A 143,308-nucleotide genomic window follows, 5' to 3' on the forward strand; every position below is an offset into this window, starting at 1 on the left:
GTTGTGCTAAAAATCAATAAAAGGTTCGTTATATTTATCCTTCATTTTAATATCTTGTGGTTTTAGGATGCGCCCAAGGGGAGGTAGAGCAGAGGCTTGCAAAGATATTCATGTTGGCACCAATGTGTCAGTTGATCGAGGTCCTTTGATGGCATATGTGGTGCCTCATTATATTTTGGGGTTGCTCATTTCGTGATAAGTGTTGAGATCAATGTCAAGAAGAGGTGGATGCAATGGTCGTCTTGGTGGAACATTGCCTTCTAGTCGTGTTGCTGGCTATCGGTGTCGCGATGTAACCTCGGCGGTTGGATAAGCCTATGACATTATGCTCCTATTTGTGCAAGGTGTACATAAAGAGATCAACGGGTAAGCGAGTGATGTTTCATTTCACTCTCTTGGCAATGAGTTGCACTTTCGACCAAACCAACAACACTCATTCCTGATCATTTTGGTATACTCCAGCGGTGCTAGGTGCTTCTTGTTTTCTCTTAGTGAATTTTTTTCTAATTCCTAGCTCATTCCCCCTTTTTTTTTCTTCCTCGGTTTTCCTGGTTCATTCTTGTGTGCTTGCTTTATTCTAATGTACACATGTATCTGTTGTGTATGTCTCATGGTTCTATTCACTTAAGTTTAAATGGTCCAGTCTCCATATTATTTCTTGTGTAAGCGATGTGTGCTACCTATGGTTTGTATACATTGTATACCATGCATGATTCCATTCATTTAATTGAAATGTGTTAATTTGTATCCATTGTGTATGTATTATGGTTCCATTCATTTATTTAAAATGGTTCAGGCTGACTAAAGATAAATATATGTGTGTCGTGATGTGTCTACCATGATTATTTGGTTCCGTTTGATGGCAAGTTGTGCTGATTATATATGTCCATATGTGTGTGGAGTGGGGTGCCTGGGTGTGCTTGTGATCTTGCTTGTGTAAGAAGGAATACTAATAAAATGGCAAATCGTAATCAAGAGTACGCTTATAACATTGATTATGTTACATATATATATGAGGACAAAAATCTGTGAAGAACATCTTCAATTGCTTTATTGGCTTCTACATTTAATCGTACGATTTTAACTAATATCTCAATAATATGCATATACTTCTTACCTTGGAGAGGTCAAGGTAACACCTTTCTTGATTTGTTTCTCATCCGTTGGATCTAAATTAATAAGGAGGATCCTAGTAATGCATCGCAAATACTGAACGACCCGGTAAGAAATTTTCAGGTGACAACATGTCAACTACCATCGGCCGTCGCCGAAGAAATCAGAGGCGTGTCAACTCATCGTTTTTGCAGACCAAAATCTTCATGTTCAGTCTTTGCAATTTATTATCTAGTTGCGGCACACAAACTTTATCATATTATAAACTAAAATTATGGGAGAATCTTCTTCTTTGATATGTATAGACTTGTGGTTTGATATCTATGTTAGGACTGCTTTCAAAAAAAATCCAAGATTGTGTCATGGAAGGAAAACTATTTTGAAGACTTCGAAGATGTGCTCTTTTCTTAGACTTTACTTTTGGAGACAACTCATTTATCTCTACCATTATTTTGGTACTATAAAAATATATATATATATATATATATATATAGAGACGCGCTATTTGACTCCCAGGGAGCAGAATATTATTCTGCACCCGGGTCGAAAGTCACCGGCCAAGGCATCCGCGTCCCGAACCTGATCCCGCGTGTTGCAAAGAAAACTACACCGCTGTAAGAAAATTACGTCCAAAGCCCGTGTGGCCGAACTGCCCCACGCGGCCACGACGTGCAGCCAAATCCTGTGGCGTGAGAAAACTGCATGCGGCGTAAGAAAATTACGTCTTCATGCCAAAAGCTGCAACGCTACCCTTTGTAATGTGCACATCAGCTAAAGGAAAGTACGTCCGACTTAATGCAATAATTAAGGCCAGCTCCATGAGCCATCACCATATTAAAATACTGTCAATCTGTGCAAAACGACATTAGGAAGTTGTAATTCCGTGAACGTAAGAGAACTTAACTTATTTGTAGAAATAATCTATGGCTTTTTTCAATCAACCTTTAGCTCTACAAAAAAAAACTTTTGATCTGCTAGCAAGATCGAGGTCTTCTAAAATTGGCCGACATAAGAATTATGAGAACCAAGACTTGTACATCGGTTCCTTCTTCCAAAGATATTATGATGTCACACAAACGTCCAGCCACATCAAACATGGTAGACAGTTGGACAAAATAAAGGCAGTACAACAATTTAGGATACGTTTTGACGGACGACGCAAATACAAGGATCAGATCATGACCAAGTGTACATTGCAGGGGCGGGGACACATGAATATTCAGCTATATACAGAAGTGGCACTTAAGGCCAGAGAGATCTACTACGAAAAGAATACACAGGATATGGGTGTATATCCAGTAATTACATGTGAAGCTACTAGTGTATACGCAATTCAAGTCAGAGATAACTATAGCTCACGCATAAGTCATGTTAACCTGACAAAAGAACTGCAGCTTCATATCACTTTGCTTACCACCGTCTTCCTTCACATCAGTAGATGCACAAAATGGAAATTCATTTGACACTCGATGGAGGGGGACATACGCAGCAGTAGGTGGGTCAAATCCAATTGTAAATATACCCTGTTTCTTCCATTGCCCAACAACGCTCAAAGATAACCGAAGTGGGGTCATCCAGATCAGTAACATGCTTTCCCAAAACATGCCAATGACTAGCTGCACAAGGAAACGAAAAACACATAATGTACCTAAGGTATTTTATTAGAGAAATTTCATAAAATTTTGCTGCGCCACATGTACCTTGTTCATTACATAAAAGGTCAAAACTTACAATGATACAAATAATTGCTATATATTTTTATTAACAGAGGTTGCTTTCATACACCAAGACAAGGCAATTAACAATACATAACTCCAATTAAAAGACGCAGAGTTTAAACATCTACATTAGTTTAAACCAGCACACCTCAAAAGGTGTAAAATATGCTAGTGTTGCCAAAATATTTAAATACACCGGTACATGGGACCTAGCTACTGCTGAACTACAAAATTCAGAATATAATCTTCCAATACAGATAAATAGATTGAGTTCTACAGGAACTGTCATACGATTCCGTACTTTATTACCCAAGCAATCTATAGACTGATGCACGTGAAGACATGACATCCAGATTCAGAATTTAGTTAATTGATAAGCTTCTAGTCTAAAATAAATGCATTGATAAGCTAAACATAAATTAGAAAATGAAAAATAATAACATAACCTTAGCTCAAAAAAGGCACGATGGATCAAAATGTTACATCTCACACAACAAGAAAAACAGCTAATGGGAAAAAACAGATGCAATGGATGAACAGCCCAAAAACCCTTTCCCCACGAATACTTATCCCAGCATGCATATGAATCCTGCACAGTATCAAACACAAATTCCGACTCTGTCTCATAGTGTTGTAATTACTAGGCATACACAAATATTGGTACTTTAACATAGAACCTAGCTGAGCATGCCCACTAGCACTAGATTGGAGATAACGTTGCAGACAAGAATTTAAAAAGATGCAGAATAACTTATCCCAGAATTCATCTCTTGTAGCAACAATTATTACGTCGAGTAAAACTTAACAATTATGAAGCAATATGATGCAAAACTGGGGAAAGAACCATCACTTACTCATCCAAATTGCTAGAGATGGGGTGGTACTGAAGAGTACCAGGGGCGAAGAAAGAAGCAAGCGCTGTACCCTGGTTGCAGTCCGATTATATCGGTAAAGAAGAACATGATAGAAAAAGATTACACCCTCCAAGCAGCCTCCCACCAGTGTTGAGATGATTTAAATCACTAACAATACAGGGCAGTGCTTGTGCCGCGGAATAACGAAATATACAATAAACTCTGTATATTTGAGAGTGGATACACCAGGCAATTGCAAAATATACTTATTTAAGATGGCTTAGTCGAAAGCTAGCTCAACTCAGATAAAGATGGTGTGACAATGCAGTACATAAACAATGATTTTTTTCAAGCATAGATCAAGAGTAAAAGATAATTAAGCTTACTAGGGTTGCAAAATATTCTTTCAGACATATTATATAGTTTTGATTATAAACATAGACCAAACAAGATAAACGCTTCAAGTGAAACAAGGTATCAGAAAACTGAAACTTCAAGCAGAAAAAACTATGTATGAGCTTCGTTTAATTAATAATTCGTAACCACAATGCATTTCAGAATGCCATTAAACAACCAGTAAAAATTGCTTTCAATTTCGTACTTTCACATAGAACCTAGCTAATCGTGCACACTAGCACTAGACTGGAGCCAAAAAAAATAAAAATTACGCAGAAATACTTATCTCAAATTCACTTTTTACAGCAACAAAATTACGTCAAGTAAAACTGATCAATTACGAAGCGAAAAAAGGATGCACAATGGAAGAGAAAACCCGTTATAAGTAAACTTACTGCTGAACACAAACCGTCCAACCAAAATGCGCAAACGGGTCTCTATGGAAAGCTTGAAACATATTTGCAATTTGTTTTTTTAAGAGCATATTTGCAATTTGCACTTAGGGACTAACAATTAACTCACCATCAGGCTGTCATGAGTAGAGTTCTGACATGTTTAGTATATCCTCATTGAAGAATAGTCCTCTAAAACTACCAGACCATAAGCAGCCTGCTGAATCAAAACAAAGTCCAAATCTCACCCTAAACCATAAGCTACCATATGGATAGACGATGTGTTTCATCATCACAAATCACAAAGGAGGAATTAAGCTTTGTTTTATCATGATAAGCTGGGTTAAAACAAGGTTCCGCAGAGCTTGTAGTATAAGTTATGTCAATGCAAGAATTCTCAGTGCCGACATAAAATAACTTGTGTCCATGTAGTTCTTGCTGGCAAAGAGACATAAGAACCACCCATGCAAAAATAAGAACTAGCGTCATGGTTTGATGCATGACTGAATGGCCCCATATACAGCTACATAATTCATGGCCTCATGCCCATAAAATAAAAACATTAAAACAAAATAAAATGCCATCTATGGTCAATGGCCAGAAATTGGAATATTATCTGTAGTAATTTGCCCAGATTTAAAATACATTTGGCATACTGAATGTCTGAACCTATATTTGTCCGTAAGGCCAAATCTACTAAGGCTGGGAGCATGATCAAAGTTCGAAGCAAAGAAACTAACAGGTCAAACCAACTTCCATGCATTTTTCACTGACACTACCATCAATTTTCATGCAAACGAAAAGGTATAACTGAGAATCTGAGGTCAGGGACCATGGCTGCAGCCGGAGAGCAAGGTCGGGGGTGGCGGCGATGAAGCCACAGATGAGGTCACCCACAGCACAGCACATCACCCACCATGCGACAAAGGTAAGCAAAACAAACGCATCCATATAAGAGCAGATATATCACAAGCACATGGTAGAAATATCATAGAATCTAGTTACCTTGATGCACTCGCACCAGCAAGTAGATCGCTCTGGTGCATCTTCTGAATTGTTTGAACATGCCTCTAGTCCATCTCTGTGGCAACACAGAACCAATGTGAATCTGCCAATAACACATGATACCTGCAGTGTAAAATAACAAAGCTTCAGCCTAAAACAGGTTCATACACGAACGGATAATCCTTGCTAGTTCTGAATAAAGAAACGACCAGAAACGGACAAGCGCTCATTGTACCTTCCGTCGTGCCCCGCCGCCGTGAAACGACCAAGACCAAGGTTGAGGCCGCTCGCCGTTCGTCCCGATGCAGATGCCACCGGCAGCGCCGCCCGCCCCTCGACATGAAGCCGGTGCCGCTCGCAGCCGCGAACCCCTGTGCTGTCGGACCACGACGCCGATGCCACCGCATCCAGGACCCGTCTTGCTGCCTGACCAGTATGCTGATGCCGCCAGCATCATCGCTGCAGCCACACGCCGCCCGCCGTGTCGAGATTGACGCTGATTCGGCCAGCCAACGACGACACTGCCGAGCAGACAGTCGACGGATGCTCGCTGGTGCTCACCCCCTGGACGAAGGACGCGCAACCGCTCGCCGCCGCGTCTAGATTCGATTTCCGAACCGCTCGCCGCCGGATACACCCAGCCACGGGGAAGAAGCAGATGCGTCTGGCTAGTGGGCTAGCTCCCAAATGAGGCCACGACCGTGATATTGGAAAAACCGTCGGGTAAAAAAAAGAAACAAAACTACAAAGCGGTAGGGTGTAACGCGTCGCGTCCAGTAGGTTCGATCCAAACCGGATGGGGCGAACGGCTCCTAGATCGACCCGGGAGCAGAATACTTATTCTATACCCAGGGTATCTAATAGAGTTTCTATATATATATATATATATATATATAGGTAAATTAACTGGTGCTCCTAGGTGCCCGGGCACCATACGTAGATACGCGTATTTTTGCTTTGTAGTACACATACCTGAGGGTATACATACCTAAGTTACACATACCTAAGGTATACATACCTAAGATATGCATACTCAAGTGATACATACCTAATATATTGCATACCTAAGGTGTACGTACACCGATACGTGTATATATATGTTAGGTATGTGTAACTTGCATGTGTGTATGTTAGGTATGTAAATGTTAGGTATGTGTAACTTGTATGTGTATATATTAGGTATGTAAACCTTAGGTATGTGTAATTTAGACACGTACACTCCAGGTATGTACGCAATACACGTTTGGTGCCCATGCTCCTAGGTGCCCCAATTGAGCTTATATATATATAGGTAAATTAACTGGTGCTCCTAGGTGCCCGGGCACCATACGTAGATACCTAACATACACACATGCAAGTTACACATACCTAACATATATATACACGTATCAGTGTACGTACACCTTAGGTATGCAATATATATATATATGTGGTATTGGTTGTTAAAAAGGAAACTTTATTTAAAAAATAATATTGACACTTTACTTCTTAATTCCTGCACGATTTCCACTGGGCATAATATCCAAATGTGGTGCTAAAAATAAGTAAAAAAGTTGGTTATTCTTTTTTCCTTCATTTCAATATCTTGTGTTTTAGGATGGGCCCAATGGGAGGTAGAGCCCTAGAGCGGGGAAGAGCCTTGATATAAACCAGGTCAGCTCTCGCCTTGTTAAATCGCGAACGCTACGGACGGGGAGCGCCTACTTGCTAGCAATAGCTTCATTTCATTAATGGCGCTCTCCAGCCTCCTGCTGCCTTCCTCCTCGACCGCCACCGCCACCGACACTCCGGACCGCCGGCGACAGCAGCAGCACCATGGCAAGCGCAAGAAGAAGCCGCCGCCATCGCCGCTGCCCCCCTCGCTCTCGCCGGCGCCGAGGACGCCAAGCCGTCGCGCCGCGTCCAGGAAGAGCCCCGTCGCGGCCAAGAACGACCGTCCCCGTCGCCAGCACTCCAAGAAGTCCGCGCCCGCCAAGCCGGCGCCGGCGCCGTCCTCATGGGAGCAGCTGAAGAGCCTGCTGAGCTGCCGGAGCGCGACGGCGGCGTCGCGCGTGCACGACCCCGCCGCGCTGACGAGGACGGGCGGCGGGGGCGGCGCGTGGGCGACCTCGCTCTGTTCCATGCGCGACGTGGCCGTCGACGGCGCGTCCTCCGCCGCGTCGGTCGACCACCGCGACACCGCCCCGCTCAACCGCTCGTCCCGCCGCACTAACCGCGCTGCCGCCGCGTCGTCGTCGTCCACGGGCGGCGGCCATCCTTCTTCTCTGAGGGGCCTCTCCGGCTGCTACGAGTGCCGCGCCATCAACGTCGAGCCCGTGTCAAGGTCAGCTTAATCCCTCTCATTAGTTAGCTCGCTTGTCAGTTACTAATACACGCCATTAGTGAGTGATAATCGCTGATAATTAATCGGTGATGATGATGATCAGGAGGTACCCGAGGCCGAGGGAGCTGTGCCCTTGCTCGCAGTGCGGCGAGGTGTTCACCAAGGCCGAGAGCTTGGAGCAGCACCAGGCCATTCGCCATGCCGGTACGTGCTCAATCATGTTTTCTGCGTAATTTTTAATCCATGGGAGAATCGAACTGCTTCCTTTGTTTATATTTTTGCGTGATTATAAGTTGTGAAAAAGGTCGTATGCAGTATATATTTGATTTCCATCAACCGTGAAGATCAAAACTACGCATGCGTTGAAGATTTTCTTGTGATAGAGTAGTAGCTAGCTTTACAATGAGGTCTAGAGATCTGTATCTTTGCAGTAATTATTAATTATTGATTGGTCAATATGATGGGCTAATCATGATTAAATGATGGCACCCATTGGATCCACGTAGTATCAAAATGGACACTGATTTTGTATTACATTACACAAATCAAGTGCTTTAGTGGGTGGATTAGTTTAGCAATTTTTCCACACACCCTTGTTTGCCATGTGTGTGTGTGCGTGAGAGTGATAGGAGACAGGAAGAAGGGGTAGGGGAGGAAGATGCTGCCTGCTCACCAAAGCTAAACCCCATCCCTTTTTCTTCTCTTTTTTCCTTGTCTTTTGTGGGTTACAAGGAAGCTACTGTCTTGCGCACAAACCTATACCACTGACTAATACAATATTGGGTTGATAATACTAACAAATTAAAGGGTATCTACACGTACATGTTGCTTGCACTTGGTAAAGGGCAGTAGTAGTAGGTTAAAATTGCTTACTGATTAATCAATGATGGTATCTTTTGGGTGGCCAGTGTTGGCATGCACGCAGGAGTAGGATACTGCACATGACTAATAAACAATCACACTTGACACCACACACAGACACATTAAGCAGCTAATCACACTGTTGTTGCAGAAGAAAATCTGCACAATTAATGGGGTCCCAAGAACTAAGCCATGCTGTGGCACAGTAGTAGCTGAAATTTATAGTGGTTGGTGGCACATTGGACCTTCATCCATCTGCTACCAATTATCCTCGAGAGAAAAAAAATTGGAAAAAGGAGGAAAAATACTTGGGTTCCATGTACCAGTTGAAAGGGAAACATGAACATACACGTACAATACATTGGGACCATCCTCAATCCATGCTCCTCTCGTGAACAAGATCAATGTGTCGATCAACTGGCGCTGTTGCAGCTGACTCATGTGTTGAATGTTGGGTGCACTGGTACTGTACCTTTTTGTTAATGATCTGTGTACTAGTACTGGTATAGTGTACATACTTTTCGTCTGTTTATAGGTCAATCAAAGTGTCCTGGGTCACAGGACAGAGGCACATCGCCTTAACACGGTGGCTTAAGTAGGTGTCGACGACGCTTTGTTCCAAGATCGATCTCGGTGCTTTGATTGCACTGTCGGTGTTAGATCGATCATGCCTGCCACATGCATGCACATGATTTCTCCACTAGTGGTTGGGGCGCCCCTTGGGGCGCCTCCTCACCGGAGGAGTGTGTCCCAATTCCAATACAATGGCAGCTATAGTGGTGTACTAAACTTGTTTTTCTTTTCTTTTCTTTACAATCGGTGGTTTCTATTGCTATTCTTCCACCGTGTCATCTTGATTTTGCAACACCACTATGTCACTGTGATCTAATCGGTATGCCACCTCCGTGAGCAAGGCGATATGCTCGGACCGGTGCAAGGGGCCATCTCCTCATTCTCCTCAAGTCCTTGATGGGCCTCTTCCCCGCAGCTAGAATGTTGAGCTGTTAAGGCCACCAAAATACTGCAAATCCAGATTTCATTATATCAAGTTAGTTTATAATTGATCCAAACCCATGCAGTGTTGCGAGCTTAGCATTTTGAACCATTAATACATGCATAGATGGTTAAGAAATGAGGGGAGATGAAGACTACTTCGCACGGATTCTATTCTTAAGCTTCTTTTCTATTTGCCCAATTCCTTAAAAACGTTTCTAATGCCATTTATGGCCTTTTTTTAAACCTGAATTGTTAGAAACCATATATGAGCTGTCAAAAAAAGAACTGAAGATGCCAGCTTTAACGGGAAAAAGATCCATACCTCTAATGTCTCTGCAGTATTGTTTAAATCTACAATGCGTCCTTAGCATGCTTGAGTAAACTAACGAGTTTGGTCAACAGTCCTGAACAAACATTAGATAAAGAGATGCCAGGCCTTTTTCGGGAACTTTGGAAGGTCTTTACTTTTCTTTTTTGTGAGGATAGCTATTGAAATGAATTAGTATCAGACAAGATGATGTAGCCAGATCTAAGAAAAATACCATGGCGGATTACAACAGTCAGGGTAAGCAGATTGCAGAAAGTTTGAAATGAGATGAACCTAACGAATTTTCATAGTAGCAAGAAACAACAGGAGTGAGTGGATTGCCAAGTGAGCCTGGAAAAGACAAAGATGCATGCATTAAACCATTTGTATGGGAGAACATATCTGATGTTTAAAAGAAGGGTCAGAAACAAATTATTAGATTCATCTAGCAAGAATTTTCTATGTGCCACCATTTGATGTAGGGGACAGAGGTCCACCTTTGCTGCCTTTAGCCTTATACTTGTAAGTCCTAGCAGCTTTTCCAGAGACTGAGGTCATAAGTGAACTGCCAACTTCTTCAGTAAACCCAGGGCTAGTTATCATGATCCATTCAGTTGACTCAGCAGCATCGCTTCCTCCACATGGAGCTTTTCATTTTAGCTGCAAAAGTTGGACTGGTATCATTCAGTGATCAATTACATGTCAACAACGAAACATCACAACGAAATTTGGGACAGGCTATATAGCCAGAAAATTCTAGCTAATCTTAACGCTAAGAAAATGCGTCAAGAAGACATGTACAAGAACAAAAAAGAGCTGCACTACCTACCTGCATTATAAAAATTTCTGTGAACCATTCCAATGCTGCTGATGTAGGATTTGCAAATAATAACTAAACATGCCAAGATCTTCCGAGGTACGGACTGATTGAATCAGCAAAAATGAATATACCTTCTCCAGGAAACTCAAAAGAGCAGAAGAATTAGAAATACACACAAGAAAAATCAGTCAAATACACCCAAAAAAATGTAACAGTACTGAGCAGAGGAGCTAAAGGAGAGCAAGGATATTCAGACAATACATATCCAACCTGGGGTCACATTCAGTATGATTGCACAAGCTGCACAAATCCTAATAGCTACGGCATTGGCTCTCATATTAACTGAAAACAGGGTTCCAAGTGTTAATTAATATCATATTTTAGTTTTTTATTAACAGGTGCGCTCAGTAATATGACACTACCCGCATACCTAACATGAAACTGCAATACTTTCATCGTGTGCATAGTATGATCTGCTTCCCCTGTTCCCTAATACCAGACGTTTGGGAAAACTGATTTAGCTTGCCAAAATGTCTTCTATTAGGGAACAGAGGGAGTATCCAAGATCTGTATGGACCACTTACACACAAAGAAAGGTAAGAACAGAAATGTCAATCTAAAGTTGCAGCAAAAGAAAGAAAGGAAAAGCCTCCACGTCAATCTATTCTAGAAGACAAACGAGTTTCATATAAATCCATGCCAATAGTACAATCCGAACATGCTAGAAACAGAAAAAACCAGTCAAGTTGTAGGAATACTACATACCTGCAGGGGCATAAACCATGGCACTTCATTTCTATAGCAGAATCAATAATTCTAGTATGTGTATTGAGCATCATATGCCATATGCAGTCGCTGATCTATGGTAAGTTTCACAGGACAAAAACCACCACCACTGTGAAGGCCAAAGCTAATCATGGTGATGGTAAAACAAACATACTATAGCACAAGTTTCCAAATGAACAAAAAATCAGGGATTGATAATTACAGTATGGCAACCATATGGCAACAACCCTCCCCCCTCGGTGATAATGTGATATATACAATAATTTCAGAATAAAGGTGCAGTCAGTTTATGGAAAATCTGTAGTGGCATGTTAATAGTACAAGAAATTTCCTGGATGAACTGAAGGCGAAGACGATGATCTCACCATGGCTAAAGTATTTTGATCTGCTTGTAGTGCATCTGAATTTGGTTTGCATAGACAAAGGCATCAATCAACCTTCGAAAATATCGATGGGAGATCTCAAAGCATGCATCGTACATATAACGAATCTGGCATTTTTGCTTCTGACCTTATTATTTTGCTTAAGTAAGACATTTTCGCGAGCAGCTGCCACGCCTATCCAAAATAGGAATCTGCAGTAAACGTATTGAGAAAATTTCAAGTAGCGGTGAAACATTGATGCATAATCAACAACAAAAGCAATAGAAAAGCTAACCTCAATGAATAGAATGTGTGTCAGTGCAAATATAAAAAAGCAATGCCAGTTCATTATGTGAACATCCATACTCGGTTTCACATGGAACAAGAGTTCAACTAATGTAACCTATAATTATTGAAATCGAAGCATCAACAAATCAAGCGAAGAACAAAATAATATAGAGGAAAAAACTGCAGAAACCTTTGGGCATGTGGTTCCTTGTCGTGGCTTCGGGAGCATGACGAACCAGAAGATGGTGCCTCCATGAAAGCTTGAAGCCAACGAACCTATGTATTATGCGTGCGCAGTAAATGAATAGAAACACAGCTTAAGCGCTTACAATAGGATTGTCACCTCACAGACATTACAACAAACATATGAACTGCAACGTGTACCATTGAATCAGACCACGCAGACAACCAGGCCAAGGACCCGTAAAGGAATCTAGAGGAATAACTGGCATAACTCAGAGAGAGAGAGAGAGAGAGAGAGAGAGAGATGTGCAGGGATGATGAAGCTGCACGCGGCGGACGGAGCAAACCCCACCGACCTGGAAGGGAAAAAATTGAGAAGGCTAGGCCATCGGAAGAATTTACAAGAGACGCCGAACAAATAAAGGTAAGGAAGAACTATACCTCATGAATCACGGCCGAATGAAGCAGGAAGCAGTGATGCAGTGTAGTGACGAGCTTTTTTTTTACCTTGTGACGAACAGCTGCCTGGGAAGGTGACAAAGAATCAGGCACAAAGAAGGAACCAGGCCAAAAAGAACATGGAAACAAATCTCTAAAAGATACCAACACACCTCAACCAATCTTTCCATGCCACACGGAACAGCAGTTGGTAGGAGATCAGGCGGCGGCGCAGTTCTAGCTCGAGGAAGAGGACACGAGAACAAATGCTTGCCTCTGGGTCTGGTTCTCGGACAGAACGAGGCAGAGAGAAAGGCCAAAAAAAAGCCTATGTATACGCGCAGAACAACATAGCTCCACTGCACATGCCTTGGAAGCTAAAAGGAGACAGACAATCGGGCCCAGCGATCAAGAGGGTCCACTGGCAAAGAGCGACGGGTAAAATCCAACACAAAACCAGCAAAACGCTAGCGCCATACGGCCTGCCACCGGACCCACTGACAACAACCACCTCACACATGCGCTGACCCATCAAGATAATGACAATCTGGGCCCGGGGAAATGGGGGCCTACATGCAGGGACAGCCAAACGAGAATCAACGCGTAGGCACGTCTAGCGGAGCCACAACACGATGGCACGAGCTGCTTTTGCGGTGGCAGCTCGTGGAGGTGCAGAGAAAAACACATGTACCAAAATACAGACATACCATGATAATGACAGGTGGGCCTCTGTGTAAATAAGGCCCTCACGGTCAGTGTACAGGCGGGTATAGCACCTGCGGTCCTGCTCAGCTCCAGCCAATCACGGTGCGGCAAACAATCAATCGACCAAGCAATCCTCCGCGAACGAAAAGGGGCATCGTGGAGGGCTCTGGAATGGGGCAAAGGGGTATGCACTTACTTATTCTCAATTACTACTAGGATTTGGTCTGTGAGCTTCTGGGTTGGAGGAACCATGTGATTACAGTTTATGGAGTGATTAATTTATTACTTGTTACTTGATAATCGAAAGTTACTTCATGAACGAGCAGAGGGGTCAACATGGTTGCCACATTCAACTTAAAAACGTTGACCAACGGGAGAATGATTCCTCCCTTGGCTATATGTTATTAGGTAGGATGAGACTCTCTTCGTGGATGGACGCTAGGATGATAACCCGGTTTAAAGTTCCCTCCTTCGTGCGAAATTACCGTGAGATGGAGATTCGAACTCGGGTGGGCTTGCCACTGAGTTAGGGTGAAAACTTATTGTAATTGACTAGTAGTGAAACCATGTCCAAGACCATGATTTTTCATACTCAAAGCAAACAGTGTGCAGATATGAAGACGAAATTGGAGCATGTCAGTTATAAATAAGTATCGACTACAGTTTGGTTGCGGATAGATATTGTGTTAGATGTGGCTTTGGAAATTGAAATGAGATATAGCGGAAATCTTACTCGAAATTAACTTACTTGAAAATATGACTAGCATATTAGGGGAATAGACAGATGTCACAAATTTGTTAGCTATCCTAAGGCGGCTGGGAGGTATTAGTTGACGAATGTTTTGCTGGATACTTTCTGGATATAACCCTGAAATACAGGTACGGATGGATATTAGTAAAACCACTTCCTTTTCTGTATCCATGAATTACTATACATATCCGTGACCGTATTCACCAACTCTTCGAAATAATCCGTACTATTTGCACCCCTACTTTCAAGTGTAAGTTCCGGAAATTTCATTCATTTAAATTGAAAATATGCCAGCCATTACATTGGTGTAGACAATTTCGATCATTTTTTGTGGCAAAATTTTAAAATATTCTGCTAGATTTCCATCAAATTCAAATCAACATTTAGGTGGTTTCTGGGATCCAAAATCATGCTGTGCTGACCACCTTGCATGCATGGTATTGGTACATGATGATGCAGTGTCGGAGCTAGGGCCGGAGGACTCGGGGCGCAACATCGTGGAGATCATCTTCAAGTCGAGCTGGCAGAAGCGCGACCGCCCCATCTGCCTCATCGACCGCATCCTCAAGGTGCACAACCGCCCGCGCACCGTCGCGCGCTTCGAGGCCTACCGGGACGCCGTCCGCGCGCGCTGCCGCGCCGCCGCCGCTGCTACCACCTCCTCCTCCGCCTCCGCCGGCACCACCAGCCGCGCCGCCGCCGACGGCAATGAGCTGCTCCGCTTCCACCCCGCCGGCCTCGCATGCGCGCTCGGCGCCGAAGGCTCATCCTCCCTCTGCTCCGCCGCCGCGGCCGACGACGGCACTGACAACGGCGCGATGGCATGCGGCGTGTGCGCGGCGATCAGGCACGGGTTCGCGCCCTGGGCGGGCGCGCACCCGCTGGGCGTGCGCTCCACGGCGAGCAGCGGCCGCGCGCACGACTGCGGCGCGCCGCACGCGGCGAGCACGGGGTGGCGGGCAATGCTGGTGTGCCGGGTGATCGCGGGGCAGGTCCGGCGGGAGGAGGACGGCGAGCAGGAGGAGGCGCCGTTCGACTCGGTGGCCGGCGAGGTGGACGCGGCCAGCAGCGCGTACGGGACGCTGGAGGAGCTCTTCGTCGCCAACCCGAGGGCCATCCTGCCGTGCTTCGTCGTCATCTACCGTGTCGACAGCGCCGCGCAATGACATGAACCATGCATGTATTTCTCTGTGTATGTACACCTACTATACTATGTTGGTTTGTACTCCGTGTTGGCTGTCGGCTTGAAGATATAGTGCTACATGTGTACCCACAAAAAAATAGAGTACAAGTTTCAAAGAAAATGTTAATATGAGCCTACATTAATTTGATTGATTGTAGTATAACGTGGTTTTGTTTGTTCCATTTTCAGAAAAAAACTGCTTTTTTACCAATCCGAATGAATCTTTGTTTGTGTGGTTGCAATATATGTGAATTCATGATTTACACCTATGCTAGAGAAACTTAAACGAGAAATCCTTACTTGAGCTAACGAGGATGATTACTTCTTCATTTCTTCTAAGAGCATGTCTAACAGGTCCCGTATTTTTATGCCCCATATAACGCTCGCATTTCGCCCCGTATCGAAAAATTGCTAACGGAAGAGCCATTCCGTCTAGCAGACCCCGTATTTCACCCCGTATTTTCAAAAATTAAAACCCCTGGAAGTTCATCTTCATTGATCATACTACGGATCATACATACATTGCGATCATACCTACATCTATCCTACATCTATTCGTCAAGGATGACGAATAGGATGAACGCGATGGCCGCCGCCTCCTCCTGCCCTCCCGCGCCTCGAATTCCCGGACGGCGGCGATGGCCACCGCCTCCTCCTCTGCCTCCGCCCGAGCCTTGTCGGCGGCATCCTTCTCGGATGCGGCTGTTGCGGTCAGAAACCCACCGGCGGGCAGCGACTGGCAACACCGTAGAGCCGGGAACAACTAGGGCTGCGGCTGGCCCCAGTCCCTCAGAGCGACGGCCCGCAAAGCCTTCTGGTCACACGTCCGATGCTTGTCGCAAGGGCGTGCCACCTGACCTATACCGGCCGGGAAGGTGTTGGATGATGCCTCGCTTAGTTTCCCCGCATGGCATACACGTAAACATTAAATACGAGCCTCGATCGGCTCTCAGGTTATCCTATGAATCGGCTCAAAGAGCCGATCCACCCATGATTCGTACAAGGTGTCCGAATATATGGTGGTCCTGCTTGATCAAGATAAAGCTAATGCGATCTACGACGATTTAGGGTTTTCACCGCATAATCGGATCATCCTACTCACGATTGGGCCTCGCGCTCGCGTACGGTGATCGTAAGCCGATCCTAGACAGGGCCTAAAAACCAACACGAGGTTGATCCCCGGAACATCCTGTCTAGGGCTAGCAAACTACACCCTACACGCCGCTGGATCCTCCAACCCTTTGTAAGGCCTAACTATTGCGGATATTAAACTAATCCTTGAAGAACAAGGAGCAACCGTAACGGATCGGATCTACTAAATAATGATCAAGCGGGGTGCCGCCCCTACACCTAAGATAGGTGTAAGGGCGGCTAGATGTATAAGGGTTGCACTACGACAGCATATGATACGAAGAACAATGCTAACCCTAACACATCTAAGATAACTACGTTGCTCGCCATCAAAAAGGCTTCAAGCACGAGCAACGCATGAACAACGTAGGTAGGCTTGTGCTGCCTAGATCGCAAGATGCGATCTAGGCAGCATGGTGCTTACCGGAGAAACCCTCGAGACGAAGGAGTTGGCGATGCGCCGAGATTTGTTTGTGTTGAACATTGGTTGTTGTTTATTCCATAAACCCTAGATACATATTTATAGTCCAAGGGACTTTCTAATTCAGGCGTGCACCTAACCGTGCACGGGTAAAACTCTAACTCCTAACAGACACGTATCCTACTATGGTACAGATACACGGGCAATTAGCCCAAACTTGGTACACAAGGCCAATTCACGTATTTCTTCCATGTATATTCTTCAAACCCATCTTGATCGCGGCCCACCTCTGATCCGGTCAAATTCTGGTGATAACACATGCCCCCCTGGTTTTGGAAATGACATTTCCAAAATCATTACGCTTTCTTTCGTCAGGTCATGTCGTGGCAGAGCAGGACTGCCGCAGAATCTTCCATCATTTCGCCTCGTCTCCTGGGCTTCTCTGCACGAATTGATAATTTCGGCATCACATCCTCGAGAACCGTCACGGCATTAAATCTCCACTACACCCCCTTTATTTATCTGTGCCGAACGGTTCGCCACTTCATCCTTCTGCTCCAAACTAGCCTTCAGCCAAAAAACCCTCTCCTTTCATAGCCATGTCGTCCTCTTCCTCCTCTTCCGTTTCCCTCCAATCCTCCTCCTCAAGCGAGTCGATTCCAGAGCTCAACCAGATGGAGGCGTACAACCAGCGCGCTCCCAAGCATTGGGACAAGCGGGAGTGGGACTTCGATTTCGTGCCAGAGGGCAAGGACCTCGTCTGGTCAGATGGGGCCATGCCCCTAACTGACGGGGAGGATGACCTCCGATTCCTGATCGACGGAGCACTGGAGGCGGAGAGCGACGACGACGACCCTCCCTTCCGGGGTAAATTCACCTCCGTCACCAAAGAAGAAGAGGATGACGAAGATGAAGACTTCTCCTCCGACATGAAGAAGGAACAGGAGGACAACACCTCTTCCGACGAACCGCCGCCAAAGCGCATCCGTGGCTGGGCTTGGTCAGATGAGGAGGATGACGATGACGAGGAAGAAGCCTCCGCTGAAGGTTACAGTAGCAGCAACGAGGAACTCGCCGTCAGCAGCAATGACGATGGCTACCTCAGCGACGGCGAAGATAGCAATAGCCCTTAGAGTAGGGATCTACTAGCATAGGATTAGCTGTAGTAATCTGCTCCTCTTGTCGAACAATCGGCTCCTCTTTGTAAGAAATCTTATTATCAATGAAAAAACTTCCCATGATTTTGCCGATGTCCCTCATGTTGATTTAGCCGTTTGTTAGCCTAACCAATGCTCAAAGTCCGGTGGCAACGCATTAGCTTCTCACGATAATCTGCGAGACAGGCCAATTCAGTCATCCCTCCAAGTTAGCCAGCTCCGCCGATGACGATAGCACTTGACAAAGCTATTGGTTGCGGAGCCCCATTCAAGATGAGAACAGTAATGAATCAGCCAAACGTGTCACCATCGGCTTCCAAGTTACAATGCAGTACCAGCCAATTTCAACAAAATCGGCTCTCTATAGCAAAGGGCCTTTTAGGACAAGCTGCCCCCCGAGCCTCAGTCAAGGCGAGCAAGGTAGTGAATCAGCCAAATGTGCCGCCATTGGCCTCACGTCATAATGCAGAGCCCCCCCGAGCTCCTCAGAACAGAGAATCTTCAGGGCGAGGTGCCCCCCGAGTTTCCTCAGTCCACTTCTTGCGCCTTGCTGGCCAGATCAGCTTCTTTCCTTTGGTGGATCTGATGCAACCCACCCTTAACCTGATCTGCACATCTATGCTGCTCTTGGCATTGTTCTTGAAGAGAGGATCTGAGCCATTGAACCACTCCATTGAGGAGTTCTTCCATTAGAGTCTCTCTTCGTGGCCCACTTCCTGTTCCATTGACCCTCTGATTATAACAGTTATACCTCTTGAGTCGATGGCCATGCATCGGCTTTATATCCTTAAGGCGATGTCTGCTGCATCGGCTGTGCTTAAAAAATTTTGAATTTTTTACGGCCGATTTATGTATCGGCCCCCATACTTCAATACCCATCATTAAAGGATATCTTGGGTTGCTGGGCATTGTAAGACGCTTCTACTGCATATCCTCGTGTTTATCCACCTAGGTGCCCCCCGAGCCGATTCTTTCAAGGGACTTGATGGTATCGGCTCTTCAGGGATTCCCTGTTGGATCGAATGTTGAACCCAGGCAGAATGGATGGTGAGGATAATTTTGGCCGATTGCTGGAATCGGCCTCCACGTTGCTTGTTGGATGAAGGTTTTGTAATGTCCCTCCATAAATTTTTGGGGCCGATCACAAGGATCAGCCTCGCCACGTTTGCTCATTGATTTGCTCCAGCTACATGGTTAGGCCAGTGGATACGACCAGCCTAACTTCATCCCCTGTCATGTCGATGCACTCACCGTCGTCCACCTTGAGTGCATCGCTTAATCTTCGAGCAGTATACTCCGTTGGGAGGATGAGCACCATGTTTGTGCCAGCCGATGTTTCATCATCGGCTTTCCTTTGCTTGGGGCGCCACTCCATTTTTTGTGGCCGACCTTCTTCGTCCAGGGTTCGCTGAATTTTGGCGGCCAGATCAGGCCGTGCCTTCCTCAACGTGTGCAGGTATAATCTTTCAGCTTCCTCCAACCCACGCAGACGCTGAACCCTTCGCTTCGGGAACGGCCGAGCCCATCAGGGCACCACCTTGGCCGATGATACTTGTCTTCTTCATCATCGTCCTCTAGTTCCTCGAGATCTTCCACCCGAGCGGACTCAACATGCTTGTTCCGAGGCGGGAGAGGCCCTAGACGTTTGAACACGGACACGTTAGCTGCATCCTTCTTCTTATGTTTGCATTCTGGGCAGTTGCCGATTGTAGGGAATCGGCTCATTCCTGAATCCCAGCAGTGTCTGAAGAAGGGGCAGTCCCAGTGCCTATCCTCGTCGTCTTGCTCCCTCGACTTTTCCTTGGCGTGGCGCTCGTATAGCTCCTCATCGTGATCGTGCCGACGACGTCTCCCGTCGTCCCTAGCCAGAAGATCCTTTTCATCATCATCGTTGTATCGCCGGCGTTGGTCATACTGACTCACATACTTGTTGAGGAGGTGATCAGAGAGAGGTCGTTGATATCTTATGTTCTTCACTTCTCCCTCCGTGACGTAGCGCTTGCCGTCGTGGCGGAGCCGATCGCGTGGAGCGGCTTCCTCCGTGTCTTTGCTATGAGAGTAACTGCCCTCATCTCTGTCCTTACCGAGTGGTGCCCAGGTCCCACCATGTTGATATTGCACGAGAGATCCGGTCGGCACCCTCCATGGTAAGTATACTCCACCATGTTAACGGCGGGGAAGGGGTGTGTGTCGACCTTCATGGCGTACTGGTTGAAAATTAGCCGTCCATTTTCTATCGCCATTTGGATCTGCGCCGCCACACCCTGCGAGTCGTTAGTGGTGTGGGTGAACGTGTTATGCCACTTGCAGTATGGCTTTCCGTTCAGCTCCCGCACCGTAGGAATCTTGTGGCCTTCGGGTACCTTTATATGCTTCTCCGTGAGTAAGAGATCGAAAATCCGTTCAGTTTTGGTCACGTCGAAGTCGAACCCTTTTGGAGGGCCTTGTGGCTTCACCCATTTGCAGGACACGGGCCCGCCGCTCGAGTCCATTCAGCCACTCGCTACCTCTCGATCTCCCGCGAGCACCTTCATCCTCGTCCGCGTCAACCGGGGCCACCACACGCTTGAATTTGTCCCGGTAAACATCCGGGTGGCGCTGTTCATATGCCGACGCCTTCGCACCATGTGCGCCAATGAAGGGTAGTCTCGCTTGGGAGGCCACGTCCTTGATCGATGATGAGAGACCCACCACCGCCAACTCGATCGCTTCTTTTCGCTTACGTGAACCGAATAGCATCGGTTCCTAATGGTCCCGAAGCGCCGGATGTATTCCGACACCGTTTCCCCGCGCTCGTCGTACTTGTGCTAGATCGGCAATGCCAGCCTCGGTAGCCTCCGAGTGATACTCGCTCATGGAACCGCTCTTCCAACCGCTTCCAAGTCCGGATTGAGTTCGGTGGCAGCGATGTGTACCACCCGAAAGCCGATCCTGTGAGGGACCGTGCGAAGAACCTCACACGCAGCTCGTCCGATGCTTGAGATCGTGCCCAGCTGTGCCAAATATCGGCTCACATGCTCGATGGAGCTGGAACCATCCGATCCACTAAACTTTGTGAAGTCCGGGAGCCGATATTTGGGTGGTAGCGGGATCAATTCGTACTCGTTGGGGTACGGCTTGGTGTAGCCGAACGTCTTCCTTTTCGGCATCATGCCGAACTGATCTTTCAGAATTGTACAAATCTGATCCGCGGTGATGGTTGAAGGTGTCGAACCTTGAAGATTCGCCGGGGCGGCATACTTAGCCAGCCATGCTTGCTTTTCCGGCTCTGAGCCAACTGCAGGAGCTGGGCTCTGGAGGTTTGTCGGGGTGGCGTATTTAGCTAACCACGTTTGCTTCTCAAGATCTGCTCCCGACGTTCCTCCCGCTGTTCCGGAGGCCGCCGCTGCATGCGACTGGTTCGAGAGTGCCCAGTGCTGCAGGCTCGGCACGTATGCGCACGTGTATCCGTGCGGGATCTCCTTGGGCGCCTCGGTAGGAATTGGTAGTCACTAGGATCACCACCAATCTTGTAGACGACGTATGCCGATGAGTTCGGCACTTCCGGTGCCGCCCATGCGAACGGCAGCGGTGGATGGGACTGGAGTGACATCTCTCCTTTGTAAGTCCCCAGAGCTGGTCCCGACGGAGAATACCGATGGCTCATGATTTCCTGGATCACGCGCAGAGCGACACGCTCCAAAGTGTTCACCGAGGATCTCGTAGTGGCGGTGCAGCGAATGAGCCACCATGTAGTTGATCTCCTCGACGCAGCGACCTGGTGCGTTCTTCGACGGGTCGGACGGGTCCACCCCATCGAGTGCGCCTTCGGGTGAGAACCCCTTCCACCCGACGCCATGGGAGCGGGTTCCGTGGAAAGAGCCGATGAGTTCGGCTTCGAGGACCTGCCTTGATCTCGTCATGCTTCTTCTTGAGCTCGTCGGTCGGATCCTCGTACTTGACCGGAGTGCTTTCCGCCATCTCGGATGTAGATGGCGATGCGGTGGATGTCGAAGATTGTCCCACCGGGCGTGCCGAGAATGTGTTGCGGTCAGAAACCCACCGGCGGGCAGCGACCGGCAACACCGTAGAGCCGGGAACAACTAGGGCTGCGGCTGGCCCCGGTCCCTCGGAGCGACGGCCCGCAAAGCCTTCCGGTCACACGTCCGATGCTGTCGCAAGGGCGTGCCACCTGACCTATACCTGGTCGGGAAGGTGTTGGATGATGCCTCGCTTAGTTTCCTGCATGGCATACACGTAAACATTAAATACGAGCCTCGATCGGCTCTCGAGTTATCTCGTGAATCGGCTCAAAGAGCCGATCCACCCATGATTCGTACAAGGTGTCCGAATATATGGTGGTCCTGCTTGATCAAGATAAAGCTAATGCGATCTACGACGATTTAGGGTTTTCACCGCATAATCGGATCATCCTACTCACGATTGGGCCTCGCGCTCGCGTACGGTGATCGTAAGCCGATCCTAGACAGGGCCTAAAAACCAACACGAGGTTGATCCCGGAACATCCTGTCTAGGGCTAGCAAACTACACCCTACACGCCGCTGGATCCTCCAACCCTTTGTAAGGCCTAACTATTGCAGATATTAAACTAATCCTTGAAGAACAAGGAGCAACCGTAACGGATCGGATCTACTAAATAATGATCAAGCGGGGTGCCGCCCCTACACCTAAGATAGGTGTAAGGGCGGCTAGATGTATAAGGGTTGCACTACGACAGCATATGATACGAAGAACAATGCTAACCCTAACACATCTAAGATAACTACGTTGCTCGCTATCAAAAAGGCTTCAGGCACGAGCAACGCATGAACAACGTAGGTAGGCTTGTGCTGCCTAGATCGCAAGATGCGATCTAGGCAGCATGGTGCTTACCGGAGAAACCCTCGAGACGAAGGAGTTGGCGATGCGCCGAGATTTGTTTGTGTTGAACGTTGGTTGTTGTTTATTCCATAAACCCTAGATACATATTTATAGTCCAAGGGACTTTCTAATTCGAGCGTGCACCTAACCGTGCACGGGTAAAACTCTAACTCCTAACAGACACGTATCCTACTATGGTACAGATACACAGGCAATTAGCCCAAACTTGGTACACAAGGCCGATTCACGTATTTCTTCCATGTATATTCTTCAAACCCATCTTGATCGCGGCCCACCTCTGATCCGGTTAAATTCTGGTGATAACAGCGGCCACGACCTGCAGGAAGGCCGCCTCCTCCTCTGCCTCCTCCGCTTCTTCCTCGCCGGCTCGCGGATCTTCTCCGCTTCCTCCGCCGCTGGTGCTGCCGATGCGCGCCGCCGATGCCTTCGACGCGCGGTCACGCTCCCAGTCGGCGCGCCACTTCTCGAAGGCGACGCCGCTCATCGGCTTGAGCGGCGGGTCTTGTCGGTACCACCGCCCACCCGCGGCGAACTCCCGGAGCGAATCCGGCACGTAAAGCGCGCCGGCGTACCGGCACGCCGCACGGCGACTCCCCGCGGCGGAGCGCTTGCATTGGCGCCGCCACGCCTTCTCCACGGTGTCCGGCGAGCGGGATCGCTTCGATCCGCTCGCCGGCGAGGCGGTATTGCGGCCGCGAGCGTACATGCCGAACAGCGGTCGAAATGCGGAGCTGGGGTGGGCGGGATTTCTCGCCGGAGCTAACTACGGAGGCGGCGGCGGACGGCGGAGCTAGGGTTGCGAGTGAGGGGTTAACCCCTCACTCGCACCGTCGCCCGGTATAAGTAGGGGGCGGCGGGGCGGATTTCCTGGGCCCCGTATTCCGCCGAAACTGGCCGCCCCAATACGGGGCCTGCTAGACGGCCCAAACCGCGCCTGCCCCGTATCCCGACGGAATTTTACGGGGTGGACTGATTATAAGAGGCCTGTTAGACATGCTCTAACTAACAATGCTCAGCGCACTTCAGCACACAACCTCAAACTGAGCCAAATAGAAATGTGATTTTCCCCTTCCTGAGGTTAAAATGTTTCGTAGGATAATTTCCGCACTAAATTCGGCTTCAAATCTATTTTATGGAATTCATATTTGGGTTTAGAGAACATTATCCCTGTCACAAAAGGATATGTATAGAATCCATATTTTCCTTACTCATTCACTTCGTTGAAAAAAAATGTAAATATGAATTTTAATTAGGTCATGCAAAAAAAAGAGCTTTGCAAATTGTATCCTAGCAGAGGAGGAGTTGTGCTATATTTTGAAGCCCAAGGTTAACCTTTTCTTAATGAACGAAGAGGAAATTCTTTGTCTCTTTTCAAGAATTAGGATTGCCATAATTCGATCTCAAAATTGGTTCCAATGTTCCTCTTTTGCCAAGATCCTGTGGAACTACACCACATTGCATAATGCATGGTTTCCATGTACGATGATGGACATGTAGTACGTGAAACACTGGCATCATGATTAGTTGGGCAACTTGGATTCGATTACTATTTGCTTGGAAGTAGGGCCAGATCTGCCTTTGTGTTCAACAGTTGCTGAACCTTCTCCTCTATCCTCATGCATGGTTAGATGCATATGCCATCAGATCCATGCATACGGAGACAGGTGGAATCTCACCTTTGCAGGATGTGCTAACATCGCTGGCACACTTTTTGACCAAATTTCTGTCACCAAGCCTATTCAGATGGTCAACTACACATGTGTGTCAGCAAATAATTTTCCACCTTTTCCTATTACAGAAAGCATAGAGATGTGCTATTGTAGACAACATATATATGTAATGGTTTTTGCCGCTGGGAACATTGTGTGCCAATCTTAAATTATATGCAATTTTGGCATTGAAATATTTATGGAAGTTTGTAAATGTTGTAGGATAACACATTCTTTGAAAATAATATTTATTATCATGAAAACTGTATTATTTGTTCACATTAATCTGAATGGATAATACCTTTGATACACAGACCAGTCATAAAACATAGTAACATTTTTTTCATGTTCATTTCTAGGTAAAACACAGTGGTGTTCAAACACAATTTAAGATGATATTCAAAGTTTGGGTCCACTATGTCAATAGCAAAGGAGTTGGTATCTAGGGAAACATGTCACTAGTCTGTAGATCTAGTTGACTTGTCTGAACTAGTATGTACCAGCTGACCCTTGAACTTGGCAAATGTGTCACATTAATTAGACCAGACCCCATACTTTGACCCCCTAGTTTTTTTTTAAAAAAAAATCACAAATCTATTAGTAATCCTCAACAGTAGTAGAAAGAGCTCTAAAAGTAGAAAAAATACAGATAAAATTTTGGACAACCAGGCAAAGACTACAACGAGCCGAAAACGGGTCGCGATCCTGACCCCTCCCTCACTATGGTCAGACAAAATTTATCCTAGTAGAACTTGTTGTAGTAGACATATGAGAAATCGTCGTGCTAAAACACAAAGGATCGGTGCACCAGAGCAGTAACCATTGTCAAGGATGAGAATCATAGATCTGCATATCAAGACATACTTGCAACCACACTAACTAAAACGAACACCGACCAGATTCCAGGAGATCTGCCGAGAAGGCAACTCCGCACGTCAACCAACACTAGGCACACCGCCGGGACGGGGATTTTTCGATAAAGGGCACTTTATTACTTTTGAAGCAAAAGAACCCGGCCTCTGCATAGTTAGGATGCACACAACCGTATCAGTTATTACAACCACAAACTAATAAGAGTGTACAAAAAGTAAAACTGTGTGGGAAAAGTAAAACTGTGCCGAGACGGGAATAGAGCGGGAGAACCATGTTCTGATTTCAGACTTCGGACGCCTGAGCAAGACCTAGTTAACTAGATCGACAAAAAATGGTTTCTTCTTAGCGAGGAAAGAAACAAGAGTTTAACATGGGACGCATGCATGGTGCATTGGACATGAGCTCGAACCAACAATTGCACATGATCCGCCATCGTACGCCCACGATTTCCGGTTTCCGGGGCTCAACGATGGTCTCGGCTCTATCTCACTCGGCACTAGACAACATGGTCGACGCATCAGACAAATAAGCTCAGCTAGCTCCGTTTAGAAGTAAATGACACTAGCAATGATCGGCGCGGCGGCACGCCGCGCCATATGGTGATTGACTGGTTGTTAATAGAAGAAATAAGCTAGTTGTACTAATATTGCTCAGTGTATATCGTGTGGTCTACCTGCCTTTTGCAACCGAAAGGAAATTGGGAGCACGCTTGGCTACACAGAAGGAGTGACAAACCTGCCATCTATGTCATGTTCACACCAGAAGAGGGTACCAAACAACCACCGCTTAGAGAGGTGGCTAATCGAAAATATAAATAGGAATGCAGAAACTACTCTTGCAATAGCGAAAAAGCTTGTTTTCCCATTTTGTATATGAGGTATGTAGGACTGGTAAGATGCAGGCCCGCACACTGTTATCACAAAAAAACTTCACTATAATGCACTGCTACAAAGGGAGATGAACTGGTGGGCACAAAAATATATCCTCAAAGTCAAGGGGCAAGAAACAACATCAATTAACCAAATGAAAAATTATAGAAGGCCCCACTTCAGGGTACAAATTATATGTGCCTTCTAGTACCAGCTTCACATAAACCACATAGAAGCTCATATGACAACCGTTGGCATCGGAAAAACCTTCAGTGTATGTAAACACGGATAGGAGAACTAAATAGTGGCCAGCTGATCACATCGGTGTGAAATACAACCTAAAATCGAAAAATATAAAGCATTTAGTAATCAACTGGATATCCAACATAGATATACTGGAAGTGGACATAGCACTGTGCGTACATAAAACAGATTGCAGTGTATAATTTCTACAGATGGTCAAGTACTTCTTAGTATACAATGTTTCTTCCATACGTACCTGGTACACCATTTTCATCTATTGCAAGTATCTTTTAGCTCTTTCTCGACACATCTCAATATAGAAAGTCATCTCGATACTAAAGGTTAATCTCGATCCATTTCCCTTTCTTTTTAGCAGAACGTCATTCAAGTACGTAGCTCAAATGACCAAATAAATTGTAGATTCAAAGACTATTAATATGGCAAAGCAGAGCTAACTACACAGAGGGAGTAAAATGTAAAGAAAACCAAAGAATACTTCGATGGACGAATCTGAAAGCTTATTAATTCTATTAGCAAGAAATTCGAGAGTACAATTCGAACTGACATAGTGTAGTAAGAGAAATCTGAAGAGTGGTATGACAACCAAATGAGAATGCAGAATTTTGCATATAGAAGATATCTACAAACACCTAGAAACACACAAATCAAGAAATCAGGTATGTACAAATATGATGGCATGAAAATGACAAACTGATCAACCAAACAACAGTTAGGTCAATTTCCTTGAACACTCAAACAATTTTCAGAAAGTAACACACTATATGTCCATAACATTCCTTCATTTTACCACCAATACTTGAGAACTTCACTTTCTTAAGTCTACGCTTGTCAAAGTAAGGATTTTTTGTGCTGGATTTGACGAATATTTAAAATCGCTAAGAGAACATCTTCAAGTTGCTAAAAAATTCGAAATGTTTTGTTTGGTAGGAAGTGAGAGCACAATTTTAAGTTCAGAACTACCACTTGCCTATAAAATCTAAAAGCACTCAGTTCTTGCTCTATCTTGGTGGTTTCTGTAGAAGATCTTTTTGGAGACCACAAGGCTGGTCGCAAAATACACAGATAATCTACTCGTCGAGCTCTGGAATTACATAAAAGATGGAAAGCTTCCCCAGAGAGCCATTTTGCTGCTGGCTGCTCAAGAACAGATCCGCATGGGAACTTCCTGCAAGAAAAAAGGAAATACTAAATCGGATGGGTTTCCTACTATTTGTGAATGTATTCTTAAGAACAATATTACCTTACAGTTGGAGAAGTACCAAACCAGAATAGAACAGGAACAAATGGATGCAAAGATAAAACTTAATCATACAGCAATGATGCGTGTTCGTGTCATCTTAAAAGCTGGTGAAGACTTTGATTCATCACATTGTTTGTAGCTGCAGTTACAGTGCCTCTATTTACTAAATTTGCATGCACTGATATACACTGAGCACTGTTTTTTTTTTTTTTGGGTAATTCATGGATTAGCCTGATGGATATAAAAAATGCTAGAAATACTGTCACTTATTGAGATAAATAACAACAAGTGTAGTCTATCCAGAACAGGTTAGCATCTGAAACTAAATGCTGTATGTGTTCAGTTCACACAAATCTGGGAGTAGCGATGTCCCGCCGTTCGGAACCTTTCTCTGTGTAGGCTGTTATGTTCAGTTAAACAGCGTGAAAAGATCAAAACGTAAATAGGAGATTTGATTGTAGTTTCAAGACAGTATAATCTTTTTATCTTTGTTAGATTTGTTTCAGGCTTTGAGCTAGAACTCAGTGTATTATTCACGTAAATAGGAGACGGGAAATAAAAGTTCACTGGTTGAATATCTATGTTAATCCTATACAATGTTTAAAAACTATAACCATTGTACACCTATGAAGAGAATATCAGAATATAAAGTAAAAAAAAGTAAAAATTAGAATCAGTGGTTCTTTGTACTGTATTTCAGCTGTTCGGGAATTATGGATGTCTAGTAATCTAACAGGTTCAGTGAATCAGGGGAATTATGTTATCATCGCTTTAAACTTATACTTTTTCAATAGTCTGTCATGCAATGTCATGACAACAAATATATAAGATAACAATATGCTAATTATATAACATGTGAAAAGCAAGAGACCAATGTACATGTCTATCAGTAAGTCCGAACCTAACAGTACTACATGAATCTATCTGAATTAAAATTAATGCATCATGAAATTAATCTTGAATTCTTGAAAGAAAATCTTGTGTGCTTGTTCCACACACAAAACTCCAGTGCACCAAAGCACCATTTCGTACAAAGTTTCATCAATTAGCCACGGAAATAAAAAATAGTGGGTTGTTGATTTATCCAAAAAAATAAAATATTACCACAATTAGCAATAACACGGTATCTCTAAAAGAACCATCGTTCATTTATCTATCTATGATAGAATTCATAATTCTTAATAACAGGGGCATATAAGTATAACTATAAGTACGGACAAGTAAAAGTACTGAAAATTAGTACATATTTTTCTCCCAAAGTTCTGAAGAACATAGAGTTAAACATATAAGATTATTGCATCAAACAAGGAAGAATATAGAAATATATTGTATCACAGTTAAATTGCCAGTTACCTAGGCAAATTCCCACTTTTGAGAGCCCATATCAATGGTTAGTAATGCGCCATAGCCATGAAGGTCTATCATGCAGGCCAAAAGAGGACACAATGTGCAGACCATCCAGAAGAACATTTGCCAATAGCACGAAATAAGAGGACCACCATTCACCAACATCACTGGAATTCTTCCAAATAGAGATGAGGAAGTTTAATTTGAGGGGGAAGCAGCCCATGTATTCAACAAGATGAGCATCCATCGGACATGGCATCAATCAGTTGCATATGTACCATACAAAAACCAATCAGTCAACAATGCATAGCCAAATTAAATCTTAACACAGTAATCACAGATCGGCCGAAAACAATAACTCACACAGAACCAATGTTCAATTCAATCGAAAGCACCCTGTACCCGTAGAGTGAAGAAGAACGCGACCACAAACTGGCAACAACAGAGAAGCAGGTTGCAGCGATTAGCGGAAGCGGCGGCGGATGCGCGGGGGAAGCGCTCGCGGTCGTCGTCCCGCCCCTGGCCCTCGGACTCTGCCTGCTCGACCTCGAGGGGGGATTCCGGGACGGTGGGGCCCATGGCACCTCGGCGACTGGGGCAGGCCTTCCTCACCCGCGCGCCTGCACCACCGCCTCACTTCCCGCGTGCCGCGCCGCCCTGATGGATGTCCCGGTTCACACATGCGGCATCAGTGAAGAGGGTGTAACGGGTGGACGAAAATAATGGCAATTTGGGGATTGGAGAGGAGTCACCTGCGATGCTCGACGCAGACGTCCGCGACCACACCAGCTGCACATCGCCAACAACTTTGTCCCGGCCGACCTCGATGCCGGCCGCCGTTCTCCGCCTCCTAGCTGGCGCCGCCCCTCCCCTGCTGCTCTCTTCCGGCACCACTACTCCCCTCAGCCCCCGCGGCGGTCGAAGCTCGACGCGGACGGCCGCGACCACACCACTGCACCTCGCCAGCAGCTTGTCCCGGCCGATCTCGATGCCGGCCGCCGTTCTCCGCCGCATCTATCTCGTCGTCCAAGCAGAACCGCCTGCTGCCGCCTACGTCCGGCGCCACTGCCAGCTCCACCGCCCCGCCTCATAATCACCGGCTGCCTGCAGAGCCTCTCGATGCCAAGCCGTGGCGCGCATCTCCCCATCCCTCGCCCCCGCCGCAAGACTCGTCTCCGGCCGCACCACCTACCCCCGATTGTCTGACACCCATGCGCAGAAATTGTAGAAAGAGGAGATGATATAGAAATAAATCGTGCAAACATCTAGAACTTGCCCCGATTGCCCACCACCGCTTTACACATCCTGCTGCTACGGCCACACCAGCACTCGCACCACAGCAACCAACATAAAGAAAATCACATTACATGAAATGCTAGGCAGCACCGAAACATACACAAGAAAAAGGCAGCGGTTCACTTCCAATGAGGCCTCAAAAATCTGAGAAAAACGAAGTTGGTTACGGTTTAATATAGTACTTATGAGCCAACAGCAGGGACTCGCATGTCCCAATTGTTATATTTGAGATGCACAATAAACGAAGAACGAAAAGTAAAACACTGCAGGGGACACGAGATTTTAACGTGGAAAACCCTTGCAACACACAAGGGAAAAACCACGGGCGCCAGCCAGCAAAACTTCACTATTTCGGTGGTGTTTACAAACGCCGTGGGTGTACAATGATGCGATGATAACCCTCGCTCCGCTCGTCAGAAGTTAGCCTCCCTTTAGTATATGAATTTGGATCACAAAATAACAAACTCCACCTTGAGACAAATTCCTTGTAGCATGAACTTCAACAATCACCTGAATCAACCAAGAAAACACTTGTCTGGCGCCAATAGCCACTTGGGCTAAACAGTTATACCAACCAAGCTTGAGCAAAGCTCAAACTTGGACACAGGGACAGGCTTAGTCATCATATCAGCAGGATTATCATGAGTACTAATCTTGCATACCTTCACTTTACCTTTTGTTGACTGCCAAAACCCACCGGCGGGCAGCGGCCTTGTCAACACCGTAGAGCCGGGAAGAGCCTAGAGCTGCGGCTGGCTGAGACCCCTCCGAGCGACGGCCCGCAATGCTCTTCTGGTCACACGCGGCGTTGCGAAGTGCAAGAGCGTGCCACCTGACCTATACCCGGTCGTGAAGGTGATGAGGATGCCTCGCTTAGTTTCCGCGTGGGCATACATGTAAACGTTAAATACGAGCCTCGACCGGCTCTCGGGTAATCCCGTGAATCGGCTCAAAGAGCCGATCCACCCATGATCCGTACGGGGTGCACGAATACTTGGTGGTCCTGCTTGATCAAGATGAAGCTAATGAGATCTACGACGATTTAGGGTTTTCACCGCATAATCGGATCATCCTACTCCGAGGTTGGGCCTTGCGGCCACGCACGGTGCTCGTAAGCCGATCCTAAACAAGGCCAAAAACCAACATGAAGTTGATCCTAGGAACATCCCGTTTAGGACTTGCGAACGCCACCCTACGTGCCACCGGATCCTCCCCCTTTGTAAGGCCTAACTATTGCGGATATTAAACTAATCCTTGTAGAACAAGGAGCAATCATAACGGATCAGATCTACTAAATAATGATCAAGCGGGGTGCCGCCCCCACACCGAGACAGGCGTGAGGGCGGCTAGATATGCAAGGGTTGCACTACGTAAGCATGCTTAAACGAAGAACAATGCTAACCCTAACACATCTAATGATAACTACGTTGCTCGCCATCAAAAGCGCTTCAAGTACGAGCAACGCATGAACAACGTGGGGCTTGTGCTGCCTAGATCGCAAGATGCGATCTAGGCAGCATGTCGCTTACCTGATAGAAACCCTCGAGACGAAGGAGTTGGCGATGCGCCGAGATTGGTTTGTTTTGGGGTTGAACGTGAGTTGTTGTTTATTCCATAAACCCTAGATACATATTTATAGTCCGGCGGACTCTCTAATGCGGGCGTGCACCAAACCGTGCATGAATAAGATTCTATCTCTAAACTAAGATACGATCTAATACGTTACAGATACACGGGCAACTAAGCCCAACTTGGTAAAAAGGCCGATCCACATACTTCTTCTATATATACTTCTTCACACCCATCTTCGATCGCGGCCCACCTCTGACTTAGTCAAATTCTGGTGATAACACATGCCCCCCTGGTTTTGGAAATGATATTTCCAAAATCATTACGTTTTCTTTCGTCGGGTCATGTCATGGCAGAGCAGAACCATTGCAGCATTTTCGTCGGGTCATGTCATGGCAGAGCAGAACCATTGCTCCGCACAATTTGACCGTTGTCTTTGAGTACTGCCTCCTCGAAAACTGCTGTGGCATTGAATTTTTTCACCATGGCCCCCTTTATTTACCCGCTCTAAGCAGTTCGCCATTTCACCATCCTGCTCTGTCCTGGCCATTGGCACCCAAAAACCCCCAAACTCCTACAGCCATGTCTTCCTCTTCTTCTTCCTCCTCGTCGGTCTTCCACGACTCCTCCTCCGAGCTTTCCTACGGGTCTTCCTCCTCCCGCGAGACGCCACCGGACATCCGCGCCCCAGAAGCATGGGACCTGGAAGACCATGCCTCCTCCGTCCGGTCCGAAGACGACCGGTCCCCGACCGGCGGGGATGAAGATCTTCGGTTCCTCGCCGTCGGGGAACCGGAGTCGGAGAGCGAGGACGACCAGTTCCCCGGGACGGCTGCCCCACCTCTCGAAGAAGAGGAAGAGGAAGACGATGACGACGACGACGACTCCCTCGAGGGTTACCCGCCAGCGAAGCGCCTCCGCATGTGGTGGGACGACGACAGCAGCGACGATGAAGACGAAGACGAAGCTCCCGTAGAGGGTTACGGAAGCAGCGACGAGGAACCCATCGGCAGTAGTGCCGATGAGAGTTCCGAGGACGACGACGAAGGAAGCGACGGCCCGTAGATTAAGATCTACTAGTATAGGCCTAGCAATAGTAGATTGGTCAATAGACCCTTCTTTTGTTCTCCCTTCCCGAGCAATCGGCTCTTTCTTTGTAAGAAATCCCCTTATCAATGAAGAAAATCCCTCAACTAATTTCGCTCCCTTGTCGATTGCCGAATGGAGTTGTCGTACGGGGAGCCGATGGAAAAATATCGGCTCATCTTGCCGTCCGAGGCCAAGCCGTTGTATAAACTTATTTCGCTAAAGTCGATATCAGCGTATCGGCTCTGTTTTCTGAAGTCGATGCCCGTGCATCGGCTGTACTTGCATGCTGTTAATCTCCATACGTTTTCTCAAGTCGATGCCTGTGCATCGGCTCTGATGTATATATGTTTTTTTTTTACTGGCCGATCCTGAAATCGGCCCCCACATCTTACTGTCCATCATCCCACATGCTTGGGAAATATTTCTTGAGGTGTTGACCATTAACGGCCACGGGGAACTTTTCGCCGCTCAATTCCTCCAGCATGTACGCATTACCCTTCAAGGCCTGGACCACTTTGTACGGGCCGTGCCAATTAGGAGACCATTTGCCATATGCCTTATCCCTGGTTCCCAATGGCAACACAGCTTCCAACACAAGATCACCAACTTGGAACTCCTTTGGCCTAACCTTTTTGTTGTAGGCACGAGCCACCCTGGTTTTGTTCTCCTTAATCTTCTCCAACGACCAAAGCCTGAGTTCTGTTGCGTCCTCAATAGTGTCGCTCATCAAAGCTGCATACTCTTCGATCGTCGGATCATTCCGAAACGTGACGCGTCTTGATCCAGCCGTAATTTCCCAAGGCAATACGGCCTCCCTGTCCATAGACAAGCTGGTACGGCGAGGTCTTTATAGCTCCGTGGCACGACATGCGGTAGGCCCATAACGCTTCGATAGCTTCTCGTGCCAATCCCGAGGGTTCTCGTCAATTTTCCTCTTGATCGGCTTGATCGAGGCTTTGATTGGACGCCTCGGCCTGTCCGTTAGCTTGAGCATAGTATGGGGATGATCGGATCGGTTTAATCCCTACGTCATCACGAGAACTTCCTGAATTCTTTAGAAGTGAAGACCGAACCTCCATCGGTCGTGATAGTCCGGGGATTCCAAACCTATGAATGACGTGTTCTTTCACAAACTTGATCACGTCCTCCGATGTTACTTTTTTCATAGGGACGGCCTCCACCCACTTGGTGAAGTAATCTGTGATAACCAAAATCCATTCATGTTTTTTACCCGATGCCGGATGGATTTTGCCGATCATATCCATGCCCCACCCCCGAAACGGCCAAGGCTTGATGATGGGGTTCATCGCTCGATGCTCGGCACCATCTGAATTTTTTCCAAACATCCGACATGCTTGGCACCCCCGTAATAATTGAAGCAATCTTCAAGCATAGTGGGCCAATAAAACCCCGATCGCCCGATCAACCACTTCATCTTATGAGCCGACCGATGCGTTCCACAGTGCGCCTTCATGCACCTCATGTAAGAGCCGATTGGACTCGATCGGTCCTAGGCACTTGAGTAGCAACCCTTCTAATGTCCCGTAGAACATATCGTCTCCTATAAGGACATACTTCATGGCTCTGTACCTCACCCGTTTAGGTGCCCCCGAGCCGAATCTTTCAAATAATCGAAGATCTCGGCTCTCCAATCATTCTGTTCCGAGAATTGTATCCGAACTTCCGCTCCGTCGGCTATATCTATGTAGCCCGACGCCATTTGTGCGAGATTGTTGGCATCGGTATTCCGGGACCTTGGGATCCAATTGAAGTTGATGTACCGGAACCGTGTCATCAACTCACGGCATTCCACCCAATATGGGAACAGCGATTCACTTTCGCAATTATATTCCTCCGTGAGCTGGTTAATCACCAACTTTGAGTCTCCGAAGAGCTCTACAGCCTTCAGCTCCAGACTTCCAATAACAATTCCATTCCTTTACGTATTGCCTCATATTCCGCTACGTTGTTGGTGCAAGGGGTAGATAATCCGATGGAGAAGGAGTATTCGCCCCCCGAGGCGATACGAGCAGAATGCCGATGCCGCAACCATCGTCACAAACCGATCCATCGAAGAACATAGCCCATGCACGAATGGATAGTGCTGCTATATTGGTGCTGATCCGTTCAGCGATGAGATCGGCTAACGCTTGGCCCTTAACTGCCTTCGCAGCCGGTACCGGAGATCAAATTCGACGGCGCAAGCATCCATTTACCGAGTCGGCCTTTCAAAACGAGGGCCGACAACATGTGTTTGACGACGTCCGATTTACGGATGACGATGATCTCCGCCGTCAGAAGGATGTGATGAAGCTTGGTGCAGGTGAAGAATAAGCAGAGGCAAAGTTTCTCGACCTCAGGGTATCTTGTCTCCGCGTCCAGCATCCTTCTGCTGAGGTAGAAAACGACTCTTTCAACGCCGTCGCAAAGTTGCACCACCACTGAAGCGATGGACGTATCAGCTACTGACAGGTAGATGTAGAATGGCCTGTCTTGCTGGGGCGGAACTAGCACAGGCGGCGTTGTTAGATATCGCTTAATTTCATCAAACGCCTGCTGTCGTTCTCGCCCCCGGTGAAACTCGTCGTCGGACTTGGTCTTCACCAGCGCCATGAACGGCTCGATTCGTCCCGACAGGTTAGAGATGAACCGCCGGACGAAATTGATCTTGCCGATGAGGCGTTGAAGCTCCTTTTTCGTGGTAGGCGGCTGCATGGTACGCACCGCCTCCTGACTTTTCAGGCCGATCTCAATTCCCCGCTCATGAACCAGAAAACCTAAGAATTGACCAGCCGTCACGCCAAAGGCACACTTCTTCGGATTCATTCTCAGCCCGAATTTCCGAGTCCGTTCTAGGACGCGCCGTAGATCGTCCAAGTGCCCCTCCATGGATACCGATTTGACCACCACGTCGTCGATATAGATCTCCACCAACTTGCCGATCAGATCATGAAAAATATAATTCATGGCTCGCTGGTATGTTGCACCAGCATTCTTCAAACCAAAGGTCATGACTACGTACTCGAACAAGCCTACTGCCCCTGGTACTCTGAATGCGGTCTTGTGTATGTCTTCCGGGGCCATGAAAATCTGATTATAACCGGCGTTGCCATCCATGAAGCTCAACACCTTGTGGCCAGCAGCGGCGTTTATCAATGTTTCCGCCACGGGCATCGGATATTCGTCCTTTGGGGTAGCTCTGTTAAGATCTCGGAAATCGATGGCCACGCGCCATCGGCCGTCCTTCTTCTCCACCGGCACTATACTGGAGATCCACTCAGCATACCTGCATGGCCTCGATGAATCCGGCGGCCAACATTTTCTCAATCTCCTTCTTGACTTCTTCCGGAATCTCGGCCCTCATCCGACGTGCTCGTTGTTGGAACGGCCGAAATCCTTTCTTCGGGGGAGGCGATGCTCAATGATGCTCCTGTCCAAACCAGGCATCTCTGTGTAATCCCATGCAAAGCAATCCGGATATTCCTTCAACAGGGCTATCATCTGTCCCCTGAGCTGCGGATCTAACTTCTTGCTGATAAAAGTAGGTCGAGGCTTATCCCCAGGACCGATGTCAACTTCCTCTAGCTCATCAGCTGATGTGAACCCGTACCCCAGCTTCCCGTCACCTGTGAGGTCGACTCCGCATATCGGGAGAGCGGGCGATACGGATACGGCGGGCCGATTGCGGCGTCGGCTTCTACCTTGATCATCACCGAGGATGTTTTGGCGGTGTCGGGGCCGATCACATGGAGCAGCCTCTTCCTTGTCTTTGCCACCGGAGCAGTTGCCCTCGCCTTTATCTTCATCAAGGGGGTGCCCCAGTTCTATCATGTTGATGTTGAACGGATGTCCTGGTTGGCACCTCCGTGGGTGAGTACCGTTAATCCTGTCAACGGCACGCGCCGGTGAATTATGCGCTCCTGGTGTCGCCGATGTGCGCGACAACGGCAAGCGGGGCTGGAGTAGCACTTTTCCTTGGTAGGTTCTGAGAGCTGACTCTAACAAAGAGTGCTGACTCTTCATGACCTCCCTGATCATCCGAACGGCGACATGCTCCAAAGTATTCACCAAGCTCTCGGAATGGAGGCGCAACGAGTGAGCCACCATGCCACCAATCTCGTGGCGTACGGCCCTGGTACGTTCTTCTGACGGGACAGATAGGTCCACTTCATCGAGTGCGCCTTCCGGTGAGAACTCCTTCCGCGTGACGCCATGCGGACGGGTTCTGCGATACGAGCCGATGAGGTCGGCTTCGAGGGTAGCCTTGATCTCGTTGTACTGCTTCTTGAGCTCGTCAGGCAGATCCTCGTAGGTGACTGGCGTGCCGTCCGCCATCTCAGATGTAGATGGCGATGTGGTTGATGTAGACGATAGTCCCACCGGGCGTGCCAGAATGTGTTGACTGCCAAAACCCACCGGCGGGCAGCGGCCTTGTCAACACCGTAGAGCCGGGAAGAGCCTAGAGCTGCGGCTGGCTGAGACCCCTCCGAGCGACGGCCCGCAATGCTCTTCCGGTCACACGCGGCGTTGCGAAGTGCAGGGCGTGCCACCCGACCTATACCTGGTCGGGAAGGTGATGAGGATGCCTCGCTTAGTTTCCTGCAGGGCATACATGTAAACGTTAAATACGAGCCTCGATCGGCTCTCGGGTAATCTCGTGAATCGGCTCAAAGAGCCGATCCACCCATGATCCGTACGGGGTGCACGAATACTTGGTGGTCCTGCTTGATCAAGATGAAGCTAATGAGATCTACGACGATTTAGGGTTTTCACCGCATAATCGGATCATCCTACTCCAGGTTGGGCCTTGCGGCCACGCACGGTGCTCGTAAGCCGATCCTAAACAAGGCCAAAAAACCAACATGAAGTTGATCCTAGGAACATCCCGTTTAGGACTTGCGAACGCCACCCTACGTGCCACTGGATCCTCCCCCTTTGTAAGGCCTAACTATTGCGAGATATTAAACTAATCCTTGTAGAACAAGGAGCAATCGTAACGGATCAGATCTACTAAATAATGATCAAGCGGGTGCCGCCCCACACCTGAGACAGGCGTGAGGGCGGCTAGATATGCAAGGGTTGCACTACGTAAGCATGCTTAAACGAAGAACAATGCTAACCCTAACACATCTAATGATAACTACGTTGCTCGCCATCAAAAGCGCTTCGATACGAGCAACGCATGAACAACGTGGGGCTTGTGCTTGCCTAGATCGCAAGATGCGATCTAGGCGAGCATGTCGCTTACCCGATAGAAACCCTCGAGACGAAGGAGTTGGCGATGCGCCGAGATTGGTTTGTTTTGGGGTTGAACGTGAGTTGTTGTTTATTCCATAAACCCTAGATACATATTTATAGTCCGGCGGACTCTCTAATGCGGGCGTGCACCAAACCGTGCATGAATAAGATTCTATCTCTAAACTAAGATACGATCTAATACGTTACAGATACACGGGCAACTAAGCCCAACTTGGTAAAAAGGCCGATCCACATACTTCTTCTATATATACTTCTTCACACCCATCTTCGATCGCGGCCCACCTCTGACTTAGTCAAATTCTGGTGATAACACTTTTGCAACCACATCTCTGATTGCGTGGTACTTAATATCAATGTGCTTTGTCCTATCATGGAACATCTGATCTTTAGTAAGATAAATAGCACTTTGACTGTCACTGAACAACTTAATGCAAGAATTATCTCCACAAAGCTCAGCATATAACCCTTTCGACCAAACAGCCTCTTTACTCGCCTCAGCACATGACCATGTACTCAGCCTCGGTAGTAGATTGTGCAACGGCATCCCGCAAAGTAGCCTTCCACTAACGACACATCCACCAACAATGAACACATAACCTGTGAGGGACCTTCTCTTATCCAAATCGCCGAGCATAATCTGAATCCACATATCCGGCGAGCCCCTCACCAATCCTGCCAAACCTCAAGCAAGCTTTTGATGTGCCGCGAAGGTACCTGAAAATCCACCGAACAGCTTTCCAATGTTCTTTACCAGGATTAGCCATGTATCGAGTGACCAAACTCATAGCATATGATAGATCGGGACGTGAACAAACCATGGCATACATCAAGGAACCAACGAGCACTAGAATAGGGAACTCGAGACATGTACTCAATATCATCTTTAGAGCTAGGACATTGCAAAGCTGACAACTTGAAATGAGAAGCAATAGGAGTAGTAGCCGACTTTGCATCATGCATATTAAAACGATGAAGAACTTTCTCAATGTACTTTTCTCGACTAAGAAACAACAAACTAGACTTTCTGTCCCTTTTGATTTCCATGCCTAGTATTTTCTTAGCAGGACCAAGATCCTTCATCTCAAACTCACTACTTAATTGATTCTTTAAAGTAGTGATCTCTTTCATGCTCTTGGCAGCAATCAACATATCATCAACATATAGCAGCAAATAAATAGGTGATCCATTAACAAACTTGATATACACACAACTATCATACCGAGATCTCTCAAAACCATGTGTAAGCATAAATGAATCAAACCTTTTATACCACCTGTCGTGGCGACTGTTTCAGACCATAAAGGGACCTCTTTAATTTGCAAACAAGATCCTCCTTACCGGGCACAACATAACCTTCAGAGTTGGTCCATATATATATCCTCCTCCAACTCACCATGCAGAAGCGAGTCTTTACATCTAGCTGCTCAAGCTCAAGATCATGCATAGCAACAATACCAAAGAAAACACGAATAGAACTATGCTTCACAACCGGGGAGAATACATCATTATAATCAACACCGGAATTTGACTGAAACCTTTTGCTACTAACCTTGCCTTAAACCGTGGAGGCTCATTAGGAGACAAACCTTCCTTTCTTTTGAATATCCACTTGCAGCGGACAGCCTTCTTTTGTTTAGGCAAGTGCACAACATCCCATGTGCCATTCTTCTCAAGCGATTGCATCTCTTCTTGCATTGCACCTACCCACTTCTCTTTATCAACCGAAGCAATGGCTTCAGTATATGTAGCTGGTTCAATATCATGCTCCACCTGTTCAAGCACAACTCAAAGCATAAACAACAATATCACATTCTTGAATTAATCGGGTAGGAGGTGTAATATTTCTCTTAGGGCGGTCGGCAGCAATAGACCGTCCTTGTCGCTGAACAAAAGGTGGTGAAGGTGGAACATCATTATCATCATTGTTGGTTTCAGGAAACACATTTTCATTCTCCTTTGCGTGCTCCACCTGTACGCCAATTCGTGCTGCTCATCATCGAAACATCGGGAGAATCAATAGCATCGAAATATCGGTAGACGGACTATCATTAAACATAACCGCCTCATTAAAAACGACATTCCTGCTCAACACAATTTTCTTAGTTTCGGGATTCCATAATCTATAACCAAGGAAGATGCACTTAACAGACCCTTGGCTCCAACTTTCCATTATCAACATGAGCGTAAGCGAGTCAACCGAAAACTCTCAAATCTGAATAATCGAGCAGGCGAACCGGACCATACCTCAATTGGAGTTTTCTTATCAAGTGGAACAGAAGGTGACCTGTTGATGAGATAACATGCGGTGGAGGCTGCTTCAGCCCAAAAACCTCTATGCATCTTTGCATTAGACAACATGCAGCGAGCCCTCGAAATAATGTTCCTGTTCATGCGTTCAGCCACGCCATTCTGTTGAGGGGTGTACGGAATGGTATGATGTCTTACCATCCCATCATTGCTTGCAAAACTCATCAAATTCATTTGAAAAAATTCCATACCATTGTCGGTACGGAGTATCTTAACCTTCTTTTCAGTTTGGGTTTCTACCATAACTTTCCACTTCTTAAAAGCATTAAAAACATCAGATTTATGTTTCAGGAAATATGGCCACACTTTTCTTGAGTAATCATCAATAATTGTAAGCATGTAATTAGCACCACCATTAGAAGTTCTACGGGACGGACCCCAAACATCAGCGTGTACATAATCTAAAATGCCTTTGGTGGTATGAACGGAAGCATTAAATTTTACTCTTTTATGCTTACCAAAGATGCAGTGCTCACAGAACTCAAGATTACCTAAATCGCAGCCATCAATTAGCTCTCTCTTTGCCAATTCTGCCATGCCAAGCTCACTCATATGTCCAAGACGCTTGTGCCAAAGGTTAGTCTTACTAGTTTCATCAGAACTAACAGCAGCAGCAATACGAGGCAAAGTGCTACCTCTAAGGACATATAATTTCGCAGAATTCATATCACCAATCATAATAATGAGAGAACCTGATGATACCTTCAAAAGTTTGTTCCCACCTTTGTACTTGTACCCGTCACAATCAAGGGTACTCAAAGAGATCAAATTCCTCGCCATGGAGGGTATGTGTTTCACTCCTGTCAACGTGCGTGTCATCCCATCATGGGTCTTGATCCGAACAGAACCAATGCCAACAATGCTGCACTTGGTTGTCATTCCCCACACGCACAAAATCTCCACTCGCACTGGACTCATAAGAACTGAACCAATCTTTGTTACGAGCAAATATGAAACGAACATGCGATATCAAGAATCCATTCATCATCACGTGAAACACATGCAGCCAAAACAGCTAAGCAATCTCCATCGAACTATCACTACCAAGCAACAACGAGCAGCCTCACCCTTACCGGTGACAACGGCAGCCTTACCATTACCATCATTATTTTTCGGTTGGTAAGTTCCGTTCCTTTTCTCCTTGTTCTGCAGCCTTCCAACAATCATCAATATTGTGGCTAGATTTCTTACAATACCTGCGGAACTTGTCACGTCCTTTGGACTTTGAGCGACCTCTATCGCCCTTGCTCTTATCTCTGTTGTTGTGGTAGTAGTTATCTCGCTGCTCGGTCCCGCCACGGACCTCTAACGCCTCCGCCTTGGAGGACGAACTTTCAGCCTGCACCATAGATTTCATTTTCTCCTTTTGTTGGAGAGCATCATAAACTTCCGCGAGAGTTAGTTTGTCGCGGCTCAATAATATGGTGTCACGAAAATTACTGAAAGAATTAGGCAGCGAGCATAAAAGAAGAAGACCTAAATCCTCATCCTCATACTTAACTTCTATAGACCGCAAATCAGAAACAATCTCTTTCCAGGAAGATAGGTGATTCATTACCGAACCTCCCTCTTGCAACTTATGCGAGAACAGCTTCATCTTCACGTGCAATCTGCCCGTGAGATCCTTGGACAAACAGATCTCCTCTAGTTTGACCCATAACTCGGCGGTGGTTTTCTCCTGCAGCACTTCCTGCAGAATATTATTGGACGAGATGGAGTTGAATCAACGATAAAGCCTTACGGTCTTTCCGCTTCTCCGCATCGGTCCAGGTATCCTTCGCTTTCTCGCCGAAAGCATCGATCGCTTCATCCAGATCTGAAGATTGGGCGAGAATCGCCCTCATCTTCACTTGCCACAAAGCAAATCTCGTGGTGTAGTCCAGCTGCGGTAGATCGAACTTCGGTGACGACATCTCGTAAACCCTAGATCCAAAGAACACGGGCTCGATACCACTTGTTATATTTGAGATGCACAATAAACGAAGAACGAAAAGTAAAACACCTGCAGGGGACACGAGATTTTAACGTGGAAAACCCTTGCAACACACAAGGGAAAAACCACGGGCGCCAGCCAGACAAAACTTCACTATTTCGGTGGTGTTTACAAACGCCGTGGGTGTACAATGATGCGATGATAACCCTAGCGGCGGCTTACAGGGAATATAAATACGCTTCGGCCCAAGCCTCCGGCGACGGGCCTCGCTCCGCTCGTCAGAAGTTAGCCTCCCTTTAGTATATGAATTTGGATCACAAAATAACACCAATCATTTGGAACGCATCTTATCTTAACGGTTTACATAATCCGGTATTGTTTTTTATTGCAGATTTCCTACTTTCGAGTTTGCCACATTGGTATCTTCTAGCTTCTTACCGCTAGCTTCTTCTTGTTTATCCCAATCTCGCTACTCTAAGTCTCTAAAATTATCCCGCGTTGTATCTTTAACCGTAGTTAAAGTTCAATCAAGTATATATGAAAAATATAAACTTCTGCACTACTAAATATATACAGTGTGAAAATATAGTTCTAATTGGGTTTAATAATATTGATTTAATACTGCAGATATTGATTTTGAATGTCTACTTGGTCGGATTTACAAACTAGTTTGACCAAAAGTAATGTATTTGATAATTTTAAAAATATATATAGCGAGAGTAGTTGTTCATCTTTTCTTTCTTGACTTTCTTGTGATACTGTATTCATCTAGGGAAACTATTAGTTTGTGCCATCCCTTCATGTAGTGACAAGGTTTAAAATTTGAATTTGGCCGAGGTTTGTCGTCTCCCGCATTTATGGGTGCCATAGGGTCTCTATATGGACAGAGATGAGGAGGGGAGAGATATCAACAAATGCAAGTGATTGGGGCCCGCACACCTGGGAAGGTTGATCCAATTGGTAGAAATGCACCGCTTGTGAGAGGGAGGATAACCGGAGAGAAGTCCTTGACTACAAAGAAATGAGATGGGCACGCGAGTAGAGTTTCGCCCTGAAAGGCGCCTTTCTAATTGGGCGTATGCATACACTCGAAGAACTTGGTGCTACATAGGATGCATGCACCTGGAGAACTTGAGGCTACACAGGGTGATTGTGCCTTGGCAACTGAGGGCGACATACCATGCATGGTGTATGAAGATTGGTGGTCCTCCTAGAGTACCGGGTTTTGAGCGCTGATGTGATAACCCTTTTTTTACCTTTGTTAGTTGCACCTGCAATGGCGATGTATAGACAATTTTACCTTGTTGAAGGAATCACATGGAGTTTTCTCAGACCTTCTCTGAGGGTGAAAACCCATAACCTTGTCTTTTACGACATGATCTAGCAATGTTACCCTTCTAGATGGTGTGGATTTAGAGAACCTTTCTCGCAACCCATGTATTGTAGTTGATGTAACTGATGTTGCGTCAACTTTTTATTTTTTTATATTTTTCTTTATTTTTTAATAATTTGGTTATGTGCATCCTCGATGTCTCGACTTTTTTCTGATATCAAATTGCTGCAAAATTAGAGTGTATTTTGAGATTGTCTTAATGTTGATATATTGACCTTTATGGAAATATTCAAGGTGCCTGATAGTGAGAGAAGGTAGCGGTTAATATAGTGACACAATGATCAACTCTATTTTACCGATCCATCGCACTTTCAGCGAAATTAGATGTATGGTTTTGGTAATCGACGACAATCTCTATGAACTAATATTTTTCTCTTAGATTACTTGTAGGTTTTGAACCTAGACAATGCTTGAACCATATGTTGCCTTCATGTTTGAAACAAGAAGTAAGCCGAAGAAGATGAATTCTCGACCAGGGCATTGATCTAGGAGTGATTCAAAGATTGGTCGTGAGAGAGTTGAGCCAATGACATGTCTTGAACAAGATGGAGTGAGTTGTCATGTGTATCTTCAAGACATCAACATAATGAAGAAAGAAGAAATGGACTACATGTTCAACATGAACTATCTCGATCATGTGCTTGAACCTTGTCATCCATATGATGATCATGGATATGTGAAGATGCACCAAAAAAAGGTCTCCCGTAGTGGATATGGAGAAGCAATTCACAAGACTTCACTAATAAAGCACAATCAAAAAGGGTGTTCCAACTTTGAAGCGGTGAAGAGTTTCATCATCTAGTTCAAGTAAATGCACAAGGTTAAAGTTTATTCTCAATATGATTTCTTTCTTACCGATCTTGTTCAGGGGCATAGCTAGAAAAAAATTACCCTGATGTACAACACACCCGAACAAGGCTGCAAGTAAATTTCTTTTGAGACCTGGTGCACCGATCTTGTAGAACCTGATGCACACATGGTGTAGTTAATCGCTAGTAAATATTTTTTGACCCTGATGCCTCTACATCATGGTAGCATTTAGTAGCTCCGCCGCTGCTCGTGGTGTAGTTGGAAGGCCGATTTATAGGATAAATGACCATACTAAAAAGAGGGTGCTCGAGTGAATAGCTTGATCGTATCATTCGGAGAAAACTTAAACCATTGCATCCTTAGAATAATTATTCTTGGTTTTTATCCATGTGCAAATTTAGGTACTCTATAATAGGGAACATGATAAAATGCAGTGAACTAAGTGAAGCATACACCCGGTAACCTAAACTGAAAACTGTCTCAGCTGATTGTTTCATCCTTTCCATTTTTGCCGAGAATGCATTAGCGCGACCCCCTCTCTTTCTCGCACAGTCTGCCCTACGAGACCGGATTGTTTTTAGGCCCGCACACTAATGGCTAATCCTGCAGCTCACCTGCTGCTTGGTCGAGTCATGACTCCGGCCAGCTCCTTATCGGCCCGGCACATGATTATGAACTCGACCATCACTAGTGTCTGAATGCATGCAGATCCCAAGTTCATGGTCCTGTCCTGGCTCGTACACAGTACGTAACACAGCAGCCAGCAACAGTACGTGCATTCAAAGCCGTGCAATGCCAATTTTGGCATCTCACAATTTAGAGGCCAACCAACCACGCATTCACACATTTGTCATGCGCCCCTCCGAGATGGTTATTTGTCGAACTTTGTAGGTGTAGTAAACTAGCATTAACCACACAACCCAAATACTTCTTCCGTTCGAAAATAAGTAACTCAGATTTAGCTTGATATAGATATATCCGGGCGTATTTCAGCGTGTAGATATAGATATATCTAGATAAAATGTAGTCGCTTATTTCCGAACAGAGATTGTATTAACTACTCCCTCCGGTCCTAAGTATAAGCCATATAGTGTTTTGAGAAAAATTCCATAATATAAGGTTTACGACGTTGCTCCACTTATATGGACAATACTTTTAGTGATTCGATTATGTTTTCTTAGCTTATACAAAGTCCTCTAGTAGGTCACATTAATTGCCTAGGGTTAATCACAACTAAACATGGTGTAATTTTTTCTAAATGTGTGTTTCTTAATTTCCGTGCCAAAAACTATATGGCTTATATTTAGGATCGGAGGGAGTATTAATTAAGCTGACAACTTATTCCAGCAGTAACCTTCTTGCCTACATGCCACATCAACATAGGTTATTTTGTTGGTCTCTTGATTATTTTGTCTTCTGGTGCTACTCTTTTGGTGAGCAGATCACAAATGTGCATCAAACAACTTGCTAGTCTTTTTTTTAGCATTCCCAATACCTTTTATTATAGTGCTAGGAAATTGCTCGGAGAATTGGGAAAAAAGGCCCACTGGGAACAAATGAAGTGGTGGCCCAAGTAGGAGGAGGCCTAAATTTCCTAGGCAATTCTTTCTGACTGCGGGCTACGGTGTGGGCCTTAGTTAGAATTGGACTTAACTTCGGATCAAAGGCAATCTGATCTAAGCCGGCTTATGTTGAGTCCATGGGTTTGAAATGCTCCACATGCAAACTACAACATACTATAACATGTACGACGCTTTAACCCAAGGATAAAAATGATTAACGTGAAGACAAAAATGAAATAAAAAGGAATGAACAAACTAGGAAACAAAACAACAAAGTACGAAAACAAAAAGTTCTAATGGGCAGGCTCATTTGGGCGCGCACATGGGTGATCGATGTTGCGCGGTTGCTCACAATAAGTGACAAAATACTGTATGAGGAAAAATATTAAGGATAAGATGGATTTCCTTAAATACAAGGTCCGAAAGGCATACATTGGCATAGCACACTAGATGGATAATTTCACGAACTTAGTTTTAGTGGGCTTAAAGCCTTGTATTTTCCTTGATGGTTGCTAGCCTCTAGCACCTGTAACCTGTACGATGCTTTATATATTAAGAGTTTATAAAATATACAGTGGCTACAGTTCAACTTCAAAAAAACTTGTGTATGCATACTTACTAGCAAACATGTGATGTACATCTTTACGTCATGATGGATTCCTCATAAATTTACAGACACATGAATGCAAGTATGATTACTTGCACTGAATTGTAGCTACAAAATCATGCCCACTCTACTTCACATTTAATAACTATTTCTCGTGAGTTTAACCATAGGAAGATGTACATGAGCATATAACACCCACCGTCACGTTTGGCACCTTGACCTCCGAAAAATATTTTCTACCCCAAGGATTATGTAGGTACTAGCCTCCTTTGCAATCTCATGTCTATCGACTCAATTGTCGAGCATCATCTATAGGAAACTGAACTCATGACCTTTGCCTATTTGATCCTAATAAGCCGCCAACATCCCATCGGTTGCAGGGCCTTATTCGTCCTGATCATAACCGGAACAAAGCTGGCTAGAGAGTTTGGAATCATCATCGCGATAGCGCATACCTCAATGCAAAATATATGGTTATACATATTTGATACTTGGAAGACTTGTACCAAGAATTGTTGAGGGTTTATACACACCCTATGATTACCACAAGCTTGCATGCATGGCTCCAACGAATAGAACGAATGCTAGCTCATGCAACGAAAGCATATTCCACATAACCACCCACGTACAAGATGTAACTCCACTTGACAACTTGAGGTGAATCTGCTTATATACATACAACACGTACGACATATCAAACGCATCACACATGGATGCGCGCAACCACCACCCAGCAAACCTAGCTAGCAACTCATATACAAACATCCACATGTACGAACAGTCAAACACACACCAAACTGGATAAGAAATAATAAGATTCCACGGCACATGCATGCAGATCATGCACGCGGCAGCTACGACGGTGCCGAGCTCACTGGCTCCGGGACAGCCGCGGCCGGCACAGGGGCAGCGGCGCCGGCTCCGGCTCCGGCGGCCGACCTCTTGAGGAACTCGATGCAGTCGTCGACGGCGTCGCTCGGGTATGAGTCGGAGTACGAAGGGCTCATGCGCACCGAGGCCGCTCTCGTCGGTGCCCCAGGCGCCGTCGTGGTGTGCTGCTGCTGGAGGCGGCCGGCGCCTGCCTTGGGAGACGTCGTCGCCGACAGCATCGCGAGCCGCAGCAGGACGTCGCGGACGCGATCAATCACTGATACGGACGACGCCGGGGCTGGAGGAGCGCCCGCGTGCTGCCGTGGCCTCCGACGGACGCCGCCACCGCCGCGGAGCCTTGGGATGCATGTGACCGTGTTCGCCCTGAGGGGCTCGGCGGGGTGGAGGTACATCTCCGCCTCCATTTTCGGCGGCGCAGAGGTTCTTCGCTGTTAGGGTACTGTTAGGTGTAGCTCGAGCTCAGTTGGGGCGTATGGTTGCTTTGTCTCACTGCACATTCGGTGGGGGTTTATATACACAAAGTCGAGCACCGTTTGCTTCTCACGGTTCACTGGGAATTATTGTCTGACCCTGCAACTTGCTGAATCACATGTTGCATGCATGGAGTCATGCATGACCCTTATTCTCGGGAAGAGACACGCATATTTTATATGTATATTGTACAGACATATTGGATAATCTAAATTTTGTACACTCTCGGACTCTATTGGTATGAATTTTCATAAACTATGGCAATAGATAATTAGGGACATGCATGCTGAATTATGTCCGAAGTGTTTACTAACAAATAAGGAATAAATTAGCTTGTTTTTTAAAAGAGAAGTGTCTCCAATATAGAAACCCAAAAAGTACGTTCACTGAAAACTATTACAAAATGAAAAAAAAAGAATGAAGCTTCTTTCATGTGTTTCAAAACTATGCAAATAATCAAGAATGATGCATATTTAAACCCTGATTTTTTAAGATCCCTGAAATTCCTCAACTAAGTAAATAAAATGCTATATATGTCCAGATATAAAGAAGTATGTCGATTACATACATTATGGTTAGTTGGTGGCTTTTTAGAAGATTTGATTCAGAAAATCAGGGGAGAGATATGTAGATCCTACGAGATATGTGTGTGAAATTTGTCCTGTGCACAGCTCATGCATAATCCACGCATGCATGTGGGTGTGAGTGATGCTAGGGAGAGGCCAAATCCGTGAACAACTGCTCCCTATTTGGAGGATTTGATTCTTGATCCTGGTTTGACCCCCATATAATCCCACGCCGACCGAAAATTAATTGGTTAACAACTAATTAGCGATTGAATATGCCTTTTAACCAATTAATTAAAGATCTGACTATAAATTCGGTATGGTCTTCTCTATATGAAGAAGCTAGCTAGTAGGCCGCACAAAAGATAGCCTACACAAAAAAACGACATCGAAGATTTAAGGACTAGAGCAAATGCAAATCCAATTTAGGTGGCCAGTTCTTTCGGGTTTTCGCCCTGGTGACCACTCAAAAAACAAACATGTTTGCAATCCTGGGTATCCTTTTGGCCTTGTGTGTGTCTTTTTCTTGAGGCTAAATGCAGCCATGTACTCTCTTTCTCTTTCTCTCACTCTCTCTCTCCCCCCCCCCCTTTCATTGTAAACCCGGTCTTCTGTTTGTTGGGCGCGGTATGCCGCCATAGACCCAGGATGTTGTTGCTGCCCTAGTGCCTCACCATGTACCTTCTCATGATTTTTTTAGGTGGGTGACTTTCCCCTGGTAGTTCCTCAAAAAAACAGTCCATGGTATCATTATGATCCTCTAGTTTCATCTTGCAGATCTGTTATGTTTAATCATGTGCGTATCAAGAAAGAACTTGATACGCACATTTATAAAGCGGGGCGAAAACCTATTTCAAGAAGGAATCGTGTTCGTATAGTATAGCACAATGCTAAGAACATTATATGTTTCTAGATGTACTGAAAAAGAAGTCCCCTCATGAAGGAGCCATATGTGTTTTGGGTGGAAGCCTCATGTGTCAGACATTTTTTTTTGTTAACTCTATGTATATAGAGATGGAGAATGCTAATAGCTTCCACATACGAAATTGTATGGATAGTGAAGGTCTCAATTAAGATTAAGGTTTTCATTTGATATTATGTTGAGCCATAAGTTATAAAATTTAATTCTTTCTTTAGAATTAAGAAAACACAACTCAAAACTTATTTTGTTCTTTGACCCTCAGCTGGTATATATACTATGGCAGATTGTGTTCCTAGTATCTCGAATATCTTTTGAATTCGGCTATCAAGGGAGATGATAGTAGGCAACTAAAGGTTCAAATCCATGCGGGAGAGTGTGCGTTATGCTAGTCTACGAGGAACCGCCACAATGAAATTAGTTTAAATAAATAAGTATCCTACAAGTTATTTATGTGGCAAAACAATGAATTCATTTATTACGGATGTGGAGACACAATATTCTATGGTCTCTAAGTTAACAGTCTAATTATATGATTTATGCTGCACAATATTCTTCTTGCCGATGCATTGTCTGCATACTATATAGAGCCTCGCTGTCAGATGGCTCTAGCCCAAAATTTAGACGGTTGAACTAGAGCCAAGCTCTCGTTTTCTCCTAAAAGATCAGTCTGAAAGACCAAAGAAGCCTAAAATACGATAAACTTACTATTTATTGAGAAAATGAGATTAATAATGTGCTTTAGCATCCACAAACAGTTAAATTAACATAAAAACTCACTATTTAGATTTTCAGGCCGGATCAGATTAGACTCATGCTTGAGGATTCCAGGTAAGGTTTATTAAAACCTGGACCAAAATAACTCCTTATCTAATAAATGCCCAGTTCTAGACTGTAACTACAGCAGGCCATCCATTGAGGGAAAGACTTCAGTAGGTTATTACTACCTCTCTTTCAATTCATAGAGATTAGGCGTATTTCTAGGTTGTCAATTTGGTCAGCCTGATATCAATTATACAACATACAGATTATATCATTGAAAAATAGAACATCTAAGCTTACTAATGATATATATTTTGTAATATATATCATGAATTATCATGTTTAAATTTACGATCTAGAAAAAGATACTTGCAAGCCATATGAACAGTGGTAGAGGAAGTATCCTTTTTACGCCGTGGAACGACACTGAATCACTGGTGACCAATTAATTATGATACAGGCCTTGGCAGCCCGAACGAAGGTCTTAAACTGGGCCCGTGGAAGGCCGTTTCAAGTAATTTTGCCAATAGTTGGCCTAGAAACATGTTCTTAGTTATTTTATTTCACCGCTTATGTGCTTGCAAAAAAAATTACTATTCATTGTGAATAAAATACTTCAACTTTGGTCATTGATATTTTTATATTATTCTTATAATTTCGAGTCAAATCTTTTTTCTTAAACAATGCTAGCAACTTTCCGTGTGTGCATGATAGAGAGAATCTAACGATGTACAGTACAGATCGACGTGTCAGTGTCCAACAGCCCATAGTACATTTGTTTATTCTTATTTGCCGTACTATTTTCCCATAACTAAATATCTTGTTGTTACACATGATGGTCCCTATGAGTATTCTCCAAATGCTTTCGCGAAAAGGAGCGCTAATTAAGCTCGTGTGTCTTCGCTAGCTGTTAAGACAGTGGATCAGTAGAACTCAGAATATAATTAACGATCAGATATGTAATCAACACGCCAATGGAGAGCCTAAAATGTCATCATCATGCGTTGCGTGCTACTAATCAATGAGTTGGCTGTAATTATCTTCAAGAACGCACGGCCGAAGCTACTCAACCATGCATACCAGTTTGTAATTTCCTGAGTTTACAATAAAGATGATTAGTACTATTTTCTACATAAGCTTACTGCTTAGTATAATAACTAAGATTACTATACATTATCCGGTGTTAAAGAAATGTCGCTACATCCAACCGGAAGTTGCGCAACTTTAACTGATTTGTTTACGATAATGACCTTTTACTTGATTAACACATCCTGCACTATGTTTCTTCTTTTCTAGTAAATGTTAATTTGTTCAGATCATGTAAATGTCAGACGTTTCTTAAGTGGCCAACAGAAGCAACATAGATTTCCCATTGATGATCATGGGTATTGGGTAGTACTTATTTGGCAAAAATGGCCACGAATTACACTAATTATTCTTTCGCTTGATGATTGAACTTTTCTATCGACTTACTTCCATAAACCATATTTAAAATGTATTTTTTGTAGTAAACTGTGCCATCCACTTACAAGCCTAAGTATAGCACAATTAGATTCTACGGTATGCACATGTGATTAGCAAATAAGTACATGGTTACAACTTAATACTATTCTCTCTTCAGAAGCTCCGATGCTCGTTGTCGCATATGAGCGGCTACCACCGTGATTGTGTTGGCAATTGACCCATGAGTAATAATTGTTCGCTTTGTGATGATTTTAAATCAACAGGAAGAAGTTTGATTAATTATATGATTTATAATTACGAACTTCAGCACCAACTTTTTTTTAGTTTTGATAGGAAAACACAATGCATATGTTAAATACAAAAGCCTCAAGTTAAGCCCCCTAGTGATGATCACTGCACATGGATCCTTGTACCTTCAAGCCTTAAAATTCCCAAAAGGCTCACCCATACATCATCTCATCAAATATTCTTCTGGCCCGTCACTCAGTTACTTAATTAACTAATCACCATTAGGCAGGCACACTTATACATAGGACCATGTCCATCAATGAACACCTGTATGCAGCTCCCGCATAGCAACCATACTTAGCTTGCAACACGGATAATAATAACGATAGCTTAGCAAGTAGCACCAAGGAGCTGATAATGTCTAGGCCACAGGCGAAGAGCCACGGGAGAAAAGCCGCGGCGGCTCACCACCACGGCGGCCGGGAGCATCACGGTCACGGCAGGTCGGCCAGGTGGCCGGCCAAGCTCATGGACGGCTTCAGGAAGAAGCTGGTGGGGCTCTTCTCCTTCCCACGGAGGCCACCAACGGTGACCTTCTCCGTCGACGACAGGAGCGGCCGGGGTGGCGGAGGGGAAGCGACGGTGGCAAAGAGGCCGTCGTGCAGCTCCAACCTGCAGCCGGTGAGCAACGCGCACTACGATGAGGCCATCGCCGACTGCGTCGAGTTCTTCAACAGGTCGGCCAGGGTGGACGTCAGGTCGAGGTCGTCCCAGTCCTGAATTGTCACCGAACGGGTCAAGCGCACGCTACTAGCTGTATTCCATATCTCTGTATGTGTTGTGTATATGTGCCCGTGTCCATGTAATCTACTCTAGATTAGATCATGCATAAATAGCTTTTTGCTATGTTTTTCTGTCTCGTTAGTATGTTTTTTGAAATAATCTGTCCTGTTAATATGTTGTCAATTTCTTGGCTCTATGAAGCAGACGTGAGGTTTTTGCAAGATTCTAATAGCTAGCAATAGCTGTGTTATAACTTTATTGGTTCCTTCTTCTCTGGTGGACTTCGCTGATATCAGTAGTAAGAAACATGACCTATGTGTGATGTTTTTAATAAAAGTAGTACTTTCAGTAGGCTAGGTTACCATTTTGATAGTTGTTTTCTTTTTGGTCTTCGTCTCAATGAAGATGACATCGTCTATAATAAGTGATCTTCAATCTTTCGTTCAACAACGAGATCTCCTTCCTAGCGTAATGGTGGTGTTGGAAGATTGCAATTTTCTAGGTATGGAACTTCTCATCTTTGCCCGGTCGATTTTGGATACTTTCACATGGTTGTTGTCACGAGGATTATCCACACAATTTTTGTTGCGGCTACCGCGCCCTCGACTACGGTGATTCGTATTATCGGATCTCTGACTAACACCTTGCGGGCGGGACGGACGATCGTGGCGGCAACGTCCTACTGCCGGCGGGGAGGCTAGGCACTGAGATCAGGCGTCACCGGTTTCGATGGACAGTGGTTTCTGGACAGACGGGGTGAACGCGACGCGGCGATCGCGATCCAGAACGGTAGGAGGCGGACAGGGCATGGGTAGGAGGTGGGGGAAACACGCGCGCTGGGCTGGCAGAATGGCCCCGCGGGTGTTTTCGTACGTGGACGAGGGTGTTGGCGCTCCCGATTCGCACCCCACCCGAAGGGACTATTACGGGGTTGCCGGTGATTCTATTGGGCTCAAAACGGTGCGGGCGCTTTATTTGACGCGTCGGTGTGAGCCAATTTTGCCGCCGACTCCCAACTAGCTATCGGGGGCACTATTGGGCTCGCCAACATAGATGCTCTAAGGGTTGCTCTTCTAGTCATAGTAAGTGAGAAGAGAATGAGCCCTCATGAGCTCCTCCTCTTCCTCCGCCCGCCTCGCCATGCTACGCATCGCACACAGGTCGCGCTTCGTGACTCGAGTTCAAGTTCGAAACTAGTTTCGAGATGAAAGATCTTGGATAAGCTGATGTTATCTTGAGCAGTAAGTTGTTGAGAGATGAGAATGATGGGATTACACTTTTGCAATCTCATTATGTTGAGAAGGTGTTGAGCAGATTTTGCTATGCTGATTGCAAATCTTCTTCCACACCTTATGATCCTAGTGTTTTACTTTGAAAGAATGAGAATACAACTAGAGATCAATCGAGATAATTTCAAATGATTGGTTCGCTCATGTATTTAACTTGGGCTACGAGACCTGACATGTCGTTTGTTGTGAGCAACCTTAGCTGGTTTGTGGTCAACCCGAGAGATGATCATTAGCATGCTCTTAAGAGAGTGATAGACTATCTAAAGGGAACCATGAGCTATGCAATCCATTATACCAGGTATCCACGGGTACTTGAAGGGTATAATAATGCCAATTGGATTTCAGATGCTGATGAGATGAAGGCCACAAGTGGATATGTTTTCACACTTGGTGGTGCCACTGTTTCCTGAAATTCTTACAAGCAAATCATCTTAACAAGGTCAACAATGAAAGAAGAACTCATAACATTAGATAGATCAATTGTCGAAGAGGAATGGCTTCGTGAGCTCTTGACGAACTTGCCCATGGTTGAAAAACCAAAATCGGCTATCCTCATGAACTGTAATAATCAAACTGTGATTGTCGAAGTGAAGAGTTATAAGAATAATATGAAGAGTTCAAAGCATGTTAAAAGGATATTAAAGTCTGTTAGAGAACCAAAAAACTCCGGAGTGATAGCATTGAATTATGTCCAAACGGCTAAGAACCTCATAGTAGACCTTGCATCGAGGGAGATGGGTTTAAGACCCACGTGAGTTGCCGAGGGGGTAATCCAACCTATGTGATATGTGAACTGTGTCTTAATGTGTTATGTACGGCTCTTAATGAGCGAAGGCGCTGTCCTATAGTGCAATCTTTAAAGAACACAAATATATGAGTGACACTGCTGATCACAATGCGTGAGATTTGGGTGAATCTCTAGTAAGCTCACGAAAGGATGAGAAGTGCGATTTATAAGCTCCACCAGAGGGGAAGGCTATGACAACCTAGTGTCGTTCGGCATTGAGTGAAACTTACTGCACAAGGCTAACAATTCAAGGCATAGTCCATTATTTGGTTGTATTCAAGCGTAACTCCTTATCTAGGTGGAAGTTAAAATTAATAGTCTTCACTGAAATTTACAGGTATAAAAAAACCTGATTGAAACTAATATGTCATCTAATGTGCCTCTGAGATCTGGTGAGAGATTGTTGGATGGAGGAGCATGTGAGGAGCCTGACTTTTCTTGGGCGATTCTCAACAGCAAGAGGTGGAGGGGAAGTGAAAGGAGGAGCGGTAGGTGGCTATTAAAGTAATGCACCTCAAATAGCTTGTTTCGTGGACCTGAGACATCTATGTACTTCACTTAATCTTGGTTTTTAATTAAGAAATTATATGTTCATGCGACAATTTTCAGATTTTCAACATTATGAATGTTTTGTTTTATTATAATATATTTATTTGTTAATATTTCTTCAGTGTAAAAGGCACATTTTACACGCACAATTCAAGGTGATTCCATGTCCTTTTTTCTTGAACTGATGCAGAAAAATATACATGCATGCATTGCCTGTTATACACGTTTATTAATGACTATCAACCTACACAAAGCCACACAGGTGCATCGTTTATATATTCTCGAAGATCCAACGGCCAAGGAGCTCATGTATGCATCTCAACGGATGGACTCAAAACGACGGGCGCGGCTTGACCGCCGACGAGCCGTCGTCGTGGTGACCGCCCGAGGAGGTCTTCTTCTTCCTCATGAAGAGAGCGCCCACCAGAGGGATCAGCGGCTTCTTCTTCTTTTTCCTCCCATCCTCCTCCGCCGCGGCTGCCATCACCTTCCTCACCGTCTCGTGCCCGGCCGACACCTGCCTCTGGAACCGCACCTCGCGGTACTGCGGCCGGCCCGACGGCACGTACTGCGGCTGATGATGCAGCTCCAGCACCACGTCCGGCAGAGCTCGGGGCGGCGAGGGCGCCCGGTCGTATGCGGCCGTCGGCGGGTCGGCAAAGGTGACGTACCGCTTCTTCTGGAACTCGGCGGCGTGTTTCGAGGCCATGTTGACGTCGACGCTGCTCGTCGGCAGGCTCTGGTTCCGGTGCTGCTGCTTCTGTTGATTGTTGATCTCCATGAACTTGAGGTCCTCCACCTGCAGGTCAATGACCCTGGCCTGAGCCTCCTCGTCACGAGCCTTGAGCTTCTTCAGCTCTCTCATGGCGTTGCTCAGCTCTTCCTGGAGGGACAGGATGCAGCCTGCCATCATGTGCTTCTCCTCCCGCTCCTTCTCCAGCTCGTCCTTCGCGTCGTTCAGCTCCCTCGTCGTCGGCAACTGTACGTGACGCGGGGGTGGTGGTGCCGCCGCCGCGACATTGACAATCACAGCTGCGGCGGGTTGGTGGTTAACACGAGGTCTTGGCGCTGGTGTCACTCGATGCTGCGCCATTGATGGAGGAAAGAAACATGGATAGAATCAGGGAAGACAAGAAAAAGGTTATTAGATGCCCTGTTGAGGACTTAGGTAGAATATATATTCTGTTTTTTCACAAAAAAAATTCTGTTTTCTAACAAATGCACGGATTCTGTAAGTTATCACAAACTATATGTGTGCTCCCTTTGATCCATAATAAGTGTCGTGATTTTAGTTAAAAAATTGACACTTTTAAACTAAAACCACGACACTTGACACTTGTTATGGCTTGGAAGAAGTAACAATTTTCGTTTATACGGGTTATAAAAATCTTAGGACATGTGTAAATGTGTAATGCAAAGTGCTTGTACATATGGGATTTGTTTAATTAGGTTCCTGAAAAGTTACGAGTAAGCAACTAAGCATCATGACACCTACACCCACATTTTTGTGTGTGTTTTTCTTTTGTTGTTTCTCTTAAACTATTCAACACATGAATTTGAAACTTTACAGGTCACCAAAGAATTACAACTAGACACGGCAGAAAAGATAGTTCGGAGTATTTTGTGTAATTTAAGATTTTAAATATTTACAATTCTAAGCAAATTCATTAATATATATACATATTAATGTCATGAAGTTCTGATTTTTTTTTCACATATTCTATCTCAACGAAATGCAAAGTTTCAAGTTCAAAGGATGTATGGTGTGAGAGGTAAAAAAAAAGCTGTTTTATAGGGGAAAAAGGCTAGCACGGATCTTGATGCACTTATAAAAACCCATATAGGGGTGTGCACCTGAGTGCCGGATCAGAAAATCCTCGCTCGTCGGGTTGTAATGGATGATTAAAGACAGATAAATATATTACATCATTAGCATGTATATATATTAGCACTGAGCACCATGCATGTGCTTTTAAATAGTAGGTGTTTTGTTTACGTTTATCATGTTAGTTTTTCATGCTTAAATGGTTGCATAAAGACAAGCACTACGAAGTTAGTAAATTAACCCGTAAATTATGCGAAAAAATGTAGTCAGAGTTTCTGGAAGTAGTTTGACTAAGTGTCTACATCAGTGACTTTATCTTCATAAAGATATAAAATAGAGGTAGTATATGATATACTTTAGTTATTGTTCTTATTTTCACATTTAAAAGGCTACTGCATGTCTTTCTCTGGCAGTGGTCATTAGGGGGACTTCACTACATTAGCACTACTTTAAAATGGAGGTAGTACTATATGATAATGTATACCATTATCATAGGGAGGTTCTGGGTATCTTCAGAGTACACCTTTTCTTGCTGCCTTAATTCAGGTGGAAGGAACCTACCTTAAAGTCTTGATTAACAAACTTTCCAATCTGATCCCATCAATGTAGCTAGCTACGCTACTTTACCTAGCTATTGTAATGGAAGGAGATTGAAGTAGTGTATAAGTACAGGACTCTAGCTTTTGTAGTGTCTGGGTTAGTAGGTAGGAGGGTGACAACATGCATGTTTATAAGAAGAAGCATTTCATTCATAACATGCACTTTGCTGGCAAAGAAAGAAGGCTGCTTACTTGACACCTGTTTTTCTTGAGTTGGAAGAAAGGAATAGCTAGCAAGCTAGGTAGAACACTTTTGATTTTAAACCAACATTTTACCACTTCTACTACGCTCCTGAATTTCAACTGAAGCAGTAGAGTAAATTAACTGCCATGGAGTTTAAACTCCCGTAGTAAGTGCTTTTGCGATAACTTAAAAAAATCTATTTGAAAAGTTATATATTTCTGTCGTTTACGTGTATGCAAACTTTAATGGTAAAAGGATATAAGTTTATGCTGTGTCGCATAAAATTAAGAAAAGACGATGTAAAAAAAAAAGATTTTCTAAGCACCCGATTTTTTTATTTTTTTAGTTTATGGTTTTGCTAATTCGATCATTTGATTGCGCCGTGATTCATGCTAGATATGAGTTGCAACATGCATGCGTTTCAACTCTAATTCACAGCATATGAGGCTGCAGATAAGATTTTCGTACTTGCACACATGTTCCAACTGAGATAAATGTCCCGGCCCTGCTGGATTTACTTCGTGATTCATGCATATCCGGACTTGCAACATGAGGTTCATCTATGATTCAATAACATCACCAGACTAAGAATTAAGGTAATTCCGAAGTCTACACATGAATCATGGACATGCACAAGCTAGTGTTAAAATTGTTCGATATATCTGACATACGTGTGTGCACACTCTTTCCCTCTAATCACAGCAATACGTTCGATTTTGATCCGCTGTTGGCATGCATGCATAATCTGAGAAAGTCATCGTCCAACTAAATTAAGATGCACACACTTAATCGTCAAGCATGCATGCACATAAGATCGAAGGACGATGTGTATAATCGGCTAATCAAACTAGGTGGCCCGGTAGAGGCACACGTACCTCGGTGTTGATTCGCCGGCCGCCGTGGAGGAGCTCCCCGGCCAGCACCTTCTCGCCGAAGAGCGCGACGGCCTCCTTCACCGACTTGAACGGCGCCCTCGTGTCGATCTCCGCCCGACCCGCTGCCACCACACCGCCGTCGACATCCATTGATCGACGATCTCAGCCTCTGGCCTCAGCTCGTCCGATCAATCTTCAGTGATCGTCGATTAGCTCAGGAAAGCATGCACAGGTGTGGATGTATAAATATGTATCTGGATGCAGCTACTAATCAAGACAAGACAAAACGGCAACAGGATCGGAGGATGGGAGTGGGGATATGGTTAGGGAAGAAGAAGAGGTTACGACGTTGTTGTCCTTGTATGCTTGTGCTAGCTAGTATACCATACGCGGCCGGAGATGATGGTAATGGAGGATTTGCATGTGGTGGTGGAGTGGAGTGGAGTGGAGGTGGGTTCCTTGCTTCGCGTCCACTTCACTGTAATATTCCCGCCCGCCATCCCCTTGAATCGTTGCGCTTTGGTGAACGGTCAGGATCCGTCCCCCCGACCAGCCACTACTGCTAGCTAGCTAGTCTCTTTGTGCTATTCTTATATATAGCTATAAAAGGGGAACACATTCATATTCTGCACAGAAAAATATACTATTCCCTTACAGTAATGAACTACTAAGGAAACAAATGTACATTCTACACGGTAAAATATACTACATATATATACTTGTGATGTGAATAAGCACACCTCAAGCTTAGTCGACTAAGTTATTTCTCGGTCGATGAAGATCTTCTCAACCTTACAGAAATGAACAACATTGATATGGTCACGTCAGAGGGTTCTCAATGTTGACATAGAAATAGTTATTTTCTAGGTCAAATAACCAAAACATAATATTTGGGAGGTACAGATAGATATCGATTTCAACAAAATCTCAAACAACGGTTGAGAAAACTAATGTGGAATCCTAAAGAAACTATATTGTGGATGATCCAAAGCTATATAGTATTAATCTAACACGAAAACATCATAAGAAAGCTTGACAAACAAAAACGAAAATACAATCCAATCGTTGAGGAATTCTCATCTTCTCCACAAGCGGGCAGAGCCTGATAGTCGTTGGAGCCAGAGCAAAGCCTACATGTTTATTTGATCAATGCAAATTTCCAAGGAGAACGTTATTAGCTAGCTATAATACGCGGTACTATTCTTCAATGGAGATGCACCGGTCAAGCATGTCACTCGGGGTCACCGGGAGGTGGATCTACTACTGGTCTCCGCCCCGCACATATCGATGGAACACCGATGTTGTGGAATCCCAAAGTTAATGACGCAGCAAAGTTCAAACCAACATTAGGCCGAGGGTTCGCACTTCCATGAACTTTCATATATAGATTATGTAATTACGTTAAAAAAAGAGTAAATTCCGGTTTTTACCCTCTAATTTCATATTTTTGACAGTAATTACCCTATTTAACAATTATTCATCTATATTACCCCATCTAGCAGAAGTTTTGTTAGATTTTACCCTTTTAAAAATCTGAGAGTTATCTGCTAAGTCTATCCATTTTGTCAGGTACACGTGGCAGGCGATGTCGGTCTTTTTCTCGTTGCAGACGTTTCCACGCCCAAATCGATCTGATAACCGAGTCGCGGTCTACTTTTTACAGTCATTGTGTGTACGTACACACTATTTTGATGGACCAATCAATGATGGTAGGGGACTAATCGATGTGTTCATAGCGATCTCAGAGGCAACAAACATCAACCTGAGACCAAGTAAATTTAAATGTTGAGGCGCTGCGTTATGCCAATGGCAACAACACATACTAAGTTGCTGGCTCATCAGTCACATACACGTATGTGTGTGTGCCGTATTTCGGTATCAAGATTACATGACGAGTACACATAATTATATACCTACACCAGAAGGCCATGACACATTACTACTCGATCAGTCGTTTAAAATAACTCAACTCGGACGCATCATACGATGTAGGGTGGTGTGATTATTTTCCACAAGGTTGGAGTTATAGGCAAAACTTTAGGTTAAAAGTTTTCTTCGGATGCAGGAAGAAATTGGAGAAAAACTGTGATGCACTCAAATGAAAAACCGCGTGTAAAATTTTAGGGAGGGTAAAAATTGGCAATACTTTCGCTAAATGGGGTAATACGAATAAAAATTTGTTAAATGGGGTAATTAGTGTCAAAAATATCAAACCAGGGGATAAAAACTGGAATTTACTCTTAAAAAATGATCAGACATAGTCATGATTCTTGTATCCTTGTTTTGTTGTTTACACACATGGAGATGCGACGTACAGTATGCTGGACGTGATAAGGGGAGAGCAACGGGACACCAACTTCACCATTGGTCGGTCGTTGTACAGAGGCTAAGTTTAGAGGCTCGAAGTGGCGACGCATGGATGCATGTGGCGACCTGTTTGAAAACTACAGCCTCCAGATATATACCGTGGAGTAGCTCACAAGATCCACTACTGCAACTAACTAAATAATTTTGAAATACCGGTCAAATGTTGTCACGATGACTTGGAGTCCCAGAGAGAAGGAACGAAAAGGAAACTGTCCGGTCTTGATATTTCCCAACTTCCAAGCAAGCAAGATTACTTTAGAAACTGGTTCCATCAAGAGTAGACTCCTGCCCAAGTGACCATCACTCAAATTTTGCCTAGGCAGCATAGGCCATAACCGTTGCTGAAAACTACTTGTCAGGCCCATTCAAGCAAGCCTGGCATTTGGACACTACTGTGGCCTTCGCTTTGTTACCTGCCAGCTTTACTTTTAGACCCAATAATGTCTCAGGTCTCGGGCTTAAATTAACCCGAGGGTTCGCAGTTTCCTTGAACTTTTAGACGCTAACTAATGCCCCAAGATGTGCTTAAAGATTGACGATTCACTTGGGCCTAATATCTGAAAACTCCATATTTTTTACATTTTCTCCCCCCAAAAAATATTAGTGTTCATAAAAAATAAATAATTATGTTTTTCAAATCCAATGGGTTTCCACAATATTTGATTGTTTTTTATTTTCTGAAACATCTAGAATCAGCGATTGAATAGCAACTTTTGATTTTTATAATGTTTCTTCCATCCATTTTTTTAGTTTTTCATGGTTAATTTTTAAAGTTTGTGCTCAGCGAGGGGGCACACGCGTGAAAACTTTATCATCTATATCACAAATATTTTGAATAGGCCCAACGTTTATTGAGCAAAGATTTCACCCGTAAATTTTAAAATTTTAAACAATTTCGTTGATTTTAGAGGTAATTGCGGATGAAAGAAGGTGGTCCTAATATACAACTAGGTGAACAATCCTAGAATATGTGATTCTTTCAACAAAGGGAATATATTTATATCGTGAAGATACCAATTATACCAAGCCTCTGCAACAACGCAGTGCCCTAATGGCAATATCGATGCACACCACTAAAAAGAAGAATTATATAATTTTTTGTCCTTGCTGTGTTAGTCGACGAAAATACTACTTTCTTCTTTCCGGTTCTTTCTGGTGTCTTTACTAAAAACTTGCTCTGTCATACGTCACATCTTTCAATATATGTGACATCACATCTTTTAATATGTGCACGTTTTTCTACCTCCGGGCACTACAGCTATTGTTTAGGGCTACTTGTGTATTAACCTTTTTTCGTCGCCCTACGATTATCCGGTGTTTTTTTATCCATACTACCATTTTTCATTAAAATGCTATACATGTGACGAACAATGCCAGTAAATAGTACCTGAATAGTGTTTCCAATAGTTATGTTATTTTTCGTACAAACGTCATTGGTCAGTCTTACTTTTATCGGTAATTTGGACAAAAAATGGTAGATCGAATGTTACCCTTTTATCCGGCAAAAAATATTACTGGCTACTCCAACAAAAATACCTCTTGCTAAAAATTCTCAATGATTTGTTGATTCTTTCAATGGGGAAACATATCACATTATTGGATCGTTCGTCGCCTCTTTTATCCGATAAAAGTACTACTTCATACATTAAAAGAATCTTCAGAAAAAATGTTGGATTGTTCGGTATCTCTTTGTCAAACAAAAATATTACTAGCTACTTTAAAAAATCACTGCACAATATGTCGCCTCTTTATTCTGAAAACATACTATCGTCTTCCTCTGAAGACAATTTCTAGATCGTTTGTCTTCTCTTTTATCCATAAAAAATGCTATTACCTACTTAAAATACTCTTTTATCACACACAAAAATACCGTCTACAGAAAAATTATCGCGCTTTTTTTTGCCTCCTTAATTCAGGAAACATACTATTGCCTTCTTCTACAACAACTTGAGATTAAAAAAAATACTCCATCATTTGTCCCCTCTTTTATTTATCAAAAAATATTACTACATTTATTCATTGATCGCCTAAAATTTATCCTATGTGCCGCCGCACTACAACTTCCTAGTGCTAATAATAAATACAGGATAATCGCTTCACGAGGCTACAACAAAGAGGATTTCTTAGGTGGTTGTTCTTTGATGAAGTTGGAGTCGTTGGGTCATGGATGAGTGATGACGATGACATCGGTGGTCAACCTCGACGGCCTGCGCTTCGGTGGTGTGTGCGGTTGTGTTGGTACCTAGGTTGGCCGGACGTGCCCTCGCATCGGTCGTATTCCATGATGGCCGAAATGGGTATTTCTAACGATTTTAGCACGGTTTCCACTAATAAACTAGGAAATTATCTTCTTAATTAATAAGATGAGGTCAAGCTTTTGACTCCTTTTAAAAAAAGGAATAAAATAGCAAGAGTAGAAGAAGATGATGACAAAGTGATGTATCCCCAAGTTTAAGTCCTTGGAGGTCTCCACTTTCCATTGGAAAGGTTGTGGCAAACCTAGCACACACGATCTCGCCGCTCAAACTAAATTGACTGAAGGTTGTAAGCACTTATGACATTTAAGATAAGATCCCCTATAACCCCTTTGACTAGGATTATCATGTCCCCTTTCTCCTAACGTCTATCCTTGAGGCTCTTATCTAACAAGATGCCAACCCTATTCCTACTACTAACTGAAGAAGAAAATCAAACCTTGAAATTGGTGTTCTCTACCTCTTTAGCCTTTTGACCCGCCCATTTAGTCTTTTGGGAGGAAATAGCACATAACACCACTTGTTGGTGAATCTTTTGCATAGAACCACAGGTTGCAGTTTATTTTGCACAGAACACCATATTTTCCTGTAATCTTTGCAAGAAACACGTAAAACATAATTAGCCTATTTGACACAGCAATTAGAGGAGTGGTCTGGTTCGATCAATCTGGGTTCGACCAATATATTCTTCCACTAACCAAGTGTTGTAGTGTAACGTGCAAAAAAATACCTCTGTATTAACACAATCAACATATCTATTCGGTTAACATATCCATCCAAAAGCTTGAGAAGATCATATTTATCCAGATTTAGTATCTCACTTCAAACACAAAAGTAAGAGTCGACATAATTTGTTCTTCATCACATGGCTCTTTTCATTACACACAAATTTCAGATATGATTTTCTTCCTCCTGCTGCTGACCTTGGCCATTAGTTGCCGTGAAGTAACCATATAGTCGAGACTCAGTGTAATGCATATGTCGTCGTCCATGCATAGAAGGGAGCTTCTGCCTTGGTGCATCTTGAGCATGTCGAGGTTGTGCAGCAGCTTGAGCATGTCGAGATTGTGCATCAGCTTGAGCATGTCGAGGTTATGCTGCAGCTGGAGCATGTCGAGGTGCTGCAGCTGGAGCATGCTGACGTGTTTTAGTTGGAGCTGGAGCTGGCCAGGCCGGTGGTGGAGGTTGAGTAGCCCAGGCCCGCGGTGGAGGTTGTGAAGCCCACTCCGGTGGTGGTGGTGGCGCAGCCCACGCTGGTGGTGGAGGTTGAGGCCCACGGGTTGTACGGTGGTGGTGGAGGCGGCGGTTGCACCGGTTGCGTGGCCGAGTCCTGGAGCGCCAGTCGTATGGCCTCTTCCTCCGTGAGACCCGGTGGCATGATGCCGGTGGCGTACCGGGGGAGCGGCGGCTGCACCGGTCAGTCCACCTCCGAGACGAGGACGCCGAGCCTCGCGATCTCGTCGTCCGTCATGTCCTCCGGGTACTCGAACTTTCGGCCCTCCGCCATGGCCAACCGCCATTCCTGGAAAATGCAGGCGACGTAGTCGTCCCTGTCGTCCTTGGCCTCCTCGTTGTGGTACGCCAGCGCGTCGCTACCATCCTCGTCGTCGTCTCCGCCATCGTTGTCGTCGTCTGGTGCAGGCGTCGGCGCCTCCCGTGTTCGACGGCGAGGCACCGATGGACGGTCAAAAGGGAAGTCCCTGTTGCCCAGGAAGCCCACCCTCCTCCTCAGATCCTTCTCGGACTCGAGATAGGTGCGCCAGCTGTCGGAGACGATGCCATTGAAGGCGGCGCAGAAGGCCAGCCGCCGCCCGCCAGTACGCACGCAGAAGAGGCAGCCGCAACATTGATGGCGAAGGCTGCGGCACAGATGTGGAAGCGCTGACCGCGGAAGCAATGACCTCGATACAGGCTCGCTACCAGGCGGGCCCGATGGAGAAGCGAGCGGTCACTTGGGGCGTCCGCCGCGATGTATTCCAGGCGCAAATATGCGCCAGGTTTGTGTCGCTGCGGACGCTCCGATCACTTTGCGTCGCACCGCTAGAAAGGTACCAGACGCATTTTCGACATGCGCAGATGCAAAGCGACCCCGTTGGAGATGCCCTTAATACTACTGGGCCCGGTCATCTAATTGCTGTGTCAACGGAGGCTAATCAAGTATTATGTGTTTTTTGCAAAGATTACCAAGAAATCTGGTGTTCTGTGCAAAAGAGACTGCAACCTGTGGTTTTGTGCAAAAGATTCACCAACAGCTGGTGTTATGTGCTATTTCCTCGTCTTTTAGACACAATGGATATTTACAGACATGCTAATCATTGTATCCACAAACTCTCTTAGCTCTCCCGTTAGGATCCTACATTTTAACTATCCACCCAAAACTTGTTTTCCTCTGCTAGCTTCTTTGCCCTTTAAATCCGTCGAGTGAAATCCGAAAACCTTGTCACTTATCACTACATCCGGGCGAAGATGTAGCGCGCGACTAAAGGAGTGATGAACCGGTCCTTGCTCATTTAACACCACGTCCACGGTCCGATGTGGCGCGCCACTAAAAAAACGATAACCCGACTCTTGCTTATTTAACATCATATCCAATGTGGTGCGTCGCTAGGAGGGTTATACCCAACGAGTTTCTAAGAAGGTTACCGATCAGAAAAGTGAGATTATCTTATCTTCAAATACAGTTTCTCCGTCCCAAACTCCCAAAGTGAGATTGTCTGGACTTTATCCGCATATCATGATCTATACCGGATCGTGCTGATGCGGCGAAACCATGAAAAATAGCTGACGTGTCTACTAAAAAATGCTTGCTTGTTCGATGACAAATAGGAAGCGGAGCGCGCAAAGAACCAATTTTGTTCTCCTTAAAAAAGAAGAGAGCATTTCCTGCCACCTTCCCTGATTCCATCATTCGGCGCATAGTAGATCACTCCTAGCAAGCAGCCAGCTGCTGTCCCCCGTTTTGCCTCGACATGTCCGCCGCCGTAGGCTCGCCGTTCCCGGCCGTGGCCGTGGCGCAGAACAGCCGGCGGGGTCGCGCCGCCGCTGTGCAGGTCCGTAGCTCGGCGATGGCCGCGGCGGCGCCCATCCTGGACGACCTGAGGCTGCGGTGCGCGACGCCGCTCCCTCTGCTGCGGCACGTGGCGGACGCCATGGCCGCGGACATGCGCGCCGGGCTTGCCGCGGACGGCGCCGGCGAGCTCAAGATGATCCCCAGCTACGTCTACTCGCTCCCCACTGGGTAACTGACCAGCTAACTCGGCATCGATCCTCGCTTAGTGATTCAGAGATTGTGATTAGTACAGTAAACGAGCTCTGCTTTTAGCTTGTGATTCAGAGAGTGTGATTAGTACAGTAAACGAGCTCTGCTTTTAGCTTGTGATTCAGAGATTGCGATTAGTAGTCTCATTCCTAGAATTAATAAAAAAAAATTCGAAATGGGGGATGTGCCCCAGCCTCTGCATCAAAAAGATGCATACGGCTGCTTTATTACCTTATTCAAGTCCGGTTTTAACCTTATTACAACTCAAGTCTCATGTCAAGTTGATCTGAAAATCAACCAACGCAAGAAAAATAAAGCAAAAGACAAAGCGGCATCACAAAGTGATCCTATGATCAAGCCGCCACCCACACCGGCTGAAGAAATCCCGTGCTACCTTCTCCAGTCGGTTGCACCCATACTCCATGACATCCCGCTGCTCCTCGGACTGGAGATAAGACCACGTACGGATCCAGTGAATAACCATAGGGAGAACCTGCAAGAAAGGTTGTTTTGTCGGTTTGTTAAAAACAGTATCATTGCGCATATTCCAAATAGCCCAAAGAACAGCGCAGACTCCCACCCTAATTTGAACCAAATCCTTCTTGGCAATACCGCTTAACCTATTACCAAAGAGATTTGTAATGTTTTTTGGCATAGTAGTCTCATTCCTAGAATTAATAAATGTAGCCGTTTGTTAAGATTGTGACTTCATTCAGTTCATTCGTTAGATTGGTCATCATGATTGTTATGCCGTAGGAATGAGACAGGGCTGTTCTATGCCCTGGATCTTGGAGGTACCAACTTCAGAGTCCTCAGGGTGCAGCTGGGAGGAAAAGATAGGCGTGTCATCGACAGCGAGTCCGAGCAAGTGTCGATCCCAAAAGAAATCATGCATGGAACAACTGAGGTAACTGCTTCGTTTTTTTTTTTTTCCTTAAGCTGGTTCTCTTTGTGGAAATACAACTGGATTCTATGCTGGTTAGCAATTTGATACTTGGCGCCGCAACTGCTGCTGAACAGGAACTCTTCGATTTCATTGCGGCCCGCCTGTCGAATTTTGTGGCCAAGGAGGGCGGCAACTTTCGTCTTCAGAAAGGTAGAAAGAGAGAGATAGGTTTTACCTTCTCCTTTCCGGTAAAGCAAACTTCTATTGATTCCGGCATTCTGATCAAGTGGACAAAGGGTTTTGCCGTCTCTGGAACTGTAAGGTTTTCTTTCTTTCCAAATGCATTTCCTCATATTTGTATATTCCTTGTTCATTTCCATGTATGATCGAAAGTTCCCTGCGTGAACAAATAATGTCTCTTCCTAGTCACACAATATAGTTTATGGACTTTTCCAGTCGGGTTAATGCTAACAATAAAGCAATATAATTGTCTTCACAGGCTGGAAAGGATGTAGTTGCCTGTCTAAATGCTGCAATGGAGAGACAAGGGCTTGACATGCGTGTATCTGCTTTGGTAAGCAAATAAGCAATCGTCAAAACTTATAGTTGTTCAGATAACGGAAGAGCTATATTGCCTTCCGGCCTCTGCATCAGAAGTGCTCTTAGTGGGCAAAGCAAATGGGATTTTCTCTGCTTTGTCATGGGCTGAAATGCTTTCAAAATGACATTGTTTCCACTCAAAAATTCAGATACAATTTAAGCAAATGAATCCCTTAACAGGTAAACGATACCGTTGGAACCTTAGCTGGAGCGCATTATTGGGATGAGGACGTGATGGTTGCAGTAATATTGGGCACTGGCACAAATGCTTGCTACATTGAGAAAAACGATTTTATCCCAAAGCTCCTACACCTTGGGCCTGTAGCAGGAAACACGGTATGCTGCCATTTCGTTGCTGCTTTGCCAAAAAAAAAATCATTTTTCCAAATTGGGGAATAAATATCATCAAACTGAATTGATTTAAAGTTGTAACTGCAGATTATCAACACTGAGTGGGGAGCGTTTTCAGATGGTCTTCCACTAACTGAATTTGACAGGGACATGGATGCTGAGAGCATAAATCCCGGTGAGCAGGTAAAATATCTTTTTTTTTGCTTGCATATTTGTTAATTTTCTTGTTTGGATGTCTTAATGTGCTCTTTGTGCTGGTAGATATTTGAGAAGACGATTTCTGGTATGTACCTTGGAGAAATTGTGCGGAGAGTGCTGGCCAAAATGGCTCAAGAGCATGATCTGTTTGGCCATTCTTTCGCTGACAAACTTGCTCAGCCGTTTGTCCTAAGGCAAGCTCTTCATGTTCCAGCTTCCAAATCCAAATTATCCTCCCCTTTCAAAATTCCGTGCTAGTCTAAGCTGAACCCAAAAACAAAAATTGCAGAACCCCACATTTGTGTGCTATGCAACAAGATAGCTCAAATGACCTGGGAGAAGTTCAATTAATCTTACGCGATGTCATCGGTGTAAGTTTCTACACTTCTTTCAGTCATATATAGCCATCTCACCAACAAGTACCTGAACCTGCGATTTTCTCCCATAACCACGGTTCCAGGTCAACGAATCTTCTCTAGCGGAACGGAGGGCTATCGTAGATGTTTCTGATTGCATCGTCAAGAGAGGCAGTCGGTTGGCTGGTGCCGGCATTGCTGGCATTCTTCAGAAGATGGAGAGCGACTCCAATGGGCAGGTCTTAGGGAGACGAACAGCGGTCGCGATGGATGGTGGACTTTACGAGAATTACCCTCAGTACAGGTCGTATATGACCGAGGCTATGGTGGAGCTTCTCGGGCCCCATGACTCGAAGCACGTAGTCGTTGAGCACACAAAAGATGGGTCTGGCATCGGCGCAGCACTGTTGGCTGCCGCAAACTCAAAATATGCAGCGCAGTCCTCGACATGACAGTCATCAGGAACCTGATGGAGAGTTTGCTGCTACGTACATTGGGTGGGTTCTGGAACTTTACAACAGGAGGTTATCAACCGAACAAATCACATCAACCGAACCAAGACTGGCCTAGATTACAGGAGATTACAACAGGTCTGCCTTATTATTGTATTATCCAAGATCCAGACACGCAAATGTTACAGAAATACCTAACAACATGTGTAACTATCAGCATATGAATAATCAGTGAGTGTCTTTCAAGGGCATCCTGCAATCTCAGACCGTACTTATCCAGAAGATTGAGATTTCTTGTTAGACTCTTAATGGTGGTGTGCGGAGCTGGTATTTCGAGAATGTTGAATAATTTTCAGTTGCATTTTTGTGTCATACAAATAATTGAGCATTAGCAAGAGATTCACGACCTATGAATTCTTATGGAAACTCGGGTTTTATAAGTTATAAGAAAATTCTGAACAGAAATCTGGATGCAGTGAAACGATTGTCCTAACGATGTTTTTGGGTGTTTTAAAATGAAAAATTCTAACAAATTTAGATGTCGTTAAATGTAAGGTTTTTTTCCTATTATTTTTCTTTTCAAGGGTTACCTTTTTTTTGGGTTGCTTTTTTTTTTACTTCTTATTTTTATCCATAAGTGCACATTGATAATTTCTATTTTTCATTTTGTCAAGAGTGGTAGATTTTTAAAATCCACGATTCTTTATTTTATTCTCTTTAAATTCATAATTTTTGTAGTATCATCATTTTCTTCAGTTTCATTTTTAGTTTCTTTTTCGTAGATACATGAACTTGTTTTTTATACATAGGAGTATAAGAATATTTCTTTAATGCATATGAACATTAGTCTAGAGATAAATAAAAAATAGTTTCTACATATATGAACATAAATTTGGAAACACCGGAACAATAATTCATATAAACTATGCGTACAAAGTACAAATATACTACTGTACGTAGCACCAGTGTATTAAACTGAAAATACAATGTACAAAAAAACACACTACTCGAATTATGCTAAAAGTACAACCCTAAATATACAAAAATAAAACCAAAGTTAAACCTCAAATACAACAAAAGTACAACCATAGAGAAACGCAAAGTACACCAAATACAGCAAAACGACCACAGTGACACACCAGGTACACAGAATTACAGTCGTGTTGAAACCCCAAATAGATTGTACCCTAGGAACCTGAAGTATAACTAGTTTGAAACTTAAGTACACCAAAAGTACACCTATGATGGTTTGAAAGTGCAGCACAAAAAAAAAATTCACCAAACTTATCAACATATGATCTAATTTTGAAGACACCGGTGCAAGGATCTTAAAAGTGAAAACGGGTTAATTTGAACAAACAGTTCTTGAGATATTTCATTTCGAAAAAAATTGAAATAAAATGGAAAAACCAAGACAACTCGCCCTCTTGCATCCCTCATCCCTATTTTGTTTTCTCATGCGGACAAATAGCGAGCGGAAAGGCCACTTTTCGGGATTTTTTTCTGGCACCACAACCAGCCACGTGTTAGAGATGGAGCGATGAATGAACCTTCATTTTTTGATTGTAGAGGCCACATGGCCCCTAATTTCAATTAAGAAATTGGAGTCAGTAGTACACCAGGAAAAAGAAAAGGTGCTAAAGTCACAGCAGCTAGACCCTCCAGGCTCAGCCACACAAACTAAAACAAAACCATCTAAAAGTGAATGAACCTTCATGAATTTAGGCTTATCTAATTGATTTCGTACGGGGTGTAATAAAGGGGCGAGTGTTTTTTTTTTTTTTTGCTTTTCACGGCAGGAAATTAAATTGAAAAGGACAAACAACTTCTCCATGGCATGAATGCGGACCCCAAATGTGCCACCACGTCAAGAAAAAACAAAATGCGCCACCTATATAGAGCCACACGCCCACACTTAACCACACTCGCATCTCCGTTGTTCTGCCACTTCGAACAAGCTTGTGAGTTCCAGGATCGAGCGATCACGCGACAACGTACCGCGCTTCTCCTTCCAGTCGGCCATGGATGAACTGTTCGCCCCGCCCGCTTCCTTCTTCCCGCCGTCTCCTCCGCCGCAACTCTCCAACGTCGACGGCAACCACCAGTTTCCCGAGTTGGCCTCCTGCGAGGTCCCTCAGCAATGGCTGCTCGGCGACGTTGTCGTGCCGCCCAAGAGCGAGGGTAGCGGCTACCTCTGGTCTGGGCGATCCTTTCTCTCCCCGGAATCTGAGCTATCCGAACTGCCGTCCGTCGGACCCCTATCCCCGACGATGACGCCACCGACGGTGGTGAAGCGGCGCGGGCGGAAGCCACGGCCCCAGACCGAGAGGCCAACCGTGGGCCACGTGGAGGCCGAGCGGCAGCGCCGGGACAAGCTGAACCGTCGCTTCTGCGATCTCCGCGCCGCCGTTCCCACAGTCTCCCGCATGGACAAGGCCTCCCTCCTCGCCGACGCTACGAACTACATCGCCGAGTTGACCGCCCGCATCGCGCGCCTGGAGGACGAGTCCCGGCAGGCCACCGCAGCTTCACGCGGCGGTGCCGCCGCCCCATCCTCCCAGTACCACGACATAGCAGGCGGTGAGGAGGCGGTGGAGGTGCAGACGGTGATGGGGCGAGAGGCTGCGGCAGCCTTGCTCCGAGTGACGAGCGTGGGGGGAGGAGCGGCGCAGCACGCGCCGGCGCGGCTGATGGGTGCGCTCCGGTCGCTGGAGCTGAGGGTGCAGCACGCGTGCGTGAGCCGGGTGCAGGGCGTGACGGTGCAAGACGTGGTCGTGGACGTGCCCCCCGCGCTACAGCAAGACGACGGCGGCGCAGCACTCCGCACCACGCTCATCCAGAGGCTGCACGACACTAGCTAGCTTATGGTCTATTCCGGCGTGCTGATGTCCACCATGGAATAAAATCAAACGATCTTTGTAAGAAAATTATTGAGGATATATGCATGATGGGGACTGTCGACGCCACGGACTGAGTGTTGTACGGCCGCAGATAGGGTGTCAAATGGGATCTAAACTTAGTCCGACTAATACTACAGTATAATAATTTGTAATTCCAGTGTACATCTATTTTTAGAGATTACACTAAATAATGCATAATGATAATTGAAGTTATTTGAGAAGATCTGGTTAGTGCATAAACCTAATCTGAGTCGTAGAGTGGTGCATATCGATCAGGCTTAAAAACTTCATGGTTTGGCCTAACAGGAATGAGGCTGCTCATAGTGGGGAGTAACATAAGGTGGTGTCATGCATAAGTTACTAGTCCATGTTACTATCTTCATAGTGGAAAGCAACTTAGAGATGATATCCCCTCATTTATTAGTTTGTAGACTCATTTTATCTTGGGTGTGTGATGTTATGGTAACATAGCTAGTTACCACCTCCCTCTCTTTCTTCATTTATTGCTATGCCATGTCACCAAAACTTCTTGAAATGTGTGATGTTACTATCTAAGTTACTCCCACTATGAGCAGTCGGATAGCACGGGTGTGAAGTGCAGCATCAACTCATAAAGAAAAGACATATGTAATAATGCTTTCAGAGAAAAATAGAAATGTACATTTTTTGCGAATACGACGTTGTCATTAAAAGAAACATCGAACAGTATAAAACATCCCAAGAAAAACGAATATTACAACGAGATCTTTGAGAAGCCCTTCATCTTCAACCTCTAGACCGTGTCAACATCGCGCCGCCGCTGCCGCTCCTCCCAGTGTCGGCATAACGTTGTTGGTTGCGGACAACAAGTCGCCGAACGGGTCGAAAAGACCACATCCATCCCGGAGACGAAGAAGTAGGATGAACCGCCAATGAAGCTTCTTGACGATCCGAAGATCCCCACAGCCGGACGAAATCCTCGAAGATCACACCACACCAACAAGCTTCTCGATCTTGCCGTCGAGATGGTTGAAGCCGGGGAGATATTACTGCACATGGCGCAGCCACCACCACCTGAACGCCGCCCCTACAAACAAAAATCCTAAAAATGTACATTGTCAAAAGAAAATTTTGGAGCACCAAATTTGTTACTATTACCTGTTACAGAGAATTTAGAATTTTGTTCTTCCCTATTTTTTTGCATGTGCACATACAACACGGAGAACGGATTTGGCAATCACAAAAACCTAGAAGCCCGTAGAGAACGTGAAGAACCTTAAGAGCAACTCCAATAATACAGGTTGTTGGCTATAAGCAAGCTGTCATGTCATCTATAGCTAACATGTAGTCAACAAGTACAATAATTGGCTATAAGAATGTACTACTTTCTCAATGGAGGACCCACCTTTCATTCACACAACTTACCTAGGAGCATGTGCTAGAGCTAGCGCTTGTCTAAGACTGCTCATAGTGGGAGTAACATAGCTAGTAACATCACACATCTCAAGTCATTTTGGTGACATGGCATGCCAATAAATGAAGAAAGAGAGTAAGGTGGTAACTAGCTATGTTACCATAACATCACACACCTCAAGGCAAAATGAGTCTACAACATAATAAATGACACAATGCATGACACCACATATAAGTTACCACCCACTATGAAGATAGTAACCTAGACTAATAACATGACATATGTTACTAATCTAAGTTACTCCCCACTATTACCAGCCTTATATTCTCTCTCCTCTTCTCTCTCCTCCAACTAGACATAAATATATTATTTTAATGCTTGTAGTCAGCTGATTAGGACTTATTGTACCTGCTCTAAGTCGGCTGCCAGGGCACTCCAGGAGGCATTGCTCTTTGAGTGAACAACATGCTCCTATTTGGTTGGTGGGATACCACCGCTTCCTTAGTTTATGGAAAAGAATGGGATCCTCAGTTTAAGGATCTCTCACTTTCTCCAAGGGCATCGTATGACCAACACATTGAAATTGTCTCGGTAAATAGAAGTAAAATCAGAAGCGGATTTCCATAGACATGGCTCTAATATTTTGAGCATCAAGCAAAAACAGTATAAATTACACACTGAAGTTCTTGAAGTGTCAGTGAAAATAAGAACAAACATCAGTCTGAAAATTGGAACACTTGTCGTACAGAAGGCTCTCTATTGATCTGATGGCTTTTATATATTTTCCCTCCCAGTCATTGTACTTCTCAGGAGGCCAGCTTATCCTTTAATTATACCAAAAAATGGATTCCTGACCGCAGTGGTAGCTCATCATAGACCAACTTAAAGGATGACCACAGGGATTTACATCAGATGAAAGATTGAGCCCTTCAACTTTACTCGCCGTGTAAGATAATTTTCCATTGTAGAAGAAACAAATAGAATAAGCGAACGAGTTTGTAGCCCTAAAACTATTTCCCAATTCAACTCCATCTACTGAAATTGCCATGATAACTAAAATCCTTGGAATCATTGTGTTTTCTCATATGTACAGAGGGATCCCAATCCATATGATTCATTTTTTGGCGGAAATCTAAATGCTTCACTGACAAAATACAACATAATAACTTCCATTCTCATAGGGTAACACTAAATACAACCGCCTTGCAAAAATACCTAGCATAACTCAATATAAATCATAGGGATACAGGTACAGACTAGTTATTTCTTTTATTGCAATAAAAAAATATTTCTAAATTCGAATTTTTAAAAGTTCCAACAAAAAATCCCATGTACATCTCGAACATTTATGTGTGTTCACACAGTTTCACGAAAAAAAAAGATGTTTTTTTGTGGTGGGTGTAGAAAAGACAAAACATGTCTCACAAAAACTTTATATGCACGTAGCATATGAAGATATACACGTAAATTTTCCATTTTTTAACTTTTGAAATGTATCAAAGATTACCTTTAAAATAATAATAAAATACATATGCACACAAGGCCAAAACACCACTTAATTTGTGTTTGAACCAAACCAAACCAAACTGAACCCGAAGTTTCCAGGCGCCCTTCCTATTGGCCGGAGCGCGTGGCTTTGGCTCCTCCCGCGTGTCCCCTTCCCCCCTTTCCCTTTTTCCTTTTTCCCACCCCGACTTCCTCCTCATTCTCCGTCCACACCGCCCGCGCCCAGCGCCAGGAACGCTTCCCCCCAGGGAACTCCCCTCTCCCGGCCACCCCCGCCGCACTGTCCTTCCGAACCAATGGTGAGCCTCGTCGACCTCCTCCTGCTTTTCTCAATCGCTTGTTGTGAACGACCGGATACTATTACGTAGTACTAGATCTCGACCCCGTTCGGCCATCCACTCGGCGGTTTCGTGCGACCCCTGCGTTCTCCATGTTTTTACGAGTGCTACGGCGGGCGGCGCCGAATGGGTGTGCTGCGGCGGGGATGGCTGTGTCGATTTGGACGGTTGTTGGTTTCAACGAGCAGTTGTTCGATTAGTTTAGTGAGGGCAGCACGTGGGTGTTATCTGCCCGTCAAACAGGCATAGGATGTCGCCTATGCTCAGTGGGTTAATCAACCATGATATTAATGTTTATGTATAATACTGCTTTAGATAAGCAAAAGTAACCCTAATGAAACCAAAAGTTGTGTTGAACGATATCTGCCCTCTTTGACTTTGAGCACTATTCCTGGGCACTGCTCAACCTGGCATAGCGAGCTTTCTGGTTGATTCTTTTATTTCTTGCTTAAAAATGGGGCATGTTTTTTTTTGTTTCCACCCATATGCATTGTGCCACATTGTGAGTCTGTGAGAAATTCCCATGTAAGTTGTCAATAGATGTAGCATTACTCATGCATGCATTGTGTTCGTCGCATGTACAATTGGTCAATTAGTATTGAAAGCATTTCTAGAAATAGGTAATCTCCATGTTGATACTCGGATCATAAAATTCATGTACAAGTTTGACGTTGTCACACGTTCAAATACAAATTCATGTAATTCAATAACATCTTAGCAGAAATCATTACACCAGTCTTATTTATTTATATCTGATCATGTATTGTACATCACAATTAATATAGGATATGCTTTTTAGGGATAATATCTGTGGGGAAATTTCTACTATAGCTCAAGCATAGACTTCCAAGCTACCAATCGTGGCAAGTGGTGGTTCAACTCACATGCACATATCTAAACCGGTTTGAGGAAGAGGCCCTCAACAGTCTTCCGAAGATGCGTGCTAAGTGTGTACACATCATTTTTATTATCGTAGAAAAAGGTCGCGCTAAGGGCTAGCCCAATAATCCGTTGCACTGCAGGGAGTAGTGCATGGTTTTCAAAGCGAGCTTGGTTTAGCGTCCTCCATTGATGTTCTAATAGTGTATCAATCCTTGCTATGGCCACCTCTCCAGTGACATTATGATCGTTGATGTAACACTCCACAGAGCTTGCCGCGTCCCCCTTGCACTTTCTACGCTGCATATATGGTAGTATAAGGTTATTGTACATATATGTATATGTAAATATATCCACCAAATTAATTGTTAAGGAATGGACGCACAATGGTAGTAGAACACTAAGATAGTATCTCCATCTGCATGCATAAGATATATGTTGATTCTTAAGATTAAAATTGTGTATACCACTAAACTAGTTAAAATGAAGCAAGCGGCATGGAACTACGGAAGTAACATCACGGGATAAAATATGGAAACTAAGATGGTGATATTATAGTTTTATCCCACAAAACTGTTTTTATTTCATAACTATTATTGAAACTTAATAATTAAGGTGTGCATGGCTCTTATTGTGAAACAGAAAGACACATGGATAACATGCTTGCTTGAATTACTCTTGAAGGACGATGTATACCTCAAATGCTGCAATATCATTCATTAAACGAACAACCTTCCCAGCTGCTACGACAACATCGGGGACACTGGCTGTCCACTCGAGGGCTTGTTTCATTATTGGGTCACCCATGCCAACCATCATACTCGTGCACACACTTGGTGCACCTATGGTCAAACATGTCAAATTCACCTGATCTTTGAAGCTTGGCTTGTAACTTTTGTGAGACCATTCAGCTTCTTGCAGGTAGCCAGTCACATGTTTTTGGATCTACACATGCAGAAGATAGTGACATTGGGAAAGATCAGCTCTTAAATATAGCCTTATAAAAGATATTTCTTATATACCTGAGCTTTGAGCTCTTTTTGTGCCATTCTAATGTAAATATATTCTCACCTAGAGGCTACTGATAACATGATATGTTTCTGTAATTGTACGTGTAGTTCTCTTGATTAATTATGTGCACACATTTGAAATCCATAAATGTTAGAAGACATCCCCTATGCAAGACCACGGTGCTAGGTGTATCCTTCTTGTAGGATGGGCCTACAATAACCTGGTTGTGTGCATCAATTTACTGCAGTGGCTAGGGCATGACCCATTTTTTTCTATCAAATCCTGCTTATTGAAATACATGCAACATATTTGTATGCATTGTTGAATGGAAGTCCGTGTGGGTGGTTACACTGGTTGCAAACAAGACCTTTCAGCTATATGTAGGGTTTTGCACATGAAAGTAGTTACCGATTTCTTGAGGTGGGTGATATCATAGTTCATGTTGACTGGAATTTGATCCTCAATATTTTTGAATGTCCTCAGCAGCTCCTTGTACAAATTCCGTAAGTATTCTGGCAGAAGAGAAATGGCACTCTCATCCCAACTGCAAGGTGAGTTGACATAAGTAGTGAGACAAGATGATTCAGTTTTGGAAATCTCTATACCATGTTATTTCACTCAAAATACTAGCTATTGCACACTTGAAGACATGTGTGAACGTCTAAATTTTTTTTGCGAGTAACGTCTATTATTTTTAAATGTCAGCATCATTTTTTTTTGCAGAACTTGAGCATCATTATGTTGTCTACTGGTAATTGCAAGGTAAATTTGTATCACGATACCAAAATGAATGTGCCTCAAGGATATTAGCTCTTACAGCTTGACTCCGCCATATAGTTTGTGAGGGACCTTTTCTCTTTTATGGGGCCAACATGTGGTGTATAATTAGTACGTAGTATATATGCATGTATGGATTTGTATTTATTGATTAACACATACAAATGTATTCTCAGAAAAACACATACAATTGTAAGGTCAAACCTTTGTATTGCTTCATGTAGCTTCCGACATTCCTCAGTTGAGGCACGAATATCATATATGTCATCTAACGTTGTGATTAATACAATTATCTTCGTGAGGATACTTCGGGGAAGTGCTGAGTCTTTCTCATAGTACAACACATAGGCCCAAGTGTAGCTCTCTACTAAACGATCTCGAATGAAGTCCAGCTTGATGTATCCCGAAAAATGATTCCACCACCTGTGAATTGCATTAGTTGTCATTTAAACTAATACTTAGATAATCCATGGAGTTATAAAGATTATAAAATCTCAGTGAGATTTGTGGCAAATTATGGACAACAAATATCAAATGCAAGCACATGCAACACTACGTCCTATGTTTTACAATGAGTGTACTCATCCTTCCATGTGTGGCTGTGTGCATAAGGCCAACAATCCTCTTTTGAGTATTTTAATTAGGGGATATAGTAAAGACATAAGTACCCACATATTTCTTTCGTTCTAATTTAGTCTATATCCTATAAAAAAATTAGATAAACTAGTACTACATTTATTAGTACTACTTCAACAAATCTACTATGCTACGTTGAGAGTAATGAAGTGAGTAGAAAAAGCAGGACTGCTTTGTTTTCTGTGTCGTTGTTAATTACAAAGCTAGAAGGTCGGAAATTCAATTCGGCTCCCGGTTGCGTATGCACCCTCTACCAAAAAAAATCATATTTCGAAATGTCGAAAAATTTTAACAAAATTTTTTACATGTACATCTTCATAATATATGTTCGTTCGTCAAGTTTCACGAAAACCTAATATTTTTTGTGGTCTATATAAAAAAGAGAAAACTTATCTTGTGAAAAACATTATTTTTAGCACCGAGTTTTGTCTTTTTTACACACGTCACATGATAAGTCGATTTTTTATGAAACAACTTTGTAAGCGTGTAGCACGAGAAGATTTACATGCGAATTTTTGGTTTTAATTTTTTTGAAATTCAAAATATATGTAAGATGCATTTCAAAATAGAGGGAGCATATGCTCCCATGTTCCAAAACACCATTCCCGCTAGAAGGTAGACTAATCTATCTATATATCTTATAAAGCAAAACCGCACTAAAGGTTATTTAAGTTGTCTATCTCAACATGCAAGCTATACACATCATCTATTCTATTAGCCATCCAATTGTCCATGTCATCCCTCACTATCATTCATTAATACTCTACATGCAAGGGATATCATCTATTTTTTCAGCCATCTAATTAGCCATATCATCAATTTTTTGCCCCAACTACATAACTATTTCCAGTCAGTTTTCTAAGTTAGCTTGTGGACTATTTACCCCAATTGAATCATGTATGTTTCTACAGATAACATAACATCCTATTCCAATCAACTCATATCTTTTTTGTTTTATACAAGATGGAGTTATCGGAGAAATTTCCGCTGCAACGCGCGGGGTATCCTTCTAGTTTAGAATAAATCTTAGTCCTACAATGTGCTACAGTACTACGTACTAGAGTATTTCAGATTGAAGTGAGTATCTGATTTCGACAATGGATACATATTTTGAGATTGATACTCCTAAAGTCAGAGAAGTGCACAGTTTCATCTTAGTTTCCATATATAAAGGGAGGGTTGGGGGAGAAGATAACATACTCGGTAGCAGATTTAAGCTCCTTCAAGTATACATGTTGTAGGAGGTTAAAATCCAACTTTGCTAGTTCCAGTAAAGTTGGACTATGGCCTTCTTCTTCCTCGTACTCGGGGATATATTTCAATGTTTCTACCCTCTTGCAGGACCTTGGCAGTGGTCTGTGAAGGGCACGCTTGACTTGATTAGCTAGGGGCGATTTTAGACTCCCACTAATTGATTCAAGATGCTGCGCCTTGAAAAACGTATTGCTTCTTCGAGTGTCGGCTCTCCATTTATAAGAAGATGAGCTGCGTTGTATAAACTCAACAATCCCCTAGGTTCATTAGTTGCGTCACTTGTAAAGTTCCCGTCTTCACCCTTATACTTGTCAAAAACATCTGCGAGATCCATAAATTAATATATTTTTGAAGTACTACTCACTACGGGAGAGCACAGATGTGCCGACGGCCGCCGTGTGTGCCGACGGCCAAATATCGGGGCCGTCGGCACAGAAGCATCCGGACCGCGGCGACAAAGATGGCCGTCGGCGTTAAAATGGCCGTCGGCACAAGCCGGTTGTGCCGACGGTCACCGTCGGCACAGTTCTGGCCGTCGGCACAGGACCAGTCTGGCTGTCGGCACAACATTTTTTTTCTTTTTTTTTTACTACAGACCTGGGCCGACGGTTATACCGTCGGCATAGCTTTTTCCTATTTCTGCACGACAGTCTTCAAAAAAGCATAACTAAATCATTCTAATTGAGAAAAATAAGTATAATATATCAAATTTTGCAGAAAAACAAGATCTATCATAGAAAAATATAAAAAATGGAATATTTCAAATACCTAAACAAATCTTTTTAGAAATGAGCTATAATGTTCGAGGTTCCATGGCTTTCACACACGCCAAAAATAAAAAAATTGTCGCTCGTGGGTCGGATTAGAAATCCGCGTCCGGGGACTTGCTTCCCATCCTAGGGTCCACACACGTGCCAAATATGATCTCGTTTCATTAAACTATGCCATGCTGAGGCCGTTTCCCACCTCATTTCCCCTAAAATTCATAGAACTCCGGACGTGATAGCCCTCTCCGTGAAGGGTTTTTCAAAATAATTGTCATATCCCAGTTTTAACAAACGGAATAGTTACTATGACATATAAAATGATGTCACGCGGCTCCGTGGGATTTTTGGACTTCGTTCAAATTGTCATCTGGCCAAAACAGGACCCCCGGGACATGCGGTATCGCCGTACCGGGCGTGCGGGTGCACCCATTCACGAACAAACTAAACGGACAAAAATTAGCACATATAATGATGCATCGTAGAACTTAAAACATATTTTCCGGAATTTCTGGAGCGACGGATAGTTCACCCCTAGTTCAAATCTGGTCAGTTTCCAGCGGATTCGACGGGACACCGCCGAAGGCCGCATGGGTTCCCAAAATGCTAACGAGTCCACATGTCTTGTGATAGGTGGTGCGTAGGTGGTCTACTATCATCGCACGGAGGTTCCATGTCATACTATCACCACATTTCTTGCAGAGCGGCATCGATCTCCTCTTGGAACCGGTGATGTATTCCGAGATGCTGAATTGTATCCACCAGGAGCATTCTCACCGTCGTGTTGTTGCAGGTCCTGAACAACTCCCGGACGTCCCTCGCGAGCTTTTCAGCCCTTGTGAGCATCCATTCCTCCGACCTCTGCCATGCATATACATCCATTGCTTAACTACTTTTTTGTGGGGTGTTGTTTATAACTTCTAATATAATACCTCTAACTAATATGAAAGTTTTGTTCAGAAACTTGTTACATGGGGTTAACAGACATGATAAAGCAGAAATCAAGGTCGTATGTTGTGCTTTATTATTGACTTGATGAAACAGACAGAATGATATTATTTTTGACATATCCAGAAATCTTCTTTCTTGCAGGTTATTTCGCTGGCTTCACATTGGATTTGTACGTGGTCATGTCTCTAGGTGAAGAAGCTGTGTCAGGCTATGGTTATTGTGTTCGACCATTTTGAAACTGTTCAACCTGTGCAACTGGCTACATATTCCTAGGATCGCGAGTGGGTGACTAGATGAACTATGTATCGCTTTGCTGTTTTTAAGTGATTCGTTCATGTTTCAACCTTTGTGACTCATAAAGTGTAAGTGCTTGAATTTCCATAATGCAATAATTAAGAGATCGTATGCACAGAGAGACCAGGATCGATGTGCCTCCATCTGGATAAAGAAACTTAACTGAAGAGCCTGTGTTTGCACATCAGAGCATGCCACTATAGGAAACGTACAAGGTGTCGACGGTCATTCTCCGTGCCGACAGCTAAATTTCGGGACCGTTAGCACATGCCTCTTTCCGACTAGACCAGCAGGCAAGCCATCGGCACAGAGAGCTCAGCCTGTGCCGATGGCAACCGTTGGCACAATTTCGGCCGTTGGCACAGTGCCTTCGCCATGACGGCAAGGTAATAGCGTCAGGAATGTGCCGACGGCAAGCCATCGGCATAGCTATTTTCCATTTACCACATTAATCTTAGAAAAATCATAAATTAAAATATTATAATTCAGAAAAATATAAATAATATATCAAAATTTTCAGAAAAAAGATATCTATCTTGGAAAAATAATAAACTTGAATATTGCAAATATCTCAAAAAACCTTCTAAAAAATGAGGTATCATGTACAATGTTTCATGGCTTTCACGCCGAACAACCAATGTTATGGCTAGAATCGTCTCATCATTTGTGACAATGTACCCATATTGTGCACACATGTGCATCTTGGGATGACGAGCTTTCATTTTCATCACACCAAAAAGCTATTTTCCATTTTCCGGGTCCCAAAAACGGGGTAGTCTGTGAAGCAACCACCAAATGAAAATTTCACAATGGTACCACCCCATTTTAAAAAAAATGCTAGACCACCTTAAATACAAAATTTCTCAACCGGGGTATCTGCAACATTTCCGTCCACCCCTCATGAAAATAGCAAATTCTTGCCAAGTCAGCAGGAAGTCGGTCAGATTTGAACATGCTCATGGTTTTTTGTAAAAATCATTTTTAGGTTCACAATATGATATTTTCTCAGAGATCCACTGCAAGTTTAGAGAGGCTCATCAACGAAATAAGAATCTTCATGCTCGCCGTTTTGATCATACTGTGAAACGGGCATAAGAAATTTAAAAATGATCAAAACAATGAAAAACCCGTCATATTATGTGACATAGTTGAAAGGAAAAATATCAAACTTAGAATATTGCAAATATCTCAAAAAACCTTCTCATAAATGAGCTATCATGTTCGATATTCCGTGGCTTTCAGCCGAATAACCAATGTTATGGCTAGATTCGTGGCATAGTTTATGATAATGTGCCCATATTGTGCACACATGTGCATATTTAGATGGCGAACAATATTGCTAGAGGAAGCTTTCATTTTCGTCGCACCAAAAAGCTATTTTCCATTCTCCGAGCACCAAAAAGGGATGTTTTGAGAAGCAACCACCAAATCAAAGTTTCACAATGGTACCACCCCATTTTTCAAAAATATTAGTCCACCTTACATACACAATTTCCAACCGGGGTATCTGAAACATTTTTATCCACCCCTCGTGAAAAAGACAAATTCCAGCCAAGTTAGTAGGAAGTTGGTCAGATTTGAACTACATGTACATGATATAAGGCTCATTTTTTTTTGGAAAAAATCAATTTTAGGTTGAAAATATGATATAGATGCCATATTTGGATTCCTCTCATTTTTCTGATCTATTTAGACATATTATTTGTCTAATTCCGATTTACAGATTTTAAAGATATTAATTATTCCATATTAAACAGAAAAGGACAAAAATCATTTTATTATCATTTCAATTTAAGATTAATATTACTTATTCATTTTACATAAGTAATTGTTTGGAATTCAAAAAAAATAAAGAGATGTGACATCAAGGAATAGTGGTTAATAGGGTGACACGGTAGTATTATCAACAAGGTGTCATTTCTCTCATGGAAACTCGTCCGGAAGGAAGAGAGAAATTAAGTGTGAGGATGGGTGACTGACGGGGAAGATTGACCACGAGTAAAATGTAACATGATATTAAGTGTAGTTAGAGTTAAAATGATCCATGCGAGAGATTTAAAAATAATAAAAATTAGTTCTTCTTTTTGAAAAAAATCGAGTTAGAATTGCCAAACGGCTACCGATGGCTGACTTGTGCGGACGGCAAATAAACCTGTGCCGAGACCATATTGTGCCAACTGCGAGGTGCTAAAGGCGGCCGTCGGCAGGATGTGCCGACGGTAATTCTAGCTGTAGTGGCCGTCGGCACCTTGACAGGGTTTCTTGACTGGTTCCGTAGTGCGTATGTAAATTAGACGTGGACCTAATTAAGCCACCGCCTGCCTAGCAAACAACCTAGGTTTCCACCCACATATACATACCTGCAGCGCCGGTGGCTCGAAGGCGATGAAAAAATCACCCCACGGGGAGGGATCAAAGCCGAGTTGCTCTCTCTCAAGAGTGTCAGCCACGCTGGAAGTCGCCATGACAGTTGATCAGCTTGAGAGGGCTTTGCCTTTTTTTTTGGAATGGTGAGAAGGCTTTGCTTTGCGGAGGAGAATGCATGCATGGCATTGAAATATATACAATGATATATACACGTCGGTGGTGTAGGACTGTAGATGCTTAATTTGTTAGGTAGCCAGCGTGGAGAAAATGAAAGCGCCAGACCAGCCCTCGCGAAACGCGTGAGAGACAGTTGACAGTCCATATCAACTTCTCTTAATTTCTCCCTAGCTGGGGTCCAAAATTTCTATTTCTAGCGCTCTAAAATTTCTTCAAATAAAAATTTGCAAGTAGAGGATACACGTATATATGTGTGTGACATTTTTCATACTCAAATTCGAAAGTTTGTAGCTTAGGCAAAACGACAAGTTTCAAATAAAAAGTTTCAAAATTTCTGTAATTTAAAGGTCATGCAACTATATGTAACTTAATACCATAGTAGGTAATATCAGATTCTGGAATATCCATGTTCAAAAAATACATTTTGCTACTTAATTAATGCATCCACCGAAAAATCAAGTTAGCGAACTACTCCTCGGGCCCAAATTAATTGACAGACTGGAACAGCTGAGCTAATAGAAGGGGTGACAATCCATGCTGCATTGAAAGTAGAGTGCTTCATTTTTTTGTCGTTGTTGATTACAACACTAAAATATAATATAATTTAGAAACAATTTAATATCTAGAATGTAGAGTATTTGAGAAAGAATTGAATAGACCTTAGAGAAAGTTCAATTGTATAGCGAACAATTGGCAATAAGCAGCTGCCATTTCATCTATAGTCAACATATAGTATATGTATACAATAGTGAACCTGAATTTGGTGCACATGAGCACTGAGTGCTCCCCGTTTTTAAAATATTTGAAAATTGCACTTCTGGGTTCAAAAAAATCATCAAATTTATTCCATGAATACATACACAAGTCATAAATACTCGTGCGGAGTTTTGATAGAAACTACGTTGTATTTTGAGCTACATGAAAAAAAACTAATTTGTGGTTGTATAGGAGCATATATTTGATAGAAATTTGTCTTTTTTGCATATCTCATAATACAACATATTTATCTCCAAAATTTCTGTAATACCTACGAAATGTTCATAGGTATGTGCGTACTTAATTTAATTTTTTTGGAGTCCAAGAAATGTGATTTTCAAAACTCAAGAGCACTGGTGCTCATAGTTGGCAATAATACTACTTTATCAATATATAGTCCATCACTCTCACAAAGTGCCTATGAGCATATTCTAGAGTTGGCTCTTGGATCATAACCCACCTTCTCTCTTCTCTTATGTTCTCCTTCAACTAGATAAAAAATATGTTATTTTAATCATTATAGTCAGCTGACTAAGATATATTGTACTTGCTCTTATTTATCCAAATTCATCCGTTTATGCTCAGATTTTTTTCAAAAAAATGTCAGAAAATTTGTTCTATGTGTATCTCTATTTACCGAGGTGCTTATGAAATTCGGTTACATCTTCCACTTTTGCACTAGCTTGAAATTAACTAGTAGTCAAGCGCAGCACAATCACACTGGAGTACCTTCTTAGTTCTTAGGGCATGTACAATGGTAAGGAAGGTGTGCCTTCTCTTAGGGGTCCACATCATCTAAAAAGACACTAAATGTAAGTGTTACAATAAATTATCTTTATTATCATCCCTAGCAATAATAAGAATCAATTAAATTTTAGAAGGAAATTGGGTCGCAAAGAGAAATTCTTATTTTATAAGAGATCGTCCCTTAGCTAAGAGAAGATAACCTTCTCTTTTTTCAATCTTTCTCCTTCAGCTAAGAAAAATTTGACGTGGCAACCATAAGAGAAGTCTGACGTCACCCCATTGTGCATGCCCTTACTTTACATATATGTCCCCCGGTGTTCCAATTGTAGCCGTCTAAATGTATCCTCTCCACAGTTACTTTACATATGTTTACTAAGTGTGGTGGTTTTAGTTTGGAGATCAACATGTAGTTCCTCATAGATCGGTAGTTGATGTTTTGCAGTTAACCCCCTGAGTTATTTGAAAATCAGGCCATAGTACAATCTCCTCTAGCTCACACCGCCATTCCAAATCGAGGCATCCATTCGTGAGCAACAAGGCAAGGTCGGCGTCGAGGATGTTAGCCATGGTGGAGCATGGGGTCACATGTTAGCTAGGATAGCTGGCACGGGGGGGGGGGGGAAGCGCATGTGTGAGAAGGCGATCTGGTCATCCGAGGCTTCTGCTGGTCGTACGTGGAACAAGGACAGAAGGAGGCTCGCACGTGCAAGATTGTGGGAAACTACGAAATCACGGCTGCAAAAGGCGGAGACGTCATGTACGTGGAAGATTGTGGGAAACTGTATCAGCGGTTTCTCTAGGGCTAGGCCCCAGCATTGCGAATAGCTAGCGGTGCAGTACGAGATGCCATAAACCGCGACATCTTGGCTGCATTTTGGAGCAAAGTTCGGTGTCACCTCCTCTTGTCGGTCACCTCCCGCGTCCGCACCAACCCAAAATCTCAATTTTCTCAGTTTCCCTTTCGACACCAACGGCGGCGGCAGGGACGCACATCTATCCCACTGGTTGATTTCTTCTACTCCGGTACTAGTCTGTTGCCATTGTCCGGTGGACGAGTCCGTCTTATTTGTCTCTCACACCATATATATATGCGGCCTCGTGTCCATCGTGTGCATGGAATCTTCTCATTCTTCTCTGACCCCGGCTCATCTCCCTCGTTCACCATTGTGGAGTTGAACCATACTCTCATTCTCTACTATATGCCCCCACTGTACATCGACTTAGTCAATACTATGTAGGATCGATTCAGCTAACACTCAGAGCAAGTTGCTATTTTTTCATTGTATGGGTCATAATCAGAGGTTTAGAGGGATCCATATCACTTTTAGGAGATCCATAGAGATGGTTTCTCTCTATTTTAAACAAGTCTTGTTTTCAATTGGAGTTGTTAGAGGAGCGATGATCAAGCCACCTATTGGTCACACACCTCCCATGGTAAAAAAAAAGGTACATATGATGGTCATATTTCAGAGTGAGCACTAATACTCATCAAACGGATACTATGATCAGAAACAAGACTCTATGTTCATCTCTTGACATGATTGTATTGGGGCTATCGACGGTACTCATGTGACTACTAAAGTGTCAAAATAATAATCTTAAACATACAGGGAAGGAAGCAGTACACTAGCTAAAATAGTAGTGTTCAACATACAGGCGAAGTAAGAACTACACTAGAAGTTCTAGATTAACTATAGATAACATGAAAATATGCTATAGCCAGCAGTTGGTTGGACTATTATTCTTGCTCTTAGCAAATTGCTCTTCTTGGAGTTCACTGCAGCAGCTAGCTTTGTTTTCAGCTTACATTGACCAAATAGCAGATTGCAAAATACTACCTCCATTTTCGTTTATAGAAATATTTATTGAGAACTATGATATATTATATGAACTTAATTTTTTTTTGAAAACCTCTGATAGTAGGAAAGGATCGTACTGTCTTTCCCTTTTCATTAAAAATAGTTACATAATCAATTTTTGACAAGTGGAGTTGAACGCTAAAAACACACTATAAAGAATCTAGGAAGCAGTCAATAAAAGGGTGCATAGAGTATTTGGTCCTATGAACCAAAAGCACTAAGTCTGACTTTAATCTGCCCACTAGGCTAGAGAATCAGGGACAATACCGTGGAAAAACCAATTGTTCTTTTCCTTGCACAGGTTCTAAGCAGCTATCATAAAGATTTCCATAAACATGAGCTTAGTCCATTTTCTCCTGCCTCTTGAACAATCTATAAACCTGTCTCCATGTCGTTTCCACGGTAAACCAATCTGAGTTCAACATTCTTGACTGAAATCACACTGAAAAAAATATGCTCTAGAGTTTCCACGTGTGGGATTTCACAGAGTAGGCATGAGTAATCTTTCCCAATATTCTATGGTGTGTTTGGTAGTATGGTGGATACAGATTTTCCAACCTGATCCTAGATTTCTCTTTTTTTGTTGTTTGCTGCTCGGCCAACAGAGCATTGCCCACCTCATATGAATAAGGAATCTCAGTCATGCCCGGTTGAGAAGCTCAAATCGAGCTTCTCAACTCGACTGAGCTGAGTCCATGCCCGCACAGAGGGAAAAAGGCTCACGTGACCTATTAGGGGTCATGGCCCCGCATGGAGGGAGCTCCTCGTTTCTCCACCGCACCCTTCTTTTTCTCGACCTCTCCATCGGACCACCCCGAGCTCCAGCCCGACGGCCCCATGGAACACTCCCCGGGCTCCGCTCGAGCTCTTCTGCCCTTCTCGTCGCCCTGGCGCCGTCCCTAGTTATCCTCGCTCGTCCGGCGGTGCCTCCGCTGCTGGAGCCAGCCCCTATGCTCCGCGTCGTGCTCCAACCCGAGCTCCGTCTTGAGCTCCGGCAGTGCCTGGTGCTCCTCCACTGTCGAGCTCATCCCTGAGTTCCACCCCTAGCTCACCACCTCTGGTCGAAATCGGCCCGAGATTCATCTCAATCGGGATATGAGAACTCAATTTCTTTTTTTTTCTTTAAGGACCTTCGTGTAAAACTTGGACCTTAGCATCTCTGAACACATACCAACTCAACAAACAACATCTCAATTCAGCATGTATCAACAAACCCGAGCTACCAAACACATGCAAAAATCTCAACTCAACTTGGCTAGGGTCAACATTTATAAGAAGAGATAGAGAATCTATGTCCACCCAGGCTACCAAACACACACATAGTGTCTACGCTCGAGCTACACCTGGGCATTCTTCGGGCCGGGCCAGGTTTCGGGCCAAGCCCGAAAAAGCCCGAATTTTCCAGCCCCGAGCCCAGCCCAGCCCGATGTTCGGGCTTGCAAATCGGGCCCAAACCCGGCCCGAACTGACAAAAAACCCGGCCCAGCCCGACAAGCCCGGCCCGAACTAGGCTAAAATTCTGTTTTCTTCAAGCCCGAGCCCGGCCCGACCTTCGGGCTCCAAAATCAGGCCCGAACCCGGCCCGACATGCAAGCAAGGCCCGGCCCGGGCTGGTCGGGTCGGGCTGTCCGGGCCGGGCTGCCCATGCCCAGCTGTAGCTCGAGCATGTTCCTGGTATTAAGACGGTCAAAGAAAAGCAATCCACACAAAAAAAACTTCACTCTAGGAGTTCATTTATACTTCCAAACCCATTTGAAAGCTGGGTGTGGTATATGATCCTTGAAACAAAATGTATAGAAATTACTCGAGGTATATGATTCAGTACCCATGTATATGTCCAATTGTCCGGTCTTTGTGAGAGGTTTGAATCTGCAAGACCTCATTTGATTTCTGCCATTGCTTCTAGGGATAAAGGTAGATAGAAAATTTCAGAGAGATGTGTGCCAGAGAGAAAGGCTCCAACACAGATATCTTAGAGCATAAGAAAAGTCTCGTGGGAATCTTTCATCGGCTAGCTCCTCGAGCCACAAACCTTTCCAGGACAAGACTAAAGAGCCATCGCCTATCCGGCGGCACGATGTTACAGCTATGAAAATGGGCAGAAATTTCTAGATTTCCTTCCACCAAGGTGATCCACATGGATCCGAGGAGGCACGACGTACTTTATTCTGATAATAGGTATTCCACATGTCAGGTCCTATTCGAAGAAAAAAAGAAAAAGAGATGCTATAATAGCACAATTCGACTTGGGTTCATCGCACCCGAAGTATCCCGGCCGCGGCCGGCGCCCTTCCTACTGGCCGGAGCGCGTGGCTTTGCTTCCTCGGCTATAGCACGGTGGATTCTACCAGCGATATCGCTAGCTGCTCTCTTCCTCGTAAGTCTCCTCCTCCTCCTCCCTCGAGGGCAGGCAACGAACTTCCTCAGCCGTGCTCTGCGGATCCGTTGTTGGGGCTGCATCTCGCAGCCCCTTCTCTCTTCTTCTTTCTTGAGTTTTCCTGATCTTTCTCGTGTGTGTGTTCATGAGAGCAAGAGAGAGTCGAGAGGTAGAAGAAGAAGAGAGAAGGGGCTGCGAGATGCAGCCCCAACATTTGGCATCAGAGCCATGAAGATCTACTGTGGCGGCGCGGCGCATTCCATGGGAGATGGAGGCCAGCTGCGCGACGTGGCTGGTGTTGGCGCTATGCTGCTGGATGGGCATGGCGTGGTGCTCGGCGTCGAGAAGGCGTCGTCCACGTCAAGAGAAGGCCGCGGTGTGAAGCTGCGGCGACAAGGCGATGGCGGTATGATGCCGCTGAAGCCGGCAACGGTGGCGTCGGCGAACTCCATGCGAGGTGGAGGTCGACGTCACGAAGCGGAGGCTGTTGGTGGTGCGATGCCGCTAGATGCCGGTTGTGGTGCGATGCCACACTAGGAGGAGATGGCGGTGTGATGCTGCAAGGAGATGGCGGCGGTGAGATGCTGCCACGTGAAGGCGACGGTGTGATGTCATTCTGAGGAGATTGTGGTGTGATACCACTGAGAAGATGCACGGTGGTGCGAGGCCGTCAGGAGGATCGGCGTCATGCCGGTCAGAGGTGGCGTGATGCCATCCACGACGAAGACGACAAGGCGATGCCAGTGCGACGAGACGACGACCATGAAGGCCGTCCCTAGTTTGAAGCTCCATGAGAATTGGAGAATCAAGATTAAGGGGGGAAATGTTAGGTCTAATCTTGATTAGCCTTTTTGATTTGCATTGTTAGCTGCATGTAGTATGGCTAGGTTCCAGTCGGTGCTGTGGTGAGATGCCGGAGATGGCCGTGTGAAGGGGCGTGCATGGCGAGATGGCGCCGGTGGTGGCGTGAAGCTGCTGCACATGTGCTGGGGACGTTGCATGCCAAGTTCGGGTGTGTTTGCCGAGTGAGGCCTGGAGTGAATCCAGGAAGTGTTAGTGCCATTAGTTAGTGGAGTAGTGGGTCAGAGAGTGGCGTGAGTTGCGTGGCAGAAGTGCCTAAACTTGGTGTATATATACTGCATTGAGATGAATGGAAAAAGTGGTTCGTGACGGCTGAAGAGAAAAGATGTAGCCTCTCTCGTACACCATGGATAGAATTCCTCTTGGCAAAGACACCCGAACTTGGCATGAAACGTCCCCAGCACATGTGCAGCAGCTTCACGCCACCACCGGCGCCATCTCGCCATGCACGCCCCTTCACACGGCCATCTCCGGCATCTCACCACAGCACCGACTGGAACCTAGCCATACTACATGCAGCTAACAATGCAAATCAAAAAGGCTAATCAAGATTAGACCTAACATCCGTGTGCCATTGCCAGAGCGAGAACCCCACCTGCATGCAGTGCCACCACACCACCTGCAGGGCTGCAGGGCGCTAGCGGGCGAGGTAGAGCTGCTTCTCGTGGCTCCTTGCGCCGCGCTAGCTTCTCGTGCATATATCCGCCCTGTGCTGCCACTTGGACAGATCGCTCCGGCGGCGCTCCGGCGAGGGTTTAGGTGGTCGCGCGCTGCTCCCGGAAGGAAAGGTTTAGTGGTGTACTACTAGACCTAGACTGCACGAAACGAGGCCCTGCTTTACGCCTCCGCGTTCAGGTAGCGGCCGGAGCCGGAGTCAAATGGTAACTGAGAAGCGGGACCCACCCACGGCGAGCTTTGCTTCGCTCGCTCGCTTCGCGGAGACGGAGATTATAATGGTACGCGCGCAAATCATAATATGCTCTTTGTAAACACACTCCACTTTTTGTTTGATAACTTTAATATTTTCTCTCCATCTTAATCACCTCTCTTATTTGTTCATTTATCAGTTGCACTGACACTAAATCACATTGTGCAGATGGCAAAAAAAAAATTCAGGTCCTTCTGAATATTGGTGGAACACAGAGGGTTTCAAGACTGCAGATGGCTGAGTCTGTTGCTGATGTTCATGGATATAGCCACTCTACAATCAAATATGTTCATGCATCGTCGGTATCAACCCTTCCTCTCCTCTATCCTACTGTTCATGTGGACTGTTCTCAGAGTTCATAATGCAATGAGTTCATTTCAAGAATTTTATATTGATATGGCCCTTTACCATTGACTGATGGCCCTCTCACCTTGGGATGGTTGTTCTAACGCCTAAACTATGTCAGCTTCTTTTTAGTCGACAAAGTGAAGGCTGCATCAACTTTATGATTTTCGTGTCAACTATTTAGAAGAAAGTACAGCAGGGGAAACACTAAGTTGAACAGTGCAAAGGGACATAAAAAGATCCATGCATAGAAAACTAAATTTTACTAGCCAAACAGTTCTACTCCCTTGATCCAAAGTGTTAGAGCTTTAGTTCAGTTTGGTCCAAAATTGAACTAAAGCTCCGATACTCATTATGGATCGAAGGGAGTGGTATATATTGATGATCTAGAAAATATGTATATATGAGGTGAACACAATTCCATGACAAACAACACAAAACATAACAACGCACTTCCCAACTTCCATTAATAAGAACGTAACAATGTTCCCACCATTCCCAATTCAACAAAGTGCAACCCATATAGCCGAGGTGCACTAAACAACTAACAGAAACAGATTTTAGCAGAGACCAAAGATGGGAACAAGAAACTGAATTCACTGTAACCTAACAACCACCAACACTTGTCCACAATGACAGACTTTTCAGACAAATGCTAGTCTTCAGACACGAACATCAGGGCCAATCTCACATCTTAGTCACTATCACTGGAAGCTGCACAAAAAGGAGAAGGCACAGTAAGTTTGATTCGAATATGTTATCAGTTGACATAAGGTAGGAATTTCAAATATCTTGGATTGCAGTTTTTGTAGAGGAACTATCCGGCAGCCTGACAAAAAATGGTTTGTTGCTAACGGAAGAGTTCATCTTTTTTAGGGCAACACCACCACAAATATGACCATTCAGAGAGGCCGCAAGACTGAAGAAGGCTTCATGCTTGAAACAAGTGTGGAACGCATGTAATTTGGGTAACAATCTCTGTTATAACACAACTGACTGACAGAAAGGCCCGAACAACAGTAAATACAGCAAGGAAAAGGCAGCCCTTTCAGGATAGATGCGTGGTACTCCACTGTACTACCTCTGTCCCAAAAATATAAGATGTTTTGGTAGGTTGTTTTAACCTAACCAGACATCTTATATCTTATATTTTTGAACAAAGGTAGTAAGTACCTTCTACCCTCTATCTACTCTTAGTACCAACTGAATGAGAACAGAGCTAAAATGGATTTCAAGATGAGAACGGTTAAACAGTTAATACATAAGAAACAATTTTTATACTGAAAACAATAAAGAGAAGAGAATCAAAAATAAATGATTTTTATGTATGGTACAGATTAATAGGCATATCAGAAATGTGTACTAACCATAATTGACAGAAGAAAATTACAGCCATTCTAAACTCCATCATTAGGTGTTTCAAGAAGAGTGGTGCCTCAAGGGCCCAACCCTCTGCACAACTGACGAGGACTGATCGATGCAGGTTCATGATCGTCGTCAGCGTTTGGTTGTCCTGCCATATCTTGTGGTTGTTGAATATTCCTTAATCACATGAGCGGTGTTAATCACTGCTCAAGACATCTCTCTCTTTTGGTCTTGTCTTTTTTCTAGGTAATTTAGCTGGTTGTACATGTGAAATGCTTTCTTGCATGGTTAGGTGGCTATCCCTTGTGTATGGACAGTCGTCGATGTGGCAAAGCTGGAATTGTAGCTTAAGCATTCACTACATATCTTTTTTTTCAATATAAAAGCATTCACTACATATCTTTGTATAATGGTCAAATAAATGATCTGGACTGCATTTTACTTATTTTTCTACTCAACTAAGGCGTGTCGGTTTTGGTTGGTTGGCCTGTGAGATCTTGTGTTCGTTGGAGGGCTCCCATCTGCCGATCGAAAGGAAGAGGCAACATGTGAATGAATCTTCTTTAATCACATGAGCAGGTGTTAATCAACTACTTAATATACATTTCTTTTTGCACAACTTGTTGGCCATGTTTTCAGAAATGGGGTGAAACAAATATATTGTCCTTGGATATCGTGGTTGGACAGAGTAAAGAAAGGGTGATATTCCCAAACAAGGAATACTCAACTTCCAGAAATAATATATTAAACGTATGTCCATTGTTCACCAACTCATGGTTATAATGTCAAAGTACATAAAACAGATCTTTCAGACAACAAACAACTAAGTGAGCTATATGCAAGCACATTAACTCATGCTCCACACTACGTCCAACCTTAATAAATTGTTGGCATCAAATATACCGATTCAACCCAAATTTAAGCAACAGCAAACTACACTAGTGTGTGTAGTTCAGAGATGCCAGCAAATGCATACAGTAAACGACTAGTGCTAGTTACAAGGATAATAAACCAAACATGGTTATTTTAGCGGCACATCAAAAGGTAAACTTTCAGGCATATTTTCAGAGAACAAGTGCAGGACAATCTGATCCCCTTTCTCCATTGAACTTCTAATTATGCGAAAGGGGACGGCCTTATCGCTACATGTGGACTTCCGACATTCCGCATGGTACTTGAAAATAACATCCAAAGAACTCGTCACGCAAGACGACGAGGAGGGTGCCTCGTGAGCTGGAGACGCAGTGGAAAGAGCAGCAAGACGGACGGTCATCAGATCCCTGGAAGTGTAGGCATTAGAAGGTTCAACATGAGCTATTTTTCCGAACAGCTATAAATAAACAACACTACTATCGACGGACTCCCCTGGCTGAAAACTATACTTTCCTCATGTACAAATTGGACAATTTTACCATGTGATTCACCATCGAAGAAAGGAACCACAGATAGCAAAGCGTTGTTGATATAGGAGTAGAGATAAAATTTTCATTTTTCGCCCTTACGGTTGATGAAAATGTTTTCAGTATAGAAAGTCTTAACACAATGTAATATTTTTTTCCTTAAACATTTGGTAGAAACGTTAAAAGCAACCAATTCATGAGCAAACTGCACTATATTAGTTAAGAGAAGTTGGGCTTTAGCATTAAGGTACCCTCTTAACGTCAAAACAATAAAATACCTTGTGTTGCAACTCGATTAACTCATTTTCTAACTTTCCAGCCTTTTTTTGCGTCAACCTGCCTCTTTGTTGGGCCAGTTCAATGCCCATAGCACGTTCAGCGAATTTTAGCGAATCAACGGTTTCTGCAAGATCATTGTCGGATGGACTTATCTGCACAACCAATAGCGCTTTCGAATCGCCTCCTGTTACAAATGTTCCACAAGAACACAAAAGAACAAATTAAGAAAGAAATCCATTGTTGAAACGGCTTTCTTTAGGAATTCAGATGGTTGTCTAAAAAGTCCTGTAGCAAGTAAGTCAGCTTGGAATCCCTGTTTCCGAAATGATATGAGAATAGTTCACCAAAAGAGCATAGATGCAAACTTGTTGGTTGAAACTACAAACCTGTAAGGGATGTGGCTGTGGCTGGAAGCGAGTGCTGCGATGACATTGCCCAAAGCAAAAGGCGACCTGTTTATGATCTTTGCTTCTTCAAGCCGGTCACCTTGCGCACCAGTCTTCGCATTGCGCTCACTTCTAGCCAAATCTACTAGCCAGAGCTTGCTCTTAGTGCAGACATTATTTATCAGCTTCTTCGCGCTCATTGTGATGCAAAGCATGCTAAAAAGAGATATAAAAGGGTCTGAATACATTGACAAGAAGCAAGCAATCTAAATAAAAAATGAAATTGATTAGTGTGTTAGCGACTGCTATGCTCATTCACATCAGTTGACCCTACAGCCCTGGAATTGCTTCGACTTTGTAAGATATCCCAAGTGTCATCTATGTTATCTACCTCTCTCTCGGCTATTCCAGGGACGTAATGTGATCCATCACTTGCTGTTTTTATTTCCAACCTGCATACACACATTATCAAGAGGATATACAATTGGGAAAAAAATAAAGGGTGGAAAGGAAAATGATTTTACTTTTTTGGTGACGTCATGGATGGTGAAAGCAGGTCTCTTATGTTCTTGTTGTAGACCTCCAACATACTGACAGATATGTTGTACATAAAGAACTGTTTCTTATTGTCGGTAAAGCTAAATAACTCTCTGAGGGTTCTATAGTTTACACCACTATTTTGCTCGGTTCCTTCCATTGTAAAGGGTTTTCCTTTTCCGGTTTGTCCATATGCTAAGATGCATACATTGTATCCATCTAACACAGAGGTGACCAGTGAAGATGCATCCGAGTATATCTTAGCTGTTAATGAATAGAACCCATATATTAGATGTCAACAACAACATTAAAGCATTTTTCCCAACAAGTTGGGTAGGCTAGATATGAAACCCAACACAAACATAAGGAAACCAAAAAGACGAGAAAAAGTAAAACAGAGAACAAGTAAACTACGATTGCTGATTTCCATGCGGTCCTATCAAGAGCCAAACAGAGAAAAAGTTTTGTAGCAAGTAAGTCAGCTTGGAATCCCTCTTTCCGAAATGATATGAGAATAGTTCACCAAAAGAGCATAGATGCAAACTTGTTGGTTGAAACTACAAACCTCTCAGGGATGTGGCTGTGATTGGAAGCAAGTGCTACGATGACATTGCCAAAAGCAAAAAAGCGACATGTTTATGTTATTTGCTTCTTCAAGCCGGTCACCTTGCGGCATTGTGCTCACTTCTAGTGGATTAGGGTTGATCTGATCCTGTAGGCTTCGAGTGGATTTAAGAGGGACCAAAATTTATACTAGACTTTTGTACTTTTACATAACTTAGAGTTATTATTGTACATTCTTAACGAGTATAATTCTATGTTACTTATTTGGATACTTAACGAAAGAACTTGAAATGTTGCTAAATATTAGCTATAGTTTTACTTTGTATACAATTTGCAGTGAGGCATTGTAAAATACTCTTGCCTTGTGCTAAATTTAAACCAAAGTTTCCTTCTTCAATCTTTTTTTGCCAATTGCACATTCTCTATAGTGTATATGTATTTATGAAAATACCTCTGAGGCATACTATTTAATAAATACCTTAATACTTCCTTCGTCCCAAATTAATCGATTCAGATTTATCTACATGCGTTTTAGTGTGTAGATACATCCGAGTCTAGATGCATCTAAGTAAATTGATTTGGAACGGATGGAGTAGCATTTTCTCGTGTAGTGTGTATTATTAGGTAAGTATATTTATGTAACTTTATAATGATTATATAAAATCTTTTGTGGTCAAATATGTCTTCTTACATTGGATTCAATTATAGTGCAAAATACCCATTGATGAAAAAAATGCCTAAATATAGTTACATCGATATACATAAAATTTGATTAATGGTTATATTTGCATGCAATATGCTTGGTATCAACTGGTGTATGCAAGTGCTCCCAACAAATTTTGAAAAAAAGAAGTCTCACACACAATTAAACAAGAAAATTTTAGTTTACTTGATTTCAACACGATTTCCATCCGAGAGAGACTCGTTAGCTTGGCTTGTTCTTACATTAGTCAACATTAAGCGATTTTCCAAAACCTGGGTCCTGTTGAACCTGATTAGAACAATCCCGAATTCGACTATACTTAGAAATTTCATTAAGTTACATGGTGTCCAACCCAAGTTATAGAAATTTTGGGAGGGGTCAAATTCCTTCATACTATTCATCGGAAACTTGTCAATTTTTCCCTAAGGTACATATTTTTGAATTTGGGTACGAAATTTGGCACGCACATACATACGTGCATCCTCTACATGCAAAAAAATTATTTAGAATTTTTGGAGGTACGGAAATACGAAATAAGCAACGCTACAGTGATCAGGGATCACTAGCGCCTAGGTGCTGCTACGCATTTCCGTAGTCAACATGAGTGTCTTTCAGTATGATGATGCTCTTTGAATAACGGGTCTCAAGCTTCAGGGTGAAAAAACCTATATGTCTTGTCATGATTTTGTGAAAACCCCTATGTCATTCCCTTCTAAAATAAATTTCTTGGAGATTTCTCGAGCTTACTTCTCAAGGGTGAAAAATCTTGATCTGAGCTTTAGTGGTTAGAACTGGTGATTGCAGTGCTTGAACGCCATTCCCTTTCATGGAGGCACTGCTTTTGGGAAACCTTTGTCACAATTTGTGTGTTCTTAAGGTAGTTGTTGATGATGTTTCCTTCTTGAAAACAACATTCGTACTCTTTTTCCTTCTTCTTGTTTTTTAAATAAATTGGCCAGGTACATATTAATGTCATAACTACTCTTAACATTGCGCCATTGCAGATGCCAGGTTATCTTCATATCAACTTGATTTAAAACATTCCATTTATCCAGAAAAAACATAGAAGTTCAATCCTTTGTTAGAGATGTTTATTTTAGAAGTAAACACGGCCTTTATTCAATAATCATCACTTGTACATTGGAGTCGATCCATGGCTCAACGAGTCAAACATGTTGGCAACCGACAACTTATCTCTCTTAATCCGGTCATGCGAGAAATACAGAGCATTACGAACCAGGTTATGAGCGTCTTGGTTGTTCTCTCTACGTTCAAAAACAAAAGTAACTAAAGGAAAAGAAAAGGAATAGTGTTTACCAAAAGAAAAACTCTCTTTCTACTATCTATTTCTCTAAGGATAGAAGTATAATGACACAAACTTCCTTCATTAATGTTGTGAATCACATCCTTAGCATGAGAGGCAACCCTACCAACAGAAAAAAATACTCCATAGGAAAAATATACTGAGCGAATGTGAGCCCAGTCCCATGGAGCGGATGAATTGGCAAACTGCTGATCTTCCAAGCAACGGCGGCGGCGGTTGGAAACTGCTAGATGTAAAGTTGCCACATCGCAACTTCGAGGTGGTCTGGTATGCAAGTATAATGCCGCGTTGTATTGGCCTTCGGAAAAAAAAAAGCAAGGTATTATTCAGATTTTGCCTTTTTAAATTTTGGAATTAAAAAAAGGCACATATAGATCTCAATCAACTTAGATTTAACTAAATCTCAGAGTCAATGTAACTTTATTAAGTTTCAGTTAGAAACAAGTTTTACCTCATGTGCAACTCATATGCCAGCACAAATATTAAAGCAAATTCAATTATATAAGTGTAAGCCTCTTTCTTCGAATACTAGGTTCTTAGAGCGAGGGGCTTGCTGCAAATTGTATTCTTGCCACTTTGATGGATGGTTCTCTGGGCCCCTCCTTACAAAAAAAAGTAGTTTGAATTTGCATCCCTCGTTTCTACCATCGCCTATAGAGATGCGTGGCAGGGAGAAAGGCTTCAACGAAGATATCTTATATCGCCTCCGGACAGAGAATTTTTTTTTTCTTACATTGGTTTTTTTTTTTGCTTCAATGTCAAGTCCTGTTCGGAAGAAGAAGAAAAAAGAGACGCTGTGCACAATTCGATTTAGGTTCGAACGAGAACCAACTGTGGTTGGGTGGTTAGGAGGGTAGTGGCACCTTCAGCCCACCAGAGTTCAAACCTCGGTTCTGTTTCGTTAAAGCGGAACATTCTTCAGTGGAAAGTGGCGTTCCCGTCGACTACGAGGACCCGTTGGATGAAGTTTTTCTTAAACGCAATCTCTCGAAGGTGGTTCATAGGGGTGTCTGTGCGTATATGCAAACGTCTGAACTGTGTTTCGTAAAAAAAAAAAAAAAAATTGGGTTCGAATCAGGGGGTGTTTGGTGTGGCTTTTTTTGGCTTTTGGCTTTGGCAAAAGCCACCAAAAGCACCTAAATAGGTGCTTTTTTTGGCTTTTGGATTTTGGAAGCCAAAAATAAAGATCATATTCTTTTGGCTTCCAAAATCCAAAGCCAAAAAAAGACTCTATTTAGAGTAGCATGGCTAGTGCCTAAAGCCAAAAAAAGCCGCACCAAACACCCCCTCAAACATCTCACCAGAAGCAGACGTAGCCCGGCGCCCTTCCTATTGGCCGGAGCGCGTGGCTCCTTTTGTCCCTTTTTTCCCACCCCGACTTCCGTCCACAACGCCATCCTCGCCTCGCCGGCACCCTCCTCACCGCCCGCCAGGAACGCCTCCGCCCTCCGCCCAGCGAACTCGCCTCCCCCGGCCACCCCCGCCCGCCGCCCGCGCGCGCCGTCCTCCCGAACCACCGGTGAGCCTTCTCCGACCTCCTCCTCCTCCTTTTCTCGATCGCTTGCGGTGAACGGGCCGGATTATCATTACCAGATCTCGACCCCGTTCCGCCATCCGCTCGGTGGCCCCTGCCTCTCGGATACCTCTCCCTCATCGATCGGCTTGCTCTGTTGCTGCGGGACGAGCGGCCAATCGGAGGTTTGTCGATTCCCGTCTCCCGCCGCGTTCCGCCGCTAGCTCGTCAAGGATTCGGGTACTCGACTCGTAGGTCCCATCGAATTCCACCGACGGTTTTGTTGCGGGAACCGCCCAAGTGCTGTGCCCAATTTCTGTGGGCAAATCCACACCTGAACGACAAACCTCCCTCCTAACGGAGAGGCAAAGGATCTCCCTGCCCATGGACACGCATAACATTAGGGAAATTGCTGCTTATTATTCTCGTCAAATAACTTGGGCTCACTACGTGTACTCAATAAAACCTGGGAACCTCGTTTTCCTTAGGGCATGTACAACAGTGTTGATTTTTTGCGAGGTTGAAGAGAGAGAACCAAGGTTTCTGTAATTCTACAGACGGTCGATAGCCTAAAAATTTGCTACTGACATAGTACGCCTGTTTACCCGTTGCATGAGATGGCGTCGGTGTACCTGTGGCCACAAAGGAAATCCCCATACACCGGTTTCCACAAATCACGGATACAAATGCTAACCGCTTCATTGCTCGTATCTGGAAGAGGTGTCTGTACTGCTGTCTGTACATGACGTGGAGAATTGCTATAGTCATCAGCCGACGGAACTAATGTACATGCCCTTAGCCCGGTGCGACTGGCCGTAGGAAGTTTAACTGGAGGATGGCATTTTTTTTTCCATACTCGACTGTTGGTCGATGATGAAATGCGGTTACTGATTCTGTCCGCGTGATTAGATACCGGACACTCGGTTGATTGGTCAGACGAGACGCGAAGCGCCTAGGTGGAAATGGAATGCAAGGCGAGTTAGACAGGGAAAACAACGACATGGTGGCGACCAGACCGTTGATGCTCTAATCGACATCCGAGCTGAGCAGTTCTGGGTCTGCTTATTGTTCATACCATCGTTGAGCAAACAAATCGAGGGTGTCGTACCAGATATTGCCGTTTCTGATGGTGGATTTCGAGCTGTAATGTAGCGGTATGGCAAACATACCGGATGGTGTGTCATTTCTCTGTTTTCCTTGTAATTTGTCTTGTTTACATTGCACTGTAGAATGGGATGTTTGCGGTCCTAAATAGTCTCCAGCAATCAGCTGCCTAGTGCTTAAGCAAATGAAATTTACCACGGTAGTAGTGTACCAGAAAACTTTATGTTATGCTCACACAGTCTGTTGTGACCTCACTGCATGCTAATATCTATATGTTCACAATCTTCTGCACATTAATATCTATATATCTACTTATCCACTTGGCATGGCTTCTATTTTAACTCTGCTTCTTCTTTGCAGTCATGTATGATAACTACAGGAACCCCCATCCTCCTGGGATGCAGATGCCCCCGCCAAATCCTCAGCCTGGCCAGTTCGACAATACACTTTATGGCCCGGGCTCGGGTCTAATTAAAACTGGGTTAGGACTATACGGGGAGAAGTTCCTCGGCTCCAGCTCAGAATTCATGCAAAGCAATGTAAGGAGCCTCCCTAAGAACCTTGTATCCTGTCCTGTGTGTTTGAATCGCTCGTGTACCATCTCTAAGCTGTGGACTGTGCTCTTGCAGATCAGTAGATACTTCTCCAACCCACAGTATTACTTCCATGTCAATGATCAGTATGTCAGGAACAAGTTGAAAGTCATACTGTTTCCGTTCCTTCACAGGGTATATTTTCTTCCCAGCTTCACTGGGTATCTATCTGGTTCTTCTATCTGTTGTAGTATACTGAAATAGAAGTGTTTGCGATGCCATTTCAGGGGCACTGGACTCGGATAAGTGAGCCTGTGGGTGGCCGCTTGTCGTACAAGCCTCCAATGTATGACATAAATGCGCCAGACCTGTACATCCCTTTCATGGCATTTGGTACCTTCATCGTCCTCGCGGGCTTCACATTAGGCTTCATGGGAAAGTGAGTTTCCTTTCTCCTACTTCCTTAGGCAGCAAAGCACCCACACTTCAAAAACCCGGTGTTCCTAAAGCACTTTGATTGATATCCATCCATGCAGATTCACTCCAGAAGCAATAAACCTTCAGTTCACAAGGGGGCTGATAGGGTGGGGCCTACAGATCGTGTTCCTGAAAGGGCTGCTCTACTCGATGGGCGGAGGCGAGGTGCCGCTGCTTGACCTGGTGGCCTACAGTGGGTACCTGTTTGCGGGACTCTCCCTCGCCATCGCCGCGAGGCTCCTGTGGGCGTACTCGTACTACGTGATGGTACCGTGGATGAGCCTGTGCATGGGGGTATTCCTGGTGAGGACGATGAAGCGGGTGCTCTTTGCGGAGACAAGGGGCAGTGAGAGGCACTCGACGCGGCAGCACTACTTCCTGCTATTTATGGCGATCGTGCAGTTCCCCTTGTTCTTCTGGCTCGGCAACATAGGCGCGTAGGATAGTTACTTTTAGGTGCATTCAATAGCATCACATATGTTTATTGACAGGCTTGAGACTGGTTATGTAAAGTTCTGATTTTTTTTTTTTGAGATGTAAGTTCTGAATTTTGGAGGTAGTCAATCTTGTAGTAAGTATGTTTGTTGGAATAGCCTGGAGTATATATAAAAAATTCTGCCTTCCCAATGTAAATACAAATGTTGATTTTACAGTGATTAAGTTTACATCAATTGATTATTATTTGGAATGTTATATGGATCTTCATTTTTTGGCAGCAACGTGATTGGATCTATTCTCAATAAAGCATGTATGTCTTGTGTAATTATCAGCAATAGATTTACTATAAATATGGAGGGTTGAGATACTTGATACTTGGCACTGTGGCTCAAAGGACAAAAAGATAGTTGCTTAACAAGAAAAACAAAAACAAAAAAAGATAACCCTCAGGCGACAATCCAAGAAAAAGATCGGTCACTTCTTGCTGTCGCAATGCCTCCCACTAGGGCCATGCAACATGTGTCCCTCCCGTTACTTCCTTCCTGCCTTTATCTACACCAACCTTATATCTTTTTTTCTTATCTCTTCCTTATTTCTCCTTCCATGGTCGCCGATGTACCCTTATTGCCGGTGCCGCCACCAAGGGCATGTGTCACCTTTGCACTGCTGCAGCCAAGCAGCACACGCCGCTGTTGTCCCACCATCCTCTCTCTCGACTGCCACTGCTACATCAAACTTGAGGCGGTGCTGCTCAAAGCAATCGCCATTGGTGGTCTTGTTGCATCATTGGTGATGATGTTACGAGGTCAATAGCCGAGTGTAACAGGCGCCACCAATGCTTCAAGGGGCGTTGAGCCAATGCTGCAAGCCATCGGTGTTGCCCATCGGATGTAAGTTGCAAAGGGTTTTCCACAGGGGACGAGGAGTTGCTACAAGCCAGCGGTGTTGCCCACTCGGATGTAAGTTGCAAAGGGTTTTCCACAGGGGAATTTGCCATGTTTGATTTGTCAAAACGAATGTTGCAAACATTGATGATGTTGGAATTGCTCGGTGTCGTTTTTGCGGATTATGATGCAAATAGGTTTTGTACGAGAAATTGTTGATGTTGAATTGTTACATTTGTTTGTTAAATTGTTGTATTTTTTGTAAATGACTCATGATTGTTAGAAAGAGATTTTGCATGAAAAAATGGTTAATATTGAAATTTACTACTCTTTTGTTGAATTTGGTGTTGATCTAACAATTTTGCTTCAGTCGTTTCGATAGTTCATTGTGGCCTTTTGCTACAATGCTGCATACATTTTTTTTTGGTTGCATAGTATAAGTACAAATATTATGTTGTGTAAACATACAACAAAGTTGGATCTATCATGGTTCTTGTTGTTAACTTTGTTGCAATGCTACATACTTTTTTTTCAGTGATGTTGCAACGCTACATACTTTTTTTTTCGCAGTGATGTTGCAATGCTACATACTAGTATATGTAAAAGTACAGAATTTATAATTACTCTTCTTATAAGTTTCAGTTACGACGCTACATGTGTAGTTTTTTTTTTATCAACTCTTGTTGACTGGGTCCACAACGTGCTAAAGCACAAATATCAGATGGTCCAGCTGGGCGACCAATTACTCCACCAAATCGGTCACCCACTCACCCAACAGCTAGAACTGGCTGAAAAAACAATATTTGGTTATGTATAAATTCTCACTCTAAACAATTAACACAAATAAGATGAGTGCTTTGGAAGGATCATAAAACTAAATAGACTCCCAGGTTTCATTTCTCGAGCACAAGAAAGGTTATCTTGGATTTCACAGCTTGCAGTTGCACATTCCAACAGCCATTTGTCAAAATTAAAAAGTGTGCCACATCGAAAAGTGCAACCGTATGATGGCACAACAGAGCAAGAAACTTTTGGCATCCCAGAAGCAAATCCCGTCAAACTTCATATTATTACACTAGATATATATCCATTTCGTCATTGTCACAATCTGGCATGGCCCACGGCCATCTTCTTGGTTATAACTCCAGGGCGATGCACGAAACACATCAGAGGTGTATCGATAAAGATGAGAGTGGCGAACGGACCAAGCAGCACAGGGAAGCATCATCTGCCAGAACAAATATTCAATTAGCAACAGAACATAAAAATACATTGATCATTCCTGGATACACAGGTGCAAAATTGCAAATGCATGTTGCGAACTATTATAATTTAGAAGATAAGAAACAAGGTAATATACCTATCATGTTGCTTTTTTTTTGAACCAGCATTGCATCAAAGCAAACAGTCTAACAATCACTGTTACAGGATGAAAATGTATCTTTCCAAGGTAGACTTTAAAAAATAAATGATGAGATGTAAAAAGATAAAGACAAGAAGGTCCTCATAGGATACTAGGAAGACCAATCATGTGACTGCACATAAGTTTAGTGAATGATACAAAGTATTACACTGTGACCATGAATGCAACAGCAAACATGTTGAATGACATAAAGACAACACATGGGTATCATAATATTGCAAAACAAACGAAATTAGGCATGTTACCGTGGTAAACTAACTTAATATTTAAAGAGCTGAAATTGCACCCACCACTATCAGGGCATCTCCTTTTTTAAATAATAGGGTGCCACTAATATTGGATAATAACTCCTTCATTATCCATAATTATCACTATTTTCATAGTTCATAATGATACCAAAGTGAAATCTCACAATCTTAACCATGCCCCACTATCCGTAAAAAAACATTCAACCAAAGCTCCATCACACTAACTTCTTAACAAAGATAAGATATCGATGCACTTTGAGGCAGGTCTTTCAAGGTTATACGAATTGAAAGAAAATGAAGCAATGAGATGTTAAAATGTTGAGACAAGGATGGATGCCACTAGGATGACCAATCTAGTGACTGCATGTAAGTTTCGCAAACATGTTTAAATAGGATCCACCACCACTCTGCGGCAGACTAACACATGACAAATATGGGTTAACATGCCCACTTCTCAGAAACAGCATGCCCACTTTCCTTTTAACATGTAAACTGCATATCATTGGATTTAACTATTTCATGATCCCTAGTTATCACTACATCGAAGTTCATACTGAAAGTTCGAAACAAAAGTGATCACCCAAAATGCGTAAGAAATGAACTATCCCAACAGTTCTTCAGCTGGCTAATCTAACGATGTCCCAGTATATCTCTAAAAACCTCCAATAAAACTATGCCCCACTAGCTTCTTAAAAAGAAAAGATATTGATGCATATACTGAACCATGTAGGTCTTCAGGGACAAAATCGAGTACGGAATAACAGAAGGAGTGGCCTACGCCCTACTGCACAAAATGGATTTACTGCTCGAAGAAACAGTTAGCTACGCGTAAAGAAAATCCCAGGCCAAACTGCACACATGATGGGGGAAAAGCTAGACTCTGTGCATTCTTTTAAAAAACATGCAACAGGATATTGACTCATGCCTATGTTTTAACATGTATTATATTTCAAAATAAACAATGTCTCAAGAATCAGCATACCTCACTGTCGAGCTAGAGCGCCATTTAAGGCAGCCAATGTGCAGCTTGTCTTTGCGCCACAAGATAACAAGGCCGACGAAGGCAGCCGCGACCACCACAGACCAGAGAGCGTTGGTCTCCTTGGCCTGGTCATAAAGGCACGCCATGTGCTTCTTCAGCCAGTACTTGCCAGAGGCACCACCAGAGCAACAGCTCTTGCTGTCTGGAGCCACCTTAGCCCTGTCCTGGGAATCATCATCATCGTCGTCACGAACAGCAGAGCCATGCCCGCCGTCTTCGGCGCGGAACGAACCATGCTCGCCCAACATCTCCGCCTCATCAGCCGACAGGTTCCTCCCCTCATCGTAGTACAGGACTCTCTCAGACCCAGCGCCACCCACAACAGTCCTGAAACCAGTGTCCTCCACGCTGGTACTCTCTTCCTGCAGGACGTCCTCTCCAGCAGGGGCCTCCTCGAGGGCGGTCTCAATGGGCAGGTTCTCGTGCTCGCTCGGGGGGAACACGAAGTGGTCAGACATGAGCAGTGCATCCGATGAGGACCCTGCGCCGTGGCCCTTGCCTTCCCCCTCTGCCGCAGGACCCCCACCAGGCCCTGGCGCCGCAGCGTATGCTGACGCCGTGAGCGTCACCACCTCCCAGTCTGCGCCCCGGGCGGCGCTGCCCCCCTCCGCCACATCCTTCTCGCTGTCAGACATGCGTGCAAAACCTGGTCACTGCAAGTAAGAGGGACCAAAGCGTATCAGACTTGCAGGTAACCTGTGTGGCGGTGCCATTGCGTAAACATCAGGTAATTAACCGGTTACATCACGCAGAAAGTACTACTAACCTCCGTCCATAAAAAGATGTCAAAAGTTTCTTTAAATTTGAATGTATCTAGACACTCTTTAGTGTATAGATACACCCGAATTTTGACAAATCTTCGACATGCTTTTGTAGACGGAGGGAGTATTAGACTAGGGAATTATTAGGCCATGTCCGGTGAAGCAAATGACGAGATAGAATTCACTCATCCCTTTATGAGGAATGGAACACACAAGTATGTACCAACTATAGCTGTCTAAGTCATTTCTAATTGATAGCAGGTGAAGACACACACACACAAGCATGAGGAACAAGGCCAGGCAGCAAACAAGACGACGCACAAGCAGTATACTGTAACGGGGTAAATCTTATCCATCCAAATCTAAAGAGCTTCCAAGCCCCGGTGTAATGGACTAATGGTAGCATCCAATAAGAGCGGTTATAGAGCAAAGTCGTGCGGACATTGCAAAGAGAAGCAAAGGGGGCAAGAATCTACTCCTCGTACAGGACGAAACAAAGTAGTAGGGTAGTACAGAGGAGGAAGAAGAAACGGCAGAATTGCACACAAACTAGAGTGACTTAAGTGCTCTACTGAATTAATGAGCGCAAGGTGAAGACAACGGCCAGGCAGCAAGGACCTCAGAGCAAACGCATAGAGGACCTCAGGCAGGATATCGTCCTGGCATAGGTCTTATCGCGCTCATCCAAATCTAAGCAGCATGACCAAAGAAGATGGCCGCGCAGGAGCGGCGTGGATCTCGCGACCCTTGGGATCGGGCCGGGAGAGGAGCGGCGACCCTCCGACCTGGATCGGATTTGGAATCGGGCTCACCGCTAGAGGTGGTAGACGGCGCGGAACGGGAGGAACAGGTTAATCCGAGCGGGGGAATCGATCGATCGATCCGAGCGAGGGAGGCGGGGGCTTACCACGGAGAAGGGGCGACGAGATCTCCGGCGGGGCGGAGCCGAGGCGAGTCCGGCGGGAGGAGAGGGGTGGCGTGCGGCGGTGGGGAAGAGAGGGAGAGAGGATGAGATCAAACCGCGGAGGGCGTGGGGTGGTGGACTCGGTGCAGGCGGTTGGAGCCGACCAACTGATGCAACCTGCCCCACATGTCATCCTTCCACATCGCTGAAAATTTGAATGAATTTGAAAACTCTACTTTTTTTGGAAGATCTACGAATCTCACAAATCGTCGGAATTTTTCAAGAAGGAGGAAATGATAACAAGCATACATGATTCAACGCCAAGAAGAGAGATACGGTGGACCTTCAAGCAATCGATTGATAGCAAGATACAGAACTTTAAGCACCAAGGCTATCAACAAAATTAAAACACATAAGTAAAGGAACACAGGTTAATGAATAACCGAGGCACGATGTATTCCGAAGTTCGCAACCTTGCGGGTGCTACTCTCCGTTGGAGCGGTGCGGAGGCGCAAGGCACACCGAATGCCACAATGGCGCACCATATTCTTCTTGAGCCTTCCCGTCGCCGACGGTTTTTGGCCATTCGCCGACGAACTAAAATTGTTGTGGACTTGCGAATTGTTTGTGGTGATGATGCATCATTTCCTGGAAGAGGAAGACGATACCGCCGCCAATGAAAATGAGGACTTGGCAATCCCTGCTTGAAACTTTACAAAACTGCTTCAAACAAGTTAATATGAAAAAATGGGTCAAAAATCGTTTAGAGGCGTGTATAGGAAGAGGCGGCCCCATAGTACGCTTCATGACCCCCTCCCCCCACCCCACCCTGTTGCGGTCAGAAACCCACCGGCGGGCAGCGACGGGCAACACCGTAGAGCCGGGAACAACTCAGGGCTACGGCTGGCCCTGGTCCCTCAGAGCGACGGCCCGCAAAGCCTTCTGGTCACACGTCCGATGCTGTCGCAAGGGCGTGCCACCTGACCTATACCCGGTCGTGAAGGTGTTGGATGATGCCTCGCTTAGTTTTTCGCATGGAATACACGTAAACATTAAATACGAGCCTCGATCGGCTCTCGAGTTATCCCGTGAATCGGCTCAAAGAGCCGATCCACCCATGATTCGTACGAGGTATACGAATATATGGTGGTCCCGCTTGATCAAGATAAAGCTAAAGCGATCTACGACGATTTAGGGTTTTCACCGCATAATCGGATCATCCTACTCACGATTGGGCCTCGCGCTCGCGTACGGTGATCGTAAGCCGATCCTAGACAGGGCCTAAAAACCAACACGAGGTTGATCCCCGAACATCCTCGTCTAGGGCTAGCAAACTACACCCTACGCACCGCTGGATCCTCCAACCCTTTGTAAGGCCTAACTATTGCGGATATTAAACTAATCCTTGAAGAACAAGGAGCAACCGTAACGGATCGGATCTACTAAACAATGATCAAGCGGTGCCGCCCCTACACCTAACATAGGTGTAAGGGCGGCTAGATGTATAAGGGTTGCACTACGACAACGATATGATACGAAGAACAATGCTAACCCTAACACATCTAAGATAACTACGTTGCTCGCCATCAAAAAGGCTTCAAGCACGAGCAACGCATGAACAACGTAATAAGCTTAGTGCTCGCCTAGATCGCAAGATGCGATCTAGGCAGCATGGTGCTTACCAAGAGAAACCCTCGAGACGAAGGAGTTGGCGATGCGCCGAGATTGATTTGTGTTGAACGTTGGTTGTTGTTTATTTCATAAACCCTAGATACATATTTATAGTCCAGGGGACTTTCTAATTCAGAGCGTGCACCTAACCGTGCACGGGTAAAACTCTACCTTCTAAATTAAGATACGATCTACTATAATACAGATACACGGGCAATTTAGCCCAACTTCTTCGTGTCAGGCCGCTTCAGAGATCCTCCACGCGTACATCTTTCAAGCCCATCTCATCTACGGCCCATCTCCTGATTTAGCCAAAATCTGGTGATAACACATGCCCCCTTGGTTTTGGTAATGATAATTTCAAAACCACCCTGTTTTTACTCCGAGGGGTCATGTCGTGGCAGCAAGCGAACCGTCGCAGTATTTTTCATCATGACGACTTGGCTTCCCAACTTCTCCGCACGATTTGACAGCTTTTGGCACCACCTCCTCGAAAACCGTTCGAACATTAAACCCCACTTCTTTTATTTAACCGCACCGAACAGCTTCTCCTCCTCATCCTCTCCGCATTAGCACTCCAAAAACCCTCCCGCGCACCATGTCTTCTTCTTCCTCCGCCTCATCGGGACTTTCCCTCGAGTCCTCTTCCTCCCACGAGCCGACGCCAGAACGGGACCCACAAGAGGTCCATGCGGCCAACATCCGCCGCGCCATAGAGGCCGGGGAGGAGCCCGGCCATGACTTCTCCATCTGGTCCGAGGACGACAAGTCCTCGACGGACGGGGAGAGCGACCTCCGCTTCCTTGCCGACGGGGAATCGGAGGAGGAGAGCGATGACGGTCGCTTCTCCTGGGATGACTTCACCTCCTCCAAGGAGGTGAAGGAGGAGGAGGAGGAGGACGACGACGACAGCTCCTCTGACGAGCCGCCGGCCAAGCGCCACTGCCCCTGGCCGGGGAATCTCAGTGATTTCGACAGCGACGACGACGACGACGACGAGGAGGATGAGGACAACGAAGGTCCTGCCGGCGGCCGCTACAGCAGCGACGACGAGCCCGCCGGGAGCAGCGCCGACAACGGCGACGAGGGTGACGACGAGGGCAGCGACGGCCCGTAGATAGGACCCTTAGCATAGGATCAGTAGTAGTAGACGGGGCAATGTATCCCCTTAGTACTCCCTTTTGAGAGCAATCAGCTCTTCTATGTAAGAAATCTTTTTTATCAATGAAGAAATTCCCCAATTTGATTTTGCCGATTTCCTTTAGGCCAATTTAGCCGATTTCCCCTCATACTGATTCCGCCGATCATCGCTTAGCCAATGCTCAATGAGCCGATGACAACGCATCGGTCTCTCATAATCCGTTCTTCATCTTTTCCGACCCAGGAGTGACCGTGAACTTGGTCAATGTCTAATAAGCCGATGCTAACGCATCAGTCCTTCATCTCTCCAACCGATGCCCTTGATTTCTCGGTGGACAATGTGGAAGACCAACGCTTTTAAGAGAGCCCCGTAACCACCGCCGAAACGACCCGACGCCGAAGCCGATACCTCCGGATATTCGGATATTCGCAATATTCTTAACGCCCGCCCAATCCCTTCGAAGAAGATTATGATGGAGGGCCAGCCGATGAAATCTCAATCGGCTTCTTAGGAACAGTAATATCTACGCAAGTCGGTTGCCCCCCGAGCCTCAATCAAGGCGAGAACAAGCAGTGAGCCAATCAAATGTGCCACCATCGGCCTCCAAGTCACAATGCGAGAGCCAGCCGATTTCAACAAAATCGGCTCCCGCAGCGAAGAACCTTCGAGGTGAGCTGCCCCCGAGCTTTTTCGGTCCACTTCTTGCGCCTTGCTTAGTCGGATCGGCTCCTTTCCTTTGGCGGATTTGATGCAACCCATCCTTAACCTGATCTGCACGTCCATGCTGCTCTTGGCATTGGTCAGGGTCATAATCCCTCAAACTTGCCCCAGCTGATACCGCGGACTTGAATACTCGCAAAAAGAATTTGGTGGTTCTTGAAGAGAGGATCTGAGCCACCAAACCACTCCATTGAGGAGTTCTTCCATTAGAGTCTCCCTTCGTGACCCACTTCCTGCTCCATTGACCCTCTCGCTATAACAGTTATACCTCTTGAGTCGATGGCCATGCATCGGCTTTCTATCCTTAAGTCGATGTCTGCGCATCGGCTGTGCTTAAATTTTTTTTAAATTTTTTACAGCCGATTTATGTATCGGCCCCCATACTTCAATACCCATCATCAAAGAATATCTTGGGCTGCTGGGTATTTGAAAGACACTTCCACTTCTTATCCTCGTGTTTTATCCACCTAGGTGCCCCCCGAGCCGATTCTTTCAAGTAATTGAGGGTATCGGCTCTTCGGTATTCCTCGTTGGATCAAACGTTGAACCCGATGCAGAATGTATAGTGAGGACAATTTTGGCCGATTGCTGGAATCGGCCTCCATGTTGCTTGCTCGATGAAGGTTTTGTAACGTTCCTCCATAAATCCTTGGGGCCGATCTCCTGGATCGGCATCGCCACGTTCGTTCATCGATGATGCGTTCGTTACACGGTCGGGCCCGTGGATAAGACCAACCTAGCCCCATCCTGTGTCACGTTGATGTGCTCGCAGTCGTCGAAATTAGGTGCCTCGTGTAATCCTGGAGCACCAAACTCCGTTGGAAGGACGAGCACCATGTTTGTGCCACCGATGTCTCATCATCGGCTTTCCTTTGCTTGGGGCGCCACTCCATTTTTCGTGGTCGACCCTCTTCATCCAGGGTTCGCTGGATCTTTGCGGCCAGATCAGGTCGCGCCTTCCTTAGCGTGTGCAGGTATAACCCTTCGGCTTCCTCCAAGCCGCTCAATCGCTGAACCCTACGCTTTTGGGAACGGCTGAGTCCATCAGAGCACCACCTTGGCCGGTGGTACCTGTCTTCTTCTTCTTCTCCCTCGTCTTCCAAATCCTCAAGATCTTCCATCCGAGGGGACTCAGCGCGTTTGCTTCGAGGCGGGAGAGGCCCTAGACGCCTGAACACGGACACGTTAGCTGCATCCTTCTTCTTTTGTTTGCATTCTGGGCAATTGCCGATTGTTGGCAATTGGCTCATTCCTGAATCCCAGCAGTGTCTGAAGAAGGGGCAGTCCCAGTGCCTATCCTCGTCGTCTTGCTCCCTTGACTTTTCCTTGGCGTGGCGCTCATATCTCTCCTCGTCGCGATCATGCCGACGACGTCTCCTGTCGTCCCTAGCCAGACGATCCTTGTCATCATCGTCATCGTATCGCCGGCGTTGGTCGTATTGACCCACATACTTGTTGAGGAGGTGATCAGAGAGAGGTCGCTGATATCTTACGTTCCTCACTTCTCCCTCTGTGATGTAGCGCTTGCCGTTGTGGCGGAGCCGATCGCGTGGAGCGGCTTCCTCTGTGTCTTTGCTATGGGAGCAGCTGCCCTCATCTCCGTCCTTACCAGAGTGGTGCCCAGGTCCCACCATGTTGATATTGCACGAGAAATCTGGCCGGCACCCTCCATGGTAAGTATACTCCACCATATTAACGGCGGGGAAGGGTGTGTGTCGACCTTCATGGCGTATCGGTTGAAAATTAGCCGCCCTTTTTCTATCGCCATTTGGATCCGCCGACGCCACACCCTGCAAGTCGTTGGTGGCGTGGGTGAACGTGTTATGCCACTTGCGGTATGGCTTTCCGTTCAGCTCTTGCGCCGTGGGGATCTTGTGGCCTTCGGGTACCTTTAGCCGCTTCTCCGTGAGTAAGAGGTCGAAAATCTGCTCAGCTTTGGTCACGTCGAAGTCGAACCCTTTTGGAGGACCTTGTGGCTTAACCCACTTACAGGACACGGGGCTTGCCGCCCGAGCCCATTCAGCCACTCGCTACCTCTTGATCTCCCGCAACGACTTTCATCCTCGTCCGCCTCAACCAGGACCACCGCTCGCTTGAATTTGTCCTCGGTAAACATCCGGGTGGTGCTCGTTCATATGCCGACGGCTTCCGCACCATGTGCGCTAATGAAGGGTAGTCTCGCTTGGGAGGCCACGTCCTTGATCGATGATGAGAGACCCACCACCGCCAACTCGATCGCTTCTTTTCACTTACGTGAACCGAATAGCATCGGTTCCTCACGGTCCCGAAGCGCCGGATGTATTCTCGACACTCGTTTCCCCGCGCTTCGTCGTACTTGTGCTAGATCGGCAATGCCAGCCTCGAAGCCTCCGAGTGATACCGCTCATGGAACTACTCTTCCAACCGCTTCCAAGTCCGGATGGAGTTCGGTGGCAGCGATGTGTACCACCCGAAAGCCGATCCCGTGAGGGACCGTGCGAAGAACCTCACACGCAGCTCGTCCGATGCCGAGATCGTGCCCAGCCGTGCCAAATATCGGCTCATATGCTCGATGGAGCCGGAACCATCCGATCCACTAAACTTTGTGAAGTCGTGGAGCCGATATTTGGGTGGTAGCGGGATCAATTCGTACTCGCTGGGGTACGGCTTGGTATAGCCGATTGTCCTCCTTTTCGGCATCATGCCGAATTGGTCTTTCGAATTGTACAAATCTGATTCGCGGTGATGGCCGAAGGTGTCGAACCCCGAAGATTCGCCGGGGTGGCATACTTAGCTAGCCATGCTTGCTTTTCCGGCTCCGAGCCAACCTGCAGGAGCTGAGCTCCGGAGGTTTGTCGGAGTGGCGTACTTAGCTAGCCACGTCTCGCTTCTCAAGATCCGATGCCGACGTTCCTCCCGCTGTTCCGAAGTCCCTGCCGTCGCAGCCTGGTTCGAGAGTGCCCAGTTGCTGCAGTCCGGCACGTATGCGCACGTGTATCCGTGCGGGATCTCCTTGGGCGCCTCATGTAGGAATTGGTAGTCACTAGGATCACCACCAATTTTGTAGACGACGTATGCCGATGAGTTCGGCACTTCTGGTGCTGCCAACGCGAACGGCGGCGGTGGACAGGACTCGGAGTGGCATCTCTCCTTGGTAAGTCCCCGAGCTGGTCCCGACGGAGAGTACCGGTGGCTCATGATTTCCTGGATCACGCGCGAGCGACACGCTCCAAAGTGTTCACCGTGCTTTCGAGTGGCGGTGCAGCGAATGAGCCACCATGAAGTTGATCTCCCGACGCAGCCGACCTGGTGCGTTCTTCTCGACGGGGAGGACAGGTCCACTCCATCGAGCGCGCCTTCAGGTGAGAACCCCTTCCACCCGATGCCATGGGAGCGGGTTCGTGGAAAGAGCCGATGAGGTCGGCTTCGAGGACTACCTTGATCTCGTCATGCTTCTTCTTGAGCTCGTCAGTCAGATCCTCGTACTTGACCGGAGTGCCTTCCTCCATCTCAGATGTAGATGGCGATGCGGTGGATGTCGAAGATTGTCCCACCGGGCGTGCCGAATGTGTTGCGGTCGAAACCCACCGGCGGGCAGCGACGGGCAACACCGTAGAGCCGGGAACAACTCGGGGCTGCGGCTGGCCCCGGTCCCTCGCAGCGACGGCCCGCAAAGCCTTCTGGTCACACGTCCGATGCCTGTCGCAAGGGCGTGCCACCCGACCTATACCCGGTCGGGAAGGTGTTGGATGATGCCTCGCTTAGTTTCCTCGCATGGCATACACGTAAACATTAAATACGAGCCTCGATCGGCTCTCGGGTTATCCCGTGAATCGGCTCAAAGAGCCGATCCACCCATGATTCGTACGAGGTGTACGAATATATGGTGGTCCCGCTTGATCAAGATAAAGCTAAAGCGATCTACGACGATTTAGGGTTTTCACCGCATAATCGGATCATCCTACTCACGATTGGGCCTCGCGCTCGCGTACGGTGATCGTAAGCCGATCCTAGACAGGGCCTAAAAACCAACACGAGGTTGATCCCCGGAACATCCTGTCTAGGGCTAGCAAACTACACCCTACGCACCGCTGGATCCTCCAACCCTTTGTAAGGCCTAACTATTGCGGATATTAAACTAATCCTTGAAGAACAAGGAGCAACCGTAACGGATCGGATCTACTAAACAATGATCAGCGGGTGCCGCCCCTACACCTAAGATAGGTGTAAGGGCGGCTAGATGTATAAGGGTTGCACTACGACAAGCATATGATACGAAGAACAATGCTAACCCTAACACATCTAAGATAACTACGTTGCTCGCCATAAAAAAGGCTTCAAGCACGAGCAACGCATGAACAACGTAATAAGCTTAGTGCTGCCTAGATCGCAAGATGCGATCTAGGCAGCATGGTGCTTACCAAGAGAAACCCTCGAGACGAAGGAGTTGGCGATGCGCCGAGATTGATTTGTGTTGAACGTTGGTTGTTGTTTATTTCATAAACCCTAGATACATATTTATAGTCCAGGGGACTTTCTAATTCAGGCGTGCACCTAACCGTGCACGGGTAAAACTCTACCTTCTAAATTAAGATACGATCTACTATAATACAGATACACGGGCAATTTAGCCCAACTTCTTCGTGTCAGGCCGCTTCAGAGATCCTCCACGCGTACATCTTTCAAGCCCATCTCATCTACGGCCCATCTCCTGATTTAGCCAGGTGATAACACACCCACATCTACCAAACAAACAATCGTCTAATCTAGGGCTGTTGCCGAACTACGTATGAGAGGGTGAAGGGAATATGCTCCTAGATGGATGATACATGTAGATATATCCTTTGTGATAGTGAGATGTAAACTTTATGAGACTCTGATTTCAAAAAAAATGCAATAAAAGACCGCATGCAACATCTTGATTACTTTTCGCCCTTTTTGGAAAAAAATGTAGCTAGTGATGAGTTTTCTTTAACTGAGACTTGTCTTAGCACGAAGTCTACCCCTGTTTGAAGATCTCTTCAAACCTGAGGCTAACCTCCTAAATGGAAGACATTATGTAATGTATTACAAATCCCTCTTGAGCCACCAACAACATGATGTGATGATCGAGCATTCATGTCTCTACCTCTTGGAGCACATAATATATGAGTTATCGTTTTCAAAAATGTAATGTCATATTGTCGGTGCTTGTTTTGAACAATTACTTCCTAGTAACTAACATATCTTCTTAACTGAATTTTTTTCCTGATGAGTGTCTAGCTAGCTGCTAGCACTGGATTATCTCATGAGGCCAACCTAAGCCTGCTGGTTAGTGAAAACGAGGTGCTGCTTGAACGTGGAAACCTTGAAGGTCACTCGCTCACACGCACAACAAAAGCTATGTGTGCTCACATGTTCCATCAGTTTCCAGCGCTGCTGTAGCATCGCGGACTGAGCGGTGCGGTGGGATGTGTTGTTTGTTGGAAGGTGAGGTAATGTTGACCAAACCCACTAGTTGTTTATTCTCTGTAGAATAATAAGGTAGTTGCTATCCATACTTCAACAGGCGTCAATATTTTTCATGATTTTTCACATGCAATATTTTCTAGCTCCAAAAGGACAAACTCATATACAATTGCCCATTTCGAGCAACTTTTCAAAAGAAGATGAATACTACTGATATAGATGAGTAAATAATTTTTATTGATTTTATTTAGGACTCCTTTGATTTATATTTGAATAGGAATTATGTAGGATTTGGTTCCTGTTAGAATTTTTCTACATAAACTGTTTGATTCACAGGGACATCTCTCATAGAGTTAATGCTATAGAAATCTTGTAGTGCAAATTCTATAGACAAAAAATTAGGTCCTCATGGAAATTCTTTTGCTACAATCAAAGAACACCTAACATTAGTCACAATGAGCATCACAAATCCTTCATCATCATCTAATAAATGAACCAGAATATGCCTCAAATCATCCCAAATACTTCATCATCATCTAAATAAAATGAACACCTAACATTACTCACAATAAGCATCACAAATCCTCACTACTATTCCTCCACCAAATTGTTTCTCCCGGTATCTTCAAAGCCAAGACACCATCATGAGTTATCTCTCAAAAGGCTCTGGCATTCTCCTAGGTCCCATTGGGTCCATGGCATAATCAGAAACTAAGTTGGCTATAAAATATACCAAAAAAAGTCTAAGCAACTTTTGTACGAACTTGTTTTGGTACAACACAAGATTTGATTTTCCATAGCAACAGAGTTGCTTTTTTAACATAAAATGTGGAAACATGTACAAATGGGACCTAATTTCGAAGATCTCGTCGCGAGAGGCCTAATGGTGAAAACGGATTGCACCAATTCAGTAATTGCAAACTGCGATCAGTGAGCACATGAGAACCGAGCCATGTGTATTTTCATATCACGGTTCAATTTAAAGAAAAGCTCCTCCCATGGTAGAAATGAATTTATACCCCCTTATCTGAATACGAATCATGGAAAAGATCAGTTCTCATGTGACGAATCTTGGCAAAGAAGTAAAATGTCTTTCGCGCCATGGCTATTTATGACTCCTTTTGAAACTTAACTACTCTGATCCATATTACTTGCCACTAAACTAGATGTGTCTACAACTAAAATATGTCTAGATACATCTATATTAGTGTCATGTAATATGAATCGGATGGAGTAGTATACATTTTTTACCTTTTGAAGTCGATCATAAGTTAAACAATCGCTAGATAAAAGAATGAATTGTTTCTCACAAACTCTATAAACTTCCAGATACATCAAGTTCCAATGGAGACAAGGGTCCATAAGTACCCATGTTCCAAAAAAAAAAAGAACTCTCCAGATAAGAATAGTATCTCATCCGTTGACAATGATAGATAGCATGGTGGAAAGGCCAGCCAGGGGAGTGGAGTGAGTAGCTAAGTGGGGAGCCAGTACATTACAGGTGTGCCTTTGTGGTGTCTTAGTTGTGGGTCCGGCCTGTCAGCCTCACTGAGCCTGCCAAGTTAGTTACCATGTTGCCTCATGAGTTCGTTGGTTGTCCACAACTAGTTATACCCCACCGCACGAGCTCACCTTGATTCTCAGCACCTCCACCACACTCCTACTAACCTCCCAACTAATCACCCTCTGAAGTCGCTGTCTATGTTTCTTCACTCATACACATCCTTTCCAGTACAACACACAAATTAGCAAGTTCATGATCACGTGCTACTCCACATACGCACTGGCTGTTGCAACTGTGCGCATATTGATCGAGGCAGAGGAGGCGACAACAATAAAGCTCTTCCATTATCTGATTGGAAAAAAAAAACGTGTGCTAGGTAGAGTAATGTGGCATCGAAGTTGAGCTGGGTTTGGTTGGAGTTGGGCAACATGCCAAGGGGAACAAGTGGAGGAAAGAATCAGTGGAGAGTGAGGCCTTCCTTTCTTGGTGGTAGAGCAATGGCCAGATCAACACCAAAGCTAACTATCTATACGTACTCTCTTGTAGAAGATCACTCACTCCCTTTATGTGAGTTGTGAGCACACCTTTTTTCAGCTCTCTTTCTTGCATTGCTTGCTGGACACTTTACACTCGTTTGCAATTATCGTCAGCTCACCACACTCGCTAGGCTAGCTAGCTGATCATCACACACTTCACAAGTAAATGCAATGATGCCTGCTTATATATGCAGTACCTAGTAGCCCTTCATCGAAAGAAAATATGTACTCCCTCCGTCCGAGCTTTAGTTCAAATAATATTTGATATTCGAACTAAAGCTCTGACACTTATTATGCATCCGATGGAGTACTAGTATTCAGCAATTCAACTCTTGCAAGGAAACTAACCATAAGAAAAGGCAACATACGTTGCTTGGTCAATCAATTTCACCGAACTAATCAATAGGATTTAATCACATAATGTCAACTCTCAAACATATTTTGGCCAACAAACTTACATCACCAGGTCCCCAATAATTTGAACAAAAGAAGGGGACCGAAAGAAATATTGGGGGAGGAAAAAGAATGTGCTTTTGTAGAAAAGCAAGGTATGTATATGAATGGTATCAACTATCAAGTAGGTGTGTGTATGTATAGTAGGATCAATGGTAAACGGAGAAGCTAATTACCCTTTAATTGTGCTTTTTTGTTCCCTGATGATTGCCTGCTCGCTAGTAATGGCAGTCCACCACCGTCGCGGACGTGAAAGACACCGTCGACGTCGTGTCGACGCTGGCATCATCGCAGGGCGCGGGCATGTTGAGATCCAGCTCCAGGAAGCTCTTCTCCTTCGTGCTGACCGCCGTCGCTCCCACCTCGTCGTCCTCCTTGGCCGCCGCGCACAAGGACGAGGCTGGCAGGAGCGGGCGGTGCCGGCGCATGTGCCCGCCCAGCGCCTGCCCGGACGCGAACTCGGCGCCGCACATGCTGCACTCGTGCACCCTGCTCCCATGCTGCTGCCTCGAAGCGCCGCTCGTGACACCGGTGGCCGTGATCACGGCCGGTTCGTGCTTGGGCGGCGTCGCCGGGATCCCCGGCACCATCGGACCAGCGGTTGCATTCGCTGCCGGCGATGGCGTCTTCACCTCGGCTGCAGTCGGCCGTGGTCGCTTCTTCTCATTGGTCGTCGTCGCGGTGACCGTAGTCGTGAGCTGCGGCGTTGACGGGAGGAGGGGGCGGGGCTTCTTGTGGCTGGTGCGGTGGCCGCCGAGCGCCTGGAAGGACGGGAAGCACCTGCCGCAAGTCTTGCACTCGTACACGAACTCCCCGGCCTCGGCTCCAGCCCCGTCCGCCGGGCGCCGACTCCGGAACTTGCCCTCCTTGGCTGCCGTCGCAGTGGAGTCAGCGGCGTCGGGAGCCACCGCAAGCAGCGTAGATGACGACGACGATCCGGCGCGGCCGCCGCGGGCGAGGAGCATGAGGCAGAGCGCCATGTCCTCCTCCTCCTCGGTGACGCACCCCGAGGCGGCCTCCTGATCGACGCCCGTGGATAGCCACCCGTCATCCTGATCGGCCACGGAGGACGACGACGACTCGGCCTCGACGCTTGCGGCGATCACCACATCCGGCGGTGGCGGGGGTGGCGCCGCATGCACGCGCTGGCGCTTGCTGCGCTTCCCCTTGCAGACGACGACCGCGGCCGGGTCGTAGTCGTCGCCGGCCTCCACACCCATCGCTAGCTCCCAGCACGGTCAGCCGAGTGAGCGTGAGAAACAATGAGCGGAGGGAGGAGGACACGAGGCGATGGAGGGAAGGTTGGTGACGATCTGCTGGAGTTTGCTTAACTGGAGCAGGATATAGAAGAGAGGGAGGAAGTGGTGAAGTGGCGTGATTGGTGCTAACAATAGATTAAGTGGGAGATGTCAACAAGGCCAGGCTGAGCCAGCTTACTGTGAATGCCTGGCACCGTGGAGAACTGGCAACAAACTATACTTCGTGCTGAAAGCAAGCTAGCCAAGTCTGTTATTTTGGGACGTGTGTAAATTTGGGAAAGAGTAGACAAGATATTGTAATAGTGTGTGTGATGGATCTAGATCATGCAAGAAGTTTACTGAATTCCAGTAATTCTCGCAGACATCGAAAATATACCAGCTTTGGAACCACATCTTATATAGCGCGTGCTGAGAGAAATTATTTTGTCAACTAATATTAGTTTCACTTTTCATCATTTAAATGTCGATGGAGTTGAGAAAATTAGTGTGTGGAACAGGATACTAAAATTATGAAATGCTACACATTACGAAGAAAATAGTGATATGTCCTCCTTATTTTTTAAAAACAATTTACATGGCTATACATCATAAGAGACTGACCTCTACCTAGGGCTAACTCACCCATTCCTTTCGCCCTAGTCTCTGAGCCAGTCAAGTGTTAGTGTTAAGTAAGTACAACTGCCTCCAAAACTCTGCCACAGTTTGTCAGCCTGGTCCTTCTATTTAGCAGAATCACTGCACACTCGACACGTTGGTGGCAAGTGATTAGCATCTTAATCTGAACATAAAGAAAGTGAAAGGGAAACTTGTCCAATAGTCAGAGGTTCGTTGGTTGGATGACTGTTGCAGCTACGGCTGTTGCGGTGTTGCCTTTCCTGTAAGTTGCAGCTATGTATACTTTGTGTGTGCTTGCAGTTGCAGTAGTAGCCTAGTAGTGGAGACGGTGTACTCAACTGCTCCCCTAATATCACTCTCTAACTAACCAAAAATCTTTCTCTGACTAACATCCATCTCTCTCTGTGCCCTGAAATGGAATTTTCGCATGATCTCATATGCGATCACAAGATAGATTCTCATCATATTTTTGTGTGGAATTTTCTTTCATACTTTGGTGGTAGCTGGAGTGGCTAGTGTGTATACATGTATGTGGTAGACATGGCTCCCACCTTCCATGTCGTGGACAGTTTGGCAGCAGCATGATCTCTGTCCAAACAAATAAGGAAAAGATGTGCATGGAGACCACAAATGGAGCACGAGCTTCACGGTGGTCGTCTTTTCGAAAATTTCAAAATCAACTTTCAGAAGTTTCAAAATTTTCATAACCAGAATCCTAGGTGCGGATAATGTTGAACTCTACCTTTGTGCAAAATCTCATTTCTAAATTCGCTATATTGTAGGCTACACAAAAGTAACTAATTTGACAAAGTTTCAAGTTTTGAAAATGTGCACTGTTCAACGCACCCATAGCCACACATTTGTTATTTTTTACCAGCCTAAAATACAACAAATTTTGGGATTGTTTTTTGCGCACTATTATATTTCATCATTATATGCGTCTACGATTAATTTTCTGATTTTTTAAAACTTTCAAATGATATTTTCGAAGATTTTAAAAACAAAGTGGAGCTCGGGAGCCATTTGCCTGCTCTCGAGACGTGCATCCATACAAGTCTTTGTGCCCATTCAAGTAGGGAGTACCTAGCTGCTTCTACGGAATGACTTTTAGTTCAGTGTCAAACAAATACTATTACAGTAGACATGTACACGTTACTGAAACATATCAATTACCACCCTTTGACTTGTACATAGGATGGCGTCTTAGTACAAAGCATAATCAATCAGACGGAAAGGAAGAACTTGCCCTCATGAGATCAAGAATGGGTACAGTTGAGTCACTTGGGGTGCTTTGACTTGGGCAATTAGTTTGTTGTGCATTAGCACTATCTCCATGTTCGCCTCTATGATTGGATTATATTAAATATTAACATGACTAATCAGCCATGATAAGTGGGATCAGAAGCTACTAGCGTACAATGTGCGACATTGTGGGCGATTATTTAGAGTCTGGAAAATGGAAGATTATTAAGTGCACCCCCCCCCCACCCCACGCCACCCCACACACACACGAAATAAAGAGTTTAACTTTATTGTTTCTACGAACACGGGCCAGACTTCACCCGTTCACAAGTGTTCCGACCAATGCTAAAAGTCGAAACAAAGAACAAAACATTCAAACCTCATGTTTACGCTTTGGTGTCTTATAATGACATAATATTACTGTGTTTCTAAACAAAAGAAAAACATCCAACAAGAGCACAACAATTCTGCAGCTCAACTACATGGCCAGCCAATCACGACACTGTAATCGCACACGTGTTGCCCTTATAGTGAACTTATAGCCGGAAGTAGGATCTCGCCACGGACATGAGATCTGAACCTGGGTAACTCGTGTCTCCTCGGTTCCTCCACACCTTACACGCCTCTCTCTCCCTCTATATCCCTCCCTCTATCTCCATCCCTATCTCTCTCTCTCCCTCTCTCTCTCTCTCTCTTCGCCTTGAGGTACTCCTCATGGCATACTCGTTGACAGAACCACGATAGTGGTTCCAGAGTTTGATCATAATAAATCGCCAGCACCTATTCATCCAGCGTAAAAATAAATTATAAATCAAGCCACGGTCTTGTAGGGTGAGGTGTTCATTGTAGATTTGTAGATCAGTCGTTTACCATACCTTCATTAACAATTATGGCATTTAGCATCCCTTCATTAACAAGTATAGTATTGTAGGGCCAGCAACCTTGTTTGCAACCTTCTCTTACAATTCCTTCTACCTCGTCACACTATCAGCCACCCCCCCGAATGTGTACCCTTCAATTTGTAGAGTCGTCATACTCTTCACACAAAATCGTTGTTGAGGTGTGGAACAAGACTAGGACCCCCAATCACTTACTCTAATCCCATCCCCCAAACAATAAAACTGAACAAAAAAGAGAGAGTTGAACCCAAACCTTGGTAAGTCCCGACATTGTGCATGAATTTGAACATTGATGTGTGACTGAACTACTTTGTTGTGTGGACTTTGAATATCCCCAACCAACTCAAATGTTTCAATCATTTCCTAGAGTTCTTTTGATAAATTCTGATTGATCTCTTCTTCTCATGGAAACTCAATCATTCAAATCTATCGTGAAGATTTACATCGGTATCAAGATAGCTTCACCGGGAAATGATCTCTCTTCCATCGTCTTTCTAGCCATGGTTTCCACCATGCAACCATCCTCCCAGGTCGACCAACAGAGAAGATCACACAAAGGACACGCTAGATGATATGGAAACACAAGTCAAACTCGATGAATAAACTTGAACTTTGTTGTAGCACCACCAAAGGAGATAAAACACAGTAGATAGCCCTTGGGCAAAACTCGTATTAGAAGAATAATTCGTTTATGGTCAACTTCTGATCTAGATCTCCACACTATTTGCAAGGTGAGCATATGGGGTGGATGAAGAAAAAATCACATATTTATACTAAACTATTTTATTTCCTCATAAAAATGTTGCCACTGCATGTATTTCACCTCTTTACTTATACATCCTTTGGTATATGATTTAAATATTTTTTATAACATGCCATAGTAACAATGTAAACCCATGTTGCATTTAAAAGATATGTATTAATATTAATTATATTTGGTGTCAATAGGTCTTCCTTTAGTTTTTTGTTTGGGTGTTCACAAAAACACTTGCAACAAAGGATTACAAGAAAAATGAAGTATGCAAGAAAAACATCACATCACTTCAAAAATTAGAATATTTCATTAATGTATTTTTTTCGAAATGGGGTTGCCCCAGCCTCTGCATCAAAATGATGCATATGGCTGCTTTATTACTTTATTTTGAGCGAGTGTAAGAACTTATTACAAATCAAGTATCATCCATGGTCGATACAAAGATCAACCATTAAGAAAAAACAAAACAGTGGGTGCCAGTGATACATCATATTGTGATCCTATCCACACCTAGCAGTTGCCAACCAGTTGTTGAAGCATATGAACCCGAAGAGCTTATTTTTCTATATAAGAACCCACGAAATGAGCAAAGATATTGATCTCAGAACACTTCTCTGACATTCCATACACCCTATAAGTTTATGTTATTTGAAGCTGAAACTTAGAGTTAAATAATCATGCACTCTAGAAATCCTCCGTGGAGATATTTAGAAGACACAATCTCCCTTTGTTCCGTACGTCTAATCTTGCGAGCCAATGTGTGTACTTTGTACCCACTTGGTCCAAGTAATAAACAACTGATCGGAAGAAAAAACTGATTGAAGTCTTTTCAAAAAAAAAAAAAAGAGTTCACCGTACAGCTCTAGCTTCACGACATGGGGATTGCTGCAATGTCCTGCATGTACCATGTCGAGCCGGTTGTTTTTACGAGCCGCTCCCACCTCGTCGCCCCCTCTTGGCGAGATGCATGTGTGGTCAGCGAGTTCTACTTCGCCGGTTTCAAGGAGGAACATGCCACCGAATCCGCATCAACCACATTCTCTCCAAGATCACAGGCGCCATCCACCCTAGCTTGGCCACAAAAGCCCGGGAGCCTCTTGGTTGGGCGGTCCTTTTATGCTCATTCTCCAGAAGGTACGTTTTAGCTACTCCATATGTCTGGAAGAGTAGGACGTGCTTCAATTCTTAGTCTTTGGTAACCAATTTTCAATACTATGATTTTTGGGTTGTCGTCATATGTCTAGTGAGTAGTATATATATCGAAAGGAAAATACGAATGATTTGGTTCGTTCGTGCTAATTTATGAACTTTGCATGTACTAGTGGTCAACTCTTTTAAAACGTTTAACAACACACAAATATTTCTGGATGGATGAGCATCTCACATTAGTGGTCCATGCTGATTTACATTCCATCTGTGTGTACCAAGCTTTTGTGTTGATATACAAGAGAATGAGCTTCCAACTTAATCTTTCATTCCACCATATTACGCATGTTAATGGCTACCACGTTAATCGTTCAGGTGTGAGGTAAAAGCAGACTACATTGGCATGTTTCTACTTGTGGCCTCTGGTTTCGATCCACATGTATCCCCTCGCGCTCTTGTTGGGAAGCAGACATATAGAAAGAAAAACATGTTCGACAAGAAGCTCTATTTCCTCGCACTCTCTACTCATCCATCCCTAAAGGGAAGACTACAGTTTTTGTCACGACCTAATGTCATGGAGGAGGCGATGAAACTAGCGTGGCCACGTGGGCATATAACAAGGCTTAGTTCCTCGATCTTAAGCTCTAGATTTCTAAACTCTATTGTTGTTGATGCCTACAAGGGATAGGTGAATGCATGAGATGTACTTGTAAGCATGCAATAAATAAGAGTACATTTACCAATTCCAGCTCTTTCCACAAAAAAGGAAAAAAGACAGATCGGTGCAACATGTTGCGGTAAGAAAAAACGCTTGGATAATAGCAACGCTAAACTAGAGATCCTATTGTGCACAACTCGTTGCTTACACTAGTAGAAAAGGGGGATTCAGTCCCGGTTAGTAAGGTTAGTAAGGGCCTTTAGTCCCGGTTTTGTAACCGGGATTAGGTGATTTGGGACTAAAGGCCCTCTCCAAACCGGGACTAAAGGCCCCGCCATGTGGGCTGCGGGCACGCGCCGGGGCGAAGGACCCTTAGTTCCGGTTTATAACACCAACCGGAACTAAAGGCTATTTCGTTAAAAAAATCTATTTTTTTCACTTCTCCTTTTTTTCTTTTTGTTTCTTCAGAATTTCTATTATTTCAGTTATTTGACAAGTTTAGTATCTAACTACACTTAATCTCTAGTCAAATTACTTACTCATGGTCAAATTTCCCACTCTGTCACCCATCCTCCCACTACTCCAGCACTAGCATGCTTAACTTCCGAGTTCCTTCCCATCTCGCCTCCAAGTGCTTTGCACGCATATTATACTAGTATCATATCAATCCTATTAACATGTTGGTCGATATCACACTTCTTTATTGTTTGAATTTCAAATAATTTGTTTAATAAAAAAAGTAATGATGTAATAATAATCTTGAATAAATAAATAAACATTAACTTTTTAATTTGTATTTTTTAAATTTTTTTTTGCCAAACCTAAAACCTGAAAATTTGAAAATCTAAAAATTGGCTAACCTCCTTTTTGGTTAAGTAACAATAATCATTACGCAGGATTCAATTATTAATTTAAAATTTTAAAAATATAGAATCCTGAATTAAGCAAAAACTATAATCTTTCTGCTTTCATATTTTCATTTGAAATTTTAAGAACCTAAAAATTAGCTAACCGGCTAGATGATATGGAAACACAAGTAAAATGCATTTAGTATGCTTGAACTGTTTCGTAGCGCTGCCAAAGAAGATATAACACAGTAGATAGCCCTCGGGGAAAACTCGTATGAGAAGAATAATCCTTTGTTGGTCAACTTCTGATCTAGATCTCCACACTGCTTGCAAGGTGAGCATATGGGGTGGATGAAGAAAAAACAAATCACATATTTGTACTAAACTATTTTATTTCCTCGTCACAAATGTTGCCACTGAATGTATTTCACCTCTTTATTTATACATCCTTTGGTATGATTTAAATATTTTTTAAGTATAACATGCCATAGTAATAATGTAAATCCATGTTGTATTTAAAATATATGTATTAATATTAATTATATTTCGTCGCAAAAAGTTCTTCCTTTAGTTTTTTGTTTCGGTGTTCAAAAAAACACTTGCAAGAAAGGATTACAAGAAAAATGAAGTACGCAAGAAAAACATCACATCACTTCAAAAATTAGAATATTTCATTAATGTATGTATGCTAGTTTTTTATATGTATCCTTATCCACACCTAGCAGTTGCCAACCAGTTGCTGAAGCATATGAACCCGAAGAGCCTATTTTTCTATATAAGAACCCACGAAGTGAGCAAAGATATTGATCTCAGAACACTTCTCTGACATCCCATGCACCCTATAAGTTTACGTTATTTGGAGCTGAAAATTAAAGTTAAATAATCATGCACTCTAGAAATCCTCCGTGGAGATATTTAGAGGACACAATCTCCCTTTGTTCCGTACGTCTAATCTTGCAAGCCAATGTGTGTACTGTGTACCCACTTGGTCCAAGTAGTAAACAACTGATCGAAAGAAAAAACTGATCGAAAGTCTTTTCAAAAAAAGAGTTCTCTAGCTTCACGGCATGGGAATCGCTGCAATGTCCCGCATGAACCATGCCGTGACGGTTCCTTTTACCGACCGCTCCCACTCTCGGCGTTTCCGAATCAACTGCATCCTCTCCATGATCGCCGTCGCCATCCACACTAGCTTGGCCAAAAAAAAACCTGGGGCCTCTCGGTTGGGCAGTCGGGCTCGAATGGGAGGTGGTCGTTCTCCGACACAACGGTATCAGGGCAAGGTGCTTTGCCGGCACTGGCAAGATTGTGGTCAGGGCGAACCCTAGCTCCCATAGCCGCCAGCTCCCTTCCTCCTTCCTTCCCTCCCTCGCCGCCGTCAGAGGGCGTCGCCAGGCAAAGCCCCGGGGCCTCGGTGGTGGAGGGGACTCTTCTCCTCCTCGTCCACTTCGTGGAGGCTACGTAGCTCCGGTGAGGTGGCGGTGCGATTGATGCTGGCTGGCGCAGCCGTGGCTAGGGGATGGCGGTGGCGGGCCCAGATCTGGGTTTGAGGGCCTAAGTTTGGGCCTCATCTGGGCTGCCTAGGTATGGGCGGGTCTGATAAGGGTTGCTTGCTAGGGTGCAGGCTCAGCTCCGTGCGTGTACAGGTTGGGATGCCGGTGTCGTTGTCGGTAGGGCCGAACCGCTCCCGTGTGCGCTGTACGTGCGGGTGCTACTCTCGGTAGGGACCGAGTTTGCTCTCTCGAGTAAGCTCCTGCTCGTAAGAGTTGGGTTCCTTGGCTGGTAGGGTAATGCTTTAGTGGCGCGGCAGCGGTGCGCTGTTGTATGTACGATTCTCTCTAGCCAGTTTTGACTACCGTGGGGTTCGGTGTGTCTAGGTTTTGCTCCGGCGGGACTGGCAGATTCCGCCGGGTTCTTGGCTTCCAGGGACACTAGCGAAGTTGATGGTGTGTGCGGAAGCATGATACGTCCAATTTGCATCACTATTTTATATCATAATTTGTTGTTATTCATTGATATATTTCATGTTTGGAGATAATACTTATGTTATTTCATCTATTTTGCATGATTCATGATTATTGGAGGATCGCGCACCGGAGCCAGAATTCTGCTGGAAAAAGCATCGTCAGAACGCAATATTTCGGAAGATCAACAATTGACGGGAATTACACGAAAACTCCTATTTTTCCAGATGACGAAGGGAGCCAGAAGGGGGAGCTGAGGAGGGCCGCCATGGGCCCCCCTCACAGGCCGGCGCGGGCCCTGCCCTGGCCGCGCCGCCCTGTGAGGAGGGGGCCCACAGCCCCTCTCGCCTCCTTTTCTTCGCGTACTCCTTCGTCCCGAAAACCTAAGCCAGGAGGGGTACGTCGCGAAGAGCCACAGCCGCCTCTGCGGGGCGGAGAACACCAGAGAGAAAAGAGCTCTCCGACGGGCAGGAATCCGCCGGGGAAATTCCCTCCCGGAGGGGAAAATCGACGCCATCGTCACCGTCATCGAGCTGGACATCATCTCCATCACCATCACCATCATCTTCATCATCATCACCTCCGTCTCCACCGCTGCACCTCGTCACCGCTGTAGCAATTTGGGTTTGATCTTGATTGTTTGATAGGGGAAACTCTCCCGGTGTTGATTTCTACTTGTTATTGATGCTATTGAGTGAAACCGTTGAACCAAGGTTTATGTTCAGATTGTTATTCATTATCATATCACCTCTGATCATGTTCCATATGATGTCTCGTGAGTAGTTCGTTTAGTTCTTGAGGACATGGGTGAAGTCTAAATGTTAGTAGTGAAGTATGGTTGAGTAGTATTCAATGTTATGATATTTAAGTTGTGGTGTTATTCTTCTAGTGGTGTCGTGTGAACGTCGACTACACGACACTTCACCTTTATGGGCCTAGGGGAATGCATCTTGTACTCGTTTGCCAATTGCGGGGTTGCCGGAGTGACGAAACCCGAGCCCCGTTGGTATATCGATGCGGGAGGGATCGCGGGATCTCGGAGTTTAAGGCTGTGGTTAGATTTATCTTAATTACTTTCTTGTAGTTGCGGATGCTTGCAAGGGGTATAATCACAAGTATGTATTAGTCCTAGGAAGGGCGGTACATTAGCATAGGTTCACTCACACAATACTTATCAAAACAATGAAGATTAATTAGCCGTATGTAGCGAAAGCACTAGACTAAAATCCCGTGTGTCCTCGAGAACGTTTGGTCATTATAAGTAAACAAACCGGCTTGTCCTTTGTGCTAAAAAGGATTGGGCCACTCGCTGCAATTGTTACTCTCGCACTTTACTTACTCGTACTTTATTCATCTGTTACATCAAAACCCCCGAATACTTGTCTCACGAGCATTTACGATGAATCCTTCATCGAAACCGCTTGTCAACACCTTCTGCTCCTCGTTGGGATCGACATTCTTACTTATCGAAGATACTGCGATACACCCCCTATACTTGTGGGTCATCAAGACTATTTTCTGGCGCCGTTGCCGGGGAGTGAAGCGCTATTGGTAAGTGGAATTGGTAAGGGAAATTTCTACTGTTTATGCTGATTTTATTTCTGCCTGCTGCCATAACTCATTATGGAGAGATCTTCTCTTGAGTGTTTATTTGGGAAATCTACTACTACTGCAAAGGTAGTGGATGAGGCGCCATGTAAGGAAGAATTACCATACAAAATACCTATGAAAATTATTGAACGTGTAGTGGGTAACCGTTATACAGGGACGGAGCTGTCCACCACGGAGATCATTTACTGTTCTTACATGAATTATGCGGTTTATTCAAGTGTGCAGGTATTGCTATGGATGAAGTGAGGAAGAAACTATTCTCCGTATCGCTGTCCGGTAAAGCGGCGCATTGGTATAAATTACTGGATAATGGGGATTCTCTTGAATGGAATGATATTGTGCCCCGGTTTATTCTAAGTTCTATCCTCCAAGTGAGATTCACAAAGATCGGAATCGCATATATAATTTTTGGCCTCATGAAGGAGAGAGTATCGCCCAAGCTTGGGGGAGATTGAAGTCTTTAATGCTCAAATGCCCCATTCATGAGCTTCCTGGTAATATTATTATTTATAATTTCTATGCAAGACTTTCTTTTCAAGACAAGACCTTGCTGGATACTTCTTGTTCTGGATCATTTACACGCAACAAGGAAGAGTTTAAAAGGGACCTTCTTAATCGGATCCAAGAAAATACTGAAGGTTGGGAGAACGACAAGGATAGAGAATCGGGTATAATTTATGATTATAAATGCATTGAAGCTTTTATGGATACTGATAAATTTCGTAATATGAGTGCTACTTATGGTCTTGATTCTCAAGTTGCTGCAAATCTTTATAAAGCTTTTGCTTCTCATTATGAATTGCCTAAGAAGAACTTTGATAAGTATCATGAACCGTATAAAGATAAAATTGATTCATCTATAAATAAATGTGTTGTAGTTGAAACTGTTGATCATGTTATTCCCGAAGCTTATATTGAAAAAACTCCTTTCCCTGCTAAAATGAAGGAGTACTCGTTATAAATAGTGCGGTTCATAAAAGTGAAAAGAAACCCGTAGAACTCGAAGAACAAATAAAAGTCGAACCTGTTGTTGCAATTGTTAAAGATCTTGTGACTCGAAAATGTAGAAGATGGTCATATTATTTTCCGTGAAGATGCTTCTAATATTGTCTCGCATCCTAATAAGTCTAGGAAAGCTAGTGTTCCTATGCTATCCGTTAGAATTGGTGATCATTGTTATTATGGTTTATGTGATATTGGTGCAAGTATTAGTGCTATTCCTTATGAGCTTTACAAGGAGATTATGCACGAAATTGGTTCTTGTGAACTTGAAGATATTGATGTGGTTATTCGGCTGGCTAATAGAGAAACTATCTCTCCAATTGGTATTATTCGAGATGTGGAAGTTCTATGTGGTAAGATTAAATATCCTGCTGACTTTTTGGTACTTGGTTCTGCTGCTAGTAAATATTGTCCTATCATTTTTGGTAGACCTTTTCTAAATACTTGTGGAGCTATTATAGATTGCAAGAAAGAGAAAATTTTGACTAAATTTGCTGGTGAATCTTATGAGTTTAACTTCTCTAAATTTACCAAAACACCTTATAAAATTGATTCGCCTAATAGTGATTTTAAAGTTGAACGAGTGTGCATCTCTTGTTCTTGCTCCTAATAATTCTTTGCGAGCAACATTTGGAGAATAGTGAGAGTGAAGTTTTTAGGGAAGAAAGAAATGAGCTTGATGAAATTTTCCTTCGTCAACCTATTCTTAAGCATGATTTACCGGTGGAAGACTTGGGTACAACACCACCACCAAAGGAAGATCCTGTCTTTGATTTAAAAACATTACCTGATAATCTTAAATATGCTCATATTGATGATAAGAAAATATATCCTGTTATTATTAGTTCTAAGCTTTCGAGTTTGAAGAAGAAAGGTTATTGGAAATATCGAAGAAACACCGAGGTGCTATTGGCTACACTCTTGATGACTTGAAGGGGATTTCTCCGTCTATTTGCCAACACGCCATTAATATGGAAGATGATGCGAAGCCCGTTGTTGAACCTCAGCGTCGTCTAATTCCTAAGATGAAGGATGTGGTAAGAAATGAGGTATTAAGACTCCTTGAAGCTGGTATTATATATCCTATTGCTGATAGTAGATGGGTTAGTCCTGTGCATTGTGTTCCTAAGAAAGGAGGAATGACTGTTGTGCCTAATGATAATGATGAGCTCATACCTCAAAGAGTAGTTGTAGGTTATAGAATGTGCATTGATTATCGAAAAGTTAATAAGGTTACTAAGAAAGATCATTACCCTTTGCCTTTTATTGATCAAATGTTAGAAAGGTTATCTAAAAATACTCATTTTTGCTTTCTTGATGGTTATTCTGGGTTTTCACAAATTGCTGTCAAAACTAAAGATCAAGAGAAAACCACTTTCACTTGTCCCTATGGAACTTATGCTTATAGGCGTATGCCTTTTGGTTTATGTAATGCTCCTGCTACTTTTCAAAGATGCATGTCTGCTATTTTTCATGGCTTTTGTGAGAGTATTGTGGAGGTATTCATGGATGATTTTTCTGTCTATGGGAATTCTTTTGATAGTTGCTTGCGAAACCTTGACAAAGTTTTGCGAGAGATGTGAAGAAACTAACCTTGTTCTTAATTGGGAGAAATGCCACTTTATGGTTAATGAAGGAATTGAGAGAGGTATTGAAGTTGATAGAGCTAAAGTTGAAGCCATTGAGAAGATGCCCTATCCTAGGGATGTTAAAGGTATTCGTAGTGTTCTTGGCCATGCTGGGTTTTATAGGAGATTTATTAAAGATTTCTCCAAGATTTCAAAGCCTCTTACTAATCTTCTTCAAAAAGACGTACCTTTTGTTTTTGATGATGATTGTAAGGAAGCTTTTGAAACTCTAAAGAAAGCCTTAACAAGCTGCCCCTATAGTTGAACCTCCCGATTGGAACTTACCATTTGAAATTATGTGTGATGCTAGTGATTTTGCTCGTAGGCGCTGTTCTTGGACAACGAGTAGATAAAAAGCTGAATGTTGTTCATTATGCTAGTAAAACTCTTGATGTCTGCTCAAAGAAATTATGCTACTACTGAAAAAGAATTGTTAGCTGTAGTCTTTGCTTCGATAAATTTAGATCTTATATTGTTGATTCAAAAGTTACGTTTCATACTGATCATGCCGCAATTAGATACCTTATGACAAAGAAAGATGCTAAGCCAAGGCTTATTAGATGGGTACTTCTATTGCAAGAATTTGATTTACATATTATAGATAGGAAAGGTGCTGATAATCCTGTTGCTGATAATTTGTCTAGATTGGAAAATATTGCTTATGATCCTGTTCCTGTTAATGATAGATTTCCAAATGAACAATTGGCTCGTAATAAAGGTGAGCTCGCGAGACAGATCCTTGGTATGCTTGATTATGCTAACTTTATTGTTTCCAAGTACTTGCCTCCAACCTTTTCAGCTCAGCGAGAGGAGGAAATTCTTTTATGACTTGAGGCATTATTTTTGGGATGACCCACACTTATATAAAGAAGGAGTGGATGGTATTCTGCGAAGGTGTGTTCCCGAATATGAACAACAAGAAATATTGAGTAAATGTCATGGTAGTGCTTATGGAGGACATCACGCCGGAGATAGAACCGCGCAAAAGGTTCTACAATCAGGTTTTTATTGGCCAACTCTCTTCAAAGATGCAAGGAAGTTTATTTTATCTTGTGATGAATGTCAAAGGGTTGGCAATATCTCCAGACGCAATGAAATGCCTATGAATTATACTCTTGTTATTGAACCGTTTGATTGTTGGGGATTTGACTTCATGGGACCTTTTCCCTCTTCAGAAGGTAACACTCATATACTTGTTGCTGTTGATTATGTTACTAAATGGGTGGAAGCCATACCTACCAAAAGTGCTGATGGTGAGACCTCTTTAAGAATGCTTTTAGATATTATTTTTCCTAGATTTGGAGTTCCTAGATATATTATGACAGATGGAGGTTCTCATTTTATTCATGGTGGTTTTAGAAAAACTCTTGCTAAATATGGTATTAATCATAGAATTGCTTCTGCTTATCATCCTCAAACTAGTGGGCAAGTAGAATTATCAAATAGAGAAATTAAATCTATCTTGCAAAAGACTGTTAATAAAACTAGAAAGAATTGGGCTAGTAAATTGAAGGAAGCACTATGGGCTTATAGAACTGCTTATAAAAACCCCATGGGAATGTCACCTTATAAAATGGTTTATGGAAAAGCTTGTCATTTACCTTTAGAACTAGAGCACAAAGCTTATTGGGCTGTTAGAGAACTAAATAAAGATCCTAAACTAGCCGGTATTAAGAGGTTGCTGCAATTAAGTTCTCTAGATGAATGGAGAAGTGAAGCTTATGAAAATGCTAAACTCTTTAAAGAGAAAGTTAAGAAATGGCATGATAGAAGGATTATCAAAAGAGAGTTTAATATTGGGGATAAAGTCCTATTGTATCGGTCTCGTCTCAGATTCTTTGCAGGGAAATTACTCTCGAAATGGGAAGAACCATATGTTGTTGAGGAGGTGTATCGATCAGGAGCAATTAAAATTAGTTATCTCCAAGGCAATGCCACGCAAGTGGTGAATGGACAAAGACTCAAGCATTATATCTCAGGTGATTCTTATAATGTAGATGTTGATGTTATTCGAGTGGAAACACCGGAGGCTTTCATCAAAGGTCAAATTGACAGTCCGCCAGAACTCGACTTTGAATAGGTAAGAGTACAGGTAATAAAAGTTCGCGATTTACTTTCCGAACAATATTTTTGCTGTTTTTGGAAAATATGAAAAATTACAAGATCGAAATGGAGTGGAGGAGGCGCACGAGGGCGTGCCCCATAGGCCGGCGCGGGCCCCATCCTGGCCGCGCCGCCCTATGAGGACACCGCCTCGTTGCCCCTCTCCGACTCTGGTTCGACCTGGTACTTTCCGTTTGTTGTGAAATTTTTTGCTATATAATCCCCCGGACCCCTGGAGGTCCGTATATCGTTTTTTCGACGTGTTTTGTTTCGAGTTGTTTCTGCCAGGATCAGTCTTTGATCTAGAGCACTATGGCCTCCGACAACAAGGGCAAAGGGCCTTCGGAGGAAGAAGTGAAAAGGGTGTCGTCAAAACAAGAGCAGCAAGCTGTTGGGAGTAAGCAAATCTTTGTGGGATCTGTTGATACTCGACGTTCTTTCTCTCATAACTTGCAGGGACCCTTACCACCTGCTCTTGGCCTCGACTCTTTCCCTGTGCTGGAAGAAGCTCTACGGACTACCGATGAGTTTTGTGGTCAATACCGGGCTCTAAGAAGAGAAGTGGAGATACTCAGGGAGAAGAATTACCGACTCCGTAGAATGTTGGAATATTACTCGATGCCCATCACAAGGTCGCCACCGCCAACTTCAGATAACAATGAATCTCTTCGAGTCTTAGTGCAGAATTGCCAAGCTGAGAAGTTGAAGCTGAAGGAGATCTGTAAGAAGCGCGGGAGGAATTCATCACCACCATCGCCAAAGGATTAATTCATCATCGGTATTGGCATCCCCTTGGTTTGTTCCAAGCTTGGGGAGTGCCGCGGTATCACATCATCACTACCTTTTTACTTTTTACTATCAAGTAGTGTCATATCATGAGTAGGGAAGTTATCATATAAGATGGGTTGCAGTTAGGAAGTATCTCTCCTTTAGTTGGTTGTCTATGTATCCCTTGGTGTGAGTTATCGATATGAAATATTAATGAGAAGTCTTATCATTTACATATTGCACACCTTATTTTAGTTTGCAATTTCTATTATATGATTAATCTTGATTTTAGTATTGGTATCACTTTGGGAGCATTGAGTAAATCTATTTGGTTTTGGCAAACTTAGCATTGGTCAATAGCAACAACACTTTGAGGTTTAAGTAGAAAAGAGAAATACATATAGTTGTTTCATTGTCTTCCTTTCTTGTTAGCTCATAGCTTATTATTCTGAAGTTAAAATTGTTTGTGCTTGCAAGAAAGATGCATGATTATGTCTATCACATGTATATTCGTTTGTTTCCCTCAACTCTTATGCTTGCTAATTAACCTTGCTAGCCAAAGACCCGTACCGAGAGGGAATGCTTCTCGTGCATCCAAACCTGAACCCAAACATATGCCATTTGTGTCCACCATATCTACCTACTGCATGGTATTTCCTGCCATTCCAAGTAAATACTTCATGTGCTACCTTTAAACAATTCAAAATTTATTACTTCTTATTTGTGTCAATGTTTTATAGCTCATGAGGAAGTATGTGGTGTTTTATCTTTCGATCTTGTTAGGCAGCCTCCACTAATGGACTAGTGGCTTCATCCACTTATCCTATAATTTTGCAATAAGAGCCGGCAACGGGGTTCCCAGCCCCAATTAATCAACTTTCATTAATAACTCTCTTCACATGTTTTGCTCGATTCATCGATAAGCAACTTAATTTTGCAATAGACATTCCTCCATGGTATGAGATTGTTGGAAGGCACCCGAGGATTCGGTTAGCCATGGCTTGTGTAAGCAAAGGTTGGGGGGAGTGTCATCCTTAAATAAACTAAAGTACATGTGTAAACAAAAGAGAAGAGGAATGATCTACCTTGCTGGTAGAGATGACGTCCTTCATGGGAGCCGCTCTTTGGAGGTCTGTTTGGCAAGGGGTTAGAGTACCCGCTACCATTCGTTGACAACAACAAACACCTCTCAAAACTTTACTTTTATTCTCTTTATATGATTTCAAAACTGAAAAAGCTCTAGCACATGATTTAATCCCTCGCTTCCTCTCGCGAAGGGCCTGTCTTTTACTTTATGTTGAGTCAGTACACCTATTTCCATCCATCTCAAGAAAGCATTTGAGTTGTTGTGATCAAACCATTATATTGTGATTTGCTTCATCATGTCTTTACTCTTCCTTGTTTAGTACAAGTTTTATCTGAATGAATATAGCTTTGCAAGTTATCAATGATCATTATGATTGAGTATGCAAGTTTACCATAAGCTTTAACATAAGAGCGCTGCTCAATAGATAAGTGTAATCTATTAACTGTTCTCTGACCAAGAACAAAGTTTGCCATCACCAATTATGATTTCTTATGCACCTTTATTTGTGATACCCTTATACTTGTTTCAAGTTGAGTTATATGAGGAAGTTGTTTACTAGAATGTCTTGTGTGAATGAATATGATGCTTCTTGTCCGTATTTGATTTATCGACTCTTCACTCCATAAACATGTGGTCCTGTTTACCGAGTTCAGTTTCGCTTGGGGACAAGCGAGGTAAGCTTGGGGGAGTTGATACGTCCAATTTGCATCACTATTTTATATCATAATTTGCTGTTATTCATTGATATATTTCATGTTTGGAGATAATACTTATGTTATTTCATGTATTTTGCATGATTCATGATTATTGGAGGATCGCGCAACGGAGCCGGATTCCGCTGGAAAAAGCATCGTCGAACGCAATATTTCGGAAGATCAACAATTGACGGGAATTACACGAAAACTCCTATTTTTCCGGATGACGAAGGGAGCCGAAGGGGAGCCGAGGAGGGCCGCCATGGGCCCCCCTCACAGGCCGGCGCGGGCCCCGCCCGGCCGCGCCGCCTCGTGAGGAGGGGGCCCACAGCCCCCTCTCGCCTCCTTTTCTTCGCGTACTCCTTCGTCCCGAAAACCTAAGCCAGGAGGGGTACGTCGCGAAGAGCCACAGCCGCCTCTGCGGGGCGGAGAACACCAGAGAGAAAAGAGCTCTCCGGTGGGCAGGAATCCGCCGGGGAAATTCCCTCCCGGAGGGGGAAATCGACGCCATCGTCACCGTCATCGAGCTGGACATCATCTCCATCACCATCACCATCATCTTCATCTTCATCACCGCCGTCTCCACCGCTGCACCTCGTCACCCCTGTAGCAATTTGGGTTTGATCTTGATTGTTTGATAGGGGAAACTCTCCCGGTGTTGATTTCTACTTGTTATTGATGCTATTGAGTGAAACCGTTGAACCAAGGTTTATGTTCAGATTGTTATTCATTATCATATCACCTCTGATCATGTTCCATATGATGTCTCGTGAGTAGTTCGTTTAGTTCTTGAGGACATGGGTGAAGTCTAAATGTTAGTAGTGAAGTATGGTTGAGTAGTATTCAATGTTATGATATTTAAGTTGTGGTGTTATTCTTCTAGTGGTGTCGTGTGAACGTCGACTACACGACACTTCACCTTTATGGGCCTAGGGGAATGCATCTTGTACTCGTTTGCCAATTGCGGGGTTGCCGGAGTGACGTAAACCCGAGCCCCCGTTGGTATATCGATGCAGGAGGGATCGCAGGATCTCGCAGTTTAAGGCTGTGGTTAGATTTATCTTAATTACTTTCTTGTAGTTGCGGATGCTTGCAAGGGGTATAATCACAAGTATGTATTAGTCCTAGGAAGGGCGGTACATTAGCATAGGTTCACCCACACAACACTTATCAAAACAATGAAGATTAACTAGCCGTATGTAGCGAAATCACTAGACTAAAATCATGTGTGTCCTCGAGAACGTTTGGTCATTATAAGTAAACAAACCGGCTTGTCCTTTGTGCTAAAAAGGATTGGGCCACTCGCTGCAATTGTTACTCTCGCACTTTACTTACTCGTACTTTATTCATCCGTTACATCAAAACCCCCGAATACTTGTCTGTGAGCATTTACAGTGAATCCTTCATCGAAACTGCTTGTCAACACCTTCTGCTCCTCGTTGGGATCGACATTCTTACTTATCGAAGATACTGCGATACACCCCCTATACTTGTGGGTCATCAAAGCACCGCAAGGCTTCAGCCAATGTCGGCGCCGACGATGTTTTTGGACGTCGTTTACCTTCTTGGAGGCGTAGCCATCTCACCCATTATGTTGTTGGTTGCCTGTCCCTGGGTGCTGCACTACTGACTTGCGAGTTCTCCAAGTTACTCCTAGGAACCCCTACCGGTGATGCCTTGTGTCAAGTTGTGACCGGCTTCATATAAATGGTGCTCTTCCGCTTTTGCGTGGCCTCTCTCGAGCCTAGGGTGGTTGTCGGAATTGGTGCCGTCGCAAGGGGGACACCGTGTAGGATAACGTTGCATAGAAAACAAAAAATTTCCTACCGCGAACACGCAATCCAAGCCAAGATGCAATCTAGAAGACGGTAGCAACGAGGGGTTTATCGAGTCTCCGCATGTGCAAAACTGTCTTGCACCCGTTGTATGCACTTGTTGATTCTATCACACCCGATCATCACGAGATGCTTCGAAACGACAAGTCTTGGCAACGGTGCTACTAAGGATGAACACTTTATTATCTTGAGATTTTAGTGAGGGATCATCTTATAATGCTACCGTCGCGATCTAAGCAAAATAAGATGCATAAAAGGATTAACATCACATGCAGTTCATATGTGATATGATATGGCCCTTTTGTCTTTGCGCCTTTGATCTTCATCTCCAAAGTACGGACATGATCTCCATCATCTTCGGGCATGATCTCCATCATCGTCGGCGTAGCGTCAAGGTCAAGGGCGCTGTCCTTCATGATTGTCCTCCATGTAGCAACTATTACAACTACTTTGAAATACTACTCAACATGAAATTTAAAGACAACCATAAGGCTCCTGCCGGTTGCCACAATACAATAATGATCATCTCATACATATTCATCATCACATTATGGCCATATCACATCACCAAACCCTGCAAAAACAAGTTAGACGTCTCTAATTTGGTTTGCATATTTTACGTGGTTTAGGGTTTTCGAGAGAGATCTAATCTACCTACGAACATGAACCACAACGTTGATACTAATGTTGTCAATAGAAGACTAAATTGAATCTTTACTATAGTAGGAGAGACAGACACCCGCAAAGCCTCTTATGCAATACAAGTTGCATGTCGAACGAGGAACAAGTCTCATGAACGCGGTTATGTAAAGTTAGTCCGAGCCGCTTCATCCCACTATGCCATAAAGATGCAAAGTACTCAACTAAAGATAACAAGAGCATCAACGCCCAAAAAACCATTGTGTTCTACTCGTGCAACCATCTATGCATAGACACGGCTCTGATACCACTGTAGGATAACGTTGCATAGAAAACAAAAAATTTCCTACCGCGAACACGCAATCCAAGCCAAGATGCAATCTAGAAGACGGTAGCAACGAGGGGTTTATCGAGTCTCACCCTTGAAGAGATTCCAAAGCCTACAAGATGAGGCTCTTGTTGCTGCGGTAGACGTTCACTTGCCGCTTGCAAAAGCGCGTAGAAGATCTTGATCACCGGCGCCACGAACGGGCAGCACCTCCGTACTCGGTCACACGTTCGGTTGTTGATGAAGACGACGTCCACCTCCCGTTCCAGCGGGCAGCGGAAGTAGTAGCTCCTCTTGAATCCGACAGCACGACGGCGTGGTGTCGGTGGCGGTGGAGAACTCCGGCGGAGCTTCGCTAAAGCACGCGGGAGCTATGGAGGAGAGGGGGCGGCTAGGGTTTGGGAGGGGGTGGCCGGCCACTTGGGGGTGCGGCCAGCTTGTGGTCTTAGGGTGGCCGGCCCCCTCCCCTTGGCCCCTCATTATATAGGTGGAAGCCCCAAGTGTTGGACTACAAGTCTCCGAATAAGACCCGAACCAAAAACCTTCCATGTGATAGGGAAACCTACCCAAGGTGGGAATCCCACTTGGGGTGGGATTCCCCCCTTCCATGTGGGGGTGGCCGGCCCCCATAGGGGGAGTCCACTTGGGACTCCTCCCCCTCTAGGGTTGGCCGTCCATGGAGGTGGAGTCCCTCCGGGACTCCACCTTCCTTGGTGGTTTCTTCCGGACTTTTCTAGAACCTTCTAGAACCTTCCATAGAACCTTCCGAATCATTTTAAATCACATAAAATGACATCCTATATATGAATCTTATTCTCCGGACCATTCCGGAACTCCTCGTGATGTCCGGGATCTCATCCGGGACTCCGAACAAATATTCGAACTCCATTCCATATTCAAGTTCTACCATTTCAACATCCAACTTTAAGTGTGTCACCCTACGGTTCGCGAACTATGCGGACATGGTTGAGTACTCACTCCGACCAATAACTAATAGCGGGATCTGGAGATCCATAATAGCTCCCACATATTCAACGATGACTTTAGTGATCGAATGAACCATACACATACGATACCAATTCCCTTTGTCACGCGATATTTTACTTGTCCGAGGTTTGATCATCGGTATCACTCTATACCTTGTTCAACCTCGTCTCCCGACAAGTACTCTTTACTCGTACCGTGGTATGTGGTCTCTTATGAACTTATTCATATGCTTGCAAGACATTAGACGACATTCCACCGAGAGGGCCCGGAGTATATCTATCCGTCATCGGGATGGACAAATCCCACCGTTGATCCATATGCCTCAACTCATACTTTCCGGATACTTAATCCCACCTTTATAACCACCCATTTACGCAGTGGAGTTTGGTGTAATCAAAGTACCTTTCCGGTATAAGTGATTTACATGATCTCATGGTCATAAGGACTAGGTAACTATGTATCGAAAGCTTATAGCAAATAACTTAATGACGAGATCTTATGCTACGCTTAATTGGGTGTGTCCATTACATTATTCATACAATGATATAACCTTGTTATTAATAACATCCAATGTTCATGATTATGAAACTAATCATCCATTAATCAACAAGCTAGTTAAGAGGCATACTAGGGACTCTTTGTTGTTTACATTCACACATGTATCAATGT

At 44.4% G+C, this 143,308-nt stretch overlaps 11 protein-coding genes and 2 long non-coding RNA genes across 16 annotated transcripts; 4 read left to right on the plus strand and 9 right to left on the minus strand.

Annotated features, from left to right (window-relative positions):
- Window positions 1-3,757: 3,757 nt before the first annotated feature.
- LOC124683528 lies at window positions 3,758-6,135 on the minus strand. The gene is made up of 3 exons (XM_047218030.1): window positions 5,714-6,135; window positions 5,479-5,601; window positions 3,758-5,310 (listed from the first exon to the last, which is right to left on the minus strand). The coding sequence occupies exons 1-3, from the start codon at window positions 5,933-5,935 to the stop codon at window positions 5,209-5,211; spliced, it is 447 nt and encodes a 148-aa protein (XP_047073986.1). The 5' UTR covers window positions 5,936-6,135; the 3' UTR covers window positions 3,758-5,208.
- Window positions 6,136-7,208: 1,073 nt separating this feature from the next.
- Window positions 7,209-15,635, plus strand: LOC124683519. Its single transcript, XM_047218021.1, has 3 exons — window positions 7,209-7,801; window positions 7,905-8,005; window positions 14,758-15,635. The coding sequence occupies exons 1-3, from the start codon at window positions 7,209-7,211 to the stop codon at window positions 15,462-15,464; spliced, it is 1,401 nt and encodes a 466-aa protein (XP_047073977.1). The 3' UTR covers window positions 15,465-15,635.
- LOC124683549 lies at window positions 9,471-11,123 on the minus strand. Of its 3 annotated transcripts, none has more exons than XR_006996741.1 (4): window positions 10,795-11,123; window positions 10,463-10,625; window positions 10,260-10,316; window positions 9,471-9,683 (listed from the first exon to the last, which is right to left on the minus strand). It is a non-coding gene; the product is annotated as an uncharacterized LOC124683549 (long non-coding RNA). The 3 variants fall into 3 exon arrangements; XR_006996739.1 differs by having other exon boundaries at window positions 9,981-10,316; XR_006996738.1 differs by having other exon boundaries at window positions 9,471-10,316.
- Window positions 11,142-13,165, minus strand: LOC124683537. Of its 2 annotated transcripts, none has more exons than XR_006996736.1 (4): window positions 13,016-13,165; window positions 12,846-12,929; window positions 12,229-12,760; window positions 11,142-12,145 (listed from the first exon to the last, which is right to left on the minus strand). It is a non-coding gene; the product is annotated as an uncharacterized LOC124683537 (long non-coding RNA). The 2 variants fall into 2 exon arrangements; XR_006996733.1 differs by having other exon boundaries at window positions 11,142-11,971; window positions 12,082-12,760.
- Window positions 15,636-48,052: 32,417 nt separating the features above from the next.
- On the minus strand, window positions 48,053-48,493 carry LOC124652804. Its single transcript, XM_047191849.1, has one exon. The coding sequence runs from the start codon at window positions 48,491-48,493 to the stop codon at window positions 48,053-48,055; it is 441 nt and encodes a 146-aa protein (XP_047047805.1).
- Window positions 48,494-56,238: 7,745 nt separating this feature from the next.
- Window positions 56,239-59,540, minus strand: LOC124652813 (WEB family protein At2g17940-like). The gene is made up of 2 exons (XM_047191860.1): window positions 59,385-59,540; window positions 56,239-56,991 (listed from the first exon to the last, which is right to left on the minus strand). The coding sequence occupies exons 1-2, from the start codon at window positions 59,538-59,540 to the stop codon at window positions 56,239-56,241; spliced, it is 909 nt and encodes a 302-aa protein (XP_047047816.1).
- A 7,441-nt stretch (window positions 59,541-66,981) lies between these two features.
- On the plus strand, window positions 66,982-70,114 carry LOC124682621 (hexokinase-4, chloroplastic-like). The gene is made up of 9 exons (XM_047217269.1): window positions 66,982-67,250; window positions 68,028-68,178; window positions 68,292-68,474; window positions 68,657-68,731; window positions 68,938-69,093; window positions 69,196-69,291; window positions 69,370-69,500; window positions 69,596-69,677; window positions 69,767-70,114. Exons 1-9 carry the CDS (start codon window positions 66,982-66,984, stop codon window positions 70,112-70,114), a joined length of 1,491 nt encoding a protein of 496 aa, XP_047073225.1.
- Window positions 70,115-72,135: 2,021 nt separating this feature from the next.
- On the plus strand, window positions 72,136-72,975 carry LOC124652824 (transcription factor bHLH14-like). The gene has a single exon (XM_047191870.1). The coding sequence runs from the start codon at window positions 72,136-72,138 to the stop codon at window positions 72,973-72,975; it is 840 nt and encodes a 279-aa protein (XP_047047826.1).
- A 4,827-nt stretch (window positions 72,976-77,802) lies between these two features.
- Window positions 77,803-81,129, minus strand: LOC124652835 (tau-cadinol synthase-like). Its single transcript, XM_047191880.1, has 5 exons — window positions 81,109-81,129; window positions 80,755-81,065; window positions 79,123-79,341; window positions 78,550-78,685; window positions 77,803-78,075 (listed from the first exon to the last, which is right to left on the minus strand). The coding sequence occupies exons 1-5, from the start codon at window positions 81,127-81,129 to the stop codon at window positions 77,803-77,805; spliced, it is 960 nt and encodes a 319-aa protein (XP_047047836.1).
- Window positions 81,130-82,256: 1,127 nt separating this feature from the next.
- LOC124652845 ((S)-beta-bisabolene synthase-like) lies at window positions 82,257-85,309 on the minus strand. Its single transcript, XM_047191890.1, has 2 exons — window positions 85,178-85,309; window positions 82,257-82,433 (listed from the first exon to the last, which is right to left on the minus strand). Exons 1-2 carry the CDS (start codon window positions 85,280-85,282, stop codon window positions 82,257-82,259), a joined length of 282 nt encoding a protein of 93 aa, XP_047047846.1. The 5' UTR covers window positions 85,283-85,309.
- Window positions 85,310-101,268: 15,959 nt separating this feature from the next.
- LOC124683563 (protein YIF1B-like) lies at window positions 101,269-104,112 on the plus strand. The gene is made up of 5 exons (XM_047218057.1): window positions 101,269-101,311; window positions 102,770-102,948; window positions 103,039-103,137; window positions 103,230-103,381; window positions 103,479-104,112. Exons 2-5 carry the CDS (start codon window positions 102,772-102,774, stop codon window positions 103,858-103,860), a joined length of 810 nt encoding a protein of 269 aa, XP_047074013.1. The 5' UTR covers window positions 101,269-101,311; window positions 102,770-102,771; the 3' UTR covers window positions 103,861-104,112.
- A 1,498-nt stretch (window positions 104,113-105,610) lies between these two features.
- LOC124683575 (ATG8-interacting protein 1-like) lies at window positions 105,611-108,100 on the minus strand. Its single transcript, XM_047218067.1, has 2 exons — window positions 107,395-108,100; window positions 105,611-105,969 (listed from the first exon to the last, which is right to left on the minus strand). Exons 1-2 carry the CDS (start codon window positions 108,087-108,089, stop codon window positions 105,966-105,968), a joined length of 699 nt encoding a protein of 232 aa, XP_047074023.1. The 5' UTR covers window positions 108,090-108,100; the 3' UTR covers window positions 105,611-105,965.
- Window positions 108,101-120,789: 12,689 nt separating this feature from the next.
- LOC124652853 (zinc finger protein ZAT5-like) lies at window positions 120,790-121,791 on the minus strand. The gene has a single exon (XM_047191900.1). The coding sequence runs from the start codon at window positions 121,789-121,791 to the stop codon at window positions 120,790-120,792; it is 1,002 nt and encodes a 333-aa protein (XP_047047856.1).
- Between the last annotated feature and the right edge of the window lie 21,517 nt (window positions 121,792-143,308).

Source organism: Lolium rigidum, chromosome 1 (genome assembly GCF_022539505.1).
Source record: "Lolium rigidum isolate FL_2022 chromosome 1, APGP_CSIRO_Lrig_0.1, whole genome shotgun sequence".
Lineage (NCBI taxonomy): Eukaryota > Viridiplantae > Streptophyta > Magnoliopsida > Poales > Poaceae > Lolium > Lolium rigidum.

Excerpts from the sequence above, each read along its gene's own strand:
- LOC124683528 (XM_047218030.1), bottom strand. The coding sequence starts at position 5,935 with ATGATGCTGGCGGCATCAGCATACTGGTCAGGCAGCAAGACGGGTCCT. Across the intron at positions 5,602-5,713 it reads GCGGCGGGGCACGACGGAAG|GTATCATGTGTTATTGGCAG; the intron begins GTACAATGAGCG and ends TTTACACTGCAG. Across the intron at positions 5,311-5,478 it reads GCTGGTGCGAGTGCATCAAG|CCATGGTCCCTGACCTCAGA; the intron begins GTAACTAGATTC and ends CTCCGGCTGCAG.
- LOC124683519 (XM_047218021.1), top strand. The coding sequence starts at position 7,209 with ATGGCGCTCTCCAGCCTCCTGCTGCCTTCCTCCTCGACCGCCACCGCC. Across the intron at positions 7,802-7,904 it reads AACGTCGAGCCCGTGTCAAG|GAGGTACCCGAGGCCGAGGG; the intron begins GTCAGCTTAATC and ends GATGATGATCAG. Across the intron at positions 8,006-14,757 it reads CCAGGCCATTCGCCATGCCG|TGTCGGAGCTAGGGCCGGAG; the intron begins GTACGTGCTCAA and ends ATGATGATGCAG.
- LOC124652804 (XM_047191849.1), bottom strand. The coding sequence starts at position 48,493 with ATGGAGGCGGAGATGTACCTCCACCCCGCCGAGCCCCTCAGGGCGAAC.
- LOC124652813 (XM_047191860.1), bottom strand. The coding sequence starts at position 59,540 with ATGGATGTCGACGGCGGTGTGGTGGCAGCGGGTCGGGCGGAGATCGAC. Across the intron at positions 56,992-59,384 it reads GAATCAACACCGAGGTACGT|CATCGAGTGACACCAGCGCC; the intron begins GTGCCTCTACCG and ends TCAATGGCGCAG.
- LOC124682621 (XM_047217269.1), top strand. The coding sequence starts at position 66,982 with ATGTCCGCCGCCGTAGGCTCGCCGTTCCCGGCCGTGGCCGTGGCGCAG. Across the intron at positions 67,251-68,027 it reads GTCTACTCGCTCCCCACTGG|GAATGAGACAGGGCTGTTCT; the intron begins GTAACTGACCAG and ends GTTATGCCGTAG. Across the intron at positions 68,179-68,291 it reads TCATGCATGGAACAACTGAG|GAACTCTTCGATTTCATTGC; the intron begins GTAACTGCTTCG and ends GCTGCTGAACAG.
- LOC124652824 (XM_047191870.1), top strand. The coding sequence starts at position 72,136 with ATGGATGAACTGTTCGCCCCGCCCGCTTCCTTCTTCCCGCCGTCTCCT.
- LOC124652835 (XM_047191880.1), bottom strand. The coding sequence starts at position 81,129 with ATGTTTTTGACAAGTATAAGG. Across the intron at positions 79,342-80,754 it reads GAGCTTAAATCTGCTACCGA|GTGGTGGAATCATTTTTCGG; the intron begins GTATGTTATCTT and ends TGCAATTCACAG. Across the intron at positions 78,686-79,122 it reads CTACATGAAGCAATACAAAG|TTGGGATGAGAGTGCCATTT; the intron begins GTTTGACCTTAC and ends CTCACCTTGCAG.
- LOC124652845 (XM_047191890.1), bottom strand. The coding sequence starts at position 85,282 with ATGGCGACTTCCAGCGTGGCTGACACTCTTGAGAGAGAGCAACTCGGC. Across the intron at positions 82,434-85,177 it reads TCGAGCCACCGGCGCTGCAG|AGGTCGGAGGAATGGATGCT; the intron begins GTATGTATATGT and ends TATGCATGGCAG.
- LOC124683563 (XM_047218057.1), top strand. The coding sequence starts at position 102,772 with ATGTATGATAACTACAGGAACCCCCATCCTCCTGGGATGCAGATGCCC. Across the intron at positions 102,949-103,038 it reads CAGAATTCATGCAAAGCAAT|ATCAGTAGATACTTCTCCAA; the intron begins GTAAGGAGCCTC and ends GTGCTCTTGCAG. Across the intron at positions 103,382-103,478 it reads ACATTAGGCTTCATGGGAAA|ATTCACTCCAGAAGCAATAA; the intron begins GTGAGTTTCCTT and ends CCATCCATGCAG.
- LOC124683575 (XM_047218067.1), bottom strand. The coding sequence starts at position 108,089 with ATGTCTGACAGCGAGAAGGATGTGGCGGAGGGGGGCAGCGCCGCCCGG.
- LOC124652853 (XM_047191900.1), bottom strand. The coding sequence starts at position 121,791 with ATGGGTGTGGAGGCCGGCGACGACTACGACCCGGCCGCGGTCGTCGTC.